Source organism: Lagopus leucura, unplaced genomic scaffold, assembly GCF_019238085.1.
Source record: "Lagopus leucura isolate 7727_CA_CO unplaced genomic scaffold, USGS_WTPT01 Super-Scaffold_100050, whole genome shotgun sequence".
Lineage (NCBI taxonomy): Eukaryota > Metazoa > Chordata > Aves > Galliformes > Phasianidae > Lagopus > Lagopus leucura.
Genome location: NW_024962296.1, coordinates 388,333 through 529,238, shown reverse-complemented (window position 1 = coordinate 529,238; position 140,906 = coordinate 388,333). Strand labels below are relative to the sequence as shown.

The following is a 140,906-nucleotide window of genomic DNA, read 5'->3' as shown; positions in this document are numbered from 1 at the left end:
ATTTTGTTAAAGCAGAGCTGGCCAAGCCTGTCCTCCTGCCCTCCTGACTTGGAGCTTTATAGGCAGAAGATTTGTCAGTTCAGTAAAGCACCTGGATTCAAAGGAGCGCTTCCGCTTCTACCTCAGTCTCATTGGAATCGGTGGGATTTAAACATATCCTCAACCTTACTGATGTTCCTGAGCATCCTTCTGAACTGCGACTTTTACAAGCATACCAGTCCCTTGGAACTTGTGTAAGTTCTGCCTTCTTGCCTGCTGCTCCACATGCACTATTGATGGTGCAATCTGTTACCCATTAGTGCTGCAGATTAAGCCATTTTGCCTGAATCTCTGTTTTCAGCAGACATTTTAACTGCGTCTTCTATGATCTATATGAATTTTAACTTCGTCTTCTATGATCTATTTCTTTGATTTCCGGCGCCTAGTTACAATATGACAGCAAATTTAGAGTAGGTTTAATAACTATTTATTCTGTCTCCTCAGGCACACGTTGACTGCAGGAAATAGCATGAACTCAGTGTTGGCATCAAGCTGCAGCAGTGACGGCCACCCTGCAAAGCAAAGCACAGAGGCAGAGAATAAGAAATTTCCAGTTGCAAACTGTCATCACACTGATGTGAGAGACATGAATCACCTCAACTGGATTTTCAACAACAGGGTCTGAAAAACCCCTCAGGAATTGTCGAGGCTTCCCGCTGGTAAATGGACTATTCTGTGTATTTTTCTGGAGGAGAAGGAGTACTATCCCTGGGCAACCTGATCTAGCTGTGCTTGTCCCTGTTCACTGCAGGGGAGCTGGACCAGATGGCCTTCAGTGGTCCCTTCCAACTCCAAGATTCCATGATTCTACTATCTTGTGGTTAAGGGAATGAGTTTATCACTGAGAAGCACTGAGTGGGAGCCTCAGCTACGGAGCAGATCTCCAGGCAGCTCAGATCTGTCTGTGCATACACTTTCACCCCACAATTACTGGCTGCCAGCCCAGCGAGTTTGCATTGGACTGATATATGGAAAAGACACTGGACTCTATGGGGCTTTGATGGAGGCTGTTTGCCTTCCTCCTCACTGTGAGGATCAGGGGCTTTCTAAGCATTACCATCAGATCAGTTCATGTGGTTAGGCGCTCCACACTTGTCACTCCATACTTGTCACTCCTCATTTGCCACTCTGTCTGTCATGTTGTCATTCCTTTTTGCCCCCTGTCAGGGAGTTAGGAAGGTTTCCTTTGGCAGCTGGTTTTCATGCTAGCTCCCTTGAAAGCAGCGATCCTTCTGTGCATACAGCTCATCTCCTGCTGCCTAGAGCCTGCCTGTTCCCTCAGAGGCTGGGATTTGCGTGCTGAGGACGCCAGTTGTGCACTGACATACAGGTCAAGTGAGCTACCGAGAGCATGTTACCCATATTAGACCAAGGACTGCAATGGCAAGGGGTTACTGGCTACAGAGAATCATCTGCAGAACTGACAGAGAAAGATTGGCCCAGAGAAGCTCTAGAGCTAGACAGGGAGTACTGGGACAATGGAGAGCTTTTGAAGGAGGTTAACTCAGAGGTCAGAAGGAAAACATGATAATGTAAACAAATTCACCCTGAGAGTACAGCTTTTTTGTTGGAGACTGGCTTAGTAAATCATGTGAAAGTGCAATACAGCCTGGTCCTTTCTATTGCTTTAATGCTTTCAGACCCCGGTGCCTGAGAACTGAGGAGTTCAGCCAGTCCCATTGCAACACCTGCTCTTTCCAGAAAATCTGTGCTGCCAGGTATTTAAAAGCAGCCATACAACTATTAACCCAACAGTAAATCCTCTGCTGTACCACATGCCAAAAGCCTCATCCAAGGCAGGTGTCCCCTGGTTGTAATCAGCAAAGAGGAGAAAGGCTTGGCTGAGAACAGCGATGGAGATAACTTTCCCATCTGACCACAGATGGCAAGGCCTGCCTTCCACCATTGTGCCTTGGCAAAACCATCCCTCTGGATGCTCAGGAACAGTTACGGACCAGCTGCCCTGGGCACTGCGTGAGAGGGAGGCCCAGAGCCATTTCAAGTGTTGCTTTGTGCTCTCACCATGCCTGATCCCTGATGGAGGCAGAGCCCTGACAGCTCTGTATTTCTCTTCTTGTGAAGAGAGCTTAGCAGGAAGGTGGCTGCCTGAAATGGCTCAGGGATCAGTTAGTGGTTTGCTTAGAGCTCCTTAGATGTGAAAATGAATTAAATTTCTGGCAAGAGTTGCCTGCCTTGTGAAAGGACCATCAGCTATTTCAGTAAGCAGTGACTGATATTCTTGGTATTCTTTCTCCATTGAGCACTGGTAAGGTATAGGAATGAATGAAGAACTCAGACACCATCAGTGATTTCCTCAATACACTCAATAGATACACACTCAAAGATACAAAATAGTGTTAGACTGACCTATGGCAGGCCCATCTTCACTTTCTCTCAGTCACGACATTGGTTTTGTTCCACCTAGCTCTGAGGCTGACTGGGAGGCTGCTTCAACACCAAATGTTGCTGTCATGGTACCTATGGTACAGAAGGCTTTAGGAGACAGGCACCAACAAACTCCACATTCTGGATTGGTCACGGCCACAGAAAAATAAAAATTAAAAAAAATATCCAGTGACTTTCGATCTTAAGATGAGAATTATTTGATGTGTCACTTTGCTCTGTGTCTTCGGATCCCAATGTTGTGAGCTCTGATTCGCATTCCTGGCAGCACAACACATCAATTAGATAACCTGCTCTTCTTCCTAATACAATTAGATAATTTTGCGCTGTTTCGCCAACCCCTTCCTCTGTGACTTTGGTGACGTGTCTGTGTGTCTGGGACAGGTTTAATGCCTGCCCGCCCACAGGTTCCTCTTAAGCTGTCATTCTACACTGTCATCTTACCAGAGCTCCCACCTGAGGTTGTGACTGCAGCGGCACAGGCTTCGCCTGACTTCCAGCTCTAGCTGCTTCCAACATTGTTGCTTTCCCTGGGGGTTTGGGTTTTTTAATTCCCAATGGCTTACAGCTGATATCACAGATGTTAAGGGAGACTAAAAAGAGGTTTTTGGGGTGGCTGGCCCTGAGTGACTATAGTTATCCTTAAAGGAATCTGCCCGTGATCGCCGTGCTGGCGCAGTGTGGGAGGGACGTTTTACCAAAGACGAGACCTGTTCCCGTGCTGTCAGCTCCCCAGCTACTCAAAATATGTGCTTGACTATACAGAGAGAAGGGGGAGGAGATTTCCTTCGCCCTTGTTGTGTCACCATTTCAGAACACTCGAAAGCCACGTCTGCAGGTGACCTGCCAAATCCTCAATAGCGGCAATCTGCTCAGCTCTGCTTTCCTGAATGTCGTGTGCTTATCAAAGCAGAGCTAGGAGATACGGTTTTATGTGGACATGAAGGTTTGATTACACAAATTAAAGAGTTCTCCAGTCTAAAAAGCAATGGTACTCCTGCATGATTTTACCTAGTGCTGCCCTCCTCCTCCCCACAGGAGCTCTGGCAGTGTAAGTCAGCTGCAGCCTGAAGACCAGACGGAGAATGTTGGGCTCTTTGAGGAGTAACTGGGACATGTCACGTCGCTTCCGTTCTCAGTAAGTGGGATAAAAATCCATTCTTCCTTTTTGATCATTTCCTGCACACTTAGCTTGAAGTGCTCTTTTCCAGGCACTTGCCAGGGAGCTCTCTCCCTTCCCTCCGCAGAAGCTCTTGCTGCTATCTGTTGTAGCAGAGGTTGTGTGGAACTGCTGCAAAAGACCACTCAACAGTTTCAGACCCTGCAGTTCTCAGCAGACAGTATTGCCACTTGTGTTCTATAGAGTACAGTTCAGAGCAATGGATTTGGTGTAAACAGCAGCTCTGACACATGTTCTTCTGGAGAGCACCTTGCATGCAATACATTGCCCTGATGTGTAATGTTGGCAGAGAAACTTTGCTTCGTGCTGTTAGTGGAGCACTTACTGATGCCCTCGTGACTCTGCTCCTCACTTCTACCATGAAACTCCGCGTTCTGACAATGCGACGCTTACCCAGCTGTAGGCTTTGTCTCAGAGGGGAATCTGAAGGTACAGTACAGTAGGAGAGGCTATTGGAAGCTCGGCCTAGGAAGAAGCTGGCTCTAGTTAGAGATATGATTTATAGCCTCCCATTTTTACTGTAACCTCCAAATTGATAATCTAACAAGAATCTGATTTCTATTCCAGTTTGCAGATCTAAGAGATTCTGAGCAAATAACCAGGCTTTTCTGGGGAGGTATTCATGCAAGTAGTTCATGTAAGACTAACTACAACTCCTTGATTTATTCCAAACTGGAGAGGAAAGAATCTCTTTTACACCATCGGGAACTTCCAGTCTCACAACCCTCCTTGTGCATCAGCTTCTTTTTAGTTTTAGCACAACCATTTTGGTGAGCTTTCATCTCTGTCATCCATTTCAAGCAGAAGATGCAGTCCTACACATCTGCTTAAGTTGAAGTCACAGCTGTATGATGTTATCTAATTTAGAGCTGCTGCAAAGCCAATCTTGTCCTATTGCACCCAGCTTCCCATTGGTCCTGATGCTGGTTTCTAGGCTTTGACCTACTGGGTCTACTCTCCCAAGGATATTCTCTCACCACTGTCTCTGGCTGTTTAAAGAAAACATTCCAGAGTTCTCATTTTTACACTGTACAGTTTTGGTGCTTGGGTGCTGACAGACACAGAAATGTGGGTCCTTTATTTGGACAGGCGCAACGGGCAAGCCACCGAAAGCTCCCTCTCATCTCCACACATTGCTGGTTCTCCTCAGCCCTGAGCCAGCCAGATCTGGGCAAGGCACATTAGCTCTCAAGGTCAACAGCCCATACGGCCACAAATTCAGGAATATAAGCTGCTTCTTTACTGATGTGGGCAGCTATCCAGCAGGAGGTGGACTGAGACCATCAGCCAGTTGCCAGTAATAAACATCCGTCAGACCTTTAGTCTGCCACTGATCTCTGCCGCCTTAAAAACAGGGGCACACATGCTAGGCTTTATATCACAGTCCTCCGAGACATCAGCCACAGCCAGCCCAGGGGTTTTACACAGCTCCCTAATTGCCTTCTGCTTTCTTGGAAATCTGTATTTCTACTAATTAGCCAATTACTGGAAAACATGGCTGGACGCTGCTTATTGGCAGAATTAGGCTGGCTTTCACCAATTTGTCACAGTCCTGCACAGCTCTGGAGATGGCAATTTGCTGTTGCCTGCTTAAGTAGTAGCAAAATGCTGGGGAACTTACCACTCATCTTTTATACACTTAGAAAGGACTGTCAAGATGATGCAGCGTCGTCTTTCACTCCCTCTCTTCTTGTTTTATGTAGAATTAGAGCCCACGAATGTAAGGAGAAACAGCCATGGCTGCACTCAAGGCAGTGTGCAAGTTTTCCTCCCACGGTGGTGCTGGAGTTAGTCAGCCTAGGCTTTTTGTGTTTTGTTGTTTTCTTTCCAAATGCTGGCTTGTTCCCACACTGTTCTAGAGCTCCTTTTTCAAACCACTTTTCAAACATCTCCTTCTAGAACAAACAGCACCTGAGATGTTCTCCTCTGTGGCAGCCCACTGGCTGCAGCCATCCAGGTTAGCATGCATCTGCGTGAGGGGAGCTTTGCATCTGCACATTCCGGGGCCTGAATCTTTGCTAAAAGATGCAACACCCCAGCAGGGTCTGTAATAGCAGCTAGCAGGTTGTCCTACCAAACATAACCAACCTGGCTGATAGCTGCAGTGAAGGCTTAGGGTAGAAGAGGCAGCCTTTGCTCTCTGACTGTCTTACTGAAGACTGAGCTGCTGTTGACCTTTGATCCTCTCTTCTGCCAGCAGACAGAGGCCACAGGGAGGCAATCTTACTGATGTTGTCTTGTGGGCTTCTGGAAATCAGTCCGATAGCATCAACAGCAGCGAGCATTTCAGAGCTCCCTGCTGGAGTGACTTTGCTGCATGTTAAATTGTACCAAAGAAGATGGACTAAAAGCAGTTTAGATGGACACAAAGCAGTACTACAGTTAAAGTATCTTATCTGTCTCTGCCTAGTCAGGCCTTGCCAGTCTTCTTGTTAACTCTAACCAGATAAAGCACAAGGGCCCCTGTGAAAAGTGGTTACAGACAAGATGACAAATGGAAGGATAGTTTCTCCTGGTTATTAGAGATATTTTTTGCATTGTTCTGAAGCAATGGAAGCTGTAACATAATTCCTCTGGTTTGCTGAAACCTTGGGCACTGTGGCATATGCACGTAATAATAATGACCGTGTAACACCTGGTAAGTCCTCGGAGACTCAGGGAGGATTTAAGCTGTGTTTTACCAGGCAATGCACACACAGTCAGCAGTGGGAACCACTTACAAGATAATGGTTGTACAGGGCGTTCTGGCTTTAAGTGTTGAAGGAATGGCACATCTCTATTTAGGTTGACATTAAGTCTCTATCACTGTGGCATTTCTGGAGTTACAGTCTGTGTTAATCAGGAGGCCGTTATTAAACAGCTACAAATCAGAGGCAGAAGTAAGTCACCTTTCTGTCTGCTTTGCTTCCAGCTTATTTTCCTGTATTTACCAAGGCTTATGCTCCATCTGAAAGGGCACAAACAGGAATCACAAGCAGAGACTAAACATGTCATTTCAATACCTAAGAACTAGTGCTTCCTAAACAGCAAGCTGAGAGATTGAGAGAACAAGCAACAAGAGAGAGAGAGATAAAAGGGTGGGAGATGGGAAAAGCAAAGGAGGGGTACCAGTTAAAAGAGAATAGATAATCACATAGAGGAAGAAGCAAAGCAGAAGCGTGAATGTGCAAATGAGGCAGGGAGAGAAGGATGGATGGAGAAAGATTAGGAGGTGAAAAATGGGAAAGGAAAATTTTCCAGATGTAAAAATGAGATAGAACAGCATACAACAAAAGGAGTGTTATACTAGAAAAAAAGGAAGGAATTATTGCAAGGTGGGCACAGAAATGAGCATCTGCTGTGAAGAAAGCTCATGAGGGGAATATTGCAAAGAGAACAATGGGGTGACCCAGCAATTTGCACTGTTTCTCATTAATGCTGAGATGCTGATGGCTGCCTTCCCCAAATCCCCTCTTTCCTAGGGTACCCTTTCTTTTTGAAATGCTCAACGTCAAATGCAGAATTCAACCAGCCTCACCAACAGGGACTGTGTCCCTGCTGTGTTGAGCTTTCAGGTTGAATTGGCTGTTCCAGTCAAGCCCAAGTCTTTATCAGTCAACACCAGGCTTTTCCTTTCATGTCCCTTACCTGCTTTCCTCTTATTGTCATTACTACCCCACCACTGTGTTCTGTAAGTTCATTCAGACCTTGATCATGGCCGTATCCATCTGTTCAGTGCTGTTCAACCACTGTCAGAAGAACCTTCAAGTAATCATAGGCAAACAAAAGAATGTCATTTCAAGAAAAAAAATAATGACAAGGTTGACAAATGCTTTTTCCATTGGGAGACTTTTATTTAATTAAGCTGTTCCTGGAAATTTAAGAATCAGCCAAGAAAATGTATGTAGCAGCTCCCTGATGCTGAGCATTGCCTGGAAGACTGTTGCTGACATCACCACAGTGCAAGAGAAGTGTGCAGGCTGCTGACTTACAAGCAAAAGGCAACCTGTGCTTGTATCCTCTAAGGAAGGTTCTCTCTGGTAGTGCAGATCTTCCTAATTTGTTGTTGAGGTGTTGAGGAAGAGTGTGCTATGTTCTATGTTTAGTTACTACTATGGGAGTATTGGAGAGGGTTCAGAGGAAGGCCACAACGATGCTCAGAGGGCTGCAGCACCTCCCCTGTGAAGGTAGGCTGAGGGAGCTGGGCTTGCTCAGCCTGGAGAAGAGAAGGCTGTGGGGTGACCTTGCAGCCTTTCAGTACCTAAAGGGAGCCTACAAGCAGGAGGGGAATCAACTCTTGGAAAGGGTAGAAAACAGCAGGACAAGGGGAAATGGTTTGAAGTCAAGGGAGGGAAGATTTAGGTTGGATGTCAGGAGAAAATTCTTTACAGAGAGAGTGGCGAGGTGCTGGAACAGCTGCCCAGAGAGGCTGTGGATGCCCTGTCCATCCCTGGAGGTGTTCAAGGCCAGATTGGATGGGGCCCTGGGCAGCCTGGGCTGATATTAAATGTGGAGGTTGGTGGCCCTGCATGTAGCAGGGGGTTGGAGATTCGTGATCCTTGAGGTCCCTTCCAACCCAAGCCATTTTCACCCAAGTGATTCTGTGATTCCATGATTCTATGTTCTTGCCACCTCTATGGCTATAGGGATTTTCAAGCCTGCCATGCGAGGGCTGATCTGCCCCACACCTGCATCTCACAGAGCTGCAGTCATGGCCATGTGGCACAGAACAAGCAGCTTTTCCCAGTGCTAGCAGGTGGCAAGCCCTGAGCCTGCAGGGGTACATCAGGCAGAAGGAGTACGCGCTGCCTGTCTCTTGTGAACCTTTCTTCTTTTGTTGCTGCATGTTCCAGTTAAGTATTCACGGTTTGCTGTGCCCTGGCTCATTGCAGTTGTTGTCATCGCAGCCCTGACACAGCCAAACAAGGCCTCGGGTTCAGCGTGCCCAAATCAGCCTCCAGAAACTCAGCTAGCGAGATCTCCACAGGGAAAAAAAAAAGTCACATAGATTTCTGTGACAAAACCCATTGGTTTGACAGGGACTGAGATAAATCTGCCTCGAAAAGCTAAAGCAGTAGAAATCCGGATCCACAACGCAAGATTTCGGTGACAAAACCGGGGAGCTGACAGGAACTCAGACAAATCCATCCATGCCGAGTGACTGCGCATCCCTTCCGCACACAGCTGCCTGCTTAAAGAGATAGCGAGGAGAGATCCCCACACAGCATCTAACACAGCATCAGTGTTTGCTAGGAGATTAGTGTCGGGAGGGAGAAATACCCAATTAAAGAGGTATTACACTGCCATTGGGGGATTGAGAGCAAGGAGCAATAATCACACCAGCCGCTGCCACAATAAAAGTGCTGGGGAGGAAAAAACCAAACGCAAAGGAGTTTGAAGAAAGAGAAAGCAGAGTGCATTCATAGGTTTGGAACTGCGGCAATGGAAAAGCTCAAAAGAAGATAACCAGCTCAGACATTAATTAAAAAAATGCATGGCATCAGGACAAAAGGCAGCCTTATACAACGAAACGGCAGCTGCATCATTCCAGGTGCACATCCTGTAGTCCAGCAAGGAGAGGTGCAACAGAAGTGGTGACTGCAAAAAGTAATAGAAGCGGTTGTTTCATAGTGATGACCAATGCTTTATCTGGCCACCTAGACTGCTTATAACAGAACTGCTTCAGGGCACAAAAAATGCCTTTCTGGAGCAAAGCAGGGTTCCATTTGGTCAAGTGTTCTGCCTTCCAGAGCAGCAACAGCACACGGGGAACAGAACATGGGGAACAATGAGAACATCCTGCAGTTTTCAAGCAGCATTCAGGAGTGCTGAGCAGGGGTGCTGGAATATACAACGTTGCCCAGGTTTCAGCATCCATTTGTGGATCTGCTCATGAATTTAGCCTGTACCTTCTGCACCTGATGGCACCATCTACCTCTCTTGAGGGTTAGCTGGAGAGCGAGGTGATCTCCGTCAAAAAAAGAAAGATTGAAGAAGGCAGCCTATGTTTGAAGTAGTTGCCTTATGCCTGGGAAGCTCAGGCTCTGTTCTCTGCTCTGTTGTAGGCAAGGTGCTGAGTGTGAGGCTTTTAGGTACTTAAAGAAAATTTTAAGAAACAAACAGTGTGTAATTTTCCTTTGAAATCAATCAAAAAGAAATAGAGTCCTCAGGGCCTTTCAATTCAGACATTTCAATTGCTATTATGCCTTTCATATCTTTGAAAAGTGTATCAGTCTACCCTGCATCCATAGGTTTCTTAAGGACTTTTAAAATCTTGTTTTTAGTCATTGTGCCTCGACAAAGAGGACAGTGAGGCACTGCCTCCCTCGAGGTGGAAACGGAGGCAATAAAAAGAGATGGACTGCGAACGGTCCGCCTGCTGGGGCAAAGGAAAGACATGTAGGGGCCTGAACCACCTCAGGATGGTCAGAAGTTTGCCTTTGCCAAAGGTTTCCACCTGGACACAGACCACTACTGTGGTAACTGGCCTTCTCACACATGCATATAGCAGTGCTGCATGCACTACAGCATGAGTGTGGTGGAGCTGAGGAATAATAGAGGTGAATGCTGAAGTGCAGACCGCCATCTCTCTCTCTGCTTCCATGTCTGTAAGTCTGAAATGCACCAGCTATGCTGAATCCATCCACTAACAACCACCTGACGAGGGATGAGCTGTGCTTCCCCAGCATGCTCCCCAGCTATATGGAATGCCTGAATGTTGTGTGGTCTTGACAAACTTCTGCACAATTTGCATGAGCTTCTGTGCTAGTGCTGACTGCCCCAGGGCTGCAGGGATTGGGTGAAGGCACCGGGCTGCCATGCTGCTCAGAGCTCTGACTCCATGTCCTCCAGTGGAGTTGTCCAGCTGGCAGTGCCAAAATTGCAGATGCCACCCCAGTTTCTAGTGGTGGTTGTCGCAAAATCTGTAATTGAGCAGAAAATCACCTCACATGCTTTCTGAGAAACATGTCAGAGCGATGCTGCCTGTGTGGCAGTGGGAGGATGAGAAGCTAGGTTTCCCTGTGTCTATCCCTGACAGAGGCACAGGGATTGATTTTGCTTACTTTCTTCTTTTTCTGCTCTGCCTGCTAACCATTCCAAGTGTGTGTCTGGTGTCGCGTTGCTCATCAGTTTTCTTACCTAGGAACATGAAATAACAAAAGCACTTCATGTGTTGAAGTCGTTTTTCTTGACGGAATAAAACACCACTGCTGCCAGCGCTCTATTTACAACTTAGTGCACAACTTGGCGTCCTGTTGTCACTGTAAGCACCAATCTTCTCAGATGCAATGCAGACGATGAGGAAATGGGAACTGCTTTGATGTAGTGATTTGCCTTTTAGGGAGCATACGGGATCAGTTAAGGCAGCACAACCCACCGAGCAGAACACTCGATGATGAGTGGGGATGAGCAAGCCCTTCTGACTTGCCAGATGCTGGCTGAGTCTGGGCCAAGTTGCTGAACGAGATGCAGTTTCTCGCTCTTGTCTTCCTGGCAGGTTGCAGTGCTAACTGTTCTGAGCAAGTTGTTGATCTTAGAGTCAGCTCTACTGACTGCACAGAAATGCAGTGGATGCAGTGTGACCAAATGACATCGCATGTCAGGAAGGGCTCTCCTGCTGAGACTAGCTACAGGTGATCACTGTTTGCCTTGCAGGGCCAGAATCTGTCCTCTAGTATCTACACAAGGTGTGCGCAATTTATCCATGAATATCATCCATCCCCAGTGCATTTCCTGTAAGTTTTTGCTGTAAGTTTTTATTGATCTTGACTTGATGACAGTGAATAATAACACTTCCATCTCAAAATGTCAAATCTGCTTACAGACCTGAATTTTCCCTCCCATGCTAGAGTTCCTTCCAGTCCCTGGGAAGACTGATGAAACCAAAGTTGCAACGGATGATCACTAGGAACAAACCACTACCATTAAATCTCTTACATTTATAGATTAAATCTCATCACAGTAACATCTGCAAACAACACTACGCTGGGAGGAGCTGCAGAGAGATGTTGACAAATTGGAGGGCTGGGCAGCACTGCCCAACGACATGAAGTTAACGAGAGCAAGCGGTGGATTCTGCCGACAGCCCAAAGGGCCAACCGTACCGTGGGGCGCATCAGGCCCGGCACTGCCCAGGAAAGGACTGTCCCGCTCTGCTCTGCCGCACCGCTGCAGCCCGTGAGATGTCCGACGCCGCTTCCTGCAGTGGCCGCGTTCTCCTTGGGATCTGTGCCCAGCGCTGCCCACAGCCTGCCCTGCTGTGCTGTGAGAAGGCAAGTCCCAGCCTGGGCTCAGGTGGCTGCAGGCCCTCGTTGCTCTCGGTTCCCGAGGCTTCCAAGGTAATGCTTTGGCACTCCCCGCTTCGCCAGGTGCTGCTCCCTGCATCCCCTTGTCTTGCTGATGCACTGCTGCTCTGGCAGTCCCTGTGCCTTCCCTGAGTGGCGCCTTGTGGAACACAGAAATGACACGCGGGTTTGGTACGCACTTCTGAAGCGTGTCCATAATTATTGGGGGAAGCTTTTTCACTCTTTCTCCTCATAGCGGTGGTCTGCAGCAGTTGGGATGGCACACTGCTCCCTCTCCCAGGCATTAGCAAATTGGTGCATGTGGCATGCAGACATTCTTTTGCCTTTTGCTCTTTGTGACTGAGAATCTGGAGCTCATCTGTTACAAAAGTTGTTAAGCAACTGCTCTAACATCAGTTTCTACTCCCTTGTGCAAGACATACTTTAAAATCAGTCATGGATTTCACCTTAAAATAAAACAAATAATATAATAGTTGGAAAAGGTTTATGGTTCTGACACCTATTTTCAGAACTATCAGCCTGTGAATCCACATGGTTTTAAACAACACAAGATAAGAAGGATATGAACGATATCAAACAATTTACAGAGCTTTTCAACAATAACACTACTAACCGACTTTTTTGTGTTAACTAAGTCCCCATGCTCCCTATCTGACCTCTGCTGGCCAAGTCTCCTCTCCCACATGTCACTTCAGTCTGGCAGTATCAGTTGTGCTCTCCTTCCCATCCAGTTCTTCCTTTGTCATCCTGGGTCAGGCTGGAGATGCTGAGGTTATGGGAGAAGAGTAACTACACCAAATGCAAAGGAGAAGTGTTAGTTGCTGCCAAGACAAGAAAGAAAATCACAACAACGAGAGAAATGAGATTTTGACATTTTCAATTATGAGGGTGAAAAGCCTCCTACTGAGGTTAAGCATTTTGAGAAAATAAAAGCCTCACTGGTGTTATCAGCCGAGAAGTACCCTTGCAAGGAAAGAAGCTGCGAAACGTTTCTGCCCATCCTCACCTCCTCTGCTGCCCCAGGCTTACCTCATGGGAGCGCCCCTCCAAGCCAAGGCTGGGAGCTGGGCCATGCGCACACGCTGACATCCCTACCTCTGAGCAGGAGCCGCGTCCTCTTCTCCCCAGCGCTGTGCCGGCAGGACGGCGTTCGCGGAGCAGCTGGAGCAGCACCAGGCGTTGTTCCTGCCTCCAGCTGCAGAGGAGGTAAAGTGACCTCCAGGGGCTCGAGCAGCGCGTCTGCAGCACAGACAGAAGAAGTTCCTGTTATCGCTGGCCGCTATCCGTCTCATCACTCAACTTCCTCACTATCAGGAACGTTGCTTTCCACGACCTATCTCCCTATTAGATACCCAGCTATGCCGTCCCCTCGCACAGCCCGCACCGGGCTGCCGGCCCAGCACCCGCAGCTGCCCTGTCGGGGCCGCGGCTGCAGGCAGGGCGGTGCGGGGCTGCCGGGGAGGCGGCTGCAGCACGAGTGCCTTCCTGTGAGCAGAAGGCTCGGCTTCTTCCCTGCGGTGCTCTGCTGGCAGGACGGGTCTTTGCAGAGCTGCTGCTCTTCTGCCGGCGCTGGAGCAGCATCAGGTGTTGATCTTCATCGCACTGGAGATGAGAGTGGTGTCCCAGGACTCAGTGGCTCATCTACAGCAGAGACAAAAGATGTTAACAACTGTTAACAACTTTATATATTACTGCCAACTTTCTCCATTCCTATCTACTGTCTATCAACTATCTTACAATCAACTATGCTTTTATCCACTATCTCTCCATAAGCTATCTGGCTATGATATAACTATCTATCTCTCTAGCAACTATCTTGCTATCCATGAAGTACCTCGCTATCCACAAACCACCTCTCTATTAAAGACCCATCTTGCTATCTGCTATCTCTTCACTACCTGTATCACCACCAGCTATCTATCTTGCTATCAACTACCTTGCTATCAACTATCTACGTCACCACCAACTATCTTGCTACCCACTATCTATACAACGACTATCTCCACATCCTCTAATTCCTCATCTACTTCTATCAGCTCCTGATGCCCCCGGGGCCGCGGCCCAAATATAATTTGCGCGTGGTGAGGCACTGGAACAGGTTGCCCAAGGAGGCTGTGGATGCCCTGCAGGCATTCAAGGCCAGGTTGGATGTTGCTCTGGGCAGCCAGGTCTGCTAGTTTTTGACTCTGCACACAGCAGAAGTTGGAACCGGGTGAGCATTGTGCCCCTTTGCAACCCAGGCCATTCTGTGATTCTATGATTGCATGAAGCGCTATGTGATCAGTCTGGGTGCTATCTTGATGAGAGCTATCCTTCCCTCCTATTGGTTCTCTTTCACATGGCATATAGAAAAACAGCTGTAACGTTAATGAAGATGGGTTTTTTTCTTGCAAAAGGCATATATATAATTTGAGGGATATAAAACATCTGTGAAATGTGTATTGCATATCTGTATCTGTCCTTAATTGTTGCATTTTTTCCCTTTGGATTCTGGAACCGCAGACTGCGGAGAGTTACTGAATCTTTATTGCTTCTGAGTTCCTGGATTGATATTTGGAAATAGAGGCTGTGTAACATCACTGATCTGACTTTGCTTCCTGCGCACTGCAGCTTTTAATTTCTAAAGAGCTCCAGCGGTGCGTTAAAATAAGCAGCAGGGCAGACTCCACTTCCTGGAGACTTCGCTTTTGTTCTTTCTTGGTTTTAGTCTAAAATAAGGCATTCCGAATAAAAGTCTATTTTTATTCTTTGTGGGTGGAAAAACTTACCTCCCTCAGCTCTCATATAGTGCACATCACCATGATAGATGTATGCAGAGCATTAGTATCTGGGAGATACCAGATAAAGATTTCAACTACTTTAATCTGCGGGTCACGTGCTGGAGGCAGGAATAAAAGTCCCTCTCTGAAACATGGAGGTTCGGAGGTATTTACAGCATTGTGCTTTCCACCCCTCAGCATTCTGTAAGTGTAGGAAGCATCTGAAGGGATCGCTTGAGCTGTTGCATGAGGAAAGCCACCCTGGCTGAGGAACGGAGATTTTGGAGGTGTGGACTCAAAACACAAGTGCTTAGGAGCAAATGTGCTGCGGTCAGCCGAGAAGGCAAATGTCACTGCTGCAGCCTGCACAGAAGATGCTTAAATCACAGAAATAGAAAATTGAGCTTAAGAAGTCATTATTCCTTTCCCTCTGCTCCCCAAGGCAGGAACTTTAATACCCAAACCGTTTTTGACAGATGACTGTTTAGCCTGTTCAGAAAGATCCAAGTGAGGGAGACTTCAGAACTTCCCAAGGCAATCTTCTCCAGTGCTCAACTGTCCTAACCATTATTCACATTTAATCTGTGTAGGACACAAAGGCTGACATGGCTTCTATACCAAAAGAAAGGGACTTTTAGAAAATATGGGATCTTTAATTCCAATGGGCTGGTTCTCCTGTGATGTGAAAGATGGTTCCTTCCTTGGACACAATGCCCTGTGACCCAGGTTGGGCAACTGGAAGAAAGAAGCTCTCAGGTCACCATTTCCAGAGCTGCTTTTCAGCCTGAGGACCTATGGAGTGACCTCTCCTTAAGATGTGAGACTGGGGCATGGCTGACACATTGCTCATTCTTCCAGAAAAGTATTACCCACTGTGATGTGGGGAAGGAAGGGAGAAAAAAGGGAGGAGGGAATCAAACAATATGCTGGAAGGTCTGAGGACATTCACGTGAAAAAGAGAGACAAAAATACATAGGAAAAGACATGGAGTACTGGTGGCTGTATGCTGTTGTCAAAATGGAAATGCAGAAGCTCGGGCACCATTTATGCTTGTGTCAGTTCCCCTGTGCAGAAGCACTGCTACATGGGCTGGAAGTGCTGATGTGTTAAGCTGTCATGCAGGGCATATTTCAACCACAATTTATCATTCATGTTACATTTGTGCAAGAGTCTCAAAAAGCTGTCCAACAGGGTTCTGGACAGCAGTGGATGGTTCTGCAGGGCAAGAGCTGTGCCTTACTTGGTGCTGTACCTCAGTGATGCTCTGCACTGCCTCTGAACGTGCTGTAAGAGCAGTGGTACATGTTTCTGGAGGGCAATATGTTCTGGTAGAAAACCTGCAGGCCAAGCAGGGTGCCCTGCTGGAGGCCTCATAGCATAGGTGAGGGCTCCTCAAAGCTGCTGGTACAGCTGAGGTGGAAAAAACTCAGCGCTGCCGTGCTCTTGGTGTCCTGGTGGTCTGGTGACTCAGAGAAGCACCTTTGGAGGACAAAGGCTTCTTGTGACCAGGGTATGTCCCTCAATATTCTTTCTTAAACGGCCTGAGAGCTCTCCCCAGCCTGTGCCTTTGCTTCTCTTGCTGGAGGAACCCTTACGTGGACACCTCCTGTCCCTCCTGCGGCTCACGCACGGTGGGTAGGAAGCGGGGAGCAGCTGAGAGCTGTGTGACGGCACCCTTGGACTAACAAGCCATTCTCAGCCCTCAGAACCCTACTGTCAGAAATTTAACTGATGATTGTTAAATGTTACTGCTGCATTTGGTTTGGATGTGCTGCTAATTAAATCCATCCTCTACATCTCTTTACAATGCCATCTGCTGGAAGGGGCCCGGGGAGCCAGGAGCTCTACCTGTGGATCAGGCAGCTTTCCCTGAGCTCTTTGTGGCTGAGGCAGATAACATCTTCCATCAGCTCTCATCCTGACAGGTATTTCCATTCATAGGTAATAATTTAATTAAGGTGGCCGAGCGGAATAAATCTAATGGATGCCTCTAGGTTATACAAATACCTTGAACCTGAGCACATCTTTTGGTATGAAAGCGTTAACTGCACATGGTTTCATTCTTGTGTGGAAAAAGAATGACACTCTTTTCTTTATCAGCCATTTTGGTGCCATCTTTTTTAATCATTTCAGGCTTTGAACTCTTGCTCTGAAAGAGAGTCTCTGTCTCTTCATCTTCAGCATCTGCCAGGTCCAGAGGCCTAATCAATGCCGGTTATTGATAGCAAATCAATTAATGCATACAAAGGATCAAAATTAAGGAGCTTTCACTAAATTAATAAGTGATTCCAGGTCTTTTAACAGAGTGCCTCAGATAAAGGCCGCTCAGTCTTCTGGGACAGCAGCCTCCAGTCCTGTGTTTCCAAAGACAAAGAGATGGAGAGACAGCTCTACTTTTTTTTTTTTCTCCCCTATTTAAATAACCTGGTTTTCTCAATACGAAGCATTTAAAATCTGAGTCTGGAAAGGCTGCCAGGAAGCAGGTCCTAACTGAAAAGAACAGATTTATCTGCATGAGGATGTCATGGCCTTGCTCATCTGAGTCAGGTAGGGCTGGCTTTCACAAAAGACAGTTTTATATAGGATACCAGCCAATGCTAGAATCCAGGTTTGCTTCAATAGCAGATATATCTGAAATTGGACTAGAAATATACTCAGAAACAACTAGATACTGGAGAGCCTGGAACAGTGTGGGCCAGAGCCGTCCTTTCTGCCCTGTGTGTTGTCTGTCCCCAGGGAGAGTGTGCTGGGCTCCAGCCAAAGCTCTTGTTAGATTCCCTGCCCTGTGCCCCGCTGGGGGACATCAGACACATGCCTTGCACAGCCAGCATCCCTGCCTCCCGGCTCTCCCAAGGGACAGGGTTACCAGGAGCTGCTCACCAGTTACTGCAGCTCTTCCACCTTTTGACCAAGGGAAAACAAACAGGGCCACGTAGGAAATGAGAGCACCTCTGGCAGTTTCTGTGCATGTAGTGCTGCCTGCTATCTTCTGTTTTCCGGCTTAGTAAGAGGGGCCGTTCTTTGAAATGCCAGAAACTCTCCTGCTGTGACAGTAATTAACAGGGATGGAGTGGGAGCTGGGGAGTAAATTACAGGAGTACAAATACAGCATCTTCATTCTTCATTGAAGCTGAAGAATGGTTCAAGACATTTCATGAGTCCCACTCAGAAAGCCATGGAGATGCTCTCTCTCTCTTTGTGCCTAACGGTACCGTTGGGTCTGGGTGCCTAACTGGCACTGGGGTTTGTGCAGTGTCATTGGACTGAACAGCTCAGGGACGACCAGAAGTGCTCTGGTGGACTGGCCTGGATTTTGAGCTTGATGCCGCGATGCCAGGGCAAACTCTGAACCAAATTCCTGCAAGCTTTTCCTGTAAGCTTAAGTTGCAAGATGTTTTGTGCTAAAGAATAATGTTCTTCTGCGCCATGTGAATGATTCCTTGTGACTAAAATGTCTGCAACTCCCAAAGCATCTAACTAGAAAACTATGCCAGAGGTGCTAGCATTTAGATGAATATACTGCAATTTATGAATGTAGCTCTTGTCACCGCTGATAGCAGAATTGTGTCTAAATTTCAGGCTTATTGGGTCAAACCATATAATCAAAGGACTGTCTTTTTTCTGCCATACTCTCTGCCGGTCTCTGCTTGGCTGACTATTGCAACCCATTGTCTTTTCTACTGCTGGCACTGTAATGCAGTCAGTTATCTTCATCTGCCTGCCTTTGGACTTAAAACAGCAACACAGCTGATGTTTGTTGATCTAATCCACTGGTGATGACCTGGTCTTGCCAAAGAGTTGTAATGCTAGCCACATGGTGCTATGGCCAATGGGCACTGTTGGCACTGCAGGCCACAGCTTGAGTCACATCTGAGAGGAGGACAAGGTTAACTCTTCCCCCCGGATCAGAGAGATGAGCTGAGTGAGTCAGAAAAGTGCATCTGTAAGGGTGCAGTGCTGCTATTCTTTGTTTCCGTGTCTATTGGGAGCTGCTGTACTGCATCTTGCTTACTTCAGGCAGGGTTTGCAGCCCTTAGATGTGCTCTGCTCTGCTATTCTACCACTGCTTTCAGTTTTCTCCCACAAATAGCCTGCACTTACTGCCTGTAGTTCTCTGCAGCCGCATGTCTCAGTAACTGCTTAACCTAGAAATCCATTGCTAAAAAGATCTGACACCATAACACCCTGGAAAAGACTCCTCTCTCCTCCCTCCCCCTCTTCTGCTCCTTCTCTTTTCTTTTCCCAGGATATATGAAAAGCTGTAGCTACCAAATCAAAATCTATTTGATTTTTGTACTCCCTTGATAACCGGGCAGCTGATCTCTATCACCTGGCTGAGGCTTATCTGCTGCCTCCAGCCTCCCAGCTGCAGCAATTGGCTCCTGCGGGGACAGCGCTGGGTTATAAAGTGAGACTGATATCATGGTCAGGGCCCTTTGCTTTCTGACTGTGACCATTGTTAGAGAGATGTTCCCGAGCAAGTGGCTCAGTTTGCTGGGAAGGCAAGGAGGAAGAACTGGGCCTCTGGGATTTAAAGGTTCAAAGGGATATTTTTAATCTCTATCTTCTTTTTCCATTTAAGTTGTGAAGTGATGCTGAGGAACATACAGGGTCAACAGTATAGCCTAAAGCCAAGGTAATGGGCTGGTGGTTTTTCTTCAGGCTTCCCTGGTTGAGATTTTAGCGTTATTTGGTAGGCATTGACCCACATGTGGGGTGTTTTGTTTCTGCCAGTTTTGAAAACAGTTTTTTGTAGAAGAAAAAAAGTGACAACTGCTGTGCTTAAGTATATTTCTTGTCTATTTTTTTACCTGTACTTGTAACTTTTCTGTAACTTTGGGATGAGTGGAGTAGGATGCTGAAGAGTCTGCAGATCCTTATCTGCACAGCTGGAGGAAGGCGGCTCATTCCCAGCCACTTAAGCCTTGCAGGATGTGGGAACAAGTGTTCCCTTCCCATCCTTTGTGGCTACATCAGGCCCTAACTGTAGTGATTCCATCGTCTGGAGATCCTGGCAAAGGCTGCACTCAGGTAAGCACCTTTCAGTGGCCAGGATGGGAGATAAGGAAGCAGGGGCTGCCACATAGAATCATAGAACCACAAGGTTGGAAAGGACCTAGAAGATCATCTAGTCCAACCATCCTCCTATCACCATTGCTACCACAAGCAGTAAACCATACCTCATAGCTCCTCGTCCAGACGCCTCTTGAACGCTGCCTGGGTCAGCGACTCTGCTGACTCCCTGGGCAGCCATTCCAGTGTCTGACCACTGAGAGAAAAAGTTCTTCCTCATGTCTAATCTAAACCTCCTCTGGTACAGCTTGCAGCCATTTCCTCAGGTCCTGTTTGTTGCCTGGGAGAAGAGGCCAAACCCTTCTTTACCACAGCCTCCCTTCAGGAAGTTGCAGAGTGCAGTGAGGTCTCCCCTGAGCCTCCTCTTCTCCACACTGAACAATCCCAGCTCCCTCAGCCACTCCTCATAAGACTTGTGCTCCAGAGCCCTCACCAGCTTTGCTGCCTTCTCTGGACACGTTCCAGGGTTTCAATGTCTTTTTTTGTAGTGAGGGGCCCAAAACCAAACACAGCACTGAGCATAACCAGTGCTGAATGTAGAGGGACGATCACCTCCCTGCTCCTGCTGGCCACACAGTTTCTAATGCCATTGGCCATCTTGGCCACCTGGGCTCAGTGCTGGCTCATGTTCAGCTGGGCATCAATCAACACCACCAGGTCCCTCTCCTATTCACACTCATCCAGCCACTCATCCACAAGCCTATAGCACTGCATGGGGCTGTTGTGCCCAAAGTGCAGCACCCGGCACTTGGCCTTGTTGAACCTCATCCTATTCACCTCAGCCCAGCGATCCAGCTTATCCAGATCCTTCTGCAGGGCCTCCCTACCCTCAGGCAGATCGACACCACCTCCCAACTTGGTGTCATCTGCAAACTTATTGAGGGTGCACTCAATGCTCTCATCTAGGTCATCAATAAAGACATTAAACAGGATGGGCCCCAGTACTGAGCCCTGGGGGACACCACTCGTAACTGGTCATCAGCTGGACTCCACTCCATTCACCACTACCCATTAGGCACTGCCCTCTAGCCAGTTCCTTACACAAAGAAAGGTAGACCTGTCCAGGCCACGGGCAGCCAGTTTCCCCAGAAGAGTACTGTGAGAGACCGTGCCAAAGGCTTTGCTGAAGTCTAGGTAGACTGCATCAACAGCCTTTCCTTCGTCTAGCAGTCTGGTCATCCAGCCATAGAAGGAGATGAGGTTGGTCAAGCACAACCTGCCTTTCATGAACCCACACTGGCTGGACCCGATCCCCCAGATGCCACAAATGGGATGGTATTACTTACCTGGCTCAGATGTTATGTGTAATTAAATTTCCTTTAACAAAGCAGTAGGTGAGGGGAAACAGTTTGCCTTTCTTCTCTGGAATGAAGCAGTCTGGGCAGCGCATAGAACTTTTTGGCAATCTGGTAAAGGACTTGTTGGCAGTACAGCTGAAGCTGCATTTTGCTGCCTCAAGGAGAAGGCTGATGCAGGGCAGTCCTTGCAGTGTGTGGCCTAAGAAACAAGCTGATCTATGTGAGGTGGGGCAGTTGATAAGGCTTAGCTGAGTGACAGAGATGTGCTGCAGGGAATATGGACAGCAAAGCATGAAATAGTAATTATAGATGCTTCTAGGAAAAGCCTCCTTTCCCCAGCGCTCCTTCCCAGCAGAAGCCACCCAGGTTTCATATGGCTTTAAAGCAGGGAGGGTGCTGTGCTGCTGCCCTTCCTGCTACTCTCCTGCAACGTAATGCCAGCCCTCTGCTCTGTGCTGTGGTGCTGTCTGTGCTGCTCACACAACCTGCCCTGTGCACTCAGCTCAGTGTTCAGGGCACAGGGCTGCTCGTTTCAAAGTGATTTTCTATGTGTCTATTAATTGATACAAGCAAAACAACATGCTAACTCTTGCACTGAGTGTTCCCAGAGCAACTGCTTGCTGTATCAGGGTGTTCACCCCAATGTGAACTTGCACAGCTGAGTTACAATCCTTTCAGCCAGGCTGAGAAATATTACTTTGGCATTGTTCCCAAGCACTCACATTGACCACAGAGATAAGTGTAGGACTTTTTGCTTTCAAGTGGGCAAAACTGTTCCAGTTAGTGGTCTTTGTTTGCAGCAGCCCAGAGCAAGCCAAAGTCCTAATGTACTGCAGGACTCTGTAGCTTGGCTCTGGTGCTGTCACTGACAGCATCAGTTGGATGTGCCTGAAAGCCTGCCCACTTCTGAGGCCCTCTTCTCTGCACCTGGCAGTGCAGGGAGGCAATGTGGTTTCATGGCTCAAAATGAATTTGGGTGTAGGTGTTTAAAGCAAAGCTATATTCAGGGGCGGGAAAAAACCACCACTTCCTAGACAGTAGTTCTCCATAGTCTAGACAGATTATTTGGTAGTCTAAGATTGTATAATTGCAAGTGGTCAAGGTAGCAAAGCTCAGCTGCAGGGAGTGAACGGCCATGTGCAGTTATCCTCACTGAGCAGTGGAGTGCTGTTGTTTAAGCCATCAAAACGAAGAGCTGCTACCTTTATGGTTTGAGGAAAGACAGCCTGTTCTGCATCAGAGTGGAGCTAGAATAGAATGTAATGTGTTTGTTTCCACATGCTAACTGCTTCCAAGGACACTTCACTGTTTGCAGCCCCATGGCCACGCCATGCTGCTTCCCTGGTTGAACTAAAATCGTTGAATCTCAACTTCATGAACACTTGAATCTTAAGTTAAAAAGTTAAGTGAAAAAGTTAATTTAAAAATGTATATGCTTGTATTTGCCTGCACGGATCAGATCTTGACAGATAAAAGCAGGCGTAGAGTCGCTCTCCTTTCTGTATTTCAGCCATCAAGGAGAAAGGGCATGGCCTACAATAGCTCTGACATAAGGAATTCCCCATGATATATCTCGCTTTTCTGTGCACTAAAGCTTTTAAAAATACCACTTCCCTTCTCTTCCCACTCCTTGCAGAACCAGTATCACTTTATTCCCTATAGAATACACACACAATTTTTCTTGCAAAATGCAGTCTCTCCTTCTTGCTAAAATTAAGTTCAAAATTTCAACCTGGCTTCCAGAAAACGTAGCAATGCTCAATGCAAGACAGTTTATTCCAGCTGATGGCTTATTATCCTCCCTCACTTTACTTTTCTCCTTTGTATCGAAGCAGTTGTTAGAGGCAGCAGTATGCCCTTACCACCTTAATAAGAAAATTAATCTCTTCTTGAGAGACTTGTTTGGCAACATGGGCTTTATTAAGACTGTCATTTTAGGGCTGCATTTAGAAGAACTGGACATGCCATTGGCTTTTAGCGCTTATCAAAATGCATTTATTAGCTATGGTCTGAATGGAGGCAAAAGGTGGGAAGTGTGTCTATTCAGAACAGCTCTGCAGGAACACACAGCTGAAGAGGAAAAGACTGGGATAAAGATAATCTGTAGCTATCCAGTGTTGGGTACAGACTCCTGGCAGAAAAATAAGGGGAGGCTACATCTTGGGGGAGCTGAAACATTGTTCCTTGTCCACACGGAAAGAAACGGCGTTGTACTGTTCTCACGCCATGCCTGCGCCCTTTCCTGCCTCCAGCAGCATGAAATGCTCAGATGGTTTCCTAGGTAGAGGCTTACTGTGTGAGTGTGTGTGCATGTGTGCACGTGAGTGCAAATTATCTGCCTTCCAGAAACTTAAATAAACATTTACTCTGGTAGTGATGATAGATTCTGGATTGCCTGAATGAGGCTCAGCAGAGCCAGGTGAAGCAGAGCCTTCCCCTTTGCAAAGGGGAAAAGCAGAGAAGCAAAGATGAGGTGATGTGACTAAGACAATGCGAGGCAGAATGAGGAACAGAAATAAGGGGTTTTGTACTTAAGTCTGGCTTTCTGACAAGATCACCTGTTTTCATCAGTGAACTGGAAGCGTGTGAGCCATGGCTTTGTCATTTGAAACAAGAGATTAAATCCAAGTGGTCTGAAAGGCTCAGAGGCAGGTGAGAGCTTTCTGCTTCCTGGCATGCAGCTCTTAAAAAGAAACAACAAGCTGCACTTAATGTTGCATTCTGAATCTCGATGACATGGTAACAGCAAGACCGTATGAACATTGCTCTTCTGCAGTCTGGTAGCACATTTCTCTTTCAGGACGAGTCCATTGCAGTGCAAGCTGCAGAGCCTGACACAGAGCTTGACCCCAAGTACTTGGAGAGGTGTGCTAGCCAAAGGTGTGGTCCTTGTGATTCTGTGATTCTGTGATTCTGTGATTCTGTGTGCTATGCCATGACGCCTGCTGGATGCAGTCACTCTGGATGTGTTTGTTGCTTCCTGCTCGCCAACAAAACAGGAGTGATGCAAACAACAGCAGCCATTCTGCCTAAGAAATGTTGGAGTTTCTTCTTGATCCTGCAGCTTTCACTTTCTGTCTTCCTCATTCAGTCTAAATAGCCCAGTGGGACAGCTTTCTGGTGAGTGGAAGGTGAGGTGCTGGTTCCTTGCTAATGCTGTCCTGTTGCATGGGGCTGCTCAAGCTAGCTGCTCCACTGAAGTCCATCCCTGCCCCTACTGGCTGCTCGGGATCCCTTGATGTTCTTTGTCTCAAGTAACGTAGTAAGACTGGGCTAATCTCAATGTGAAACAGGTTTTAAGAGTGAGACTTCTGTTGGGGAGCCATAAGGAGCAGCAGGAGTCCTGACTGCCTGCTCTGCTGGAGAAAATTTGCAGAGGTGTCAGGAGGTGGCCTGGCCCCAAGGGCTGCCAGGATGTCACTGCAGCCTTAGGCTACAAAGGAAGGGGGAGAAGTGCTGTGAGAGAGTGAGCAGAAAGGGGTAGGAATAGGGATTGAATCCAACTCCTTCTTCCATAGGGGAAAATTAACATTTCTTTTAAGCCAACGAGGTGGCAGAGCCTGGCTGCACAGAGATAAGCGTGTACAGCAGCTGCCCAGTGGGATTTTACAGGTTGACAGCGTTTAGCATGCTGCATTTAACAGTTTCAGAGCCAACTTTTTCCAGTGAGATGACACGAGGTGAAAAAGCTACTGCAAGCAGGTGAGGGGCAGGTGCTGTGTCCTACAAGAAGTGGCTGCTCCTCTCTGGCCTAAGGCTTGCCTGGATGAAGGAAGAGGTGAAGCAGGTGTGTGTGAAGGACACGACTCGCACCACTGCTGCCTGGTGAAGTGACAAGTAGTTCGGTGAGGACTCTGTGGCAGCCGGCTGGCTGTGCTGCCTGTGCAGGCAGGTGGGTGCAGTCATAGCTTTGTGCTTGTCAGAGGGGCTCATCTCTGAGAGGTGGGCAGGCCACGCTGCTTGAGGTGGTGAATCCAATCTGCACTTTCTTGCCTTCTGCCTAGCTATTTCTCTTACTGCCACACAGTAAGCTGGGACACTGGAACGGGCTGGCTTAAAACGATGCTTTTCTTCTTGGGCAGAATGCGGTGGGTCATTCTCAGTCGCCTCCAACAACTGGAAGCTGGAGTTTTGTCTTGCTGCGCCACGGTGGCCCTCCACAAGGAGCTGGGGGAGACCACACGCATCTCTGGGAATGACTGAGAATTTGTCATGGAAGCTTTGGGGAAGAAGAGAGGTTTAGTGTGGATCTGTAGTTTAAACCTATTTCATCGCCACTGGCTTGCTAAGGAAATTACAAGATGAGGAGCCATCCACTCTAAGGAGGAAAAGAATATTCTGCATCTCCTTTTTTTATACAGAACTGCAAGGCAACATTGACGATATGAAGTTAGTCTGGGCAGAGGAAATGAACCATCAAATCTCTGTGGAGAGAATGAGGACTCTAATGCCTGCTGCTGAGAGCAGTGCAAGGTCCCTCTTGAATATCAGTGGAAAATGATGATGAGATATTTTCACAGGGCAGAGATGCAAAACCAAATAGATACATGGTTCACGTTGAAGCACTGCCAGGACTACCTTGATGTAAAGAAATAATCTTCGTATCTTCTGGGAGACTCCTAAATTAAATGGCTGATGTTTTAGAAAATTGACATGAGTTATTTCAGGGATGTATCTCCCAAGTTCTTATTACCATGCTGTTAGAGGATGTCCTGATTTGCAGCAATTAAACAACGATAGGTAACTGTTTAACATTCTGTGGCTGAAGCCAGCAGCTGTATTAAATTACTGTGTGTGCAGAGACAGATACCATCCACAGGAATGGAGCTGGCCAAAATAAGATAGTTAAGAGGAATGGAGTGACTTGCTGCCTCTGCTAGATTAGCAGCTGAACTGTTTGAGGAAGGAAAAGACCAAATGGCATTTTTGCTTTAACATTTGTAGTAACAGCACTCCTTCTCAGCACCTATTCCATCTTAACTCTGCCGTCCCTTCCTTTAAATTCTCTTTATGTATTCTCCTGATGTGGACAACAACTCCATTGCTCTTTAACAACAGATGCCATGTGAAAGGGACTTCTCAGTCTGTTCTTCCAGTGTGGTTACTAGTGCTGAAAACATGGAATTGTGTTTCTGTAGCTAACAGGCAGTCTGGATGTTTCTGAGCCCAAGGCTCCCCCCGTGTTGTTACTCTCTCCAGCTAAAGGCAGATCTTAGCACAACTTACTAGTGTTCTTCCATCACTCAGCCTGCCTGCATATATGATCACCAATAATCAGCTGCACAGTAGCAGCTTGTTTTCTGCTATCTGCCTTGTTGGAGATGATATATGAAGTATAAAGAATACTGTGAGATGTTTTTCTTAAGCTACGTTAAGCCCACTGTGCTGACAGCAGCAAAACAGAACTTGTTTTGACAGGGAGTTGAGCTAATGTGACACATAAGCTAAACGCAGGAAAGATGAGGATCTCTATCAGACCCCAGTGATTTTTTCTTTTGTGGGTCATTTTAAAAAGCCTTTCCCCAGCACTTGTTTTCTGAGCTGTCACCTTCTCCACAATGTGAAAGACATTTTTTTTCCCTCCTGTTGGTCTTTGTAGCTTCCAGCACAATTCAAAGGCTCAAGATTTATTTTAAGATTTATGGATCATTGCAGTATTGGTGGTGTTGCATCTTTATGTGGTGGTGATGTGTCACCATGAGTTGTTGCTCCCAAGGAAACTGATGCAGTTTGACAGCAGGAAGACAGTGTCCTGTCTCATGACATGGTTCTGCTCCATGGGGCATATATGAGGAGTTAGGATCCCAACATGGATGGCATAAGCCTCTAATCCCTATGACTTCTCTCAGGCAAGCATGGGGAATTCAAATAATCTTCAAGGCATGGATCAGATGGAGTTTGTTTTATTTTTTTGCTGTTACCATTAGGGGCAATTGCTACCCCAACAGGTCACTGAGCCAGCTTGTTTTGCCACAGTCTGAAAGACAGATTGCTTCAGGTCTGGCATTTATTCATGCTGAGATGGATATGAATAAATCCTGTGCTCCAGTATGTAAGCTGGTTGCATAGCAGGGGTTGGGAAGGTCCCATTCCTATATTTCCCCTCTGCACAGTGTTTCATTATGAGGGTTTTGCATTCTTCTGAAGGTTGAAATATTTGAGGTTGCATGTATCAGAGTGCTGAAGGTCAGTGTCCCCTAAGAGTCTGCTAAATATCACTAATGCTCTTTCATTAATCACCTAGACTGGGGGCTCCTGCTGGTCTGTACTGGTGTGCCCTCTGGGCCTGCCCAGTTCCCTTTAAGAAGGAGGGGTGTGTGTGCTCAAGGTCTCTTCCAAGAGTGATGCCAGGAGGCAGCTGTTGTCTGCACCCAGTAACCAGGGTTGCAAAGCTTTGTTTTTCCATAGGTTAGACCTAGTGAGTTCCTTGGGGCCAGGGCTTCATCCAGTAGCTAGGCTGCTTTTGCCTGCCTCCTTCTGAGTTCTCCTCTGGATAATGGCTTGCCCCTGCTCTGCATATATCAGGGAAGCCACGGTGGAACATGGAACTTGTATTAATGAAGAGCTACTCAGTTGTTTTCTGCTTGGTGAAGGTGACTTCTAAAACTGCTCGCTCACAGAACTGCACTCCCAGACATCTTCCTCTCCTTGCATTTGCACTGTGTTGCCTGGATTCCAAAGATTCACTTTACTCACAGCCCACTGAATGGGATGAGACAGGGAGCCAGGTAAGCAGTGGGTGCTTTGTCAGTGACCAGAAGCCTTCTGCAGGGCTGTGTCACCCTGGGCACCTTGCTGCCTGCAAGGACACCAAGCTGGGAAAGTGCCTCCCTCTGCCATGCCTCTTCTCAAGCTAGTGGTCCAACAAAATACTGAATAAAGCAATGGGTGTTGGTACAGCACTCTGGGACTGCAAGCTTGCAGAAGCACTAGGAGTTCATCAGAAGAATTCAGAAAACACTTTGGCTTGGCCTTCATAATGCCAATCTTCTGTTTGCTTTCATTGAAATCAGAAGCTGAGCTCACAGTGACCTCATCTGTGCAGGACAGAGCCAAGAAACGCAGCACTTATCTTGTTGCCTTGCCCATGGCAATGTCAGCAGCTGTCACCAAGTCAACCTGGTCCTGGCAGGTATATGAAGGATGAAGAAGTCCTTTAATAATTAGGAGAAATGATTAATAAGTTTCGTAATGTGTTGTAACAAGCAGCTGTTTTGTTTTGCCTTTGCAAGTGTACGTGCTGGTGTTGAGCAAGGGACAGAAATGAAGAGTGCAGTGCATGCAGCAGGTGAAGCTGCACAAACCCTTTTTGGAATGACATGGTCACTGTCAGCAGCACAAGGGAGAGCCAAAGCTCTGGGGAGCCAGGGTTTGGGTGACTGCAGAGAATTAAAGGGCTGAGGGAGTACATTGGGATGTGGCTGAAACGGTAGAAGAACAGACAGCTCATGCAACTGGGGATGGCTCTGTGGATCAGTGAAGTCCTAACAACTTTCAGTAGATGAAATATAATGGGCTGCAGTGTGTGTGTGTAGCCTGAATGCTACCCAGTGCTCCTCTTGAGAGCCTCAGGAGGCATCACTGTCTCAATAAAACAGTTGCTGGTGGAAGAGCCAGCCTCTTGTGCAAAGCAACTTGTGTGTGTGCTTCGTTCAGTTGGAATTGGTCTACTATTTTTCATTTTGTATGCTTTGCAGCCATATGTTTTGGTTAAAAACTGCACTGGAATGGTGCATTGTAAATTATGGGGAGTGCACAAACTAGTTTATCTCCTCTCCTTTTCCAGCTGTGAAAGAATCAACAGAGAGATGTCTCACATATGCAGAACCTCTGGGGACAGCAGCGTTTTCATATGGGGACAGGACTGGAGGCCATGGCAGCATTGCTGTAGACTTTACACAAGCACAAGGATGTGTCATGTCTGAATAAAAGACAGTGTGTCCAGTAAGATAGAGATCATGCTGGCAATCGCATCTGAGTGCAGGAGGAGCAGCTAATGTTGCCATAATGGCTCAAGTTGGGGTAACATCTCTTGTCAAGCAGAAGATGTAATGGGAGATGGGTCAGGTGTTGACACTCATGGTTACAGGCACTGGACCTGCATAGTTTGAGGTGGCTGACTGTTGAGTAGACCTCTGTGTTTGTGTGAAGAACTGGATCTGCTCTGTAGCCTGCGTAAGGACCACTGCACCCCTCAGGGTTGTTATGGATGACGTGTGGCTTACATGGGCAGTAGAGGCAGATCTCTAACCTGGCTTCCTTGTGTGGCAGGGGACTGTATGCAGGGCACTGACTCGACTCTCCCTGGCAGGAGATTCCATGTGTGAAGCTCTGTGAAGGAGCTAAAACACAAGCCACAAGCCAGAGGTGCATTATTCCTCCTGTGTGGCTATTGTAAAGCTATCAATGACCAGCACAGTCAGACATCTGATAGCTGCTGCAATATCACATGAAGGCTCAGTGCTCCAGCCAGCCCAAAGCCACGTAATAAGATAGGATCCTTCTGGCCACTCTTTTAAGGAGACTTTTGCCTCGGTCAGAATCACTTTGATCTCCCAAGGCACTTTTAAATAGCACCTATGTGCACAGCACAGGTGTTGCGCTGCATCTCCGATCTTGTTGAGGGCTACTAGCTGCACACCAGAGTTTGACACTGTAATAATAAATGTCTTTTGTCAGATGAAATTAATCTTGGATTAATCTGCTTCACCAATCCAAATACAGGCTCCTCCATTAGCATCCACTGTCCTTAGGCTTGAATCTCTCAGGAAATAGATGCAAATTGGAAAGCCAACATAAGTTAACTGAGGTTGTAAATCCAGCCACATCACACGTGAGCCCGGGAGGCAGAGAACAGTTTTCAAACCACTTCCCACAAATTGAGAGCGAGCGCTGCACCTTCATACATCTTATTAAAGCCGTGGTGAGGAGCAGGCTTGCTGGTACAGTGACCCTGTGCTTGAAGCAGCCACTCCCATCTGAGGAACAAAAAAATCCCATTGCTTACCTGCAGGCAGTGCAATCCACATTAACTTCTGAACGAGCACACCAGAATTTTGTCAGGAGTCGCTGATGGCTGCGCTTGGCAGGTCTGCCCCAAGCCTGCCATGCTGACAGATCTGATAGTCAGAGCAGCCCTCTGCACGTCCCCCCTCGTTCCTGCCTGCATTGCCTGCAGTGTTTGGGTTGCGTTTTGGCTGGTAGGTCATCCTGAGGGAAAAGGTGTGAGGATGTGTGCCAAGGAGGGTCTGTGCTGAGCAGTGCTGAGCTGACCGAGCTAGCAAGGACCTGCTTGCATCATGTATGGCAGCAGGGTTGTCACCATGAAGCAGTTTTGAGCCTGGACCACTCAGATGTGGGATGCTCTGGCACAGCTTTCCACATCAAAGCGATATATGAAGCTGTGTGTGAATGTTAACCCCTTTAGCCCATTTGTTTGGCTGTTTCATTTCAGGAAATGCTCTTGGTTTTTTGTTTGTTTGATTTACAGTTCAGAGTACATCCCTGCAAGTGGAGCATTGGAAACTTCAGAACTGTAGTGAGAGTGTGAAAAAAACATGCCAGGAGTGGAAGTGCAGTTAAGGTGCCTTTAACCACCCTTTCTCTTCCCTGCAGCAATGCAGAGGAAAACAATTTATTTTTAAAGATTATTGCAATCTAGAGCTTTAAAATCTAACGTCTTAATCATTACTGAATGGTTATTGAAGAAGTTTGCCTTCTTCAGTCATAAACAACTGCTGAATAAAACGTGCCTTTCACATCTTGCATGATAGCATAGAAGTCTGAGCCACGTATCAACAAACAAAACAGCTGTCGAATAGTGGTCATACCAAGCACAGACAGGGTCCTCCCTGCTTGTTTTGTCTTCATCCAAAGAAGGAAAAGCAGTGTATCATAAGCTGTATTTCAGCAAACTTCTCGTTTGTCTGGTCCTGCCATCACCCACTCATGTGCTTAGCTTCATCTTCCTGGGGACTGTTCTCGCATTTTGTGCCAAGATTGACATTTGTTTTTCTAGCAGGAGAGCCGGTTCTGTTGTCTCAAAGCTTCAGTTTCCTTGCTTCTTGAGGCGTAGAGATGAGGGGCTGGAAAAAGATCCTCATCAGGTGTGCAGCATGACTGACTTGCCCTGATCTGAAGGGGCTGCTCTCTGGGTACCTGCAGCCAGCTGGTCCTCACCTGTTCTCCCAGCATCTTGCCCGTATGATTTGCTGGGCTGTCAAGGGACTGCACAGGAGAAGGAATCTGCCCCTCAGGCTGATTTATCATAAAGGGATGGGAGAGCTTGGAGTGCTTGTTTTTCCGTTTCTAAGATCTTTCAAGATGAAAAATCTGCTGCTTTTCTCAAAGGACACTTTTAATTTTTGGTTGAGCAAAGTGAAGTCCTTCACACTGCATGAAGTCTTTTATCTGTCTGTGCGTCTTCACTATTATGTATCCTCCTGTGAGCCATAGGATGATGATTTCAAAAGCTATAACTTTGTCTTTACTGTTGTCTGTGATGTGAGAAATGCTGAGCCAGTCACACATTTTGAAATTTGCCACTTTTCTAGGAAGGGGTGGGCAGGATGGGATGTGGGTACGTATGGCTGCAGATCCTCCTGGCGGTGCTCAGGATGGAGCTGTACACCTGCAGCTCAGCTGGGCAGGGCATCAGTGCACACTGTCCTGCTTATCAGGTGCCTGTGTTGAGTTGCCATAGTCTGATGCTGCATTTGGAAAGTGTTCGCAGTCCTCTCCTAACAGCAGTCTGAGATCCATATTTTTTATGGCTGGTAAAATCTGAAAATCAAGTACTTCTGTAGATCCATCTAGTACACCGCATTCATCCGAGCAACTGCTGTTTGCCTTTAATCTGTCCAGATCCAATTATTTCAAGTATCCACAGGTGAAGCATTAGAGACCGTGTGTCTCTTAATTTTCTCTGAAAGGGCTGTGTTTTCCCTGTCGTGGCTGGGGGCGGGAGCTCTGTTCTTTGTTGCCCACTGGCAAGTGATGTGACAAGCTTCAGCCCTCTCATAGGAGCACTCATGCTACACCACACCTCTGGTTACAGTGTGGCTTGAAGTTCTTCATGTGCTTCGTGTGAGCAGGAGAGCCTTGCATCGCTTGCTCAGTCTGGTTTTGTTGGAGAACAGATGTCTATCCAATGTAATCTTCCTCTTGAAAGTGAAAGGAGTGATACCAGAGACTTCTGTAGCAGGCTGGTCTGAGCTGGCACATGTATGAAAGTGGGAAAAACAACGGGAAAAAAATGGTTACATTAGCTCAGCGTTCCTCAAATGTTTCATGCTGCTATTGCTGTCTGAAGAGACAACAAATCTGAGCACTCCCATTGTACACTTCCTGTGCAAGTGCATAAAGGTACCAGCGGTACCGATTTTGCAGCAGTGTAATTGCATTACGTTGTGTGTTTTAAGAGGCTGCCTGAGAGGGGTTAGGGTGTGCAATGAATGCAAGAGCAAGATTTGTTTTGCCTAAGATCATAGCTGCATGTTCAGCATCTCACTAATCCTCTTTTCCTCCCTGGACTGTGTTCCTTGAGAGCTCCTTGGGGGGATTTCGATCCATCACTGACAACCCCAATCTATTACTGAGCCATGAGTGCCTGTGGAAATTCACGGAACCCAAACCTGACTGCCAGCACCTCTAAAACCTGAGGACAGCTTGAATGAGAGGCATTCCTGCCTCTGCGGTTAGTTATGCTGGGAATGGTGAGACAAGGACGTGGCCCACACTGTGGAGTCAGGCTTGGCAGGGCCACGGCCCAGCAGGGAGCTGTGCTGTGTTCTGGGCCAGCCCCATGTGGTGCTGGGGCAGCAATGCCAGGTAGGAGATACAGGCACTTCTCTGGGGAAGTGGGGCAGTGTTTGGAGAGAGACCCAGTGAATGGGCTTCAGGGCACGGGTGTCTTCACCAAGAGGATGCTTCACAGACAGATGATTTCTCTCTAATTTCTGAGCTGGCAGAAGCTCGTTCTGGGGATACTTGTTGATATTTAGCAAAAAGGTTTGTTTCCTCAGCCCTTGCCCAAACAGCCTGTTACCCCTTGCACCGGCCAAGGCCACATGCAGGCACAGGGCTGGTGGGGCAGCACCGCCTGCCTGGAACAAACAAAGCCCATTAAGAGTTAATGCCTGCGATTAGAAATGAGCCCTGTGGTTTCAGAAGGATGGCAGTGGGTGTGAAACACTGTAACATTCCCATTAATTTGAAATGTCTTCTTTCTGGCCAGAAAGAGGTGCCCAGATTTTTTAGTCAATATTAATTTTACACTTGGCACCACAGGAGAGTGTGAACTGCTGAGTTCACAAAGGGTCCATCTAATAAACAGACAATGGAAAATCAGAAAAGCGAAGATTGAGTTCACTTGCCCAGGCGATGAGAGCATAATAACCATGAGGGCTGCAGAGGGCAATGGAAAATTCTGAGCAGTGACGAGGAGCCGCAGCAAGAGCCATGCCTCAGCTCTGCCATGGACACTGCAGGAGTGCAGGAGGGATGGCCTCGTGTTGTGCCAGAGGGAGCAGTCCTGGGCCTGGGATGTGAAGCTGGGGAGGATTCACATCACCGTTGTGCTGTAGGAGTGGAAGGGCTGGAGAAGGAAAGCCGCTCGTTCCCCTGCAGATGAACCCAGGCCGGATCTCCATGTGATTTCCTTTAGAAAAGAGTTGGAGATTTTGGAGCTCCCGCATGGCATGCATGCATGCTGCCTGTTGGGTCTGCTCTGCCCCTTCCTGCTTGGATCACCTTGCTGGATTACGGGGTTAAGCGAGCCGTTCCCAGCCTGGCAGCCTGCAGAACACCTGGCATCAGGCTTCCAAGCAGCAGTGCTTAGCCAAGGGAAGGCTGCAGCAGAAAGGGATGAACTCCTTTCCAAAGAGCCAGATGCTGCTACCTGTCTGATAAACCCAGAGGTCTCTGGGAACAGGAGATAATTATCAGAAAAACAGATTGCTTTGAGGGATATGTTTACTGCCTTTCCTTAACTTTCAAGCAGGCAGCACAGCAGGTTTCTCTCACTGTCTTGGTGCCAGCAGGGGACTGCCCAACACCAGAACGGCATAATTTCAACAATGTGTGGCAACTGGTCTGTGGGCACTTAGAGCTTACATGTATCCTTGTGCTTCATGCCTTGACCTTTGCATTCTCTGTGGGATAGCATGCTTCAGGCCTGGATGACGGACTAAAGACTCCGTTCTCTGCTTTGGATGAGGTTATATTTAAAAATAGATGTTTTAAGATATATATATATATTTTTTTAATTAATTTATTTTTTTTCCCCAGGATCATTCTTTTTGTCCCCTTCCTTTTTCATCTTTTGGCACACATGAATTCTGAATTCTACCTTGATTGAAATGGAATCCAGGTAACAACATTCAAAGCCTCTGTCTCACCCCTAGCCATGGAAATCCCCCACCAGCCCAGCATCAGGTTGCTGATACTTTTTCCATCTTGTAATGCTGTTACCATATTCGATCTGGCTATTAAAGTACCAAGGTGGAAGAGTAAAAAATACCTGCCTCTGCATTATCCGCCTGCGACCAGCTACTGCTGGATGCTGCGCCTGGTTATCTGCGATGTCCAGGGCTGATTTCTGGGCAGAAAATGACTGATTTGGTTGAAGAGGGAAAAGAGGTCCAGCCTGCTCAGCATAGCGGGCAGCTGGCACTGAGATAAAGAAGCAAAATCCGGGGCATCTGAAGTCCTTGGAAAGGGGGAACTTAAAAGGTGGGAAAACAGAACTAGGTGGAATAAGGGGCTATGTGTGAAGTGTGTGTGTCAGGATGGGAGCTGAACTGGGACATTTCTTTAGGAGTGTGAAGAATTCCCAGAGCCTCTGGTGTGAAAAAGGTAAAGGAAGGTTTGCAGAGAATCCTTAAAATACCAGGAAGGAGGACAGGGCTGGGACACCAAGTATAGGCGAAATACAGCCTGGGTTCTGAGGTGTGAGGTTGTATGCAGTGCTTCTGTCTGCAGGGGCTCAGCAGCAGTGTGTGCCTTTCCCTGCAACCAGGAGACTCATCCTGGAGCCCTTGGGCTGTGAAATAGGGACTCGGACCTCTGACAGCATCGTGCTCCCGGGGACCAGAAGGTCTGGGCTGCACTTTGCTTTTTGCCTTTCATGTACTGGCAGGAGAGCCCGCTGTCAGGAGTGGAGTGCAGCACAGGGGAGACTTCTGTTTTACCTTTTTGCTTCCTGTTTGTGAAATGCCTGCACGAAGGTGACCACCTTGCACCTCCAGACTGTGGGGCAAGCTGTGCTGCTAGGAGCAATGGCTGGGGGTGACAGAGGGATGAGGAAGGCCAGCAGAGCTTGGTCAGCATAACTCCTGTCCCAGCCTTCCTGGTCTGTAGGTGGACAAGGTCTTTGATACATGTTTCTGCAGGGAAATGACAACTCCTCTTTCAGCTCTTCGTAGTGTAAAGCCTTCACAACTGCGGTTACCTTCCTTTTCTGCCTGTCTTTGAGTGCGATCATCTGTCCATTCATCTTAGCAGCCCAGTTTGGTGGTGAGAAAGACCACAGAGGGCTCTGCTCTCTAATGGGACAGCTGATGTGACCAGGCCAGACAGGTTAACCTGAAAGATGTGCATCTGTTCCAAGATAACCACCCAAGCGGCAGAATGCTTTGCTTGGTCAAATCAGTGCACTACAGAACTAGTTGAAAACAGCCCTTTCATGGCCCATGTGTAGCAGCTACTACTGCAAGATGGCTTTGTTATATATCAGAAGTGGGGAAATGTCATTCAGCTTCGCTGCTTCTTCTTCTTCTTCAGTACAGCACGTTTTGGGGAGGCCCACTCCCGCACACAGGGTGTGTGAGAGGGAAGATGTGTGTAGGAAGACGTGCATGTGGTTCTATAACCAGCTCTCCTTTTGTTCCAATGTCTTTCTCCTGGCTGCTTTGTGAGCATGTTGATAGCTTCTTCTTGCTCCCCTACTCTGTCACAGAACATAAAATCTTGGCAAAACAGAATTGTGATTTGGATCTGGAATTGAACATTTGAGCAGTCTTGAATGCTAATGAATTGCCAGGACTGGAAGGTTTCACCTGAGGTCTGAGGAACTCAAGGATGAAATAGCTGAATTGCCAAAGGCAGTGTGTAACATTTCTCTTAAAAATTTTCTGGCACCTGAAGCATGGAGGGTGGGTAAATACAACATCAATCTTTAAAAAATGGTTTGGGGAGAACCTCAGAAACTGAAGGCTTGGCACATATAGTATATAAACTAGTGAAAGACATAATAGGGAAAACAATAAACAAAGGGATAAATACAGTCTGGGAATAATCAGCATGATTTCTGCAGATACTAGAGGTTTGGCTTGCAAGCCTCTCATTTCTGAATATGTAGGTATGAGTGATACTGGATTTCTATAAGACTTCTGGCAAACAAAATTGGGAAGCTGAGCAGGCACTGTCTAGGAGAGAAGATTCTAAGCCATGTAAATGACTGGCAAAGAGATTGGAAGCAGAGAGTAGGAGAAAATGGGAGAAATGTTCTGTGAGCGGAAGGATGTTGCTAGGGCAGGTGCACAGGACTGTGCTGGAGCCTGTGCTGCAGAACGTATTCAGAAGTGAGCAGCGAGCTTCAAACTTTGCTGATAAACTTAAGCTATTCAGGACTGCAAAGACAATGGTCAGCAGTGAACTGCTGTTGGAAAGCTTTGAGATGGAATGAATGGGCAGATGGAATTTCATGTAAATAACCAAAGTGAGGCATGCAGAGAAGACGTCCTTGCTGTGCACATAAAGGGCTTTGAGTTCCTAGAGTGGTTTCTGTGCAGAATTAAACAAGAAGTCACCTTCAGCTTGGAACAGATAGGCATGAGAAGGACTATAGTAAGGATGGAGGAGCAGGATTAGGGGCTGTCTGTCCACTGTTTCTCCCAATGCAAAACCAAGCCTTTTCCCAAGAAAACCTCAGCCTGAACTAACCTGAACGTGCTTCTCTTGTGTTCTAGAGTGGCTCTTCTCAGATGTGACAGAATTGTCCCCCCTAAGGAATCTTGCTCTCCTACCCAAGTTTCTTACCAGAAAACAGTAGGCAAATCTCTCTAGGTAAAATCCTCTGTGGTAATCGTTGGAGTCACTGTTCTGGCTCAGCCTCCAAACAGAGGTTTGGCTGAGGAGAGAGCTTCTTCACCCAGATGAATCGCTGTCACTGGTATTTGTACTGTACGTGCATGATCATCTTTTTTATCTCTGTAGGCATCTGGGGTTCTTCTGCTTGGGTGGCTGGCAGATAGCCTAGCTCATCTGAACTGGCAGCTGCAGAGGTGGAGACTGATCCGAAATGGTTGGAAACTGATAGGACCCTTTCTGAAGGCCTCTCTGCCCTTACAGGTACTGCGTACTTTGCTGCCGCATCTCACCATCACCTATAGACTCACCTTTCTATCCATCATCACAGCACGAGGCCCTTCATCAGAGATGGGTAAATGGGAGAGTGAAAAAGTGGAATAAGGAAGTGCCAGGGCCCGGGGCTCAGAGCACTGGCTGCAGGTATTCAGCTGTTGTCTGTCTTACCGGAGGATAAATACAACTGAGTTGCTATCTGCAACCCCCCTGGAAGGAAACTATGGCTTAAGGAGCAGGGGAAAGGATTGGAGTGGGCAGTTTTCATCATGAGCAGGCAGGCTCCCACCTGCTGGAAGCGCACAGCCCCAGCCAGAGGTCAAGCAGGCAGGCAGAGCAAGATTTTTTGCACCACGTCGGGTTCATCTCTCATTCACATGCATCATCACAAATATCAGCTCTGACAGCTGCTCTCTGTGCCATGAGTGTGCAGCGCTTAAGTCATCAAGATCAAAGCCTGTGTTTGTCCCTGGACTTTCACCAATTAAGAAGAAAAAACAGTGCTTATCAGGAAAGCTTGTGCGAAGGATGCTTTTGCAGTGATCCTTGCCTTTCCATCACTCTCTGTTGCCCAGTGCTGTTTTCTGCAGCAGTCCTATCTGCACACCGTTCCCACCTTGAATAAACCCATGGGAAGTGCCTGGCGCTGAGGTGGTCTGGTGGGTGCACATTTCCTTAGGGGGGGGGACAGGGAGGAGAAAGGATTTGCTGGATATCAGAGTTCAGCTTCCAGAGTTGCAGAAGACAGCAGTGGCACGAAGCACCTCAAAAAGGTGAAGCCAGACAACTGAAAAGCAAGAGAGCAGCATGTAAAGAAGGTGGGAGGAGAGACAATAAAATAAAATTCTAAGAACAGATTTAGCAGCAATTTTTAAATCCGATTTTCCTAGCATATGATTTCTAACAGCTTGCAAGCAGCTAAATGCTTGTGCTGTTTGTGCAGGCGTTTGACCATCTCTGCTGGCTCCACGTTGCGTGTGTTTGCTACCATTGGTTTCCGAAATCCCTGTCTGCACGGATACGCTCCTAATGGGGAAGAAATGCGGCTGTGCCTCTGGGAAATGCATGGGGAGAGTGCCGCTGCGTGGTGGCACGGGGAATTCCGCTCACCCTTCTCTCGGAGGGCTCTGATAGATGGCAAAGCGCTGGGTGCGTCCCGGGGCTCGGGCTGGTGGGCACGGGGCTCCCAGCAGAAGGATGCACAGCCCTGCTTCCCGTTATGACCAAGGAATTTGAGGATGGGATTCCAGATTGCCAAAAAAGTAGCAATTTAACAAACATCAAACAAAACATCAAACAGCCCACTGGTTTCTCTCTTTTCTTTTTTGTATTGTATATTTTACAGGAGCTGCTCCAAAGGTAATGCATCCTGTATTATTTTGCTGGTCCGTGATGTCAGAGGTGGATGGTGGTGGGATGGCAGTAGAGACTGAACCTTCTCTCCTGCATCCTGTGACGTGTCATTGCCGTGTGGGCAGTTCGGCATCTGACATGGAAGTACAGACGACACAAAGGTGGATCGTTGGATTCCTCCATGCAGAAAAAAAAAACCAGCACCCATTGACAGTCATTGACACTTTCTGAGCACAGATGGAGATCAAACAGTGGATGTGAGCAGTGTGGGGTGCATGCTGTGTTTTAGTGGCAAAAGCAACAGTGGGTCACCTCTATTTCTCAGTGCAGCATGCAGGCTTTTGTTCATCGCTGGCAAAAAAAGCATTGCTAATGTGATGACAGCGTTTTGTAGCTGAGAATTTGCTCTTTCAAATAGTGTTATTGTGCTCCCTGTATTTATTGTACTTTTCATGGAAATAAATAGTAGGCATTACTTTCAGAATTACTTATGGTCCAAGACAGTTCCACTTCACTGATTGCAGCCCAAGAAAAGCAAAAGGTTGGACATCCACGTATTGCAGCATCTCTTTGAAGTTAATGGGAGTATTCCTGATTTCTCCCCAGGATTTGGGTTGTTCCTTGTAGAGGAACAGCAGCATCACGTCACACACCCCCATTTTGCTGTCTTTTGCCTTTCTCTCTCTCTCCTGATCTTTTGAAAAAGGCAAAACAAAATGTGTTCATCTGTGATGTGTGTTAATGTCCTGCCTTTCCTCAAGGGAGGGTGAAACAAAGGACAAGAACAGAACACAAAAAATATGCTGTGTCCTGCAGTTCTCTCTCAACAGTCTGCTGCACACTGTCTCAGCCATGGACAACACAAGTTTCTCCTGCTCAGGGACTTAGAGCTGTGCTGTTCTGCAGCTTTTCTGACAGTGATGGGGCTCCACTGTCATCACCCCCCAAATACAGAATACATTCTGCACCCAACAGTCCTTGTACTGAGAGTAAAGCCTTCTTACTCCCCGGCCCTGGCATCCTTCATCACTTGGTCATTGGTGTTAGTTGGTAGCTCTCACTTCTATGATTGCTTTTCAGTGCCTTTTAGCTCTAGGTCCTTACATGTTACACCTGTGGCTCGCAAATTTCCTTTGGTTCTACTCTGGAGAAGGGAACACTTCCTTCTGATGCTCAGTTGTTTGTTATAAGGTTAAATGGGCAAAACACGACAGAAAGCACCTTGCTGGGAGCATAGCCTGGGAGCATAGCCTGTGGGCTGTACCCTTGCAGTGCAGCCCTGCAGCTAATCCATCAGTATGCTGCCTGATTCTTCACGGACATCTTTCCAAAACTGCTCAATTTCATGAGTTCTTCAGCCTGATCATAAGAGCATTGGTGGCCTTCAGAAGGATATGTGAGTTTCCCCCTGCAACTTTTTTTCCCCCACTCTTTTAAGACCTAGAAGGGTTCCAGTAAACGTCTTGAAGCTTCACGCAGGTTCCGTGCTGCAGAGTCGAAGAAGGGAGCACAGTGCTTATTGCCTCTATTGCTCCTTTAGCTGCATCTGGGCACAAGTGAGCGCAGTCCAGCCTTTCTCCCTGAGATCTAGTCCTCCTTCACACTCAGCTGTCTGTGTTCTGCTATCAGCTGCTGGAAGGCTGATTTTGTCTTTCAGAGCTCTGTCGGGGTCATCTGTAGGCTGCCTATCACAAGGTCTCCAGAGGGCCTTGAGCAAGGTGGGCACAATTCTATTTCCAGCAGCGCCTCACCTGTCTGCAGCAGAGCTGCTCCCACTCCACTTCTCATTCTCACTTCACATTTCCAGGCCTCTGGTTTTTGGAGACTTTCCAGCAAGTCCACAACTTTCTCAAAGTGAGATTTTGCAACCCTGTGTCATCAGGAGAGTTGGAAATGCTGTTGAGCATAATGTAAAAGAATTAAGAAATGTAGTATTATGGAGCCCTCTATTACAGTGATAAAATAGAGCATAGTAAGTTTATTCCTTATCGTGTGGAAATCACACCTCAGCCTAAACTCCAGTTAAAATATTCATTAATACAGCCTGAATGATAAATATATGTAATTACTGTGGCACTAGTTTTCATTACAATTATGAGAAGCAGGCTTGTGCACATGAGAGGTTCTGACAAGATCAGGATAGTGGCAAATAGGGTCCTTTATTTACACCTGTCTAACAGAAAGGGATTATACACAAATGAATCTATTGGTATTAGCCTGCATGTATCGTGCTATACCGTAGTGACCGCCTGGTTTCTGGAAGAGAGAAGATAAGCGATAGGAAGGCAGGCAGAGGCTTGCACTGCACTATGGCAAAATCAGAATGTCTCCTAGAGGAAGCTGGTATCTATCTCGCAGACACACGGCAGCCCTGCTCTAGGGCAAGTGTCAGTGCAAACACACAAATCTGTTTTGGGACAGAAATGGGACTCGAATAGAATCGTTGCTAATTTGGCTTTCTTTCACCTCTAAGGAGAAGGAATTTGGAGATTCCTGTACATGAGGCTGCTACTATTCTTCTGCTGATTGGCTCAGCTCACACTTGTTCCTCCTTCGTGAGATTGTGTCAAGAGGAATTTCCTCAGGAGATGCAGTCATGAGCAGCCTTAGCCCTGGCCAGATCCTGCCCTTCTCTGTAGCAGCTCCTCCATGGGGCTCTGAGAGCAGAAGCAGTGAGGACAATATTCCAGCTGGATGACCAGGATGCAGGTGTCAGTTTTAGCACAGCTCTTTTGTATGCTGCAAAGAGAGCTCAAATGAGCATATTGGGAAGGATGGAGAGTTGAGTGGGAAGGAGCCTTATGAGCTTCAACAAGGGCAACATGGAGTCCTACAACTGGGGAGAAATAACTGCATGCATCAGTGCAGTCAGGGGCTGAGCTGCTGCAGGGGAGCTGTGCACAGAGAAGGACCTGGGGGTCCTGGTGGGCTGCAGGTTGGCCTTGAGCCAGCAGTGCACCCAGGTGGCCAGGAAGGGCAGTGGTATCCTGGGGTGCACTGCAAAGAGGGTGGCCAGCAGGGCGAGGAAGCTGATCCTCCTCTCTGCTGTGCCCTGGTGAAGCCACAGCTGGAGTGCTGCATCCAGTTCTGGGCTCCTCAGTGCACAAAAGACAGGGAACTGCTGGAGAGTCCAGCAGAGTGACAGTGATGGTTAAGGGCCTGGAGCAACTCTCTTACAAAGAAAGGCTGGGTGACCTGGGGTCAGCCTGGAGAAGAGGAGGCTGAGAGGGGGTCTTATGAATATCAAAAGGGCAGGAATCAAGTGGATGGGTCAGGCTCTTTTCAGTGCTGCCTCGTGATGAAGAAGCCTTTACTGAGATGGTGACAGAGCACTTGAAGAAGCTGCCCCAGGGAGGTGGTAGAGTCTCCTTTGGAGATATTCAAAACCCACCTGCATGCTTTCCTGTGCAACCTACTGAAAGAACCTGCCCTGGTGGTGGGTTGGACTGGGGGATGCAACTACCCCATATCACGTGGCAGCAATGGACTCACCACTTAATTGCATTTATAGAGCAGTTAAATGGCAGGATAAGGATTGCTAGTATGAAATCCAGGCTGAAACAGGCAGTTCTACCTTCTGTAAAAGGATTGCGTGGTGTAATAAGGAACTGGTCAGCAAGGGAGGAAAGAAGTGTTAAGTCGATGGAAGGGACAGCTTGTGAAATGGATGGGAATGCTGTAAAAAAATGCTCTTGTTGCTTAAAGAGCCTGTATGATCCTTAGCTGTTAAACCACAGGAGTGACACAGAGGAATTAATTTTACCTGTGGTTTAACGGGGGTCAAAGTAGCTTCTGAAGCAGGGCAAGCCGTTTTGGTGGCCCTCTTCTTAAAAGGTACTGATGTTGAAAACTGAGGAAAGAGACACAGAAATTCTTAAAAAAAAAAAAAAAAAAAAAAAAAAAAAAAAAAAGCTTTGCAGTGTGAGGTTCAAGAAGCTCAATCGGCTTAATTTAATTATTTTTATTTTTATTTGAAGAATAGTGTGAGTGGCCTTGATAACAATGTAGAAGTATTGCCGAGCAGGGGAGGCGGGGAGCAGGTAGGCTGGGTGCTTATCTGAGGGAAGGAAGATAAGAGCTGGCGCCCGCAGTCTGAAAGCACGGGAATTCAAACTGTAAATTAAGCATCCTGTTAAAGGGATTAATGCTGGAACACGTGTCCAGGGGTGGTGGCACATTACCCGTCCTATGATGTCCTTAGATCGAGGATATGTCGTTTTCTGGGAGAGATGCTTCAGTCCAATATGAAAGATCTGTGCTCTGGCCAAGGGTAATGATGGGATGGCAGTGGTTATCATCTGTTAGATGCCCAATAAGGACTAGACCGGGCTGCATGTGCCAATTTGTTTATCTGACATTTCCTAACTAGAAGTTTAATCTCTACAACACCAATAATGTTCTTTAGCACTGATAAAATTGAAAGGACAGCAGGCTCTGTGTTGGTGCTGCAGAACAGAGTTTGATTTCTGCTTGCCATGTGCAGGTTCCTCCATTTCATGCAAAGGCAAGCAGCTGGGGTTCTGACCCAGCCACGATGCCTGCTCGTACAGCACACATGCAGCTCTGCCTTTGGGAAGGTTTTTAAAATAGCAGTAAATAATGCTAAAATAATACTAAATGTTTTGTAAGAAAAGGGAAAAGTCTGCATATCTCAGTAACAGTACGGTAGGGTATATGCAGTGTGGTATTTGGTAGATGAGCTGCACAGAAGTGAGGCTTTGGATTAAGAGAAAATCATTTCCAGGTTCTCAAATCCATCCGCTCCATTGCAATTTTTGGATTACATGTTGCAGTGGCTCTTCCCAACATCAGTGCTGCTGCTGCTTTATTAGGAGCTCTGACAGAGCCGCTTTGCCTAAGATGCCCAGCGAGAAACTCTTCTTCCAAACCAAGCGCTGCCTACCTATGAGCAAGGCACTGCCTGCTGTGTGCCATCCCCCTGAGGTGAGGGACTTCCCTGCTGCCACATCGGATGTGTGTGGCAGCTTGGGATCCTGCATGCTGCCTGAGCCCTGTGCATCCTTAGCCATGCAGGCGAGCATTCCTGTGTTAATAAGGTCACGAGTAATATTCTGCAGTGGCTCAGGTTCCTTTGGTGATGCTGTTGGAAGTTGCTCAGGAACTCAACTCGATTTTTTCTGTGGGTGGCTCTAAGAAACATTACTGTTTGGGTTATTTAGTTGTGCTGTCTGTATAAGCAACTTACTGCTGGACAGTCTTGGGCTCTCATAGAATCACAGAATTGCAGGGGTTGGAAGGGACCTGAAGAGATCACTGAGTCCAACCCCTGCTAAAGCAGTCCCCTACAATTGGTCACACAGCTCGGTGTCCAGATGGGTCTTGAATACCGCCACAGAAGGAGAACCCACCACCCCTCTGTGTAGCCTGTGCCAGTGCTCCACCACTCTGAGTGTAAAGAAGCTCTTCTACACGTTAGAACAGAACTTCCTATGTTCAAGTTTTAGGCTATTGCTCCTTGTCCTATCACTGCACACCACTGAGAAGAGCCTGGCCTCATCCATTTGCCTCCCAGCTCCCTTCAGATATTTACAGACATCATCAGATCCCCTATCTCCCATGAACACTGCAGAGACTGCAGTTCTCAACTGCCTGCTTTTGCTAATGGTGATGTGCTGAGGACCCCATGTGTGTCTGACAGATACCGAGGTGGTCACCAGTACCTGAGGGAGTTTTCTCAGCTCTGAGGGTTGTTCACATCATGAATGTAGAGTGCCTAAATCAGAGCCATGCGACATCTCCTTTCTCAGCTGAAAAGTCAGCTTCCCGTCTTCATCTGTGACTTACCAGCAGTGCTCCGAACGCATTTGGCGCTTGCATTAACGACTTTGTAGTCACAAGCCTTCCCGAGCCGCCACCTGGTTGGGTTTTCTCTTTGCTTTTTCAGGGTCAGCATGATTCCCGCACGCCTCCGTAAAGAGGGAAACTTGTGAAACGACGTGTCCCCTTCACCCCTGTCACAGCTGGCAGCAGGTCCTGCTTTCAGGGAGGGCAGCGCTGGGCGGACGGCTGTTGGTGGTCGGGCTGCGGGTTTCTGCTCTGTCGCTGCCAGTGCGCTGTGATTCCCGGCAGCCGGGCCAGCGCGGTTTCGCCCTCTGCCAGTGCTCAGGGCTGCCATCAGAAGGGCAGTGCCGGCAGTGCTCACACTGCTTTCCATAGCACACACGGAGCGCTCGGCTCGCTGCGGGACTCCAGGAATGAGCGCGCACAGAGGATCCGTGTAGCTGCTCCTGCCTGCGCGCAGGGTGCCGACTTTGGGCTCTGGCCCCTGCCCGCGCTCTGGTGCTGCCAACTCTTCTCCAGGTAACCTCTCCCTTTCCTACCGCCTGCTCTGCAGGGCTCGTCCGCAAGGCGCTGGGGTTCGGAATCCACCTCTTGGTAACAGAGTCTGTGAGCGGGTACGGCCCAGGATTCGGGCTGCCCGGTGCCAGGCGGGAGGCACAGGGCCGTTTCCTGGAGCTGTGCATGCTGTCGTGTTCTGTGGGTGCCCGTGGCTGGACTGACCACGATGGTAACTGCAGGCGAGTGAGGCATGATGCCTTCTCAAATAAGAGAGGACTTGATTTTGTTTTAGTAGGCACAGATTTCTCTTTATTCTCTTATTCCCCCCTCAGATACCGTCTTTTTCTCCACTGTTTGTATTTCTTTTTGGCAGTGGTGCCTGGACAAGGTCACCAAGAGGCAGGAGAGCCCTTCAGTGCACATCCAGGGCTCCATACAAATTGTTTAGGGCAGAATCTTTTCGTGTTCCTAATGTGTAGTGGTGGGATGTATACAGGTTGAACTGTAGCAGAGGCATTAAATGCTACCGTGTGGCTTGATTTTTGAAGGAGGATCTGAGACCTTGGGCTTGGCCTCAACACTTGAGGTCCTGATGTTGGTGCACATTCCTTGGATGGAGATGTGAGCTGAGCCCTGCGTTGGGGAGAGGTGCTGTGGGGCTCAGAGCAGAGTGGTGGGCAGCCCTGCCCTGCACTCAGCGGTGCCCTGTGCCTGGGGCAGGAGCTCCAGCTTGGCCCCAGTGGGGCATGTCCTGGTGCTCAGCAGCATGGGGCTGCCTGGCAGCCCACCAGGAGTGTCCAGTGTTGGCCAGTGTGAATGGGACCATGGTGCAGCATCATGGTCCACATCATTGCCTGAAACTGTCACCAGCGGCTCTTCTCCTCAGTAGCTGTGCACGCGTCCGGCTCTGTCTTGTAGTGGACAGGAACTCACAGGATGAGGACCTGGCCCAGCTGGCTGAACATGCTCTCTCCTGCCCCACTCAGGTTCTTCCCCTCGGCCTCAGCACACTGAGCACTTGGGAGCTACGCACCATTTTGTGGATGGGGAACTGAAACGCATGCAGGCACTTTCATTTGGGTTATGCAGAGTTCCGAAATGAAGTCGGAAATGTGACTGCAGGCAGAAATGCACAAGTTCCTGTTCATGCCTTGAGCTGGTCTCTAGCAGTGATGTGAAGCATGGAAATCTGTACAGATCCTCTATCTGTAGTCCTCTGTAAGCTTACATGCTTTGTTTTCTGAGCTGGCTGTTCTACCAGCAGGGATCTGCTGGAGGTTGGCTTGCTAACTGAACTGCGTTGAAAGTTCTTCCTATTAACATACACAGGCACCAAATTGTTTAATTTTTTTTCCCTTGCTAAATGTTCTTCAGCCTATGCTTTTCAGATAGTTGAGTCAGGCTGTTCTTATAGACCTGTAAGAATCTTATCATATTCACAAGTGTTGAGCTCAGGTTGGAAAAGCCATAAATGACAACCAACATGCTCAGGAGAAATGATCACCTGCACAGAACCAGCCTCACAAGATGGAGGAGATCTGACCCACGTGTTTAAATATATCTGGTAGAGTGGGCTCCAAATGGAGGAGAGAAATACTGCTGCTGAAGGGCTGTGGTGCAAAAATGAATGATGCTAAATTGGCCTTGAGAGCATAAGACCAAAGAAGATGTAGACCAGCCACCCAAAGCTGTGAGGGAAAGCATCTAGAGATGTTATTTATGCCTGCAGTGTGATTTATAAGGCTGTGACAGTTAACCTGCTTTTGACACAAGCTTGATTTAGTGGCCAGAACTTCCTCATTTCCACAGAAGAGTCTGCCAGATAAGGAAGGGGTGCCTGCCAGAAGGCCACTGCCACTGCTCCTCCCCAGGGAGGTGCTGCAGTGTGCTGCCCTGCTTCTCGGATAGAGAACTCCATGGGGCACCGTGACAAGCTGCAGGACTTCTTGCCCCGGGTGAGCTCTGAAAAGATGTGAGCATTTGATTTCTCGAAAGCTGAAAGTGATTTCTTATAACACGTGTGCAGATCATTCCTGCAATCTCTGAGATGAAGGTTTCTTTCTGCCCTGATTTCTTAATTCCCTTCTGTAGATGCCTTTTCTCCTCTGTCTGATGCAGGGTGTGGACCACATCTTCCCACCTCTTGCAGGGGGGACTGAGAGGGACAACGTTTGCAACTGTGAAGCCCTCTGGCTTTGTTTTGTCACGCATGACAGCAGTGGAAGTTGTGCTTCGCAGGCATTTTTTCCTGTTATTTCAGAGACAGCAGCAGTGCTAAGGCTATAATGAGGGCTCTCCCATGATCATAAGCATAACTCCCATTCCTCTCGGAGAAAAACGCTGCATTTTGTACGTGGGCACTGCCCTAGGTCTGCTGGCAGTGCTTGCTGCGTATCGCAGGTTGAGGCATAGTGCTAAACCCCCAGCACCCTGTGTCCTGCTGTACTTCTCCCAGAGACGTAACACAACATTTAGCCTCCCCGGGGAAGCAACAGGGATGGATTCTGCTGTGTGATTTGCCTCTCCAAGTCAGCACCCAGTTCCCAAGGCTCACTCTGAAGTCTATGGAAAAGGAAAAGCCCCTTGGGAACAGTACTCAGTGCCACGTATTGGTCTCCAGCTGCATCGCCGTCAGGTGGAGCTTTTCTGCCCTGAGAACTCTGGTGTGGGAGAGTTTTGTGGTGTGCCCTTCTACAGCTCAGCTGTAAGGCGGATGGGAAGCGCTAGGCAGCTAGGCAGCTCTGCTGGGACTGCATCAGGGACACAAGATGCTTTGCTTCAGGTGAGGGCTCCACAGCAAAGGCCTGACTACTGCCAAAAACACAGTCACCCATTGGTGTCATTTTCAGAATGCAAGCACAGCTGAGATAAAGGTCACCTGGGCTCACAGTCCTGTGGGTGGGTTTTGCGGCCCTCCTGGATGTGCAGGAAGGAAGTCAGCACCACTGGATGCTCCCAGCAGTGAGCGCAGCGACCCTAGAAAGCATCCTTGGCTTTTGGTGTGCAGTGAGAGATGGTATTGATTTGTTTTTCTCTCTGGGAAGCTTTGTTACAAAGCCTGAAGTAGAACTGCCATGCCTGCTTTTGCTTTGTACCCTCCTCTCTGTTGAGTCTTGTAAGCCCTACAAAAGCTCAAAGGAGTGATGCTTGTATAGTTCTGCCAGCGCTTTCCTTTCAGACCAGGCTTCGAGAAGCGTGTGCCTTAGGTGGGTGATGGGAAGGATGCACAAAGACTCAGCTGTCTCCCAGCAGTCTGTGTGCTTGCATGCCCTCCTGGCTGCGGAGAGCCTGCCAGCTATGTGAGAGGCATTGCAGAGCATGTCAGTCCGGCAAGATGTAGAAAATGATCATCTTGCAAGAAGCGGCTTTCTTTGCATCTGGGGAAAAATGACTTCTGTAAGCAGTGCTTGCTCCCACTTGATTATTGTCACGTAAGACCTTGATTTAATGCAGGTTTCAGCTACAGGAAGCTCACGAGAGAGGCTGTGTCAGTAAGAGCAATGGCTGTAGTGCCTGTCCCGACCGCACGCGTTTCTCAGGAATAGAGAATTAAGGCTGGAAGCTCTCCTGCTGCCTCTGCCAGAGGTGGTGTCAGGGTTCTGCACGTCCCCTGTGATGTGACCAAGCAGACAGCGCAGAAGAATAAATAACAAAAATGCTTAACTGTGCTGTGCTGATAGGAGGGCAGACTTTTATCACCCAGGCATAGGTACATGCGTTATCTTTGACAGTGCCCGCATACCCCATCATTCATCCCATCCTTTATGCTTTGGTGATACCTGGATAAATGGGGGGAAAAAGGCACATATATTTCTCAAGGACGTGTTCATGTTTCCAGCATTACTTTTCCATGCTAACATTATGACCTGAATCCAAAGAGGCACCAACTTGCTTTCCAGAGACCGTGTTGTGAGGCAGAAGCCATGCTGCCAGAGCAGCTCACCTCCTGGCAGGTATCTGGCCCATGCTTACCTGCTCTGGCAACACCCACTGCCTTCCTGCGGGCACAGGGGCAGGCTGGGGCTCACCAGGCATCAGACACCCCGCAGGGCCAGCGGAGGCACAGTTCTGGGCAGAAAATGCCTGGAAAGGGAAGAGTAAAAAAGCTGGACCGGAGGGCAGAATATTTGTTATCATCTCAATTAAGGCTCTCTTGTCATTGTAACATGAACATCTGATCAATCTACAAAGCTCTAGTAACAGTTTGTTAAAGCACAGCTTCTCTCTGAAAGAGACTGCCAATGCGTTTCATGTTTATCTCTCAGGGACTTGGTAGCAACCGTATGTGGCTTGCAAGTACAAAGACATGTTTTTTTCCTAACCGCCTGCCCTCCAGATGCAGCCTGAGCCCTGAGCTGAGCTCTGTCTTTCCATCAGCCTCTGATCAGAGTTCTGATAGAAGCACTCAGTGTGCAGCAGCACGTGCAAGCTGGGCCACAGCAGTGCGTGCAGAGGACTGCCAGGGCGTTCAGTAGGTAGCTGGGAACTGGAACTAGCTCCTGCTCACAGCATCACTTTGAAAACGCCCACACTGTTCTACAAGGGGCTGCTGTGCCCTTACGGCCACGCTGCCATTATCACCTCAGATGCAGCCTGCTGGGGAGACAGAGCACTCAGCAACACTCAAGGCAAAAACCTGACAAAGCTGCTTAGGGATGCACAGTTACCAGCTATTTATTTTGCAGTGAGGGTCACAGAGCAGAGAGGATTCATCCAGCATTACCAGCTCCTTCCTCCTCTCGTGCAAGGAGAGCAAAGTCCCAGGGGAGGTCATGTGCCTTGTCCAAGCCCATCAGCAAGCTGGCAGCTGTATTCATCTTCTTGGCTGGGGTTTGCCTCATGTGCAAGGAAGAGAAATGACCCCACATCCCATGCTGTCCCAGCTGAGCTTTTGCTCATGTTTCCTTCCATCTGACACCTGCTCTGGGTGTGAGGCCATGGAGGCCTGCAGTCAGCTTGCTGTCTTCCCAGCAGTAATGCCAGAGGAGAAAACTCAAGAAGCAAGGAAAGTCAGTGGTTTCCTATGTTCTCTCAACAGCTTATGATCTTGGTTATTTCTGAGAACAAAGAAGTCAGTTCAAGGCTCATTCCAACCAAAGCAGGCACTAAAGGGAGAATGGGAACTGATGATCCTGCTAATACAGAACTTGTGTAAGACCAATTAGCACTCAGGATTGAAGCAAAATCCAGGCTTGGGTGACAAGCAGGTAGTGAGCACAGAGGCTCAGTTCTCTGTGCTGTGTCACCTCGTCACTCCTGTGGCCCAAATGGTGCCTATTGAACCAGAGACAGGGAACAAACTGGGGAGGCAGCTCCAGAGCCAAATTCGCTTCTTGGACTGTTCGTACCCCAATACATTCTGGTGTAAGGTGCTCTGCTGTGGTATCTGATAATGCAGGAGCTCTAACTGAAGCTTTACTCTTGACTGCGGTGGTTATGACTTCCCTGCTGCCACTCTGCCCCCCACCTGCTTCCTCCCCAGACCAAGGAAGCCTACAAAGAGGAAATTTCAGAGAGCTGAAGACATCTTTGCCAGCCTGGGTAAATCTGGCTAGCAAAGGAGAAGAGTAGATGCAGACACCAACACATTCACTCACCTGTAGCAATCACCTCCTTTAGCTAAAAATCCCAGAAAGCCAAGAAATGGGCTGTGTAAGAGAACAGTTCATTAACATTTATACAGCACACTTGTGCTTCCAAATGTCTGCTGAGTCCCAGGCTCTCCCAGCTGATAAAAACTATTGCAAGCTGTCACACCTGATTCTCTCTCTCCAGCCCTGCAGGTAGAGGAAAATCTTTAACAAGATTGGGAAGAAAAGAGGAGACAATTTCTCTTTACTATTCTATGGGAAAACAAGCTGTTGGATTATTGTCTGGAAACTGTGCAAAGTGCCAAGATGAGCAGTGAGAGCCTGGAGAACCCTGGTCCCTCCCCATTGACTGAAGGCCTGAAGAGAAAGAGGGGAAGACCAAAGAAACAGCCACAGGTGAGTGCATGTCATCTATAGAGTCTACCTGAGGTGCCCAGCGTTAACCTGGTAGGATCTGTAGGCGGCCAAGAGCAAGGAAAGCCAAGGTTTTCTGTAGTAAATATTAAGGCTATTCAGGAAAGCAGCAGTGTGTGTGCCCTGGGGTGTCAGAGGTGTTCTGGTGTCCACATGGAAAGCTGCTCAGACCAGGGAGTGGAATGGGAGGAGCTGCTCAGGTCTCTGCTGCAGTCTGGAGACTTTCAGGTGTCACAGCCCTCTGTTTCTGCACCGGTAGTTGGTGCACAGGCTGCTCTGGCCCTGTTCCAGATGCTGTGGTCGGGATCCTAGCAACTCATCCATTTCACCAAGACAAAATGTACATGAAATTAGTGGTAAATGTGTTTCAGCATCAGGAAAAGCAGAGACAACCAGATAGGTTTATCAGGTGTGACCCTGCTGAATTTTCTCTTTGTTGCAGGATGATGCTGTGGGCTCACTGCCAGAGAAAAAGCCACGAGGAAGGCCAAAAGGAAGCAAGAAAATGAGCACTGTAACTGGACAAATGGTAACAGCAAGTGGCTTGTGTGCTTTAGCAAGGGGAGGAGAGATGCTGGCTGTATGAGAGGGACAAGTGGGGAGGTTTCTCTTGACGGCCAGGGAAAGGTTGCCCCTATTTTGGTTTACTGTCAGCTGCTGCTGTTAGACCTACCAGTTCTGCGACCTTTGTCCAAGCTGCCCCAGCCCTCCCGTGCTGCTGCTGCCTGCTCAGCACTTCACTGCTTTTGTGCTGCATGGTTTCCATGTACAATCAGCGCGATTTGGTAGGCGCTTCCTCCACAGCTGTCCTCCTCCAGCCTTGGCTGCTTCTGCTGCTTGTCCTGCAAGATCATTGTGCAGAGTTCACTTCGTCCGAGTGAAGTGTATTAATGGTGGTGCCCAGCAGATGCAAGAGATGAAAATATATCTGTTGTTTTCAATGTAGGTAGAACCTCCTGCTGGGAAGAGGCCCCGAGGAAGGCCCCGCAAGTGGGTGAGTGCAGTTCTCAGTCCTTCTCCTCTCTTCCAGGTACAGAGCTTTGGGTGGTAGTGGGAGGTTCTGCTGTGTTTGTTCTTCTCAGTCTCTCTGCAGTGACACAGAGCTGAGCTGGCCTGGGTGGCCTCACACATGTGGGAAGCTCTGAGTGCCCTTGCAGTGCCCCAGTCCATGGCTCAGCTCCCATAGCAGGCTGGGAGAGCTGCTGTGCTCAGGACGTGTCAGTCCATCACAGCAGTTTCCCAGGGCACAGATTCCATTCTGAGGCACAGGGGCTGTCATCTCAGGAGTCCTGAAACACTGCAGTGATTGCTCAGCATGTCTGTTTGTTTCTAAACAAGAAACTTAGAATTAAAAAAAAATTTTAAAAAAAAAAAGTGGAAAAAAAAGAATTAAAAACGGAAATGTAGTGACAAAACGGTGAGTGGGGCCAGCAGGAGGCTCTTCTCTGCAGCCAGCAAAAGATTAGTGAGAATCGGTAGCTGGAAGATAAAGGCTTGAAAAAAAACCTACGCTTATAATCAATAGGGATATTCAGTCCTGCAAACAAGTAATGGCCTGGGATCTCTCTTTGCAGGTGATTTATAAACCAAAACAAAACGCAGACAAAGCCACACAAATCTCACAAACTTTATTTATTGCACAGTTGTTACCACAGAGAATTGCAGGCCAAAGCCACACTGTGCACTCACTGCAGCAATCCAGAGGTGTGCAGCTGGGAGCCATGCCTCTTGTTCCCCAGGTTACGTGGATTGAAGGTATCACTTTAAAAATAAACAGAGAGGTGTTCCCTGAAGGCCTTGTGGTCTGAAACCTTCTCATGAATGAGAGGTTTGTCAGTGCTTGTGGAGTCCACTCACTGGAGTCCAAGCAGTCTCCAACACACCAGAAGTTATAAATTGCTTTACAGCAGAATTTCAGATTCCTGAGGCAAACGGGAATTTCAGGAAGCACAAAAGCTGACCATTAGAAGCTATTTTAACTTACAGCTCATGTGGGAGGAAATATCAGGAGAGGAGTGTTAGTGCTGAAAAGGAGCACTGATGAGAGCAGAGCAACACCACGCAGTATGCATTCACTGTTTAAAAGCCAGGGTAGAGGCTGGTATTTGGGTGGTTGCATGCAGACCAGCAGTCTGGGGCTGGTTTTGGTCCTTCCCAGGGACCAGGGAAAGTCAGGGCTTTACAGGTTGTTTGGGAGCAGCCCAAAGCCTGAAGGTTTAACCTTCACAATTGAAGCAGTGCAGTTCTGTTCTCAGCCTGGTAGGGAACAGAGCAAGCAACAGAGCTCTGTGGGAGGGATAAATTCAGTCCTCACTTCAGCTGTCACTGTGATGCAGGCTGAACTGTGGCAGGGAGGCTGCAGCCTCGGAGCTCTGTTACTGTAGAGTTCTGGTAAGCAAAGAAGTGAAGTAAATGCTCCATAAGTCTGGGGAGGGGTTTCAGAGCCTGTTTGTAAAACACCTGCTGGTAGAGCTGCCTGGTGGTGGCAGTGAGGGACTGTGTGTGTTCCTGTGCTCCTTTTCAGAACCATAGGGTACTTAGGGTTGGAAGGGACCACCAGAGGTCCACTTGTGCCAACCCCTGCTCAGAGTGGGTTTTGAAGAGCAGTGCTTGGGGTGCCCAGCCTGCAAGCACCCAGGGTGTGCTGAAGTCCTTCCCAGCACCTGACATCTCTTAAGGGTACCAGTGGGACAGGCAGCACCATTCCCTGCTGTTACAGACAGCAGTAGCTGCCATTCTGGGCTTAGGAGGGGCTGAATTCATGGAGCTGTGTGCCAGAGCTGTAATGTAAGGCATTGCTGCACACAAAGACATGCAGAGCAGTCTGTCAAAAACTTTTGTCCTTTAATGCATGCCAATTTGCAGAAGATGAAACTTTTTCCACACCAACTCTTTTGTTGTAATGCTTCAGAATGTTTTGCTCTCACTTTGTTTAATGAAGCATTGTGATGCCTCAGTTTAAAATTCATTTAATACCTGAAGAGGTTTTTTTTTCAGGGTAAGGGGAACCAATACAGAAGAAGCGGAGCAGACCTTTGGTTTTGAATTTTCAGAGGACAAAACACTTTGCATTTCAGGACAGGAAACTGTCCTGAAATATAAGAGGGGTTTTCCAGGCTGAAAAACCAGTTCTCCACACTGGGGAGGCTTTTCAAAGTCTCACATCAGACATGCAGTGGCTCAGGACAGACTCAGGCACCATTCAGAGCCTGCTGTGATTGTATGAGGACACCAGATGCTGCTGCCTGCTCTCATGTGCGTTAGAATCATAGAGACATAGAATGGCCTGGGTTGAAAAGGACCACAATGATCATCTAGTTCCAACCCCCCGCTACATGCAGGGTTGCTAACCATTAGGCTACAGGAAGGGACGTCAAGTGGGCATGCCTCCAGCCCTGCACAGCCTGGTGTAAATAGCACTGATTGAAAGCATCATCCTCTGCATCTACTTTGCACATTTGCAATTTTGTCTCCCTGTACTGATGCCACATGGCTGTTTTCGTTCTGGTGTATCTCCTCACAGCCTCAGCTGGTGACACAAGGAGCATCTCAGGAAGGCGGCCCTCAGGGAAGCGGTGACATGGACGCAAACTCAGCGTCTGCCATGCAAGGTTAGAAATTGGACAACCTGGATCCTCCAGGGCTCAGTGTGGAATCGTGCTCCTAGCAAAGCACACGCATGTCCCCACAGCCGCTCACTGGCTGCAATGCTTCTGCAGATCTGACCAACAGAGGAGTGTTTGGAAGGGCTCCAGGAACACAGGAGGGAAACACATTTCTGCCATCTGATTTGGTGGTGACTACTTGAGTAGAAGGGGAGGCAGAAAGCAGGGGACGGGCAAAGTCTCTATATGACTTCTTACTGACATAAATTTATCTGCGGCAATGGCTGCTGCTGTGGTACAGCTGAGTGAAATCTTCAGGCTGTGTTAAGATAGCAGGCTCTCACTTTCTAGTGAAGGTCTTACCTTACCTAAAACTGTGAAGAGCCCTCAGCATTTGGGATGTGCTGGTGTTACAGATTTGTCCCAGTCTGTTTCTTGTAGTCGGATCTCTCCTTCCAAGCTGTGCTCTGTGACAGCACATGGGAGATGTTCACATATCAGCAGCACAGCAGTCATGACACTGGCGCGTTTCTAGGCAGGGCTATGAGCTGCTCTGAGATGAGGTGACAAATAACAGGTGTTACTGTCCTGGGAACACACAGATGCACCATCCAGAGCCCCAGTTGCATTGCAGCCGTGGGAAAGTACAAATTCAATGCAGCCCGTGCTGCTGAGGGCTGCCCTGAACTAAGGGCCAGCAAAACCTGCACGCAGCTGAGCCCTACCTCCAGGGAGCATCACAGGAGGTGATTCATTACGTGCTTTCCCCTGAGTGGGAGGTGGCAGAGAGCCAGCAGCCCAGGAGGGGCAGATGTTGCCTTGCTTTGCCATGTGGTCAGCACAGCTGCTCCCTGTGCTCCTGCAGCACACCGTGTGAGAAGTGAGCCAACTGACACCGGGCGGGCAAACCAACCCCGGGTTCATACAAAGTCCCTGGAAATGCAATGTGATAAAACTGAAGCAGTTGGCCTCAGCTGCTCAGTTCAGCTTCCTCTGGGGCTCCCACTCCCATATCGCTTCCTGCCACCCAGCTGTGCACTGACAGCAGCAGGGCTGTGGGCGGGGAGCTCACCCACAGCACCTTCCAATGCTTGGGCATGACCCAAATCCACAGCCTGTGTGAATGTTCCTTCTCCCTGCAGTCTGGGCAGCAGCGTGAGCATGCTTCCCTCCTTTGCACTGAGGTAGGACCAGATGTGATGAAGCAGCATCACTGTGGTCTCTGTGGGTCTAGGCTTAACTTGCTTATCACTGCTTCTCATGCTGCCCTGAGATCTGCTACTAGGAGCCTGCAGCATGGTCTTCTGCTCTGGGCACAGACAGAGCTTCTAGCTACTGTGGGGTTGATCAGTTTGCTTTTTCCTTTCAGGTACGGGCTTTGAGTCCCCATGCTGTGGGAGGGCCCAGAGGAGCTGTGTGCCTCCTGGTCCTGCAGACTGGTCCTGCACAGCTCTCAGTGGGGAAAGGCATTTGTCCCAACTTCGTGTCTGCAGCATTAAAAAGAATTCCCAAAATAAACAATGGCCACCTCCCTGCCTTTCAGTCAGGCCTTTCTGGGGAGAATAAAGAAGCAGGAAGAGCTGAACGAGATATGTGCAAAACTTACAAGCCTGCCCTGGAGCAGCAAAGAAAGAAGAGCTGCTTTAGAGCTAGCCTTTTATTTTTCCTATGGCCTTTGCAGCTGGGTATCCAGCTCTGATTTTCCCATGTGTGTTTGCATAGCAGAAGCCAGGGAAATCCACAAAGACTGTAGCTCAGAGGCTCTCAGTAGCCCCACTCAGGGGCACACTGCCAGGGGCTGCCATTCACGTCAGGCTTCAGCCTAAAGCCAGCACAGCAGCACAGAAATGCTGCTGAGAAGTAATTTGAGTGCTTGGGAACAGATCCTTACTGCCTTTTAACCTCGCTCTGGCTCTGCAATAGGGCATCTGAGCAGACCTCTAACTCTCTGTCTCCCATTATCTTTCCCTATAGGCATCACTGGAAAAGACGGTTTCAAGCCCAGCAAAGCTGCTGCTGTTCGGAGGTCTCTGAGCAGCATCGCCGCCGCAGCTCAGTAGTGTGCTGCCTGCTCACGTCCTGCTGGAGCCAGAGGACAGGAAAGCAAGCAGCATTCTTACTGTCATATTTCAAATTGTTCTCTGCGATGATTTTGGCTGCGCTTTTCCCTCTGTTGTCTGCTGGCTTACCCCAAACATCCAAGCAGACTTAAGGGACAAAACAACAAATGATATCTCAGGGAGATGCCTTCCTCAGTTTGTAGTACGTTTTTTGAGGATACTGAACTTTTTTAACAGTGCTACAGTGACACAGTGCCTTGAGCTGCCACAGGTAGTGATAGTTCAATAGGGTGATGGTGTTGTCTCAGTTATATACACATACAGGAGAGGAAAACAATCTGCATAGCTGGCCATTGGACTCACATCATACCACCTCTGGTACATGATGGTGTAGTCCAGGAATTAAATTTTGTTGATTTGCTCATAGGGACTGCGTCTGAAAGATAGAGTTCTCCCCTCACTATACCACAAAGGAGAAAACAACCAAAAACCAACTTGACGGCATTTCCAGCTTACCTACAGTTGTTGCTCTAGTGGTCAGCAACTTGGATGCTTTAGAGGAAAGCTCACACCCCAACACACACCTCAGGGATTGACTCTGAAATATTTCTCCTGGTGCTAGCAGCTCAGGGCCATCTTCCATACCTCGCTGCTGCCTCATGGCACAGCCCCTGGATTTATACCAATTTTCATGAACATGTTTACAAAGCTTAGTTACAGCCACTGGATTTCATCACTTCCAAGGAGTGTCTGTAGAGAACCAAAGTGACTCAATGGCTGCTGTTTTGCAGAGCTTCAGGTTACAACTAAAATTACCGTTGCACCTGCGTGCATAATGTGCTCTGTGGGGTCCTCTAGTGTTGCAGCTGTGCAAACAAAAGCTGGCTGCTACCTCTCAGCCAGCAGCACTCACGTCAGCTCATGCTTCTAGTGTCGAAGAGCATCTTGCTATGTTCTGAGGAATGGGGATATTTCCCTTATCCCCTTGCAAACAGCAAAATCCTGACGGTATTTTCTATCTGGTGGATTCTCTGCCTGCCTATTAGAGGAATAAATTGGGTATTTCAATTATCTTTGACAGGATGTAAAATTGGCTAGCTCTACAGTGTTAAATATTTAAACAGAACATAATTGGCTTTAAATTTATGGCGGCTCATAGCAGAAACTCATGAAATGGCGGTATGTATTGAGCTCATTTATTATCCTTTCATTGTGTCTGTTTCCTTAGCAGGAATGTATTTAATACAAGAAAATACCTGCAGGCATAGGAGTTAAGAGGAAGGGCTGACTGGGGAGAGAGAATAGAAAAAAACACACTTTTTTTCCCTCTCGGTCACTTTGTCCAATCTGCCCCGTTCAGCATCAACCAGGGGCCTGACCCGGTGACTGTGCTCTCAGGTTTGCCCTAACAGTAGTTTCTTGTGTATGCAGTTTGGTGGTTTGGGCAGAAAACCCCATCAGAGAACTCTTTGTGCCTCCCCTGCTCCACAGCAGGGAAATCAGGGATCAGGTGCATCACAGGGGGTGACCTGAGCCCGCAGGATGAGGCAGACTGCCTCCTGCTGCCTGCTCACATCAGCTGGGACAACATGTGTGAGTCTGTCCCTGCTGACTGCTCCTCTGAGTTCAGGGCAGGAAACTGATCTTCAGTGGACATGAATTCATCTGCCGTTCATGTCTGCATTCAAAGGGCACTCCAGTGATCAAGATATCTTACCAACTTCTTTGCCTGATTGGTAATTGAGACAGATTTAGTATTTTTCTTTCAAGAATGTACTGTGTACTTCATTGAGCCCTATTACCTGAGAGCAGTAACTGCAACCACGAGGGACTGAAATCTCAGCTTCTCTAAATGGATTTGGTTTGGCATCTGTATGACTCGAGCTTTTCCTATGAAAACCAGGCAAACTTTCCATAGCTGGTGACGTGGTGCAGGGGTGGAATCTGCCTCAGCCAGATAGTAAATGCTCTGGGATCAGATCAGTAGCATTGCGTTGGGAATATAAGTACTCCTTCTCTTGGAAGCAAAACATACAGCATTTGCTACCTCTCAGCTGGGAAACCATGGGAGAAAACAGGAGCCTCTGAAAATGTAACTGCTTTAGAGCAAGCAGAATTCCATGCTCATTTGGGCTACTCTGCACATAGTCAAAATCCCAATCCATAACTTCAGCTTCCACTTTTATGCAGAGACTTGGAATGAAAGCCTACAAAAGGCAGGCGGAATTCCAGTCTTCTTCAGAGAAATAGGGTCTCACCCTGGATTTTCTTATTTGAAATAACCAACACTTTCTTTTTGCCATAGCTAGTCACATGGTCAGTGCAGCCAAATCCAGCCAAATCCTACCTCTAAGTAAATGCCTTTCCAGTGTTTCTAAGCTTGGACAGTTTGGGTCTGAATCGTAAACAGGTCACTGCAGTTGGATTAGAACAGAGCAGATGAGAGATCTGTTATCCAGCAAAGCTTTAAGACTCTCATAAATGGTTCCAGTTTGGACGTAGGCATAAAAAGAGTTGGCAATTTGCAAATGAACCTTGGAGTTTATTTTTAATAAAGGTATAAAACTTCTAGTACCTCAGGCATCTGCTCTGCCTCTTCTGTGTTTAACAGCCTCAGCACATGCTCACATCACTAGCCACGCTTGTTTCTGTATCTGAACCAGATTACCAAGCATTATAAAACATGACAGTTACTCGGAGCACCCACAGACCCATAAGAAAACAATAACCAGCACGAATGATGCAAGGAAAACCGCCCTGCCTAAACCCAAGTGTTGTGCCTACCATATATCTTCCCGCGCCTTGTGAATGGCTTGATCAGGATACAGGATAATTCTGCTTCATCCATGCACTTAGAATTCTCTACAGCTTTTGTCTATGCCACTCAGAGGTGGCTGACTGCAGAGCTTGCCATCTGAAGCCTTCCATGTTTCCTTCAGACTTTGAAAGAAGAGGGGAATTCACTATGTACAAATTTACCAACAGGTACTGGGGATACACTCCAGTTTTCCCCAGAAAATGTAAGCAGGGAAAAAAGAAAATCACACAACATTTCATGTAAATTCTTTCATTATATTTCAATGCTTAAAACACAGAATACTTGAATTCAATTACATCATAATGCTTCTGCTAGGTTGCACATACACTTCCAAGAACTGTGAGCGAAGGTGCTACTGAACTAAAAGAATACTCCAGTACAAGCCCAGCAAATATCCATGATATTCTTCTAGTCTTATTTTCCATACTTCTTTAACCCAAGGGCAGTTGTCACAGGACAAAACCTACTGCAGCAGGAAGAAGAGTTGAAGAGAATTCCCCTGCAGGAGTGTTTGTTATACAAGCTTTATCTCAGCACTGATGCAGAATGAGGTGTGAGGTTTTGTACTGCAGCTGGCAGATGCACTGCTCAGCACTGCGCAGTGGTCTGAGGAAACAGCCCAGCTTAGGTTGCCCTTTCTGGAGTGTATAATGACAACACCAACACAAGTTTCCATCCCAGAATTAGAGGGATCGAATGCTGGCAGGTTGGGATAGCCATGCACCAATGCCACCAGTCATGTCCCTGCCCTGCTGCAGAGCACAGGAGGGTGACAGGCAATGAGTGCCTGCTGCTGAAGGGAGGAATGTAATGTCTCTGCAGCTGGCTGTTCTCAGTGAGCACTTGGAGGCGATAAAGAAACGGAAGCTAGGGCTAGAGGAACGGGTCTGCTTTTTTAGCTGCTCACACAAGCATAACCTCTGGGAAGGCCCAAAAACAGTGGCCTCCAAATTCAGATTACATGGAGTATTTGTACCCACACCCTCCTTCCAACAACCTCCCTAGAGTGCCAACACCAGCAGCCTGGGAATGTCTCCTGCCATACCTTACCAGGCCTTGAGGACAGGCCATTTTCTACGGGTACTGACACTTTTATACTTCCCTTTCATAGCTCTCTGGTTTTTAAAAGAGAGAGAGACTGAAAAATTAAAGCAACTTAGTCCCGCAAAAATGTCAGAAGGGAAGCTGGGTCAATCAAGGCAGGGCTAGTGAGCTGTTCGCTGCGGGGTCAGTGGCATGTGTCCAGAAAAGGGTTCAAAAGAAGAAAAATCACAGTGGGGAGCAAAATACAGCACTTAGGAGAACAAAACTAGCTTGGAGGCCCAAACTTGCAACAAAGCATTTTACCTGAATTGCCACTAGTGAAACACCTCCTTATGAAAAGCTCACCTTTAGATCTGCATTCAAATTTTGGCTGGCCCTGATTCCCTTTTAACTCATGCTGTGGATGGAATAGGATCTGACAAAAGCAGGTGCTGCAAAAAACAAACAAACAAACAAACAAACAAAAAGCAAAACCAAACAAAAATATCAGTAGTGATCAGTACATAGCTGGGCACTGATGCTTGTGTGCAGGCTGTGCGTGCAGAGCACCATGAACACAGCAGTGAAACAGTCTGATTTGTGCATTCACCTCCAGGGACATCAAGCCACCACCCATCTAGGAGTGAGAGACAATCTCTGCAGATTGCCATATTGGACCCTCCATAGTCCTTTCTGCCATGCTCTGTGTTTGCACTGTGAGAGCACAGCCTGGATCCTGCCGCCATTCCCTAGTCTCTGTGCTGGCCAGTAGCACCCTGGGCTGGTGGCCACCAAAAACGCTGCAGAGAACAGCGCTCATCCTGCACGCCAAAATGGCCAGAGACCCCTATTGCACTCCTTCCCACAGCCCTGATGGAATACTGGCTGAGAGGTGTTTCAGGCTTACTGGAGAACTACTGGCTTACCTGTCAAGACCCACCTTCTGCATTAGCAAGTAGCGCAAGCAGAGGTTAACACAAAACTTTGTTTCCTTCAGCAGGAAGAAGGCTCTGCAGGTCAATCAGGTAAGGAAGTAACCAGATGTTCAGCCACCTCTGGGCAGACATTGTAATGTAGAGCTAAGACCTGATTTTCTTCATTCAAAAGAAAAAAGTTTAAGGTTTAATATTCTCTCTGCTTGATAAAACTTCCCTGAGCTGAAGCAGGTAGGACACACGGTACCACAGCCCCACTTCTGCTTGACTCCTCTCTCTGGCTCAGGCACCACCATTCCTAGGTCAGCAGCAGGGAGTCATGTAGCCAGACATGGCAGCCCTGCCTCCAGCTGTGTGGTTTCTCCTCCTTCTACACGGCAGCCTTAATTTGGGATATTCAGCCACTTCCTCAGCTAGGGTGTTACCAGCCAGATGTTCACCATTTCACATTTTAGAACTAGCAAATTCCCCATGCTGCAGTGCCAGCCCAGGCACACATTTGTCAGCATCACACAAGCCACAAGGGGAAAAGCCCATGGTTTGTGTTTTCCCCTGTGCCTCCATGGTATGTGCCTCCAATTTACCACTCAGCTAGAACCATCAGTTTCCCCAGCTGAAGGAGGAGGCTTTGCCACCAGCCACCCTTCCAGGGTCTGCCAATGCTGCGGTCGCTGCACAGAGGCTCATTCACTGTTCTCGTTCGGATCTGGTGGCACAAACCCAACAGGTAAGCTGTCTGGAACATGCATCTCTCCTCTTTCCCTGATCCAGAGAGCACACAGATGTGCTTGGATAGTTAATCTACAACAGAGTGAGCGCTATTTCTAAGCACACAGCTTGGTAGGTGGTGTCAGTCAGCACCAGCCCAGAACCTGGAGCAGCATGGCAGCTCAGGACCTTGTAGTAGTAGTGGACACACCTAAAACTGCTACTGCCATTGTAAAGGGTTTCCTTCCCAAAGCAGTGACTGTTTCCAGCACGTGAGCCCATCTGTAATGCAACCCAGCAGCGTGACCAGTTGGGCTCAGCCCATGAGTCATGACTCAGCCACACTCGTGAGAAGTCGCTGGTTTGGTGGCTCCATCCTTCCCAATCTCGGCACAATCCCAGAGCAGGGGCAGGTACTGTTCATGCATTAATGGCATTGGCAACGTCTGTGAACACAAGACGGCTGGGTCTTTGGAGGGCTCCTTGGCTCGTCAGCAGAACCTGCATTGAAGCAGTGAAAGATGAGACCCAGCAAGTCCGCCTTACTTTGGTGCACGGCCCAGGGCACAGGCTGTGCAGCACTGTAACTAGATTCAGCCCCTTACTAAGGACAGCAAGGCTGGTAACAGAGCTGGGAGGCATGTTCTGTGAGGACACCTGGGCTGTCCAGTCTGGGGAAAAGGTAGCCTCACTGCTCTCTGCAGCTCTCCAAGGAGGGAAAGCAGAGGGAGGTGTCAAACACTGGTTCTTGGAGCCAATGGTAGGAGGGGCATGGCACAGAGCTGTGCTATGGGAGGGTCTGATGGGGCAGCAGGGAAAATTTCTTTGCTGAGTTAAACACTGGAACAGCCTTCCAAGACAGGATTGGTGCCCCACGGCCTGTCATTATTCAAGAGGCATTTGGACAATGCAGTATGTTAATGTATGTTAACTCGTGATTAGCCCTGAAGTGGTCAGGCAGTTGGACTTGATGACCTTTGTTCCAACTGAACTATTCTGTTCTATTACTCTCTTTTTTATTCTTCTCTACTCTTAAGGTGGGGCTGATATACTAACATGGCATCAACAAGGCTATAAGAAAAATACAATAAGCCAGAGAACAAATCAACACATCCATGCCAATTTAAAATGCTCACATCATGGATTACTGAGTGTAGGTTTTCTAGGATTGCAAAGACTTGCCATGTATGTTTCACCATCTATATGCGCAAGAGCAGCATGCAAAGAGTTGAAATCTCAAGAAGATCTGGAAACATGCCAAAAACTGAACCTTGGCTGCTGTTTTAGACTGCTTCTCTCACTACAGTAAGCCATTAAACTAGTGTGCTTTCCCAGTAGAAGTATCTGTGCATTAGCAAGCTCCAGAGGGAACATAGGTATTCTGCTGGCCAAGCACTACACAGGGAGGATACACTCTTATTGTTCTAAGTTCAACTCTAGCCTTGTCATTTCCCCTCTTTACTACCTGAAGGGAAATCCTCTGTGTGCTCTGACAGAGGAACCTGATGTTTCCCCTGTACATACTGCTCATAGGACAGGATCCTTTGCTTTCATACATCTGTATTCCTCTGCTTTCCTAAAATGGCGTATGGAATATGTTGTTTATCTTCCATGTTCTAATACACCTCCAGCATGTTCTTTGGCAGGTTGGGAAGCATCCCTCAAAGTGAATAATTTTATAATTACAATTGTATTTATTTTCTTTTTTCTTCCCTTCTGCCCACACCAAGCTTGCTACAGGTTACCTGAAAGTGTCAAGTATGTGAAAACTGAGGCATGTTGGGAAGAATTCCTGCTCCTGGAACTGGAAAAGCAAGGGAAGAAGTGAGCAACATGGAACATCTGGAGAGGAATTCAAAAAAAGGAGACATGTCTACTCTAAGGGGAGGCTGCACCACTTGCCAGAAGACGTACCTGTTCCAACTATCCCTGCTGGCTCTGTCTTTGAGAAAGGCTTTTTGTGTGTGATAGCAGTGACAAAAGAAACAGAGAACACTATGAAACTAACTGCAAACAATGGTGAGAGCTCTCTATCCAGCAAGGCTGGCCTGGAAGTCCTGCCAAGATCAGATGTGCCATGCCATAACAACATGAGGCTTTCTGACAGCCTTCCTCAGGACCTGTGGTTAACTGTTACAACTACTGGCTTTACATTCACAACACCTTGTTCTACACTTGTAGCCTTCAGCAAAGCAGATATACCTTAAAACTGGGTGGAAATGTCTTATTTTCAGGGCTGGCACCAGAGAGCCTCTGTACTTTGTAAGCAGTGGAGCCTCCTCTCCTCTCCCATTCATCCCATTTGCCCTAGGTGGTAAACTGCTGTAAACTCAAAGTCAACTGAAGAAATTGCATTGTTCTCTCTTCTAGCTGAGTTGTGCCTGCACTTACCCTTCCCAGGCTTGTTGTCCTAGTTGCCTGACTCTTCAAACCATCCTAAACTCTAAAATTCTCAAGGCCCCCATCTCCAGAACTGGGTGAGGTGAAGGGAGCCCTCTTGAGGTCTCACATGATTTCCTTACAGTACAATTTCACAGAAACTCCTCATCTGTATGAGAACTATTGAGTCACGCATTGAGCACGTGGGGAAAGGACTGAGTCAAGCTCTGGGAGCACAGGTGAAGGCAGTTCAGCTGTGTGACAGGAAGGGGTGGAGCCTGGCTGCACCTCTCTTAGATCTCATTTGAGGGCTGACTGTCACTGGAGGAGGATTTCTTTTTAGAGATGCTTCCTCAGTGAAGCTTTCTCCTGTGAACCTGGAATTTTCTGATAGGGGTAAGCAATCTTCTTCCCTTTCTCTATAGCACCTTTCTATTGTGCTAGTCCTTTTGTCATCACACCTTTGTTGTAACAGCTTTCCCAGTGTATTGATCTATCCAACTGCTACATCATCAACAGCAGGGCAGGAGCCAATGGCTGCAATAACACCCTGGCCATTACTATCTTGCTGCTTACCTTGCTCTGTGATGCCTGGGAAGATGCTGCATCTCGCCCATGTTCAAGGAGCTCCTGCTCCAGTTCATCCTGTTCTTCAGTGGGATCAAAGTTGTACATTGGCATGAGCTGGTGTCGTAGCTTCTCCAACCTGCCCGTGGAAGGGAAAGCAAAGACTTGGTTGAAAAACTCAATAGACAGAAGGACAGATGCTCAGGCTGTCTTCTCTGCTCCACTACTGAGGCATTTTGCAAGCTGTTTTTCCTTCTACAGCTCTTGGGATTCAGCTCTTGTTGCTGCTTGCTAGATAGCATTTATGTTCCCATCCTATGGGAAGGAGGATAAGAACCTGCTATACAGCTGGAAGGAGTGGAAGATGCCTAGAGAACAGCTCCAGGGATCAACTGCCTTCACTAATCTATGTTGGCAGGCATTACGCACAGAGGAGTCAAACAGGGACTGGATTTTAAGTTCCTGCAGACCTTAAAAGCTCAGGACAAGCCTTATGTATTGGGAAAAACAAGAGGGTGGAATGTAATGGCTGTGCATTTTGCAACTCCTCTCCCTGTCTCTCTGCCTGTGACATCCAGCCCTGTCAAATCACACTATGCCTGCCAGAAGGGGTCTGGTTTTAGCTCCAGCAACTTGAGAGCAGTACTTCAACTATGGACTTGAAGTGTGTGTGTGTGTGTGTGTGTATATATATATAATTAAAAAAAAGTAATAATAATTAGAAATGCAATAAATAGGAAAGAGAGACTGATGCCTGCAGACTGTTCTTAATCTTATTGCTTCACGTGACAGACATAACAAATTGCCCCAGAGAGTCTCCCTAAATACTGGGCAGGTGAGTGACGGAGGATGGATGGGTGGACATATTCCTGTGAAAACACTTAAGCTGTATCTGAGCTTTTTGAGGTTAGGGGAGGGAAATATCCAAGCTGTTACCGGCAGTGTCACCACAATTATCTATTTTGGAAAGTGTTAGGATGACACACTCCTGCTGTGCCAACACAGCCATTATCTCCAGCAGCTATGTTTACGGTCAAGCATCAGCTCCTCCTGGAGCAGTACCCAGATCTGGGCTTGAAAATTTTGTAACAGGCAGCAATACTTCTTGAAGGTCTGTGGCCCTGCCTTAAGGAATTAGGCAGGGAAGAGGTACCATATGTAAAGGTTGTGTACCACCGTCTTTGCTGTCAAAGATGAAAGGATCAAGAAACATCTTCCTGCATGTTGCTCTCCTCTCTATTTTCCGCCAAGAGCTTAAGGAAATTAATACACTAAGTCTTGGACTAGGAAGCTGCATTTCTGCACTATGCTGCTGGCATTGCTGTGACTGAGGCTAAAGAGGCTTTCAGCCTTGCAAGGTCAGCATCATTAACTCAAGCTGTTGGAAAGCACAGATCGTGGAATGAGACCCACGCTTCTCACAACAGAGTTTCCAGCTTCTTTATCCACTCATAATCCTTTCCTCTCTTTTAATGCATCTAACATAAGAAGCATAAAGAATTTGCAGGATCCCTAACCTCCTCTTGCTCAACCATGTTTTTCCTTCTCAAAGCTCCACAGGAGCCTTTGAAGCTCTGCTGCTAAAGGTGGGCAACACCAGGAGTGCGGAGCCCCTGCCCTGTGTTGTTTACAGTCAGATGCTGGATTGTTCCCTTGAACTCTCCTCATCTTCCCCTCCAATTCGTAGCCCTACCTGGATTTTGAAACACTGAGTTCCTTACAGCTAACAAGAGATGTTACTTACCTCTTTCTCTTCCTGATATACAGAACCTGAAGGAGAAAGAAAATCATCATTAGAAACAGCAGCATGGGGAACAACTGGGAAGAAGAATTTTGGGTAGAGAGCACCCAGAGGAGGTATAGCAAGTCTGATGTCATTGTGCACCAAAGCAGAGGAAAGCGAAAAGTGACAGAAGTGACAACTGGAACTGATGTTCTGTATACATCAGTGTAAGCTTAACAGTGCATCAAGGCTGACACTAGTGCTTGAGTGGCCTGCTATTAGGTGTGTTAGTAGTAGTCAGAATGTTAGGTGTGTTTTAAGTGTAGCTCAGCAGATTTCTAGTGGCTGGAGGCCATATGTTGCAGTTTTAGAATGGTTGAAGAACCTTCTCTTTGTAGTATTCTCCTGAAGATTTCCTACAGCATAGAAGCAGTTACCCCCTCCCCAGTACAAAGGGAAGAAGGAAAGAGGGCATGCTCAGTGACTTGCCTCGTGTCAGCCAGTAAGAGTGGCTGTCCTGGGAGGAAAGTGAGGCTTTTGGCCTCCAGAGCCTTGTTCCGAGAACTACGAACGCTGGCTGTTGCTCTCGGGAACTTATGACCATTTCCAGGACAGTGTTTCCAGGTTCTCTTTAGGGGCTTTTGGAGAAACTCCTCCTTGGGTCTGCAATGAAATTTTGCAGTAGTCCCTTTCCATAGGCTCCTCTGCTGCTTGTATTAGCGAAGCCCTTCCTCACACGAGGAACGCGAGCTTGCTGCTACCTTCATTCTCTGTTGGTAGGTAAATGATCCAGTTATATATTGAAAGAACTGCAGTGCTTGCATTGTCTGTCAGACTCAGAACTATAGCTGTTGATTAATGGCAGGGTTAGTTACATGCAGCAAATCCTTGAGGACTCTGCTGATGCCCGAGCAAGGAGAACCTCAAAAATGCAGTCTAGAATGAGTCTAGCAAAAACGGATTCAGTCTGCATCAGTTCAAAAAGACATGCCCACAGAGATTAACAGGGTCCAGGCCTGCTTTAAAAGTTAAGCTGGATGAACTTTCCTATGGGACGCTGGTGTTGACAAGGTTTAAATCAATGCAGCTGTTCCAGTTAACAAGTCAAAACAGACTGACTTGTCAGTCTGCCATTGCTTATTTCAATTGAACTTCCTGTTGCTATTAAAAATAAATACTAATGTTATTTATGGTTTCCTCTAGACCTGCTGAGCAGCCTGCTCTGCCTAGACCCCAGGGAGACAGAAGAAATACTGGAGCATCATTCCTACCAGCTCTAGGTATGACTTTAATATAATATAGAAGTTCAAACCAGCCCTAGAACCCCGTTGCCACCCTTCACCCGCAGCAGATAGAAATACTTAGTAGTGTCTCTTACCATAGCTACAGCCAACCCAATCACAGTAATGATCCCAAAGGACAGCAGCATGGCGCTCATGCTGGGTCCGCTGCTGGCCACATCTGGGATTTTGGTGCTGTTGAAGCTAGTAGTCTCAGGGCTCACAGTAGCTGTTTCTGGTACAGTTGCATCCAGAGTTGTTCCTGCGTCTGGTTTGGTTATTGTGGTGCTGCTGTGGTATAAGTCACGTGCAGAAGGTGAGCTGGAATTCATCCTGCCAGCTCTTAGCATCTTTTACCAAGCTGCTGTGCCCTCCACTCAAGAGACAGGTGCCAGCTACAGCACCAGAGAGCTTCCCCTCGTTTCAAGGACCCTCACGTGTGATCTACCTCACAGCCTCATCAATGATGGCTTTTCTGTGTAGGAGCCACACAAGTTTCTTCCTAGGAAAGAATGAGAACAGATGCACAGTGCAAAGCTCTTAGAGATGGCAGAACCTTTTCCACAGCTTAACTAGTATAGTTTTCGAGAGCAGCTCACAGATGCCCACTCAATTTTTTTTTAAGTGCATTTTTCAGAGGTACTGAGAGCCCCCAACGTCCTGCCTGGTTTAGTCACCACTTAACTGAGCTGAGGTCAGTCACCACTTGCTACTTCAGCTTGGCCTCCCTGCAGCAATTGGCAGAGCTGTGTAGTGTCTCAGAACCCCTCTGTCTTCAGTCTGCTACAGGATGAGCTAGGCAGCCTTCATCCATACGACAATAACAGGACCTCTCTTCTTTTCGTCTTTTGCTTTCAACTTACAGAAAGTTTCAGAGATCTCATCCATCAAAATGGCACTCAGCTCTGACACATCTGTATTTTGGACCCAGTAAAAATCACCCTGAAGTATCACAGAATGGCCAGGGTTAGAAGGGACATCAAGGATCTCCAACCCCCCTGCCATACTCAGGGCCACCAACCTCCACATTTAATACTAAACCAGGTTGCTCAGGGCCCCATCCAACCTGACCTTGAACACCTCTAGGGATGGGGAAACCACAGCCTCTCTGGGCAGCTGTTCCAGCACCTCACCACTAGAAGTAGAACTTCCCTGCTGTGGTGGTGGCTGGTGATTAATAAGTCACTGCACTATGCACCTCTCCGTTGTCCCTCAGCCCACGCACTCTGCAGAGGCAGCTTCTTTAAAGCAGTGGGTTGCACCAGTCCCCATCTGCTACTAAAGATGGTATTTCTACAGTCTCCCATGAAAGCACCCACACAGGCTTACTCATGCACCGCTAATTATTGGTATTAATTTTAAAACTGATCCCATTTTGGATTGGAGTTGTGCAATTTGACAGATACACTCATACTGAAAACATGAAAGGCTTTAATTGTTTCATGTTTCTATTGTGCAAATGATCAGGAGTTGCAAAACACCATGGGATGATTCTACAGGAAGTATTTGCACAACTTCGTTTATAAGATCTCTGTATGTGACATCAGGTCCACAATTACTTTAGTGAAACACAACTACCTCTGGAGCAGAGCGGTGCAGATCTCAAGAACTACCGCAGCAGACTTCTGATCATTTTTCTGTAGTTCAGCAGACATTACATCTCCAAACTGGAATGCAAAGGGACATGGGTTAATGAGCTCTGAATAGAAAAAGATGTGCCTGCAAAGATAAATGAGCCGTTGTTCAGCTCCACTGTTCTATTCTGGGCAAGGTTATTGCACACTTCTCATTACTGTGATGCCTCTCTGCCGTCCACGGCTGCATTAAGCAGCACGATTAACATCTGTCACTACCAACCAAAGCAGAGCCATCGTGCAAGGCAAGCAGCAGCGGGGCCGGGCGGGGTCCGCCAGCAGCACGAGCGGGCGGTCAGCTCATACGGCGCTCGTCCCGGGCGCGCAGGTCTCTCCCACACAACTTTGTGAAGGAGGTGGTGAGAGACGCCGAACCGCCACGAGTTTCTAAATCAGCGTGAAGGTAGACGGCACTTGTGCTCCGGTCCCGCCTAACAGCGTGGCGAGAGGCGGCTCACCGCGCCGATCGGAAGGCGTCCCTCACCGACCGAGCCGCCCAGGAAGGGGCGCCCCGCGCTGCCGGCACTACGGCACGGGCTGCGCCGGGAGGGCTCCGCACAGGGCAGCGCGGCGCCGGGCCGCGGGGCGACGGAAGCAGAATGCTTCTTCGGTTGCGCTCCGCCCCTCACGGCGCCGCGGGGGCGCAAAGCGCGAGGCCTCCGCCGCCCTCCCGGCAGCGCCGCGTAGCCGAGCCCGGCCGGCCCCGCCTCCCAGAGCCCGGCCGCCGCCCGCGGGACGGCCGCTCGTCCCGGGCCGGGCGAAGACGGAGTCGCCCCGAGGTTCGCGCCGCTGCCCGGCCCGCCGCCCTCGCGCCCTTCCCCGGAGGCGGCCGCGCTGCCCGCGCCAGGGCCGCCACTTACGCAGCACTGCACGCTGAAGCGGCTCCCCCGAGCGCAGCCGGCGGTGGGGCCGCGCCCTCGACCGCAGGGCCGCGCTGCCCGCAGGGGGGCGGGCCGGCCCCTCGGCGCGCGCCACCGCCTCGCGGCCGGTAGCCCCGCCCCTCCGCCCAGCGCCCCCGAGCGATTGGCCGACGGCCGCGGGTCGCGAGTCGCGGTTGGTCGGCGCTGCCGTCGCTCGCGCGCGCGGCGACGAGGCGGTTCTCTCCCGCGCCGCCCTCGCTGAGGTGAGGGAGCGTGTTGTGGGCGCGCCCCCCCTGCTGAGGTGGCGGGGCCGGGGGCGCTGCGTGTGGCTGGGTGGCTGAGTGGCTGAGTGGCTGAGGCAGAGTCGCCGAGCTGAAGCGAGCTGAGGTAGGGCTGCTGCCGCCCGCGGCAGCTCGCTATGGGCAGGACCTGTACCGGGCCTCGGGTCAGTGAGCCCGCAGAGCGGCTGCGGGAGGCTCGTCCTGCGCTCTGCCGGCAGCAGTGCAGTTAATTCCTTCGTCCTTCTTCCTGTGGCGGTGTCCCGGGCCGCGGGCCTGACTCTTTCTTCGGTTGCTCCGTGCTGCAGCGTTGCCCGCTGGGAGCCGACCCGGCCCCACGTATTCCGAGTTTCTGTTTCTCTGATTTCGCGCTGTGAGCTGTTGTGGTTCCCCCTTGTCTGCAGCCTGGCGATGGGACAACGCGGCAGGCTGCTGACCTACGTAATTAGCCTTTGCGAGCGTACCTGCTAGCCTGAGACTTGGGAGTTTGGAGGAGGAGGAACCAGAAGGGAGTGAAGGGCTTTGTGCAGCGATCCGGCCCGCGATGCTGGAGCAGTCTGTCAGTGGCTTGCGGCAAGCGGCAGGGCTGTGCCTGCAGGCCCGCTCCCTTCTGCTCAGCCACGAGCACCGGGTGGTCTCAGCGTTGCCCGTGGAGCTTGGTTAATCCTTTGTTACTCTTAAGGGTGTGAGTAGCTGGTTTGTACCCGTGGGTGTTGGTCGAGCAGCAGTCTGCATTCCATTCAGAAAGGAACTTGCAGTCTTTGGCTTCTGGGCATTCAGGTTGTACTTCTGTCTCTTCTTTCTAGGCCAGCGGAGCTGCAAGCCTGGTGACCTTTTTCTTCTGCCCTGAGGAGCATCTGCTGATTGTGATCAGGTGGTGCTTAGCCCAAGTGGCTTGTGCACTGAGTGTTGTGTGAGTCTCTTCATGGATTAGATCAGCTGACAGAAACAAGGAGCCCACGTGGAAACCAGGAGGTGACTTTGCAACAATGAGATGCGTCAGCCCCTCACTCTTCAGGAGGTTCTGGGGGCTTTTGCCTCAGTATGTGTCAGTGGGACCTAGTCAAAGTCCTAACCTCAGTTCCAACCAGTCGTCTTTGAGACAGAGCTGCAGTGTAAGACCTGGGCTGCTGACTGCCCCTGATGTGGTCAGCTACTGGCAAAAGGTGTTTGAGAAGAACGGGATCCCTGAAGCACGAGAATCCAGTGAATATATCGTGTCATTTGTCTTGGGAGCAAAAACAGTTGAGTCATGGAAAAGGAGTAAGATCTGCGTGTGCCCCTTGCTTTATGTTTTTGGACTAATCTTACACTTCTTTTTATCTTACTTACAGGAGCTAGAACAGCTTTTCCCTCCCTCAGAGGGCAGAGAGCGTGGGATATAATTTATTAATGCAAGTAAAGTTCTTGGGATCTCCTATGTGCTCTCTTTGCAGGGACTGAAATGTTACCCATGACATATACACTAGCATAACGGCCTGACTGGTGGAGTGATTCTTTATCTTATCTACACTTTAACTACCTAAACTGCAGCCATACAGGTTTCTTGTTAAACAGGCAGATAGGTTCTCCTTGTCGTTTGGGGTTTCAAAGAGTGCCCTCTGTATGTGTTTGTTGTTCTGCTGGCTCTGCCTGCAGGGTGCAGACAACACGCAAGTTGCACAAGTGGGCAGGTTTTAAAGTGATGTTGTCTTCAGTTTCAGAGCTTGGACTCCCAAAAGCTCCGCTCTCCGCTTACAGCAGTGCAGCAGGAGCAGATCCAGCAACTGAGCTGCAAGCGACTGGAAAGGTGGGAGAATCATCTTACTGTCATTCTTGGGAGAGTTTCCTCTAAAAGAGGGAAAAAAGGAGTGGGAAAGAAGGGGGTGGTTCTTTGATTAAATGGAGTTTTCTGTATTTTAATCTGTACCCATTGCCTCTTTTCTTTCAGCTTACATTTTACCACAAAAAAATCTGACTTTATCTTCTTTACTCCCTTCCACCAGATGTATGTAGTTATTGATGAATTTTCCACCTCACTTGAGCTTTTCATTTTCAAGCCAGGTCTGTCCCTGCTTTCTCAGTCCCTTCTTGTATGTCAGGTCCTCCAATCCCTTAGTCATCTTAATGGCCCTGTGTTGGATTTGCTCCAGTACATCCATGCCTTTTCTGTAGTTAGGAGCTCAGCACTGGACACAGAGGACTCTGGTCAGGAGCGACTTCACCTTAGTAAATCCATTCTGTTCTTAACATGTTTGGAAATTATTTCCAGGATTATTTGCTCCCTCAGTTTTTTCAGGATTGAAGTGAGTTGACTGGCCCTTAGTTTCCCCAGTCCAGTGCTTGTCAAGACACTGTTTTGTGGAAGTGGAACTACCAGAGCTTTCAAGGAGCATGTGCATGCGTGTTGCACATGCAGTTGAGAGCCTCAGTGGCGTCTAGATGTCCACCATCAAAGGGCTTGTGTGGTTAGCAATGAAGTAAGCATGGTAGTGAGAGCTTTTTATGTTACAAAGTGTAATCCTCGAGTGTTTTCATTTGTTTTTGCCTGACACAGAATGCCAGTGCAATATGTGCTTGGTGAGTGGGACTTTCAGGACCTGAATCTGAAGATGAGACCTCCAGTATTTATTCCTCGTCCTGAAACAGAGGTATGAAAGTAGGAAACATGGAAGGGTTTTGAATCTACACACTGCATTGATATGAATGTGCTTGGTGGGATTATAGTGATGAAAAGGTCGGATGGTTTCTAAAATAGGGCATCCTAAGCTTGTGACCTGGAACTGGAGCTGGTGAACTTTCACCTTCTGGCTCAGAGAAAGAGATTTTGCAAGCTAGTATGTTCTTTGATTGCACAGAGATCCACCTTCATTAAGGCTTGCTTTTCTTATTTCTGCTGTGGTAGAGACTCCTTGAATATCGTGCCCCTTTACTTCTGTATTGCAACTACTCAGAGTTGTCCAGTGTAGTACAAAGCTACTACTGGAGAAAAGGTTGTGGACTCCATTGGGCTTCTTTGTTTGCATGCAGATTAAGACAGTGCAGGCTGGTAGAAATGGCACCTACTACTCACCTGCTGGCTCCACAGTGATTTCTGGGCAAGTACTGGAAATTGAACTGTTGTTTCCTTTCCTAGGCTGACCCATGGGTAGCTTCTGACCTGGGCTGGATTTAAATGTGATTGTGAATTGTAAAAGTGGAAGCAATAGCCATATACATTCAAATTGAAACTTTATTTTGCCTAGTGTACTAGGAAAAAGCTCAGGAGTTATATAGTGGTGCTTTCTCTAATGGTAGCCTAGCTTTCAGCTTATGGGCACCCTAGTAAGCAAATCTTTGTTTACTGCTCTTTAAGAGTTGCTTTTCTCTGCTGTTTTTGTTTTTCTTCTGATAATTGGTTTTCTTTTTTGCAGTGAATGTTAACTTTTGGAGATGGAATGATTACCATAGCCTGTCCAATTAGAATTCCGATAGACAAATGATCAGAGAAATGGCTCCTGTGCTAGTAGCCCTTTGCTGTATAAAGAATGCTGTTCTGAATGCATTAAGCACAGCATGGCCAGCTGGTAAAAGGTGATTCTCCCACTGTATTTAGCACTGTATTGGTGCTACCTCACCTTGAGTACTCAGTGCAGTTCTGGACTCCACAGTTTTAAAAGGACAGTAAGGTCCTTGAATGCAGCCAGAAGAGGTAATCGCGCAGAATCACAGAATCACTCGGGTTGGAAGGGACCTCAAGGATCATGTAGTTCCAACCCCCCTGCCTAGCAGGGCCACCAAACATACACATTCAGATCAGGTTGCCCAGGACCCCGTCCAACCTGGCCTTAAACACGTCCAAGGACGGGGCATCCACAACCTCCCTGGGCAGCCCGTTCCAGGGCCTAACCACTCTCCTAGTAAAGAACTTCCCCCTAACATCCAACCTAAATCTTCCCTCCTTCAACTTGGATCCATTTCCCCTAGTCCTGCTATTGTCAGCCCTTTTGAAGAGTTTACTCCCCTCCTGGGTGTAGGTTCCCTTCAGGTATTGATAGGCTGCAATGAGGTCACCCCGCAGCCTTCTCTTCTCCAGGCTGAACAAGCCCAACTCCCTCAGCCTGTCCTGATAGGGGAGGTGCTCCAGCCCCCTGATCATCTTAGTCTTAGGTAATGGCTCCCTGAGGAGGGAAAGCAGAGGGAGGTGCCAGGTTCCAGGGAGCTGATGGCAGGATGGGAACAGCATGGAGATGGGCTAGGGGAAGCTGAGACTGGGCATTAGGGAAAATTTCCTTTCTGTGAAGGTTGTAAGGTAAGGTGGCAATGCTCTCAGTAATGTGCTTTTAACTTATGTTATCCTTGCAGTGGTCAGTTCTGTGCTGATGAAGTCTGGAGACAACTGCTCAAGAAATGGTTTTGCTAGTTGGAGCCTGATGATAGTTAGCATTGTTCTTATTGATGGTATTTCTGCAGTGGTTGATTCAAGAGAGTATTTTCAGCCTCTGACTGCCACTAATTCCTGAATGCAATATGAGCACTAAACCCAAAGAGAACTTTCTGCAAATCAAACCATCTGTTGTCAGGCTTCCTCTGGTACTGTGCTCTCATTCCATGCAGTGCCAGGCTTCAAACAAAGGCCTATTGTGTACTGTGGAAACCAGGGCTGCTAATGCCTGTGAATGTTGCTAATGGTGCCCACGTGTGGGATTTTGGTAGGAGCATCTCTGCTGAAAGGCAGTGCCCTGTCAAAATGCAGGACTCTATAACATCTTGTGTTTTAAACCCCTTCGTGTACCCTGGGGCCAAAAGTCTAGCATTAAACAGCTTAACCCAAACCTTGTGTTTGTGGGAAAACTTTATTTGGTGTGTCAGATACTTAATATGGAGGTACGTTTTTAGTACATTTGTTTTGAAAGACCAGAAGCTCACGATAGCTCAGGAATGAAGCTCCATTGGCAATTGAGTTTACGAAGTAGTTCTGCCTCAGCAAGCAGCATCAGCAGACAATAATCTGGAAATGGAAGGTGAACAAATGTGGCCTTTCTTGTAGGGAGCAGTGAATGGCTGCACATTCAGGAGGAAATGAGCAGTGCAGCAAGAGAGAAGGGATGGAAAAAAGAATCCAGGTGGAAGAAGAGCTCAAAAGGAGCAAAACAGATAAAAGGGTCGGGAAGGGCTGGAACAAGCAGGCCTGCAGTCTGGGCCTGTGGATCCGGGCTTGCAGAATGGCTATGGGTCCTGGGTCTGGTGGCTTCTCTTCTACTGAAGTCTCCCCCCAGCTCCTGCTGCTGCCTTCTCTTAAGGTGTTATAGCACTCTGGGAAAGAGCCACTTGGTCTTGAGGCTTGTAAAGTAGAGGAAGCGCGATGCATTAGGAGTTCAGCAGGCTTCTGTCTAAGAGCTAAATGTGTTTGGTTTCCAGCAGCAGTGTGGCACCTTTGCTTTGGCTGCTCGCACTCTTTCTGGTGTCAGGAACTCCTCACGGATGTGCAGAATGGTTGAGGTTGGCAGCAATTTCTGGAGATTTGTCTGGTTTGATTTGCCTGTGTGAAGCAGAGTCAGCTGGAGTTTTTGTCTGTTGATGTTTGTTTAAAAATGAAAAAAAAAAAAAAAAAGTAGAGGAGAGGAGAGTCTTGAACTGTTTTGGAATGCTTTAAACTTTCATGGTGACATAGATGTAACTAAAACAGGCACTCTTAAACCAGGCTACAAAGTTTCTTCTCCTGAGTGGAACGTGCCAAATGATGAAAGAGAGAGTTTAAAGATGAGAGCTTTCACAATAGCTGCTTGCATGTTCCCACTACTTTCATCTGGATTGGGGGAGCTAAGTGCAAGTTCACAGCCAGGATGATTCCCTGATGTTGCTCCATGTAAGTGAGCACAAACTCTTTCCAACAGAGCTGTTAAATTCAAAGTTGTGTTAAGAGAATCTTACATGTAACCAGTGCTCTGGCCACTTTGTCTCATGTCTTCTCAGCAGCCCAGCTGTGGCTGCATTCTTTTATATTCCTCAGGAACGCATCCCACCTAACCTTTTCCCAGAGTTTCTCTTCCTCTGGACACAGTTCACTGAGCTTCTGAAGCTTTCACTTCAGTGTTCTTCATGCCTCTGAATTCCACTGTGGGGAGATGTGTTGTGCCCTGGTGCTAAAAAAAGAAATTGATCTCATTTACTAGATTTACCTGGAAGGCGTGAGCTGACACTGCATTTGTCCAAGCTGTAGGAGTGAGATCTTGAAACCTCTGGTGGTGGTTTGAGGGCGGGCTGGAAAGTTCAACATCTTTCATATGGGAGAAGATGTGGGTGCAGCTGTGAAGCCTTTGTGTAGTATGGGAAGGAGTCGCAGGAGGATTAGACTTCACTACTTTTTTCTGGGCTTTGTCTTATCCCTTTGCAGGCATAGTGAGGCACTCTGTGCTGTGCTTCAGATTTCATTGATATATTTTGCTTAGGAATGTTTCTGTGATTTCTGTGACAGCATTGGGTAATGTCTGCAGTTGACTCTTGTAAATTTGCTGTGTTGATCTTTCTCTTCAGGAAAAATGTATTCACATCACAGCAAATCCTGAGCCTTGACCCAAGCTTTTGGTGCTGCATGAGAGAGAGCTTTCTTGTGATCTGATGCTGGGGAATTTTCTCAGACAGGAAGAGCATGTGGACAAGATCCAGCTATTTGTCAGCACCTGATGCAGGACGCTGCTATGGGCATGTGCTGCTTCCAGGAACCACATACTATGTGGAACCAGTTGCCCAAAACTGAGCTGGCGTCCACATTCTTTCCTTTGTTTACATTGGTATTCTCTGACTGAGAGCTGTGTGTGATTGTTTGGGTGGGGATTTGCCCACGCTTTGTTCACTAATTGAGACTTTTCAGACTTCACTGGACTTTGAAACTGTAATGGAAAAACCTCCTCTCAAAAATATTGAAGTTGCCTCTACTGCTCTTTCTATTCAGTTTGTCTGCAGTATTCTTACAGCTATTAGTACTGATACTGTTAATCAAATAGTATCTGTAAAGAATCTTGTTCGTTAGAAAGCAGTTAATGATCAGCATTAATATCCCAGGTTCAAGTTGCTTCTTTATGACTGCACACACAAGCCACATTGTATGTCTTGCTTTTGGCTGAGTAAATGTACATTGACTTGTGCAGTGTAGGTATACCAGATCTGCAACATTCACTTTCTCATTACGTTTTCATAGCTCCTACAAATGCTTCTGCCTGCTAATTTGAAGACTGAAAGGAAGAAGAGGCATCTTCATTATGCATATTCTATCCTGTGGTTAAAACAAAAGGGTTCTGACTCTTGCTACAAGCTGCTAGGCATGTGGGTAAAGCTGTGAAGGCAAACACAATATGGCATAAACTACCAGCACTGGCTGCATCCTGTGGACAGAGATCACAGAATCACAGGGTTGGAAGGGACCTCAAGAATCACGAATCTCCAACCCCCTGCCACAGGCAGGGCCACCAACCTCCACATTTCATAGCAGCCCAGGCTGCCCATGGCCCCATCCAGCCTGGCCTTGAACACACGTCCAGGGATGGACGGGGCATCCACAGCCTCTCTGGGCAGCTGTTCCAGCACCTCACCACTCTCTCTGTAAAGAACTTCCCCTGATATCCAACCCAAATGTTCCCTCCCTCAACTTCAAACCATTTCCCCTTGTGCTGCAGTTATCTACCCTTTCCAAGAGTTGATTCCCCTCCTGTTTGTAGGCTCCCTTTAGTTATTGGTATCCAGTCCCCTGATCATCTTTGTGGCTCTCCTCTGGACCCTCTCCAACAGCTCCCTGTCTTTTCTGTGCTGGGGGGCTCCACACTTGGACGTAGTATTCCAGATGGAGCCTCACAAGAGCTGAGTAGAGGGGGATGGTGACCTCCCTGTCCCTGCTGGCCACCCCTCTTCTGATGGAGCCCAGGATCCCATTTGCCTTCTGAGCCACAGGGGCACACTGCTGGCTCATGTTAAAGCTTTTCATCTATCAAGACCCCCAGGTCCTTCTCCGCAGGGCTGCTCTCAAGCACCACTCCTTCCTGTCTGTATGGATGCCTGGGATTCCTCCAGCCCAAGTGCAAAACTGCACTTTGCTGTGTTGAACCTCATCAGCTTCACCTGGGCCCACCTTTCCAGCCTCTTGAGGTCCCTCTGAATGGCATCCCTTTCTTCTACTGTGTCAACCCCACCACTCAGTTCCATGATCTTCCCAGGCACAGAGGTGAGACTTACCAGCCTGTAGTTCCCAGGGTCATCCTTGCTTCCTTTCTTGTAAATGGCCCTCCAGTCATCCAGGACCTCACCTGACAGCCACGACTTTTCAAAGATGATGGAGAGTGGCTCAGCAGCCGCCTCAGCCAGCTCCTTCAGAGCCCTGGGATGCAGCCACCTGGCCCCATAGACTTGCACACATTCAGTCTCATCAGGTCGTCTCGGACCTCTGTCCTCACAGCGGGGAGGGATTTACCACCCCGGTCCCCACCTGGAGGTTTAGGGATGCAGAGCTCAGGGACATGAGAAGAACTGGAATCTTGGCCACCAGTGAAGACCGAGGCAAAGAACTCATTCAGTACCTCGGCCTTCTCTTCATCCATTGCAGCCAGTTCTTTTACATTTACCAAAGGAAGCACACTCACTGTGGTCTGTCTCTTCTGTCCAATGTACCTGTAGAAGGTTTTCCTATTGTTTTTCACATCCCTCGCCAAGTTCAGTTCTGCTTGTATCTTGGCTTTTCTGATCCCATGCCTGCAAGTCCAGACAGCATCCTGTATTCTTCCCAGCTGACACGGCCTTGTTTGCAGTGTGTGCACCTTTCTTCACTCTCAGCTGCCCAGCAGATCCTTGCAGAGCCATACCAGCTTTCTACCTCTTCTGCCCGCTTTCTTTTTCAGAGGGACGGAGAGTTCTTGTGCTCTCAGGAAGGCATCCTTGAAGAGCAGCCAGCTCTCCTCAACATCTTTCTTTTTAAAGACAGCATCCCAGGGGATCTCGGCCAACATTGAACAGCTTAAAGTTTGCTCTTCCAAAGTTCAGGGTCCTGATGCTGCTCTTCGCCAGGCCCACATCCCTCGAGATCATGAACTCGACCAGGGCAAAGAGAACAGAGAGAGAAGCTCAGCTGTCTGGTTTAGTTTTGTTCCATGTGGAATTTGTCCCTTTAGCTCATGTGTAGCTGAGCCCATTTCCATTTGCTTTCTCTGGGAGTATTTTTGTCAGCACGTATGGTTCTGCTCCTTTTGTTCTGTGGGATTTGGGGTGGAGGTGGGACAGGGAGACAAAACTGCTTGCAGGATAGATAGGGAGTTCTGTGAGTACACACAAACTATGTTGGAGGAGAGCTTTGTTGCACAAGCCACAGTCTCACCTTACTCCACATACATGGTCCTCTGTGCACAGAGCTTTGGGCTCGCTGCTGTGAGTACAGTGTGTGGTTGCAGTGGTGCGTGGAACCCCGCATCCTACCTGCTGTCCTGGTGAGAGCAGGGCTGTGGCTGTGAAGACTGCAGGGGGTCCTGGGTGACTTTACAAATTCTTTACAGAGAGAATGGTGAGGTGCTGGAACAGCTGCCCAGAGAGGCTATGGATGCCCCGTCCATCCCTGGAGGTGTTCAAGACCAGGTTGCATGGGGCCCTGGGCAGCCTGGGCTGGTATGAAATGGGGAGGTTGGTGGCCCTGCCTGTGGCAGGAGGATGGAGATTCGTGATCCTTGAAGTCCCTTCCAACCCTGGCCATTCTGTGATTCTGTGACTTCCATGATGTGCCCAGGGTCACCAGAGCCAAGCTTTTGTCATGCAGAGGTGTTCAGGCCAAAGTTTGGGGTTGTGCTCTGTCTTGTGGATTGTCCTAGTTATGCACTTACTATTGCAGTGAATCTCTGTCCCAATGCTGTTCAGAGACTATTGGTGCAGAAGACAGCACTTTTCCCAGAGCGAGGCCTTCTAAAACTCAAGCTAAGTTACCATCACAGCAGCTTTGTGGATTAGAGGAAAAATAGGACGAAGAGAGGAATCCATGCAGTCGTGGTTGGATTCCTTTTTTTTTTTTTTTTTTTATCTCGGTAAATAAAGGCAAAATCAATCTTCACCGTGACTTTATTGAGGAGGGTCAGCTGGGTTCAGGATTCCTCCGAAGGTCGCGCAGGCTGTGGCTCCCCTGTTTTGTACCCCTAGAGGGCACTGCAGGCTTAGACTCGCAGAGTTCCTGGCAGGTCTATCTAATCATTGCCGTGTGGCTTCTAGCGTGTTCTGATCCCCTCCTCTCTCACACGCTGTCTTTTAAAGCAGATGAAGGCTTGTTTGTTCAGTGGAAACAAAAATGGTCTCCTTTCATCCCCTGCAGCTACTGTGTGGGCAGAGCCATGTTCTTGAATGCCGTGGTTTTTATTAGCTGGAGGAAAGCTGCTGGGAGGAGAGCTCCAGCTCTGCTTGTGAGGTTTCTTTCTCACAGCCCCATCAGCCCTCCTGACCCTCAGGGGGTGGCACCTCCTTACCTGCTGTGATCGCACCATGAGCTCAGGCCCTGCATACGTTTTTCCATCTTGGTTTTGTTGTGATGACTGTGAGCTTCCCTGTGAAGGGAAGTGGAGAAGCATGCTGTAGGCTGAATAGGTGTGTTTTACCTGGTAGGCGTTATAGGGGAAGAAATGCCAAGTCTGTTCCATGCTGGACATTTTTTTTCAATAGTCATCCAGGAAGATTGTGAGATTACTGGAGATCATAAAGACATGGAAACAGGTTTACTGGGTCAGATTAAATTGGTCTAATTCAAAATACTGTGTCATCCTGGGGTTTGTGGCAGATGGTGAGGACAAAATTACAATGGAAAAGCAGACAGAGAAGGATCCCCCCTTGTTTTGACAGTCAGCAGTTAAGGGATGTTCTTAGCCAAAGCTGGGTTTGAGGCCGTTCTGCTTCATAATCACTAGTGGATCTGGATCTGTCCTCCATTAATCCTCTTTTTAGTCTGTTTGTGTTTCTAACCTCCACAGCATCATCTGGCAGTGAATTGTTCTAATTTTGTACTTTAAGTGGGAAAAGTATTTTCTTTGTTTCAGATGCTCCTAGTCTTTCATCAGGAGAGCTCTTTGTGCTGTGAAAATGTGGAATAACTATTCATGCTCTCACAGCATTTATAGTTTTTCTCCTGTCACTGGCTAAGCAATCCTTTTTCCACCTGTGATTTTTAAGTTTACTTGTTTCTCGAGATAGGTTGCTTCTTCCTTCCTTTGCCAACATGCTCAGGGTACCAAAACCACTGCTGTTTACTTTGCCCGTGTCATCTGAATGGTAGTCATTGTGCCGGGGTGTTCTGTGAAAGCACTTTAAGCAAAGACTTGCTCCAAGAAACCTTTCATGAAGGTTAACCTACATTCTCACTAAGCATAATCGTTAACCTCTTAAGAAGGTCAAGCGGAGAGAAGGGAGGATTTTTACTTCCAGACATGTATGTGCAAATCTGCAGATCCCCAGGTGGGGGCTTTCTCTGGTGATATGCGGCAAAGGAATGAACGCGTTTTTCTGTTTTAATTAGTGCTGAAAGGAAGCTTCCTGATCCAGAATTGCCTGTGGTTTCCCTCATTTCTGTGTTACAGATGGTTACATTTTAGAGAGTTCAGAAGGTCGCAGTGTGTGGTGAGCACAGCCATGGATCTGCAGTCAGGAGACTCCTTTGGTTTGGTTTTATTTTTTTTCATAGTTTTGCTTCTGATTGCTTTACTCTTCAGAGGAAAATTGCTTCTCTCTGTCTCTTGCTACATGGTTTGGGAAATGAAAAGGATGGATAGTGTTGTCTTATTCACGATTTGGGGTCCTTTCCTGAGATATCTGCAGACACCTATAAAGTATATTGAACAGAAATGGAATGAGACATTATTTAATTGATCAAAAATAAGTGCAATCTATCGAAACATAGCTTGAACAAACATACAGAAGTTGTAGCATTTTCATAGCCTCCCACAGGTGAGATTTTGCTCATATGGTAGGTAATATTTTATCAGTATGTCAAAGGAAAACAATATTTCCTGAAAAAGAAGGCTGTGGCACAAATGCCAAGGAGTGGGAATCATAGTAGCAGCTTGTTGCTGCAAAGCAATCAGAACTGCCCTTTGAGCTAAGCACGAGTGTTTAATAAGATCATACATGGAGAGGGAAATAATGCAGCCTGCCCCTCGTTGCAGAGCTGTTGCTTTTGGCTGAAGAGCTTGGGGAAAGCTGTGGGGCTGTGCTGTGTAATGGCTGACCAGTTTTCAGGGGGCTGCCCACAGGCCAATGCGACCTTTGTGTTACCAAGGGATTGCCAGGCACAGCACCAGGGTTAAGTCTCCTCTCTGTGCTGCAGTAGGGGGATAGCTGGTGAGAAGCTGTCTGGTTATATTACTCACTGGTTGAGAAAGAACTGGAAAAGTAGGTCGGGAGAAGGACCAGTAGGTGGATTAACAGCAAGTCTGCCTTATTGTGAAACACTACTTAGCTCATCAAAGATAAGCTTGAGGGCTAATTATCTGGCCCAGAGAGCAGAAGTTTGTAAGCAGAACTCTCATTAGTTTTGTGGACAAGTGTATAACAAGGACTATAAATGCGAACAGAAGAAAAGATGTACGTCTTCAGCAGAGAGTGTAATTAACTGCTGAAACAGCAGAGCTGGAACCTTGGTACCTCTCTTGCTGGCTACTTCAAATCAGGACAGAATGTTTTTCTCAGAACAGATTTCTTGCTCTAAAGGAAATGAAGGATGGAACAGTTGTTCCTGGCTAAAAGGCCAGGAGGGACTGTGGCAGTAGTTTCTTCTGGCTTCCTATGCAAGAAAAAAGACTGTGGGAGAGCAGAAGATTGCTTCTAAGCTGGTGATTTCCACAGGAGACTCAAAAATGTAAACGTAAATCAAAAATCTGTGGGGGAAAAACAACAGCTTCCACACCTTGCCCGGGGCCCCCCCCCCCCCACCAACTCACACACAGATCTGTTAGTTTATATTGACTTTTCTAATGTATTTCTCACTGGTAAGTATTATCATTGACTTCGTATTTTTTGCCCTAAAAGAGCTCCATGAGATCTTCAGCTTTTGATCCACCTTTTTGTGATATAAGAGGGATCTCAGTTTCAGAGGGTTTCATCTGAGCGGCTCATCAGCAGTTAGAGTGAGATTCAGGGCTGGAGCTGGGCAAACAAACTACAGAATGTCTGGAATAGGATGAATGGGGCTCAAGGGGCTTCTCACATGAATATGAAGACAAATCCATTTGGCTTTGCCCCCATCTCGTGCCTTGCTTCTCTTGGGCATCCAAGTAAATGGAGTTTTGAAGCTAGGACAAGCAAGCTGAAGCAGAACATGGATGCTGAGTTTGCTGCAGGGCCAAGCAAAAGAGCCCAGGATGCAAGTGCTGTAGCCACTAGCCTGCCCTCTGATCAGGGGCTGGCTTAGTGGTCTGGTTCAGGAAAAAGGGTGTGTGACAATGATCTTCTGTGGCCATTGCCATGGAGGTACGTTTCCAGCTTGGCTTCCTGGTGTTTTGTCATGTGCTCATTGGCAGCCAAGTGGGCAAACAGGAGGGGAGGGGTAATTTGGTTAATATCAGATCAGGCTCTACAGAAAGTCCTGGATTCTGAGAACACAAGTTTCTGGAAAGCACACAAATAAGTAAAACATTCCCAGGAAGTGTATGACAGCAGTGAGGTTACACAGGTTTTCATAGGCCTTTTGCTTTCCATGTCCCCTTTGCTAACCAGGGAATTAGAAGCCTTGCCCTCCTGGACTCCTATCCATGGGGCTTTGTCTTCCCTGCTCTCCCAAGGGTATATAGAGCAGGAAAAAAGGGTGCTTCTGGGAACATGGTGTGAATTTGTGAGCTCCATCCTTGCCTTTTCCCCTTCTCCCATTATCCTGTTTTTGTTAGCCCTGCACTTTTATTCGCAGAAATATCAGGTATCTCATTTGCTGCCGTTGGCCCACAGCGTGCCCGCCTTGCCTCCAGACCTCCACACAGCTCTGCAGCCACTGCTGTGCAGTGAGAATCTGCTGTATCCTCCTGTGTGTCCCAGTGCTGAAAGCTGCCTGGCCCTGCGCTGTCTGCTGGTTGGAGCTGTGCAGCTGTGCAGCCTGTGGTTTGGGTGCTGGCAGACACTGTCCTCGCGCTTCTTTGTGCAGCTGTGGTTCCAAGAAATACAGTGAACCAGAGACCTGGCCGCAGGGACGGGGAGGTAATACCAAGAACCTGTCAGAACATGAGTGTGCACTGGGGGCGGGGGGGAGTGGGGCTGTGGGTGGAAGGGTGAGGCAGAGGCTCATGGGAAGCTGGAGGTGTTGGCAAAGCTTTGCATTTATTTTGCTCAACAGAAAAAATGGGGGGAGGGAACCAAGTAAGTGACACAGGGCAAATCTGGCAGTGAAGCAAGGCTTCCTGGAACAGCAAGGTGAGAGTGGACTGTGAGTGGCTTGGCAAAGAGGCAAAGGCTTGAGAACCTCTGAGTGCTGGAAATCAAGTAGCACAGGAAGCAAATATTTGTGTCCCCTGTATGGAACTGCAGGTAAAGGGCTTCTAGTCCTTGCAAGATCCTCTTCTGCTCTTCAGTACCAGAACTCCCCTCACTCTTGAGGATGCCCTGCCCTTTCCCCTACAGATTTTTTAAATACTCTTCTGACAAAGGTACGTAATGCTTAGATCCTGCCAACTTGTCCCCACGCCATGCTAAACAAGAGCATTTGTACACCTGGAAACAAATCCCTGGATGCTTGCATCACCTTCAGACCAGTGCACTGTAAAAACCCTTCCAGGTATTTTGCCTTGTGCCCAGTTTACCACGCTCATGAGTGCATAATTTCTGGAGGTAGCTGGTGCTCTGGGTGCCCTCCTGAATACTTATTTGCACAAAATCATAGATAGAAGTTGTGGGGGAATTTCATTGCCTCATGATATTTTTTTCTTGATTTTATTTTTGTTTGTTTTTTCTCCATGAAGAATGGAGAATTTCTGTATGAAGAAATTTGCAACATGCAGAGAGTCTGGGATTTATTCACACCAGTAAGTGCAGAGCTGTAAGCTGGCCTACCTGTAGCAGATGACAAAGGCCCCAGAGGATGATGACACTTGAAGGTGTACCCTGGAAAGGTGCATGGCAATCCTGCAAGCTCTGAGGGACAGGACAGCTGTGGGGCAGTTCTAATCATACCTAAGCTTTGCTCCAAGGGACAGCAGTGGCTCACTGTCTTACCCTCACGTGTGTACCACGCTCTAGGACCTGTTTCTGCCAGTACCTGTAGCACTGCTTAGCAAGACTTTCAGTGTGTGTTGCTACTGACAGTGACACATACTGTAAGCAACAATTCGCATTTTAATCATTCCACAGTGGTTAGTGTGCTGTGGGTAGATATGAAATCAGGTCACCTTTCTCAAACACTTTCTTAATGTACAATTCTATTTGTTCCTTAACACAGCACTTTCTTGGTTTGTTTTTTGTTGTTTTGTTTTTTTTTTCCAGTATTTTTCAGGGACGAGGCACCTGGTGCTACAAGGTTTTAGATCCTATAAAATCAGTGAAGTCTGTTTGTTTTGGTATTTTAATCAAAATGAGCGTTTTTCTGTAGTGAGGGATATTTCTCTGATGTATTCAATCTTGAAAGTGGTGTGAGTGCAAGTAGGCCTTTTTGTCCTGCCATTTCAAGTGTAGGGTGGCAGGTTGTGGAGAGCTTACCTAATGTATTCCAAAGGTTAATGTACTGGACTGTCAAAATGATTTCTCTTTTTTTTTTTTTCCCATTGGAATTTCTGATTTCATCTCAATCTTTGGAACTGGTGACTAAGCTGAGGGCTAAGATGGCTTTAAGCAACGTTGGCATTGTTAGCAGATGTTTGCTGTCTGAAACTGTTCAGTTGGAGATGATGTAGTGTATCCCACACAGCACAGACCGCAGCCTTTGGCCATCTGCTGTTGTTCCAGTTTTTCTTTTTAGCATCTTCTGCCTGCTGGTTGCTTTTCCCTATGTGTGGCCCTAGTCAGATTCTTCTGCAGAAGTAGGGGGTGTCTGGTATGGTGTTTTGTACCCTACATATGAGTGCAGGAATGTGTGCCCAGACGTGCGTTATCTCTCAACTTTTTACAAAGTAGCTCATCAATTTCAAGTCACATCTTGAGAGGGCTGAGGAAACACAGATTTTTACTAAATTGCTTCATAGAAGATGGAAAAATACCAAAACCACGTGAAGAACACTTTTAAAACAGCTCTGGACAGCTCAGTCGCTCGTGATTTCTGTGAAGGAGAGCTGGTGGCCATGGCAGCGTGCTCACTGGGCCCCTCTGCTTTGTGGTTGCTGGGTTGCCCAGTTCTTTTACAGATGCTGGCGGAGTTTGTTTTTCTTGTGGAAGCTGTAAGTCAAGGAAAGGACAGTTAGCATCACAGCCAGTTAGTGCAGATTTCTGAAATGTCTTATTCCTCTACATTGTTTTCTGTTCTTTTTAGTACATGTACAGTTACAGATTCAATACAATGTAGAATAAACCATACTAGTAATTTCCTTTTTCCTGATACGCTGGCTAGCAAACGCCTTCTATTTGTTCTCAGCTGAATTTGTTTCATAAAATAACTTAGTTTCATAATTGTTGAACTCTTTGACTGCAGTGAGATACTAATGGCTGAAAAAAAAAAAAGTAGTTCCTTAGCTTGTCACATTGCTTTTAATACAGTCTTTCAATTTTAAACTATTGCAATAAATAGTTCTTATGAGGGAAATTGCTTTGGAAAAGTATATGAAATAACCAGGCAGTAAGGCAAGGGAGTCAGGGGGGATACGATGCTGAAATTGTATCAATATCCCTTTTTTAATACACATGTGCTAAAAACTGAAGTCAGTTGTATTTAAACAGAGCTCACTTTGGCAAGCGCTCTCAAATTATTTTTACTGTGGAGCATGTGAGGCAGAAATTCCATAATAACTCCAAGCTTGAAGTTGCTAATAATAAACCTTAATGATGTTAATGAATGCTGACAGTAGTTCTACTTTAAGGAAGTTACTTGTGGACATTTTGTAATCAGTAACTTGTGCCTCTCTGTGACCAACCCTGGAGATGGATGGCTCTTCTAAGCTAGTGCAGAGAGTTTCCTGGAAATACTTCTGATGACCAGAAATGAGCAGCGTTTGAGAGCAATTCAGTGTCCGAGCAGAATGGCTTTTCTGTGGTCTTGGAATCATCAGCACCTGCTGTGGTTGCAGTCTTTGCCTGTCCTCATTTTCAGAAGTATTTTCAAACTGATGCATCTAGCTGAAATGCAAAAGCCACTTTCACGCGCAAGTGGGTAGATATGGTGTTTCTTTTTTCCACATTATCTGAATGCTGGTGGTCCTCTTAACAGTTTCCTGCAGGATATGGGAATATTTTCCTCCACAGTTTTCTGGAAAGGAATCCCGGAGCAGCAACAAGGAAGATGTGATTCTGAGGCACGGTAATGAGGGCAGGGCACTGCTGTATGGCACCTCTTATCTGCCCAGGCCGCCAGCAGGGCTGGGCCCCAAGCTGAACCGTGCAGAGAAGATGCAGTCCTGAGAGATCACAGTGTAGCTCCCTCTGCTACCCCCTTCCCTCTTGGTGTCAAGTAGGAGCACAATTGCACTCATTGCTGTGAGCTCTGGAAGGCAGAGGGCACAGGCTGGAGAAGAACAAAGGCTGTTGTTATCCGGGTGAGTAAAGAATGGGCATCCCTGACTTGTTCCAGCTCGATGACTGCAGGAATTTGAAAGAAAATGATGAATACAGCTGAAGGAGGTTGTTGATAAAAAGCCCCCTAAAGGCTTCAAAAGTCTGTGGCTGTGAAAAGTAGCCCAGAGAAGGTCAAGGATGCAGTGACTCCCCTAAGGATAATGTTGGCAGGGCCATACTACTGCAAAAAAAGCAAAGGCCAAAGCAGATGGGCTGGAAATGGCAACAGCTCAGAAGCTGATCTAACAAGAAGTAATGTTACTGGGAGAAATGCAGAGTGTCTACATATTCAAATAAACCACATCTTTTTTTTCTGCTTATGCTTTCAGGCACAGTGTTCTATTAAAAAAGCAGAATCATTTCAAAGCTGCTTGGCTTTCATAGGGCAGGACAATGTTTAAACACACGTCTCTTATCTAGATCTGTGAAGCAGTGCAAGTTGCAGTTCTGTGAAGGGGCACAGTGCTTTATTATACTGAAGAGTAATTCATGTTTTGTGAGTGTCTCAAAAAAATGCCATCTGACAAAGCAGCCCACATCTCAGGGATTGTTGTTGGGGATGTTTCCACAGAAGCTCATCTACACCAGCTTTATATTTTTACACCTGTTTGCAGCCTTTCTCACTACATCCCACAGATGCAAACCAGCCCAACATGAAGGGTGATCAACTGACAGCAGCAGCTATCTTGATGAAGACTCCACACCTGTGTACAAACCATCTGTTTCACTGTACCCCACGTCGGGTGATATATCCAAAGGAGGGCTTATATCCTTAGGTACAAGCAGACCTGACTTTAGCTCCTGGAAAAAGCCACTGCTGTGCTAAAGCTGACTCACTTGTCAGGATATGTTGCTTTTAGATATTTCTGCATAAGGATTTTCTTCATGAAGTCTTTCATTGGTAAAATCAAGCCAATTCTTTGTGACCTTCTAGGCTTTCTGGATTTACAGGAGAGATTCAAGAGCAAATCTCTTAAGTGAATAGCCTAGCCACTGTGGGAGCAGCTTGGGCAGTAAGACCTTGTTTTCTTTCTGTATGGTTGTGCCATGAAGGAACAAGGATCTCAGGGAGTTATGAGCAGTTTCGGCAAGTGCTCACACACCCAAGGTGTTTACATTTCTCTTGTAGTTTTCTCTGATGAATAGCCAGAGAAGTTCATGCTGTGAGGGAGGCACGTGTACTGTCCGTAGTAACTAGTGTCTCAAAGCTGGGAACTCTGTGTCTTTAAGACCTCTCTTGCTGTGCTGGATTTCACATGATGTTGCCAGGAGATTTAAAAACTAGATGAATGGCAGGGAAGAGACGTTGGCAGCAGAGGTGCATAGGGCTCAAGAAGCAGGGATGAAAGTCTTTTCTGTGCAACAACAAAATGTAGTAGGAGTCCACAGTCTGAAATCCATTCAGGGAACTCACTGTATGGGTCACTTAATTCTCTGCCTTTGCTTTTCATCTGCAGGTTGGATTAAGATGTTGTTCAGAACTGCATAGCTGTCTCTAGATTACTTAGAAGTTTAGAAGTATTAAATTTTGAAGCCTACAAGTACTAATGGCTGGAATTTTGGTGTAAATAAAATGGTGTTACAGAAGATAATGTGCTCCAGCTGTTCGGTTACTGTTTTTCCCAGTGCTAGAAGACCTCAGAGGATCTCTGGGAAGTCATAATAAAATCCTCAGGATACTTGTCAAAGCACCGTGTGGAGGACATGAAGTTTAAATGACTTCCTGTCAGCTCTGCTATGTCATTTGTGTTTTAAAAATCAGCAAAACAAATACATTTTAGGCTATGGACTGAAGAAATTTTAATTCCTTCACTCCACAAAGTCAAAACAGTTCCCTTATCAAAAAGTCACAGCAATGTTTATCTTTGTTTTCTTAGGATCTCATCTCTCTGGTTGTGGAGGAAGAATCTCGGAAATGTGAGGCGAAGAATTCAGCCTTCTTGATTGCTGTCTCATCTCCTGTGATCCTGGAGATTGGCTGTGGCTCTGGAGCAATTGCTCTGAGTCTCCTGTGCAAGATACCACAGGTGAACTTTTTAATATGCTCATGGTACAGCAAATACCATTGTGAAAGCGTAGTTCCAGTCTACTGGACTTCCCTGAGACTTTCCAAGCAAATTTCTTTGACAGAACTTAGCTGCTACTTCAGCAGCTGCTGTCTTTGACAATCAGACTCTGTATGTTTATTCTAGGTAGAGAGAGTTTTTAGAAATTGCTTTCTCCAACTGTCTGCAGGAGTAATAAAGACAGAAGGAAACAAGCAAATGTGCTCATTCTTCAGCTGTCACAACTTGCTGTTAATCACCTTAGATTGAAGCTGTTGTGAGGGTTGCTTTAAGCTCATATCCTGGGCTGTGGACGAGTGACTGAGGCTTCGGTACACACTCTAGTAGTCAAATTTTTGGAGCAGTCATCTCTAAAATCACCTTGCTGTGAATCAATAGATCTTGCGTTTGTGAGACTGAAAGCCAAATGAGTACAAAAGAGGGATTCTCACAGAAGCATCAATAGTTGGGATCAATATGATTAGCAGATGTCACACTGCCTCAACTGCCAAGCCATTTTTCTGAAGTCTTTTGTTCCATGATAGCAGCCCCCGTTTTTGGATAGAGCAAAAAAAGCAGGAAGTGGACAGAGATCTGGGTAGCCAAAGCTGTTCTTGCCTCTGGTTACTGTGGCATGAAACAGGCTTAATGAAATACTATTGGTAAGTAAAAAGGAAAAAAGAAATGAAGCCAAGATTTCATCACATACAGACTTACTCATACGTCAGCTTCTCATGAGCAAGAATTGCTGTAGCCAGTCCTCTCTCTGAGACAGAGTGAGGCTTGGGGCATTAGTTACAGAGGTAGGTGCCTTCTGTTGACTCAGGAGTTAATAGTTGGGCTTCATGACTTCAAAGTGAAATTACTCTGATTTTCTGAGCTGTACTTCACACTTTTTACTTTCCTGTCAGATTAAACAGTTCTGCCAGTCTGTCACTGTTACTGATAATAGTCCTTTCCCAGCTGGCTAACACAAACTGCTGTGCCCAGAGAAATAAAGAGCCTTGGCTGAATAGAGTGAATGGTAGCTACACAGGCAGCTAACCAGAGTTTATGTTCTTTGTGATGTCTTAATGTTTGAGACACAAGTTGGCAGTAGGGAACAAGAGAAAACACCAGCAGCATTTCATTTATTGTTTCAACTCTGTCCTCTGTGTTTGGGGTCAGCTTTGTGTGTGTAAGGGTGGTAGTTTCACACAGTGAAATGCATCCCCGTAATGGTTCATTACACTGCATACCACCATTATCACCAGGTGGAAAGTGTATACTTCGAGCACGCTTTCTGTATGCAAATGCTTAGCAGCATGTGTTTAAAAAATGTCCAGCAAAGCAAAAAAACACGTCAGGCCTGTGCTCGTGCTTTTCCCAAAATGGGGTAGAAAGTCAGGCATATCTCTAACCATATAGTCCTATCGCATACTGTTACACCAGAGAACTCTCAGATAGTTGACACAGCGAAGTGCAGGCTGTCTGCATCTAGTGAACATGGTATAATGACTGCAGTGGAATTACTAGGCAAAGGGTGTCTGCCTAACAGATGGAAAATGTTAGAACCTCTGCCCAAGATGGTGTGTTACTGTTGGAGGGATTCCATGCACACTAAAAAGGAGAAGTCTAGGGATGTGATCTTCCTTTAACCTGTGTCCACTTCAGCCTTTGGCTTGCTGGAGTGTTGAGTCTCACACTACTTCAGAGCTATGAACATATCAGGTGCCATGAGTCAGCATGACTGCATTGTTGTCAGCTGAGTTGGTCAGAAGCCTGTCTATTTTGGTAGAATGCTGGCATTGTTGCAGAGTGCCTTCTGTCGTGTTACTGTCTTACTAGAAGTTATTTGTCATCCCATCAGTGCCCTGAGATGAGCTGTTCCTTTGAGGAGCCGAGAGTGAGCAGTCAATTGGCAGGTTTTATCTTGTGTGTCTCTTCTGGCAGAGCTTGTCTGCTCAGGAGCTGTGGTGTTGTAATGCTGTTGTTTGTTTTTTCTGTCTCAGAGCCGAGTGATAGCTGTGGATAAAGAAGAGGCTGCTGTGGATCTCACCAGGGAGAATGTACATAGGTACAAGCTTGCATATTATCTATTTCTTGTAAACTGTTACTTGGGAATCATGGAATGGCGTGGGTTGAAAAAAACCACAATTTCAACCCCCCCACTGTGTGCAGGTCACCAACCAGCAGACCAGGCTGCCCAGAGCCACATCCAGCCTGGCCTTGAATGCCTCCAGGGATGGGGCATCCACAGCCTCCTTGGGCAGCCTGTTCCAGTGCCTCACCACCCTCTGGGTAAAATGATCAGGAGTCCCTAATATTTTGAACTGTGTTTCATGTTTATCACCATGGGAAACTAGAGTATTTTTAATCATTTGAGCTCCCAAAGAGTGTAACAATTCAAGAAAAAGAAAGTTTATATTTACCAGAGGATTTTTTTCCTTTCAGTTGTGAATGCACTTTGCAAAGGCAGCAGCCTAAATAAGTCAGTGGTACTTAAATGCTGTCTTCCAAGAGTTTTCAAAGCATTTCGTGGTCACTATTGGTCACTATTGTTCTTTTCTATGGTAAACTTTAATCACCAAGAGGTAAGAACGTCTCTGTCACTTGAGAGGTTAAGGACAGGTATAGTATGAACCTTTCTCTCTTTGGCTTCCTACCTAAAATTCTGCCATGCTTGTTCCTGTCACTACTCCTCTGGTTATAAGTTTGCACTCTTCACTCTGTTGTCACGGTATCCCTCAGTGCCCTCCTTGTAGCCTTGGATTTGATGAGAAGGGTGCTGCTGTGCACACACACCTGTGCTGTGCCTGGGTGCTGAGACCTGCTGAACAGATTGTACCTAATGCAGAACAGCATTATCTCAGGATAACCTTGTCCTCCCCAACAGATCATTGCTCAGTGTCATGGTTCTATGTTCTGCTTAATGCAGGCTGTTCTGGGTTGTCACCATCTTGGTGAGCACCACGACTAGAATCTGTGTCCTTTTTGAGTCCTCTTAGAGACTGTAAAACGTACAGAGCTCTACTATGCACTTGTATTCTCAGAAACCTCTGAGCATGAATTTGAGCAGCCTTAGGAGGATTTCCTGTTGCTACCTTTTTTGGAGTCTGGTACAGCTATGAGTCTTAAAAGTGATACTCATTAGCTGATGTTACTGTCCGTGAGGCCCATGTATTCTTTCTTCCAAAGCTGCTGCTGGCATACTGGTTACAGAGGCAGGCTGCTTCTGTTTCTAGCTGTCCTGAGCTGTATCTGTCCACTTTTTGCAATCCAGCTGCAGATCTTTCACCATTCTGAGGTGATGGTAGAAACAAACTCTTCCCACACTTTCACCTCTCTACTAAACTGTGCCTCCTATGGGGGCACTCCAGTTATGGGGAGTGGCCAGCACATCCTTCTGATATATGAGTATCAAACCAAGTTCTCTTGCAGTTTTACAGAGATCATAATAAAAACAGGCCAGATCTTTGCCTCCTTTGTAGAGTGTTGTTCTGGCATATGGGAAAATGTGTCATAGTATCCTTGGCTCAAGGATGGCTATGGGGAGGGTAAATGCATTGCCAGAGAAACTCGTGTTTCTCAATAGATATTTTCATTAAGCAAATGTTTCTCTTGTCCGTGGTGTGGTGCCCTGCACATCTTGCAAGAGTAGCCAGTAGGATAAGCTGTATTACTGCTGAAGCCAGCTTGGTTTCTGCCTTTTTACCACAGCTGTGTTATTTAGGGAGGAACGCTTAGTGAAGTCTTGGTTGCAGTGAATCAATGCCAGTACCAGATTACCCAGCTGTGTACGCTGTGGGTAGATGCAGAAATCCTTTTATTTCTTGATGCTGCTGTAGTTGATGAGGCAGTACCAAAGGCCCTCAGCAAACAGGACTTGGGTATAATGGCTTTGTTGCAGCATGCTCTCTGAAACTTGCTTGGGTAGCCCCAGGATGTTACGCTGAAGAGTTGGAAGGAAAAATCTGACACCGTGGTGGGTCTCTCCCAGGAAGAGACAGCATATTGGAAAGAGCTCTAGTTTTGTCAGAGGATTCTCTAGACATTGGCTGTAACAGGGCAAACTCTATCTGCAACCATCTGCTTTTGCCAGTCAGGGAATGGCATCCCCTGAGGGTGGAGTTGTTCTCCACCAGCACTTCTTGCCCAACATTGTCTCTCTAGCTTGGCAAATTCTCTGTCATTGTTCAAACGTCTTCTCAGAAGCCAGAGGCAGAACTCATGAGAAGAGAGGTATTTTGATGGGCAGATTGCATAGCTGAGGAATTAGAGGTTATGTTCCTTCTTTGCTGCCTCACTCTTTCTGCTTCTTTAGTCTCTCTTGCAATCAGGCTGTGAATAAGCACCAAGGCAGTTTTCAAACTGGCATCTCTTTACTGTTCCAGGAGTGTCAAGGTATCTTCAAGGCTTTAAGGCAGGCATGTCCAGCCCATGGGCTGCATGTGGACAGCACAGCTCAAACTACAGCCATCAGCTGAGCAGCTCAGCCTGGTGCACAGCCTCACTTAACAACCAAACATGGGTGTGCTGCTGACCCTGTCTGGGCTGAAAGCGGGGCATGGAACGCAGCGCAGGGCTGACTGAAGGGATGGCAAATATGTGCATTCTGATGTATTGGCTACATACAGGCCTGTGAACAGTGAAAAATAGGCAGCTGTGCTTTCTGCTGTGATCAAGGAATTTGAGAACAGGTTTCAGGGTTGCAAAAAAGTGTTGACTTTTTGGGGTTTTTTTTGTATATTTATGACTATTTTCAGTCAACATAAATGCATTGCCTGCGAATTTTCCAATGGCTGTGTAGAGTTGCAATCAGATATTCAACACAAATCTGATCATGTCTTTCTACTGGACTTTCATAATTCCTATCTCAGCAGAGAGAAATATCCCTCACTTCACAGTCACACCTTATTAATGTCATCACTTTTCGGCAGTACGTACATTTGTGAAGTGTTTTCATGGATGAAGCACTGGAAAAATAAAATTTTATCAAAAATCTCAGACAAACACCTAAGAATTGCAAGTGCTACCATGGAATCAGACTGTTCTGTTAGTTTCACAAACAAGGTCAAACGTCCCACTAGTTTCATGGTTTTGTTGTTTCCTTTTTAAATGTTTTAATTAAAAAACTATTGAAAATTAAAACAAGTTTTGTTGCTTGTCAGCTATATTATATATTTTAATGGGAGCTGCTCTGAAAGGAATGCCTCCTGTTTTATTATGTTGGCCTGCAACATCAGAGGTGGATCTTGGTGGCATGGCAGTAGAACTGGACCTTCCCACCTATATTCCATTACGTTTTATTGCTGTGCAGCAGCAGTGGGACAGTCTGACAAAATTGCATAGTGGCATGAAAGTGTGTGTGAAGTAAAGGTGGGTCATTGAATTCCTCCACGTGGGAAAAAATGGCACCCACTGACATTCACTGACACTTGCTGAACATTGGCACAATCCAAAGAGTGGATGTGCGTGCAGTGAGGCAGTGGGTGATGTGTTTCTGCAGTGGCAACAGCATCAGTGGTAAAAACCTCCACTGGTGCAGGTTTTTACTAGTATGGCATGCAAGCACGTGTTAACTGCTGACAAAAATACAGAGCTAACAGTGGTGATTATGCTGAAAAATAGGTTTTTGTAGCTAAGAATTTGGTCCATTAAGTATTGATACTGTGCTTGTTTTATCTGTTGCAGTTTCCATGGAAATAAATAGGAGGCATTACTTCTGGAGTAACCTACACATATGGTGCCTGAGACAATTCCTGTTTACTTGGTGTGGCCCAGGCAAGCCAATATGTTGGACACCCATGGTTTAAGGGGATCTGTCTCTGGCAAGGATCATATTCTGTTGCAAGCTGGGAGCTAGAGATGGATTGTGCCAGGCTGAGGCAGACTGGAGAACCATGCAAAGGCAATCTGGCAAACTTGAGGCTGTTCTGCTTTGGAGTGAGTCAGTAAATCAGAGAGATCAGAATCTCAACCAAGATTTCTTCCAAAGAAACAGTGAGGTGTTTATAGACCTGTTTCTTAAAAATAACAAACCTCCCTGCCTACGTGCTGCCTTGTCACAGGTGAAGGGAGAGTTGTTTGTGTCTCCAGTACATTCAGGGATTCTGCCAGTGTGAGCACCCTGGGGAGGTCTGGTTGCAGATGAAAGGTGCTGAGCAAAACATATCTCCCAATTAATGTGCACAGGCATGTCAGGGATGAGAAAGATCATGAGTTAGAAAGTAGCGCCTGAGAAACCCAGCCTATTTTAAAAGCATTGCACTGAACGGTCTGTGCATGAGCCGTTCCTATAGGAGTCTCTCTTCCTGGTCTATGTCTGCCACAGGAGCTGTGCTGCACTGCGTGTGCTGGCTTCCTGCTACTGTGCAGTGCAGTCTCATCACCTTCATGCACTCATGTGCCTAAAAAATACACTCAGATGCCAGAACGCTGCTAAGATCCAAATCAGCAAAGAGGCTGGGGAAAGAATGTGGCAAACATGAGCAAGTTGTCTTCGCTTACCATGTCAGATTTACGTATTTGATGCACTTAATTTTGTTTTTCTCTGCTTCTGAGCTCACCTGGGGGAGGCCTTTAGATATAATTAATACGTATCTGAGGGAGAATGCTGCTGTGATGTATAGGTGTATTTTGGATGCATGGGAGCTCTGCGCTGGAATCATCATGGGTGCTTTCTGCTTCAGACAAAGAGCACTTCCTAAACTTTCCTTGCAGCTTGGGAAAATCCAATGACAGTCAGTGAGATAGTACATACGTGTATCAGATAAGAAGAATGATAGTTAATGGCCTGTTTATTGAATGTGTTGTTCATGAGCCCACACAGACAAGACTACTAATCTTTTTGCCCTTACATCTGAACTTTTCTCTATAGGCTGCAACTCCAAGACAGGATCCACATCCTCCACCATAATGTTTCATATGGTAAGTCTTTTCATTGTCTTAATCCCCTTTATATTTCTTCCTTTTTTACTGTCCTGGTTTATCCGGTTTGGTAGTTGTCTGCTAGGCTGTGCTAGACCAAGAGGTGTGGAGGAGCCAGGAGCTCCAGTGTTGCAGATTCATTTATGCATTTCCTTTCACACCGTTCATTTTGACCCTCTATTACTGCTTAGAGGTATGTCTGCAAATCTGAGCTCATTCTGGCTGTGTTCCATCAGTAAGCAAACCAGTGCAGTCCAGAAGCCTGTGTGGGTAAGCCTTGTGCTGAGAGGCAGGCCTGAGGGCTGTGCCATGTTTGTGGAATTGCATGGTGTCTGGGTCAGGGCTGGTGCATGTCAGTCCAGATAGGAACATGAGTGTAGCAAGCTGAACTTGTTGGCAGAAAAGCAGGTCTTTAGTTGGTTGGTACTGCTGAGGATGTAGCTCTTCTGCCTGTTGGAATACCTTCATCAGCTCTGGTAAGAGGAAAGATGTACATCCTGACAGCTAGTTGTAACTCTCTTAGTTAGGTCTGTGTAATGTGTCAGGTTCCAGTAGTTGCTTTAGATCCAGTTGGGCTCTGAGCTCTCCAGGACATCGAGGTCCTGTGTTAGAATTTCTAAGATAGATATTCTTCTAAGCAGGGCTGTTGGTCCCAAAAAAAAAGATACTTTGCCTGTGCTCATCTTCATGTCATCTTGCATACAGGGTGGGAGGGTAACCAGGCCCAGCTATCCCCAAAAGAAATGGGGTGAAATTCTATGAGAGAGAAACAGAACCATACACACATCTGCATGTACCTGGAGAGATAGTTTTCTGGATAGGATTTTGATATTGAGCTTAGAGGGAACATTGCTATGATTGAGAGCTGGTTGTGATTCTTTTTTAGGTTCTGCCAAACATCTGCTACCTTGGGGCCCAATGGACTTCATAGTCAGTAACCCTCCATATGTCTTCCATGAAGACATGGCTTCCCTGGATGCAGAGATCCTCTGGTAATCAGACACAAAGATTTTCCATCTCCTATTCCTTGAAGCAAAGCTTTCTGGCTGCTTTCTTATATTACACGCTCACTTGCACACAGAATGGGGAAATGTAGTAAGCATGCATAATTGTAGGTGTGTTCATATATGGTATTCAATAGTATAGCATTACTTTGGTACTGCTTGCAAGTCTGAAACAACTTTAAGTGTTAATAAAAATGGAAGAAGCGCACACTTTGTCATTGCTAAATTTCCAATCCAAAACTGTTCCAGAACATTTTTCATGTCAGATTTTTTTTCACAATTGGTTTGAGTGTATGAAAGTAAGAATAATTAATCAGAGCAGCTTCTTGTGATGAAAGAAATTTAGGTGGAAATACTGTCACCCATTTTAATCACAAGACTTGCCTTAAGCAAACAAACTCACACGAAGAAGCACTTTTGGGTTGTGGCACTGTTTTGTCTGTGCTGGCCTTCCTCAGAAGCAATTGTCATGCATGTCAGGGCAGAGTCCCATATTCACCCCTAAGCTAAATGTGTAGGGTAGCAGATTCTGTCCTTGAAAGTGGCTGAATTTTCTGCATCTGAATTTGCTCTGCTAGATTGTGGTTATTGGCATAGTTGAAATAACACAAATGCTCTTTTGCTGTACAACCCACTCTTTCCCTGTCTAGCTAGCACATCCTGGATGCAAGTGACTCAAAGTCTTAAGAAAAAGTCACAGAATCACAGAATGTCTTGGGTTGGAAGGGACCTCAAGAATCACGAATCTCCAACCCCCTGCCACAGGCAGGGCCACCAACCTCCACATTTCATAGCAGCCCAGGCTGCCCAGGGCCCCATCCAGCCTGGCCTTGAACACCTCCAGGGATGGACGGGGCATCCACAGCCTCTCTGGGCAGCTGTTCCAGCACCTCACCACTCTCTGTAAAGAACTTCCCCCTGACATCCAACCCAAATCTTTCCTCCCTCAACTTCAAACCATTTCCCCTTGTCCTGCAGTTATCTACCCTTTCAAAGAGTCGATTCCCCTCCTGTTTGTAGGCTCCCTTTAGATGCTGAAAGGCTGCAATGAAGTCGCCCCACAGCCTTCTCTTCTCCAGGCTGAACAAACCCCGCTCCCTCAGCCTGTCCTCATATGGGAGGTGCTCCAGTCCCCTGATCATCTTTGTGGCTCTCCTCTGGACCCTCTCCAACAGCTCCCTGCCTTTTTTGTACTGGGGGCTCCACACTTGGACGCAGTATTCCAGATGGGGCCTCACAAGAGCAGAGCAGAGGGGAGCAATCGCCTCCCTGTCCCTGCTGGCCACCCCTCTTTTGATGGAGCCCAAGGAATGTTTTCTGCTTGTGCTCAGTTTGGGGTTTCTCAGCCTTCTTACTCCCTGTATTTCTCATAAAAGCAATGAATGCTCTCACCTGCTGTAACTGGGCTGGAGTTTATTAGTTGCACCTTTGCCTGTGGAGCAGGGCAGTGCATGCTCAAGGGCATGGCTCATGCCGTATGAATTGCTATTAATGCCTTATTTCCAACCTCTAGCTATGAGGACCTTGATGCACTGGATGGGGGAGATGACGGGATGAGAGTCATTAAAATAATTCTGACTCTGGCTCCTTCTCTTCTGAAGGATTCTGGGTGAGCATGATTCTCCTTTTGAATTTCACATCTTCTCTCCATATCTGTAACTACTGTTGTTGTTTTATGCAGGATGTAAAAGGAAAATAACTGCAAAAACGCCCATCTAGTAATAGTAGTGTATTTTTGTTTGTTTACTAAAAAAAAAAAAAAAAAAATGTGTATTAGCAAAATCAGTCTGAAATTTGTTCATATGGGGATATGGACCTTCTTTGACCAGTGCTGGTGTTTCATAATCATTAACAAAATGAGGATCTTTAAAGCTCAAAGCAGCAACGAAAGGTGAGAGAGAAAATGGAGGGAGAGGAAGCGCGAAAAAAAGCTTTCCAAGCAGAAAAGCTGTTGAGGGAAAAACAACGCACTGCTCTGTGAGAATGGATGTAGATCTGTTTCATTCTTTAATTAGGGGAAGCTTGTGTGTTGTGCCAGGAGTCAGGGCTGGATATCCTGGGAGAATAATGGTAATCAGCCAGGGTTCATTTCTTAAACGTTAGATTTCTGCATGAGGGATGCTTGAGGCTGATTGGTTTCTATTTGCTGTCATGGGGGATCCATTTCATGCTTGAAAATCAGCGTGCTGATACCCAAATGTCTTTTGTGCCCTGGCGTTCTCATATCCTGTTGAAAATTCCTCGCCTTAATAGCATTAGAGAGACCGTTGAAAATCTTGTTTTAGGAAGAGGAATAGGAGTACTGAGAAGCACAATGGAAAGAATAAGTTCCTTATTTTTTGCTCGGCCACAAGAGCAGAAGTTGTTCCCCAGGGCTTCCCAGCAGGAGACATCAGCCCATGGGGATGGCTGTTAAGACATTTTTCCTAGTCCCTTTCGTGTTTGTTTTATAAGGTGGAGCCCCCATTGCAGGGTGGGAGTCTTTTAAGGTCAATAACGAGAACCACACCCAGCTTGTAATTAGTTTGGTGGGAGTGTTCAGTGTGGGACTGCTCAGGAATTCTCAAGAGAGTGTAGGGTTGGGGCTTGGCCTCTGTGCTTTGCCTGTTTAACTTGTATCTTGATAAACTGTCAAAGGCTGCAGTCCATTTCCACATGCCTGTAAGCTAGGGTGGTTCCACCTCATTGTGGGAGGAGAGTTTCAGAAATGGGCCCATGTCACAAAGCCTGACTGCAGCCAAAATGGAAAAGGTCCTTTGCGACAAGCTGTGTCCTGGTGCTTTGTCTGAAGGTGTCTGACTAGGTCCCTTTTCCCTGTTGCACTCTCCTTTGCATAGTCATGTGTAAGACTGTATGACCTGAAACCTGGTGGTGGTTTCATAACTCATCTGTGGAGATGATTATTGCTGTAAAATGTGTGTACTGACTTGTACTTTGACTCTCACTACTGGGACTTAATGTCACTGTGCTTATACAAAGGAACTCCACGTTACCAGTCCAGCATTCAGTGTTCGTGCATTTGCATCATAGAACAGCCTGCTCCATTTTGGGCATCAGAAAGACAAAGCTGGTGATATTCCTACACGGGGTTGAGAACAGGTCCTCACATCTCAGTACCAGGACATAACTGCTCTCAAAGAGGAGTACCATGAAAGTTCTCCTTTAGATCAACACTTTCTCCCTCTGAAGGAAGCAGTTGGCATCTGTGTCTTAAACAGATAGCTGCAGTCTGTTTTAAGATCATTGGTTTGCAGTGTTCCGTAAAGGAAGATTTTAGTTTTTCTCAGCCTAGCAATCTAGTTATGTGCATCTCCCCACATCTTTTCAGGAGTGTGTTTCTGGAAGTTGATCCCAGGCACCCTGATTTGGTGGAGGATTGGCTATGTGCACATCCCGACTTGCTCCTCGCCCTTCGTGCTGTTCACAAGGATTTCTGTGGCAAGTAAGTCTATTTTACATTCAGATTTTTGCTTCAAGTATATGACTGTGTCTCGCAGAGATTAGATCCCTGCATCCTGATATACTGAATGAAACTCAGCAAGAGAAAGTCAGCAGCTGAAGCCAACCTTTAAAAAATCAGGGACTCTTTTCAACTGTCTGAACTTTCTTACATCATGAGATAATCTGGCAAGCATTTCTGAGTCAGAGTTTCTGTCACAGTAAGCATTTCTGATGGGGTGACTAGCTCTTTTGAGATTACTGCCATTGGAAAGTTGCTACCTTTATATGATGGAGGTAGAACCATGTTCACCCCAGCAAGACTTAAAGCTCTGCTCATTTTTCTCCCACAGACCCAGGTTTCTGCACATCCAAAAGCAGAGCAGATGACAACTGTACCAGGAACAACATCCTTTCTTGCAGTAAGCTTTTTCGCTGGTGAGCCCTTCTTGAATGGCTTCATGAAAGCTGTGTGACAAAAGAAATCTCCATTTTCCAGTGTATGACTTTTCCATGCAGTGACAGACTCCTCATTTCCCAGCACAGACTTCATCTAGAGTTGCAGAGGATCGCAGGAGTGTTTGGAAGTGTTTGACCTTCCTCAGGGAACCTCATGAAACTCTAGTTCACTCCGCTCAAGTGACTCGTTAATCTCAGGACCAAATATAGAAGAGTTCGCAGCTCCAGATATTTCCTTGCTGTGATAGCAAATTTCAAAGAAATATGTTAAAAATACAGCTTGTCAACATGTCGTATCACTCATTTTGCCTAGGAAGAACATCACCTTTTTTTTCTTTTTTTTCAACCTTGAGATAAATTTTAGAACATGACCAAGCTGGATGACAATGGTCTCAACTCCAGCTTATAGTAGCTCACGAGTGTGCAGTTATAATGGGACATGACTAACTTGCACACTTCAAATTCAGGTTTCTTTTTAGGACCCTGATGCTTTGCTGTAGCTCACCAAAAGCAAAGCAGCCTTTGTTTCCTAGTCCTGCTGAATGTCATTGAAACATCGCTGCACGTTACACCATGATTGCTTAGGACAGACAGAGTTCTGAAGCTCAGATAAAGTGATTTTGGTCATACGTGGGTTGAGATGGATTTGTGAAGAGAATAGACAACAATCTGTGGATAAGGTAGCCCTTTCCTTTGGAATATACTCGTTTGGACTAGAAGGGAGAGCCTTTTATATAGACAGTTAAGGACCACAACTGGAAAAGCACCTCTCCCTGACATGCTTTCACTCCATATTTGAGGCTGTAAAGGGTCACTCAAGAGGAAGGAGTTCTTGGTGTTGGTTAAAATTATCTGAATCTACAGCACCTGACACTTTGTGGATGCTGCCAGAAACAGTAAAACCATAGTAATAAAGGTAGTGTTGCCTGTAGGTTAAATTGAGTCTTGTAAGAAATGCTTTGCAATTGAGTTTTCAAACATGCTAGCAGATCTGAATAAATATCTGGGATCCTTAAATTGTTTCTGATAGTAATACTAATGCTTAACTTCCAGGTAAGGCTTTGAAATGTGAGACTTTACAAAAAGGCCAGAATGACTGCTCCAGTTTCTGAGATGGAGAAGTTGAAAAGGTGAGGGAAAAAGAGTAGTTGTACAAAATTTGACAGCAGGCTAAGTTTGAAGAAAGACCCAGTCTCTTGGCACCCGCAGGAATAGCTGAAGTCCATTTCTTTGTTGGGGAGGGCGACTTAGAGTAGAGTTGTATGAAACAACACTGAGAAAAGTCCTGAAATTGACGGTCAAGAACACGACATATGTACCAGTAGGATTAAATCCAAGCTGCTGCTGCTCACTACTGTTTCTGAGGTTCTCTTCTTGATCATAGCTAGCCAGTGAAGGAAAGAGAGAAGGACACCAAAGGATCTGGATCACTCCAAATGAAAACATTTGCTGGGCCACGGGAGGTGAGCATGGAAGGGAGAAAGAAGAAGGCAGTGACCTGTGCTGTGAGTGTGCAGGCAGGCAGTCTGTCCATGCTGAACTTAAACTGCGTCGTCAGAAACGACGGGTCCTGCATCAGCAAGTTGGGCATTTGTTTGGAGGGCCAAAGCAGCTTCAGAGAGCTAATACATTTAGTCCTTTTCCCCCTGCCTGTGCTGTACTCATTCACTTCTTAATATTTAAGCTTTGGCCCTGTTTTTTTTTGCAGGTATCTGAACTTAGGATTCACCAGTGCCCAGCTCACTGCACTTCAATCCCCTCCTCACCCTCTTTGTTCTTTCAGTTCTGCTCATACACCGGCCTTTCATCCCATCCCACCACTCTGCTTGCCTCAGGAGTTTTCCCATCCTATAAACTTTGTACATGAAATTATGAGCCCTCATTGGACTGTGCTACCTGCTGTGGTTTATCACAGCAGAGGAAATGGGTGGAAAGGGACAAAAAAGGTTCAGTTAGAATGCACTTAATCCTAGGTTTGGAAATCAAGTATCAACCCAGCTGATTCTGGCAGTGGTGAGAGCAGATTGCGGTCAGAGAGATACTGTGGTGGTTTGTTTGTTTTTAGTAAATAATAACAATGTTAGCGTGTTTAGCTAAGTTTGTCTGGCTTAGGTCTTTAAATTTGATTTCTGAAATGTTTTGTATGAGTGTTGACAGTATTTATGAAACAGAGCTAACAAGCACAGTGTACATCTGCAGGTTGCTTTAGAAGCTGGGTGATACGCTACCTCGTTCCTGGAGGCATTCATGGCCAAGCTGGATGTGGCCCTGGGCAGCCTGGTCTGGTGGTTGGCCACCCTGCATGTAGCAGGGGTTGGAACGGGATAAGCATTGTGATCCTTTTCAACCCAGGCCATTCCATGATTCTATGATATGGGGGAGTTAAAGAGCATCATGTTGCTTTTTTGTAGGGAAGGCTGGCTCCAGCAGTAGGTAGCTGCCAAACTAGTAGGTAGTGGAGGCAGCTGCCCCTCTGAGAGCACTGCTGGCTGAGCTGCAGGATGCAGCCGCCTTTTGCAGAGCAAGCACTTGTTGGAGCTCTCAGCAGTAGGCTTCCTCTGAGAGATGGACTCTTGGTCTAATCCAGTAGGATAAGTGTTAAATTCCTATATTTATAGCAAAAGCAATAACAAAAATGCTTGCATTTCTCAAGGCTTGCACTGCATAGTGGTTACATGTCTCTGGAAAATCACACGATGCTGCTGACCTTCTCGTATAGACAAGTATGAAGAAAAATTATCCTTCCTCCCAAGAGGCGGGATTTGTCAGACCCGCATCTGAGGGAATGTGCTGCTGTAGTACAATGTGTTCGTCACTGCTTTGCACACATTGGCCCAGGCTCCTTTTGGTACAGAAGCACTGCGAAGCTCTTTGGATGTGGAAGCTGCAAGAACCTCAGATACTCCCAGAGCCCTCGCTAAAGCACTGACTGTGTCTGCTGCCTGTGCCTGTAAGCACGAGGCTGTGCTGATGCCAGCAATCTCCTGTGCACGTCAGCTCTCTGCAGCCGTGCAGCTGCTCCCTTGAGCCACAGAAGGGCTGATGCTTTACATAATCACTGTCAAAATGCATTTAATTTTCTGGCATCTCAGTGGGTCTTCGGAACTGTATTGAAACAGCAGTTTGTTTCTGAAGTGATGCTTTCAGAAAGGCCTTGTTTTCCTGCAGGACCTTGATGAGTGTGGTTCAGGTGTGTATTTCTGGAGAGCGACCTGGTACAAAGTGCCTACCAGGACCTTGCTGGCCTTCCGAGTTGGGGATAGGCAAAGCTTGGTGCATGGCAGAGCCCTGCAGATGGTGCTGTATTCCCAGCCTGTTGTGCCTGTGGGGAGCAGGCTATCTGCGTGCTGGCAGTGTGGCAGGGTGCAGCCCCCCGCTCCATGGAGGACTCGGTGGATATGGTTGCAAAGTGGGGCTTTAGCTCCATTCCTGTGCTGCAGTACAGGCCTAATGTAGGGAGGCTGGGGGGGTCCTCGTGGCTGCGATACAGGACTGGAATTGTAGCTGCGCTGGTAATGAGAGGCCTGAATCCCCCTGCAGGGCTGCACTGATCCATGGCTTTCGGCAATCTGTCTTTGCTCTGGTGTAACTTACAAGTATACATCCTGAAATGCAAGCGCCACCCCTGTTTTCCTGTTCTACTCAGAGTGTGGGATGGAAGGGACTTCCTAAGATCCTCAGAGGGTCTAAGACATGTGCAGTAGGGATGAGACCCTTTTCCAGGTGCAGAGCTGGCAAATGCAGAGGGGACTCAGCCAAGGTGGCACAGGAAGCCTCTGGGGAGCCAGATGACTGAATGTGTGGGGGTACTGCCAGCAGCCAGTTCTGTGATGCAGGGCTATAGAGTACAATGGATTGTAAGAGAGCTCAACAGTCATCTAGCATAATTTCCCTGTCCAAGTAAGGACCAACTTGGCTTACATCATTCATGTTTGCCTAATCTGACCTAAAAGGCTTCAGTGATGATTGAGATTTTTGAACATGGTCTGTTTTGAAGCTTCATTGTTTTTACAGCAGGAAAGTACCTTAGTACCTATTTGTCCTTGCTTTCATTGAAGCTGGATACTATTCTTGTCCTGAGGCTTTGCTCTTTCCTCAGAGCAGCTTCCCTGTATTAGCCTGTTCCCTTACAGTCCTTATTTCTGAGGAAACACCAACATGGTGTTTTTGTGGATCTCTTGCATGCCCTTCCTTCCCTGCCGGAAAGGGAGATAGAACATGCTGAAAGGAGATGCTTGTGCTTGTGGTGATTGAAATAATAGAGCTGCTACAGCCTCTGTTATTGTGGGGAGAAGTTATTTCCCAGGCAGTGGAGACCAGGCCAAAACTTGCATTAATGTTTTGTTTGTCTGGGCAAGTTTTCAAAAGCTGTATTTAAAGTTTTTGTTTAGAAACTTGTTTTCTTCTGCTGAGGGTTGCATCCAGAGGGACAAACGCCCAGCAGGAGAAGTCTTCTCTCTCACAATTAAGATGATTATGAGATACCAAGAGAGACTTTATCAAGTTTCTTCAGCCGATTGTCTCTTCCACAGATGTTTTAATGTGCTTTTAGTTAAGCATGTGGGCTTTCAGATGTTCCCCTTCCCTGTGGAGGGTCATCTCACAGCCTTTCTCTGCTGCTTTTGCCTGGCAGCTGCTCACAAGGCTCAGCATGATTTGTACAGTGCCTGGTGAGTACAGCAGGTTATTTACATAGTACTATCCCTTTGCACTGGGTTCATAGCCAAATCATACTTGTCATTCAGTTGCTGAGATTTGGGACAGGTTGCATAAGCTACTGTAACATCAAGGATGTTCTAACAGCATGCAGTAGTTGCAGAATCAGGCCTGTAACCAGCTCTCTCTTGCCTTGCAGTTGCTTCTTTGTGTTTGGGCTTAGGATGACAAGCCCAGGGTTCAGAGCCTGCACCTAACTGTTCCCAGCATTTGCACCAAAGACTGGAGTGCTTCTCCAGTCTTTGTGCCTGTGAGAAGGAGGTGGTGCCTTGCAGGATGCTGATCTGTGTGGTGTTTGCCACTTGTCAGTCTGGTCTCACCCATGGTGAGTCTGGTGGACCAACCTTCTGAAGGCAGAATAAATTGTGTAAACAGTTTGCGAGATTGCTTGTTCACTTCGGTTTGGGTTTTTGATCCCTTCTGGAGACAGTGTGTATGGATCGTGTTAGGCTCAAGGTAGAAAGAATGGAGAAGAATGTAACAGGATGAGGAGCATGCTGGTAGCGAGTGGTGAGATCACACTGACCTGTGTGCTCTGTGCACACAGCTCCAGGGCTGGACCTGCGCTCAGACCTTTGGGTAAAATGCTGTGTGCAAATGTACTGAAACACTTGCAAAATCAGCTGTATTTAAGGGATCGTTTCTTTGCTTTAAATTGCTTTAAATTGCTTTCTCTAACACCTGAAGAAGGAGAAATCCATGTGCTGGAAGATTTCAGTGTGGGATATAGACGAGTTGGAAGGGCAAATGCAGAGGAACCTGGTGGCATCTCTTCCTGCTCGTGAGCATGGCTCCAGTAATCCCAGCTCTGCCCAAAAACAGGTGTTGCTTGTGTTCTATTGTGTCTGTTTCCTGGTCAGAGTCAAACCAGCTGTTCTGCTCTGCTCCCGTTGTGAAGTGTAACACCACAGAAACTTGCAACTGGTTTGGGCCTGTGTTGGGATTTGCCAGACCTGGATTGGGATCCCTGCTGTGTGACCTTTGGCACATTATTGCTTACTCTGCCTCCTGCTGCAGTGCTTGGGATAAATATCACTTTACTCTCTCGGAATATTTTAAGAGTGCCTCACATCATGGAAGCGAGGCAGTCGGTTACTGTAGAAAGCTCTGCAACTGTCCTGTGGTATTCACCTCAATCATACCCAGAGAATGAGCTAACAGCACTGTGCTACAGCATGATCAATCAGGTTTGTTGTGCTTATTTTCGGTGATGCTCGTGCAAAACCAAAGGATGTGGGAGTAAGTCAAAGTTACCATTGCTAGATTTTCCACAAGTGCATCTCTGAGCATGATGAGAGCACGACCCAGGCAAACCAGCCTGCTGCAGAGTGCTGAGGAAGTTAGGTCTGCATCCTGTTCACAACAGCCAGTGGTGCTTTTGCAGTGCAGGAGGATTAAATACATTGTTGCTTCAGTGCTGCCACATGTGGCCTCCATGGTTTGTCTACTGTACATGGTTCACATCAGAACTGCAATTTTAAATAGCAGCTTCATAGCTCTACGGATCTTTATCTTCATCTCTTCCTTTCACATTTTTTCCTTTTTCAGCAAACCTGAAAAGTCACTTTTCTTTGTCTTGCATGCTCCTACAGTTTTGTTGAGAATAGGCATCAACAAGAAACTAGTTTCAGTTGCAGTACTGCAACCATAAACGTGGCTACATGAGCAAAGTTACCACAGGATATAAAGCCTTAGAACAAGCATGCAAACAATCTCATGCCTGGGGAGGAAAGTACCTCACCACCATTAGGTACCTGATCTGGTTTCAGCTTGTTTAAGTAGTCTCAGCCTTTATTCTTTCTTCTGTGACAGCTGCAGTGTTCTGAGATCATCCTGCCCATGGTGTGGAGCATCAGGAAATGGATTCTCATCCCCCAGGCTAGAACTGCAGGGTGGTGAAGAATTTGCAGTATGGAAAAGAAGAGTCTACCATCTAAACATCCAGGACCAATGCAAATGGCATGGGAAAGGGCTCAACTGTTCTTAATGACACTTCTGGCAACCTCACTGGACTTGTTTCTCACTTCACTGCTTCTTATCCTCTTTTAAACAGTATAACCATTACAGCTGTCAGCTGGGAGGATGATAGTGCCTTGAGAGTTGGAAGTAGTTATTGCTATTCCTTTCTCTTTGCCTGAATAAAAGATGGGAGAATGTGGCCTGAGAAGGTTTGGTTTGAGGAGCCTCGACCTTGAGATGTAGTATGAGGGCAATTTTCAGTTTGCATCACTTGCAGAGTCATTGCTAAATACAGCAGGACTTGGGCATGCAAAAATTCTGGGCGTGATGGAGGAGGAGGAGGGAGTGGATACCAAACCACTTTGTGGTCCATCTAGAGAAGACAAGATCCTTCAGAAAGAGTGTGGTCAAACAAAGCTGAGACTTATAGGAGGGATGGCCTGTGCTGCCAAGTTCCTGCTTTGCTAGTCTGAAATGAAGTGCACAGGTGCAGAGCTGAATGTCCATAAGGTACTGGCTTTGTACAGGAGGCAAACTGAGTATCTCTGCTTAATGTGTGCATGTCAGAGGGTGAATGGAACCCCTTCTGCAATGTGGATGGTTTGTGGTGGCCCACAGTGAGCAACGGTGCAGCAGTGAACTGAGCATGGCACTCTGAGCAGCCTCATTCCATCAGAAGCACAGCACTGCTCTCAGTGGCACAAAGATGCTGCTTGCCTGAGTTTCTGTAAACACCAGTTGCAATGCTAAATGTGAGTGTATGAGAGACCAATGGTTTTTAGTGGGCTATCTTGAGCAACTCTTAGTGGAAGATTTGGATTTCCACTTGGTGCTTGCTGATGTAGTTTCAGCTGCCTACGTGCAGCTTTCTTCCTGACAGTTAGCTTGTCTCCTGTGTTTGTATATGTGCTACAGCATGGGCTCTGTGGGGCACAGTGTGCTATCAAGAGCCAGCTGCAGTGGAGTCCTGAACCTAGTAGCCTGAGCTGCTACAAAAGCAGCGTTGCCCAGTGCCTTCTGATGGCAAAAATCCTCACTGTTGCTCTGAAATACACATAGGTTTGTGTTGGGCTTTGATAATCCAGAGTAGGCAGCTGAAGTCTGACCTCAGTGAAGTTGCCCTGCATGCTCCAGCTGGGCTGAAGTTGACCCACGTGGTGCTATGCAGTGTTTGTGTTCCATGAAACAAGGATCCCCTCATTGATTTGAGCCTTTCCAGGGACTTGAGGTTGTAAAGCTGGCAAGACTTTTCTCCTTTTCCACTGCCATTCACTGAGGATGACCTTCTGACCATCCCTTTTGACTTTGAGCTTGCTGCTTCTTTCAAGCCCTCCTCTGACCCTTTGCAAGCCAAGCACAGCGTGTTTGTATTGCCATAATGCCTAAAAGCTGTTCTCACAGGTTGTTCCATCTCTCTCTAAGCTTTCAGTACTCATTTCTCCCGCCAGTGTCTTGTGTAACTCTCCTTGTGCCAACACTGTTGGCTTCCATGGGTGAAGTTCCTTATGCTAGATAATTTGGAATGAGCTTGTGACAGAAAAATCCCACTTTAAAATGCACTTTACTCCTGCAATGCCTTTCATCTGATTTTGTGGCTGATAGACTTTGCTGAGGTAAAAGTCATACTGCTATAATGTGTTTTGTTTGCAGATTAAGGCTATCCTGCACTCAAACAAGACTTACTCATTTAATGTGTATGGACAGGGGGCACTCAGGCTGCAAGGAGTTTTTGTACATCAGCTTCCAGATCAGTGAGTTTTTAGTCTCATTTGTGTCAGCAGACAGCAGCCCTTTGTTCAGCATCATAACCTTTTCCGCCTCAGTGACGCACAGACACACACGTTTGTGATGCAGATCCTGAATGTGCAGTAAACTCCATGGATAAGTTCCATAAGCCCAGCAAAGACATTATGTGTCTTACTTGGAGGATCAGCTGCGTGCTCTATTGACCAGTGTTGAAGCCAAGATTGTGAAGGCAGTTAATTATTCATTTATTTTTGCTTTTCCATCCATCATTGCCTATGTGAGAAAGAAAAAGGGAGTAGATAGTGAGTGAAGTGTTTGCTTTGAACAGATTGCCTTTGTCAGTTCTAAAAATCAGGATAAATATATTAGTTAAGTATTATTTAATTTAGCAGCTGAATAACATTGTTTCTAAGAAGGGCCAGGGTGAGAAGGCCAGGATAGGTTATGAGCATGAAAGGGCCTGAGTCATGGACACGGAAGTTTAAAGATGAAGGCATCTGGCTGTTGCTGGTACCCTGATGGCAGCAGTAACTGCTTGCAGCCCCAGTCCGCGACAGCTGGATCCTGCTAGCAGCTCCTCTTCTCATGCAGAGTGTGGAAAAGCAAGGAGCGCCTGGGAGGCACCATCCTGCTGCGGATGGTGTGCCCGTTCAGGGAGCTCGGAGGTATTGCAGTGCTGAAGAAGCTCGTGTGGGCACCTCAAGCGTCCCAGTGCTGGTAGTACACAGGAGCATGACACTTCGCTCAAGAACTGACCTGCTGCTGTTCTGGCTGAAGGGCCCTTTTCTGTGCTCTTCTGACCCAGCAGTGCCTTACTCCTCCACCAAAACCGCGCTCAGCCCTGATGCGCTCACATCCTGCTGGGCTCTACCCTCCTGCATCCTTGCTGTGGGTTCTTGCAGAATTCCCTCCATCCTGATCCTCTCGGACTTTGTCCCTAACAAAAAAGCTCGGCTCAGGCTTCTCAGAATTAATATGCGTTGCCCTAACTCAGAACTTCCACTTTCTGGGAAGTTCTGTCAGTTAAAGCTTGTTTGTTCTTTATTTTCCCCTTCTTTAACCAGAATTAAATAGTTCACTTTTTAGATTTCCCATGACGAATGCTGTATCCCAGATTTTGATTTTAGAAATGCTTTGCTCTGTGATTTCTGAATTTTCATTTTGAATTACATTCATTTAAAGTTGTTGTACAACTTATGCTGATTTGCTAAGTATGCACTGATAGTCAGAGTATGTGTATTGTGTAGGAAAACATTGTTTTGATCAGCTGCTGCATAGTAGGATTGAAACATCTTATCTTATTCCCTAGAACAGGAAGTCCATTGTTTGCTATGTAATGAAAGCTTGGCAGTGCCATTATGACACCCAGGAACGTCTTCATCTAAGAAAGCAGGTAACATTTTGTTCTGTAGTATGATGCAATTCATCTAATCATCTACAAGAAGATGAAATATTCCACAGCTACTGTCATGTTAGGGCAAGGCAGTAATGATATATGTGGTATAAAAACCTCCAGGATAAAATATGTGCAATTTGGATGTTCTGAAATAGAGCTTCTGAGCTGCCAGAAGCAAAGCTGTTCCAAGTAGCTTTGGCAGGAACGTTTATATCAAAATCAATGCTCTTTATAAAATCAAACAAATGTCTTCCTAAAAGAAGCTTTTCCCATCAGAATACTTTGGTGGTGTTTTGCTTTTTGTTTTTTTTTACTAGTTGCCTCTGTCCCTGTGAAGGTAGTGAGTGTTTGTTATGCTTCTTTGCACCATGATTACAGAGTACTTAGCTTTCTCATCAGGGCTCAAACCCAAATCTCCATAGTGAAAGTCCTAAAAATTCCTTCTTTGCACAAGCTGCTCTTCTCTGGCTCCCACACAGGAGCGTGCTGTTCAAGCAGCTGCCATCTTTCCTGCCTCTCACACAGGGAAAGGACAGTGTGAGCTTGCTGCTGGGCCTCTGCCATCCCCCTGCTCTCCCTGCGCAGGGGAAATAGCAAACATAGTCATGCCTCTTTCTCTTTTCTGAGGTGCTGCCCAAACAAGCAGTACAGATGTGTTCCAGTAAAACAGGGAGGCTGGAGCAGGGGTGATAGCATATGTTAACTGGGGAGCTTCAGAGTTTCCTTCCCTGTTACACTTTGCATTGGAAGTGATGCCTAGCAGGTGAGCTTCTGATGCTCAAGTGGAGGAGTGTTTCTCTGGTTGCCTTAATGCAGTCATCACTGCAGACAATGGTGGGGGGCTACAGGTTGGGAAACTGAATTGTAGTGTGGCTCACAGCACAGGTGAAAACCTGTGAAATCAATCTCAAATGAAATCCGTGAGGTTGTTATGCCGTATAGTTGAAACAAACTGATACTGTAGAGACAGATTACTCGTTTGTCTTAAGCAAACATTTGCTTTGGGAGTAGCATCCGCAGTAGATGAGCAGTTCTGTGAGGGCTGTGGCATGGCAGAGGATTGCAGTGACAATGCAGATTTTTCATGGCAGTCCATGTACAATCCGGACATCAATAGTTACAAGATATAAAGTATTCCAGCAGAGAAGCAAGAGACAGTTAGCAATGTGCTGCCCAAACCAGTCTGCCTATAGCAAGATCAAGCTGCCATGTTCATCCACACTGCACCAATTTAAAGACTTTTTTTTTCATTTTTATTATTGGTAACAGTGGGGAAAAAAAAAAGAAAAAAAGAAAAAAAAAAAAGCCATACTTAACAGGGAATTCTAGGCTCTCCAGAAGTCAGAAATAAAAAGGCTGACGGCTTTGTTGCAGATGGAGAGATGAGAAGATGAGTGGCAGTTCCTGAGTTAGTATAGAACAGGCAGATTTTCTGAGCTGGTTTATGCTATGCAGCCTTAAGGCTGTTATTACTGCAAGGATCTGGGAGCAGCACATGAGGGCAGGCTATGAGGGCATTTCCTGGAACTGTGCCACTGAAATAGTACTGGGCAAGTTCCCATGAGCGTGCTCGTCTGATTTTTATGTCCACAAGACAACAAGATGTCCCCATTTGCATCAGTTCGCAGAACTAGATTAAGGTTGGGAGAACAGAGGAATTCTTTGTTCCTTAAGCTAAGATCTGGATTTAGCTACATTCAAATTGATACTTTATGCAGGTATGAGAATGCCTTTGCTTGTTACTAACCTGTTCTGTGTGTGTCATTTTTGCTCTCTGGGTTTGTGCTCGAAGCGAGCCTTGGAAAGACCAGGCCAAAGGCTGCAATCAGAGAGACATCCCAGCTCAGGTTACAGCGCCAGAAACTGCAGGGAAACCCCAATGTAATGAAGTCAGCAGGATTTTTTCCCCTTGAGTAGGGAGCTGGCGATTCGTTTGTAGGGACACATGGGGACAAGTGGTTCACATTAAGAAAAGAACGTCCCTGTTGCTTGAGGCAACTAGGAAGCTTCAGTGGATAAATGTGGCCATTTGGGATGGGGTGCGTCTGCGTCTTGGAGCTCTGGAGTCTGGTTAAAGGCTGCGTAGTTCTGAGTCAGACAGAGGTCTTGGATTTGGGGCCCTGATGGGGCACTGGTCCTGGCTGACCTGCAGAAGGTGCAGGCAATTGGTGGTGAGCAGAAAAGCCTACCAACAGGGGAACGAGGCCGAGGAGAAATGGAACTGGGGGAATCTTCTGCGAGAATCCGCTGGCTTCGAAGTCAGGGAGCAGAGCAGTACAACTAGTTCATGGTGTGGGAGCTCTGCAGGAGCACAGAGAGACGCTGGGATCAAGCGCAAGCAGCAGCTGGGAGCCTTGCCCACACAGGAGCCATCTGGCTTAGGTGCTAGCAGGGGTGAGAACAGGAAAAGAGCTGGGTGCTGTGGAGGCAGCCAGGCAGCAGAGGAACTTTGATACTGGAAGGAACATGATTGGATAAGTACAGGGGCCGATGTGTTTGCAGGGATGGTTTCAAACAGGGTCCTGGTACAAACAGGGAGGTGTGAAACCAAGATTCAAGAGTGCTGGGAACACTGTGTGTGGTTCTGTCAGTAAAGTATGCTTACATAGGGGCAGGTGCAGAGCAGGGCTCAGAGGGTGAGTGAGGGCCAGAAAGCTCAGCAGATGAGTGAAAACTAGAAGAGATCAGTTTGTTTTGCTTAGCAAAACAAAGACTGGAAGAGGAATGTGATGTCTCTCTGTAAACACTTCATTGCAAAGTAAATACTAGAGGGGAAGGAGAGGTCTTATAATAAAGATCAATACTGGCACAAGGACAAATTGGTACAAAGTTGCTATTAATACACTTAGCCTGAAAATTAGATTTTGAGCTGCTAGAGGAGTGAGATTTCGGAACAGTGTCTCAAAGGGAGAAATGGAAACCAAAGGAATCTGAGACGCCTGCAGGAGCAAAGAAGGCAGAGAGTAAATTAAATCTCTGACGCAGTCTCATTTTGTTTCATGCGCACCAGTGCTATAGACGGCCCAATCCCCAGGTCTGGGCAAGAGAGCAAGTTGCAGCAGTCAGCAGCCGTAATGGAGAACCAACAGCCAAGTTACAAGTCAGCTGCAGGACAAGGGGAGTTTCAAGGTAGCTGAGCTATGCAGATAGACAGCTTTGGCTGTATCCCAGTGTTTGAGGACAGAGACTTCACCAACCTGGCTGAAGGTAGAGCATTCTGACAGCATCTTGCAGAAGCAAAACCTGCAGAGTAGGATGCAATTGTGAACTTTCCATCTCCACTTCCCACTGCTGCCATTTTCTGTTCCCTTCTGGCACAGATCTGTGTTGTGGCTTGTAAGGTAGCTTTGTCTGTGTCCATCATTCCTTATATGCTATATTTCTGTCTATTTCTTTTCATTAAAGATTAAAATTTGTTCTACGATGTATTTTGGGAATGCCTACAATTTTGGTGGAAACTTACCCTGACAGCCTTTAGGCATGAAATTTCAGAAGGAAGTTCAGTAGAACTGCCTTTGTCAGAGATGATATTAGGACCCTTTTGCAAACCATCTTGGTTAGGTTTGCTTGAAAGTGTGGGAAAATGTTTTGGTTGAGAGAAAATGAAGTCATTTCTTGGGAGTGTTCTCACAACTGCTCTGTTGCCTTGGGTCGGAGCTGAGGAATGCTCGCCATATTGCAAGCTGAAGTTTTCAAGCTAGAAAATAGGAGGAAAATGCAAGCAGATAAGCAAAAATCAGCTAACTAAAACAAAACATTCAACCCTTAGTGATGGCATACAGAAAGGTATTCCTAGAAATGACAACAGTTTGGAACTGAGATAAAGAATGCAAGAAGAAGACAAAAATTAGGTGTTAATGGACAGAATCCTGAATGAAGGAAGTAGCAGAGCATGCAGAGCAAGTATCTTTTTGAGCTCATAATGAGACGTCAACATTCAGGCAGAGAAACAACTTACTTCCCCTTCCTTCTGGCTGCAAATCTGGAGAGCATCAGGGAGTGATGGGTGAAAGCTGGAGGAACACTGTTGCCTGTTCTGAAAAAAGAAAAATCTGTTTCTCATCTGAAATTTGCCATAGTATCCATGGTGCAGCTCTGCTGAGTTTGCTTTTGCATAGCATTTTTCTGTTACTAATAGACTTTAGTTATTTGCTACCCGGCGTGATGCTGGTGTGGCAATAAAGCTAAGCAGATCGTTGGAAGGCTGCCATTGATGGATGGAGTTGATGCATTGGAAGGATATGATGAGTATAAAAATTCCATTTCCCAGAACAGGCTCATATCTGATGATGTGAAATGTCATAGGTCTTTCAGAAGTGGCCAGTCTCCCTTGCCTGCTGCTCATTAAAGAATGTGGGTCTTAGATTTTCAAGTGATCATGAACCAACAGGGAATTTTGGTAGGGAGAAGGGAAACCTTGAAGGACTAACACAAATGTGGTCTGCAGGTAACAGATTTCCATTCCCTCCTTTTCCTGCAATACCTCAACAAAGAAGTTAGAGACTCCTTATCTCATAAAGACTTTTTTTTTTTGTACTGAGTTGTCCAAAACTGTTCAGTCACAAGTATGCCTTCGTTCCAGGCTGCCTGAGAATGTTTGCCTGAGCATTATGAGGTATAGGAAGTGGCCTACTATATGCTGGGTACCCCCACAATCTTCTCTTTTGGTGAATGGAGGAGATAAAAATGACAAGTGCTGCTCACTAAGAAAACAAAATTGTTTTCTTAAAATTTTCTTAAGAAAATTTTCTTTCTTAAAAAAAAAAAAAAAAAAAAAAATATTTTCAAGGACAATAATATGACTCTTTCTTCTAAGAACTTCCACAAATTCTCTTGTGCGTTCTGTTTCAGTCTAACATGGGAGATAGTTGGGACTCTCCCCTCTACGTACAAATTTCTACTTCTTTCCTTTTGTTTTCCTTCCTTCCTCTGCCATTCTTCCTTTTCTTTCCCTCACAGTTTAAGTGAAACCAAATACATTTCAGTCTTCCTCTTTACCTGTGGCTGTGGTGAGGGTTATTGCTAAGAGCTGGTTCTTAAGCCTTTTCACCTCTTGCTGCATTGATTTCAGTCTGGCCATAGGTAATGAGGGGTGAAGTATGCGAATCCTGCAGCGTGCACATGAGCTTAGATAGAAGAAGCTGGTTGAATTTGGAATTTGTTGCAGGAGATTCATTGAAAAGCCTAGCTAGAATTTCCCTGTCATGCGAACGCTCCTATTTATGATTGTCAAGATTTTTCCATCAGAAAAATGAAATCCCTGCATAATGGCTCTTTATGTGAGAGGATACATTCACTCCTTCTGGCCCATTTAGGGCATCAGGACAAGTCTAATAAAAAAGGCACCCACCTCCCGTCCTACCCTTCTAGCACCCATTCCTGTCTCCACAATTAGCTTGGCAGCCGGGCTTGTTCTTCGTGCCGGTGCAGCGTGTTCACTTGCACTGACATGGTTTCCTACTGCCGCGAAGGAAAAGGTTAAGAACTAAAAGAAGCTCTGCCATCATCCACAAGGCATGAGGAGCCCGGTGCTGCTCCTGCCCTGCAGAATTCCAGCACCTGATGGACTGAACCTTGCAGCCTTCTGTGAAAGGTAATCCAGCTCCAGGGAATTATAAATACCCTTTGGTGAGGCAGATGGGGAGAGTGGTAGGACAGAACGCGGTATGTCCCTGTGAATTGGTTCAGAAACAAGTGCTGTGAGCCTGTTCTTGAACTAAATTAAAGTTGGTGTAAAATGCAATGCACCAATAAGCAAACCTTGGCAATTTGGATGTGGAAGGCGTCCCGTGCTCAGAAATGTTCAACCACTGCTTGTGGTTTCATTGTGTGGATGCAACAGATGAAAAGATGGGGCAGATCATGTTAGAGGATAATAATCAATCAATAAAAAAATAAATCAATAAAAAAATTCATCAATAAAATGATGAAGAAGGTCTGCAGGAAATAGGGATTACCCTGTCTTTCCCCTTTCTTGGCTAGATTCAGTCTTCTGTGCTCTTTGTAGAAGACCATTTGGAGACAGTGTGATGTCTCACCTACTGAGGTGGATTTAAATCTTAATGTCCACGTCTCTAGCTAGGATTATGAAATGTGCTATTTCTTTTTGACATTTGAATGCAAGGGTGTCTGCATTCTGCTGTCCAAAGTTTTGATTTAAACACAGCTGAATATTCCAGAAAGAGGAAGAAGGAATACTGGTGTGGTGCAACAGTCCACATTCAAGGCAGTAGTGCCAAGCTTTGATGAGGGAATCCACCTGAAGGAGGCTAACATTGTGCAATGCCCTGAGAGGACCCACGCAAACCAGAAACTACACTGACCTTCCTGCTGATTGTACTCTTTAGACCTTTTCTTCTGTGCTGCCACTAGCCAGAAGGAGCAATGCTAAACCACCCCTGCAAATGGTGAGACATTGGCTTCTCATTTCACAGGGTTAGAAAGAGGGACAATATAAAAGTGAAGTTTAGCTGCAAATATGCCATATCGCAATGATATTTGTGAGAGCCTAACTGTTAGCACAAAGGTGTAGTGCTCATTTTAAGAACTCTTCCACAGTTCTTACAGTTTTGCTGTGCTTGAACCGTTCAGATGAACACCTGTAGGAAGCGTCTGAAACAAAGCACGCAGGGTGATCTGTTTCACAGCCTTGGTCCACAACACACCTGTAATTTTCCACCTGAAACCCTCCTGCTGCTGGGAGGAGTTGGTGGGAGCATCACTCATGGCAAGTGACTCATGGCCTGACTGCCCCACTGGGATAAAATCTCTGCAGAGAGGGTTTGAAGGATTACCTGCTTTGATCACATGGGCTCACGTGGAGGCTTGTCTCCATCCTCCTGTTTGCTGACAGGCATCTCATTTTGAGGCAGCTGCTCACGTTCTGCTCATGGCCTTTGCAGTGATGTTAGCAGAAGGATCCCTGCGAGATGTATTTACACTGTAACACACTGCAGCTAGGTTTAGGTTTAGTATCAAGTAGTTTGGGTTCTATGTTTTATTCTCTGAAGCAACACCAAAAACATGACTGTTGAATTATTTGGAAGTATTCTGTTTCTGAAGTCTGTCTGTTGGGTTCTGCTCCTGACTGGAGCACCCACAGCAGTTTGGGCACAGGCCCAGCTTGCACTAGTGCAAAACTGTCTGGCAGAGAACAGGTGTCTTGACGTGGATATGAATTATTTTTTCACTGATTTTTTCACTCCTTTCCTCACTGGCAGGGTAGCAGAAAGGCACAGTGCCACAAGGAAGAAGCAAACGGATCAGTTCTAATTAGCATGACAGCGCTGACGAGGATGAAACTTTGTGCTGGCAAAATGGGGCTGTATTAACTTTGCACTGATTTATTCCAAATTTGAGCACTGTTTGTCCTCATGCAAGCAAGGAGGAAGTGGAGAATTATACTTAATATTCATTTTCAGTGTTGCAGTTAATTGCAGAGTTCTCTGAAATATGAATATATTTCCTTTCCTAGTGTTTCCCCTTCCATTAAACTATACCATTGATTTCTCATTGATTTTGACTAAAAAAAGGCTGTTCTTCGCAGCAACATTGTCTTCCCTTTTTAGTTGAATTGATTGCGCATTAATGCTAATTTGTAATTTTACCAATGCATTCCATGTTGCATTTAGCTGTTGTTGCGTCTTAAATCATTCAGCACTCTGTTTATCTGTATATAATATCTGTTCCGCAGCCTGATTCAGACTTGCAGAAGGCATTTATGTTTATTAGATAGCTGAGATGAACATTTTTGTTCTTTCTCGTCTAGTAGGAGACAGAGAGTGTGAGAGAGAGTGTATGAAAAAATAATATGCTCAGTACAGCTCAACTCTTTGAAAGGGTAGATAACAGCAGGACAAAGGGAAATGGTTTGAAGTTGAGGGAGGGAAGATTTGGGTTGGATATCAGGGGAAGTTCTTTGTTGTGAGAGCACTGAGGTGCTGGAACAGCTGCCCAGAGAGGCTGTGGATGCCCCGTCCATCCCTGGAGGTGTTCAAGGCCAGGTTGGATGGGGCCCTGGGCAGTTTGGTCTAGTATTAAGTGGGGAGGTTGGTGGCCCTGCATGTGGCAGGGTTGGTGGGATTCATGATCCTTGAGGTCCCTTCCAACCCAAATCATTCTGTGATTCTATGGTACAGATTTTTAAATAACAAAAAATTGTACGACGTTAACAGTGATCCAGTTTACAGCAGGGGAGGAAAACGGCCACTGTGAAAGCTTTGGTAAAGGAGAAATCCCTTCAGAAAAAGTAAACAGTTGCAAGGATTGTATGGTGAAGAAGTTACTCATTTCCATTCTGTGGCAGTGGAATGGCAATATATGCATGCAGCTTCTTTTCATTAAATGATATTGTTGGCTTTTTAGGCAAATGTGTTTTGTTTAGAAGTGTGGTCCCAGGTTTCAAATATTACCTCAGACATCTGTGATTAAATGAGGAATTCTAAGGTCCTTATTTCCTTAGTTGAAGTTAAATATTGTGGCCCCATAAACTTGGGCAGTCTTTGTTATGCAGTGTGAGCAGTGCTCTGATTTACCGTCACTCATGAAAGCATCCCAGTTCTCATTTGGTCTCATTTGGTGTTGTTTTGTAGCTTGAAAGGTGCACTGAGACATAAAACCAGGAGGCTTTACATTGTGTTTGTTTTCCAAGAAAGAGCCTCCCTGTGCTGCAGGATGCAGTGTGTTCTGTGGCCTTGGGATGCACAGAGATAAAACTCCTCTACAAGGAGCAAGCAATTGACTGCAGCCAGAGCCCCTCCTGCCCTCATGTCTGTGTGAGTAGCCCCTGCTCTGTGCCACCAGAGACTCCTGCAGGCAGGCAGCCTGTGGCTGGCTTGACTTGCCAACCTGAGCTCTGTTTGAGCAGTAGGGTCATATCTGTAGGGTGAGGATTAATCAGGGAAGCAAAGGAAGGCAAAGCACCTGAGCAGAGCGAGGCTTGTAGAACTTGTGAAGATGAGGAAATCTCTACTATTTTTTTGAGATTGATAGCCTCCATGAGAGCAGACAGCAAGACTCTGTTGGCTCAGGAAGCCATGGTGTGCACAGAACGTTTGTGGTACCCAGGAGGGCATGGTGTGCAGCAGCGCTGTGGAGAAGAAAGCACTCACTGAGCCTGGCAGCAAGCACACAGCTTGTCTTGGTGTGCCAGTGACTGCAGCTCAGAGAAGGAGGGGGTTGTTCTTCACTTTGTTCAAGCAGTTTGACCTCTTAGGGCCACAATGAAGGGGAAAGTGCAAGCCAGAGGCTGGTTCCAAAAGTGACATGCTTTCTTTTCCATGCTTCAGTAGTGGTTCTCACCTTTGGGATAGCAGCATGTCCTGGTTCCCTCTGAGCTCCTGCAAGGATAGGAGCTGCTGCCTCACTCAGGAGCAGGTGCTTTACTGTTTCCTCCTTGAGGAAGAAGCAAGGTGTCCTGGCATTCAGAATGCACAGTGTCCATTGCCTGTGCCATACAGCAAGCTGCAAGGCAGTCATCCATACCTGCCATTCAGGAGCTCCACAAAAATGCAGAAGCCAGCAGCAAACAAGGAGAAAAGAGTAGAAAGAATGCAAAAATAAACTTTCGATTAACTGAACAAGTGAATCAAACCCTTTGCCTCTGATCTTTGACAGAAAGGTAGAATAAATTGGGTGGAGACGTGGAATATAAACCTAGACATCTGGAAGGCACTGGATCCTCCAGTAGAGCAATCTGGGTGCTGACATAGGTGCAAGTCAGGCTTAATGTGCCTTACTTTCACCATTTAGCCCTGAGAAAGTTCCTGTTCTCAAAAGTTCCATTGGGTGTCACTTTCCAGCTGAGTCAATGTAAGTAACAGTGGCTGCACAGGGATTGCTCTTCTGCTCATCAGTCTTGTGCAGAATTAGTTAAAAATTAAAAAAAAAAAGTGAAGCATTTTTCCTGAAAGAAGACATTCCCAAAGAATGGATGACCTATTTTTTGCTTTCTTTAAAACAGTTTCAGTGGTGTGAAGGGAGCTGTAGTGGTGGGCAGGCCAAGGCAGTCTCATCCTGGGACTGTGGACTTCACTCGAGGTAAGTCACTCCCATGCTTAGCTGTCATTGTGCAGTCTGAGCTGTGTGATAACAGTGTGAAACATGCAGTGTTGAGATGGGAATGGCTCTTCAGCCGTGCCCTTCAGTGCCTTTTCTGATGGGCTCAGCAGTACCGTGGGGCACTTACTGGCTGCAGGCTTGGGGTGAGCTGTGGCTGGGGGAGATCGATGAGTGTGTCCAGTGTGATGCAGTGCATACACAGCTCCTGTGCCAGTCCTGGCCCTGCACGGGGGCTGGCTGGAAGGAGACTCTATGGAGTGCCCTAAAAATGTGTGCTGGAGGACTTGGCATTGGCTGCTGTCTCTTGCTTTGTTCTGTGTCTGTGTTTGTCGTAGCGGGTTTAGTGAACGTGCTTCCCTTCAAGTTTTTTCTTGTTGGCATGACAGTGAAGTAAAGAGATGTGGATAAAGTGCAGCTGTTCTTTTCAAAGCATATGTCTGTGCACAGGAGAACTTGAGGTTCCGGCAAAGCATCACAAGATCTATGAAATACTGTTGCTGTAGAGTAACTTCCATTGAACAGCAGTTGATTGTGTTCAGCTGGCTGAGGAGACAGCAGTTAGCATCAAGGAGCAAAAAAAAAACCAACAAAACAATCCTAAAACAACAATCCAAGTGAAAGCTAATTGTATCCCCAAAAACTTTGAGCATATCTCTGTGTTTGGCTGTTATTCTTTATTTATTATTATTATTATTTTTGCTGGGGAAACAATCTACATTTAGTAAATCTTTTAGTGAACACGTTTCCCCTTGATTCTCAAAAAGCTCTCAGGTTTTAACAAATCGTGTGTGCATGTGTGTAGGTTAAAAAAAAATAAAAATGATAGCATGTTCACTTGAGAATGTCGTTTATACATTTAAGCTGTAATAGTCAGGCAGTCTTGAGTAGCTTGTAGCTTATAAAAGTGGCATAAATATCTCATGATAGGAAGTTAAGAAGCTTGAGCTCTTGAGACCGCAGAAGTCCATGTGACCTGGATGGATTTGTGTGTGACAAGCTGAAGAAACGGGCCTTCTGGCTCCAGGTGACTTCTCGAGATTGGCTAGTGAGCGTTCCTCCTCCTCTCGGAATTTAGACATTTCAGGTTAAAACTTATTTAACATTAACTAATTTTAAGAAGAAAGGACCATTGCTATCCTTGCTGAATGCCAAAAGTACAGCCAGAGCAGAAATAATCACATCTCAACAAGGCTACGTGCTGCAGCTCAGTAAGCTCCCATCAAACCCACCTTTTCTATAGATGGCTTTTTCTTCCCTGACTTCTCCTTTCTGAAGACTTGGTTAGGTAGGAGACTATGCAGCTGAACTCATCAGACCTGGTTTCTCAGAAGAGAACAAGACATGCTTCAGAAAGAAGGGCAAAAGCTCTTTCCATTGCCAGCAGTGTGTTCATCCCACCTCCTCCATGACTGCTTGCAGACTGCAAAGCTGAAGTTCCCTCTGCACCCTCTGAAGGGAGCCTAACGTGGCGTTGAAGCCAGTTGCCTTTCCCCTGGATGAAGGGTCAGGGATCCGGCACAAGTTCTCCCCACTGACTGGTTTTTGCTCTGGCAAGAGCACAGAATTCCCTGTTGCTGTCAGTAGCGTTTCATTCCCGGAGACCTCTGTAATCTGCAAGTACCTCGTGACAGGTGAGGGGAAAGGGAACATGCCTTGTGATGTTGTGGTGAGCCAAAGCAGTGGTGAAAACAGCCCTTCAAGTCTTTCACGCTGATAGCACTGGGTAATGTCCTGGGTCAGCCAGCTAACCTGACCTCCACGGTGGTTGCCTGCTAAGTCCAGGCTGCCTTCAGAGCCTCAGAGCTGGGGGTGCTGGCTGTTTTAAGGCTTTGGCACAGAGTTGCTTGTTTTATCCTAGATAAGAGAAGTTGAGACACAGACAAAGGCATTCATTGTGGCGTTTTTGTTGCATAGTGATTTCTGATGGCCAGAAACAGCCCTGAGTAGGGTACTGTTGTTTCACATATGGCTAGAAAAGCATATAGCTTTCTCCAAGGACACTGGTGTTGCCAAGTTACCCAACTCCAAGTCACCCTGTTGCAGAGCACTGCATATGGGACCATACACAGAAATCACTGCTATATTGAAGGCAGTACAAAATAAGAGGTGCTTGTTTAGCAGTGCGTCATGGAGACATGTAGCAACATTTTCTGAGAACTCACGTTGGCTCAAGTAGTATCAAAGGGGAATTCAGCCTGTGGTTGTAACCTGTGCCAGGGGTTCCCAGGTTTATGTTGCGCTGGCAGCAGCAATAGCAACCGTGGGCATAAGCAGCAGTCATTGTTATCATTGCTGGAGCCAAGGGTGGATCATGAGACAGTGGTCACTACAGACGTGCTGTTTCATGCCTATAGGAAGGCATGCCTCTAATTTCTCCTGTGTAGCCTTTGGTCGTGTGCTTTCATAATCACCAACCTACCATCGTCCTCCCCAGCAGGACCCCTGCTCCCTGTCCCAAGTCGAGACCCGCACTTCACCCTTCATTTACTGAACCCCATCTCCTGTGCTCATGGAGATGTTGGCACCAGGGCTGTGGCAGTTCTTCCCTCAGTGATTTCAGTACCACAGCTTAGCTGCTCATAAACACATTAAGATCTCTGCTCTCCGGGATAGCCCTTGTTTCACTGCAGTGGCTGCATCCCGCAAAGAGATGTTCCCTGAAAATAACAATAACATTAAAAAAGCTGAGGGTTTTACACAGACCTTTGAGGTCCTTAACTCAGGAGGCCAGTCCATTGCTGAGACGCACTAACCACTGAGTGCCAGAAATGTATTCTTTGTGAACTGCACTGTGTTAGTAAAGAATTAATTGATGAAGTATCAAAACAGTCGAGGGTAAAATATCATATGTGTATGGAAAAGATGGTGATGAATGGGAAACTTCAAAATAAATCAAGCTGTGTTGCCTTTTTCTGGTGTTCCTAGTGCCGTTTTGTTCTTCAGCAGCTTGATTTGGACTATACAGATGAGCTGACTCTAGAATTGAAGTAGAACAGTGGGCAGACACTGATGTAGATGTAGCAGCTCTAACAGCCTGCTTGTGTTTAACCAAGCTAAAGACAATTTCAGTGAGGGCATTTAAATATTTTCAGAAAATACAGTAAAGCAATTACATTTTAAATAGGAAAGTCCCATTCCCTTGTGCTAGAGCAAGACCAGATCTTTCCAGATGATCTACGTCAGAAGTGTGGTCTCCTGACAGCTGCTGGTGCACGGCTGACCAGGCTTGAGGACAGTACTCAAGTGAAGGACTGCTTGCTGCAACGCAGGCTCCTCAGAAAAACCCCTGCAGCTTCACAATACCATAGGATGAGCATCTTGGGCACCTTTGTGATAAAGTAATCCTTATCTATTCTTCCTGAAGCTGCTCACGGTGCACGATGCTCAGCAGTCCTACTTCCAAAGATAAAGTAGTGGAATATTCTTCCCTATTTTCTTTTTCATATTCATAAGGTTACCTTTGTTAATGAAGGCAAGCAAGCCAGAGAACAGCAATGTTCTAGTAAATGGGGGTAAGTGGCAGCCCAAAAGTACGTGAAGAAGTGAACTGAAACCTAACAGATAAAGGGGACATGTGCTGTGCGGCGTGCTCTGAGTGTGAGTGAATGACTACAGCTTCTGCAGTACACAACTGCTTGCAGAGGGAATCGGGTGCTGCATCTTCTGCTGTACTTAACTGTGGTGAATTAAAGCATCGAGGGAAAGTCCTGCCTCTGGCCACTGTGGTTTTGATAGTTTAGAGTCAGACTACAGTGTCACCAGACATGGCCTCATTTCTCCGCTTACATCATTAGTTTAAAAGAAAAAAAACAACAACCATACGACAAAATTCCCACAGAGCCACTTGAAAATAGTTACTGATTCAGTTAAAAACATCTGTACGGTTCCATATTATTGGCTAGATTGCCTGTGAGCGTGGCCTGCCATCTGGAAGCCAAGGAAGCCAGAAGGACACCAGGGAACCCTAGGCATATTCTGTGATCTGTGCTGTATTCTTTAGGACTTGTCTTTGGGAATTCTTGTGTGAAAATGGCAAGATAAGAGAGAGAGGACAGAGGAAAACAAAAAAGTAAATGTCCCAGCTCGAGGTAAGCCTTCAGAAGAATCTCTTCTTTGATTACGCATTGTGAATTTTCTTTGTTTTTCACTTTGTTTTTGAAGTCTTGGGTACTGTCAGATGTGGGTGAGGAGCTGCCTGGATCATAGCGTTTCTCCTGTTTGGCAAATTGAGAAGGCAACTTCTGAGTTAAACTGATTTTTATGGTTAATTCTGAGTACCTAGGCTTAAACGTCAGGCCAGTAATTTGCCCAGTGAGACTCAAACTCAGTTGCTCTCTGCCTGTTCCTACCGTTCTCCACTACCAGAAAATGAAGTTCTTCAGGGAATAACCGTGACAAATCACTTCCTGCTGTGACGCAGGAAGATCTGGATTTCTGAGAATACCTCTGAAAGGAGCAGGCGTGGAGCAAAAGGTGTAGGCAGAATGCACTGGGGCCAGAAGTGTTCCCGTGGTGAGAGCTGTGACAGCCCCAGTTCGCTGGGCCCAGAGGTCTTCAGCTGGGTGCAGGAATCCCTTGTGGTTGGGGCTCAGCCTGGTTTTGGTTTTGTCCACGGAAGTTTATTCAGGTGCCAGGAGGGAGCAATTAGACCAAGCACTTAATGGAATGCCGAAAGCAGCAATTCCTTATAGGGTGGCGTATCTAGGACTGATCCTAGAAGCTAAAGAGCTGTTCATTATGCACTGTTGCTTATCTGACTCTTCTCCATTGGGAGTGAAGGATTTCAGAGCTGTTTTGGAAGCTGGTGGTATCTGCAAGATGGCCACCTTCATTGAAGAAAATCTAAACAAAAAGGTTTTTCAGACTAGTAATGTAACATAATTTATCCAGAGCGAAGGGACTTTTTGTCTGGAGTTTGGTGAGTGTTCTACATGAATGCTAGAATCAGGCATTCTTCAAGAACAGCGCATTGTTTGGAAAAGAACTGTGACTGTGCCCTCAGGAAAGGGATGATCGCTGTTCAGTGGTGAAGACAGCATTAGGAGCAAAAAAGCAAAAGCAGTGTGGAGGGGGAGGGAGAATGGGTAGCAGTTAATATAAATTAGAAATGAAGCGCAGAAAACTGGAAATAAAAAGGGAAATGTGAAATTATCCTCGGCTGCTATCTTCAAGGACATTATAGAATTTAAACAATCTGCCTGAAACAGAAAATTGTGTAAGGCCTCTTTGAAATGGAAATGGTGCAATTGTTAATGAAGATGAAAATAAGCAGAAGCGTTTAGCAAGTATGTCTGATCTGTTTTTGGATGACAGCAGAATAATGTACTTGAATCACAGGAGGACAATGCATTAATTTCTAAATTATTAGGCCACCAGGAAAAGGTATTATAAAACACTGACAAAGAAGAAGTACTTCAGGAGGAGCCTGTTCAGATGACTTGCAGATGAGAGCCTCGGCAGTAATACCAAGAGCACAGGTGGTTTGCAAGTGGCAATTTTGAATACTGGGACAGCTGGGACACTGGGCTGCAGTATGCCAGAAGGGAAAGTGGAGGGCTGGAGCAAAGCCATCGTGGAGAGCTCAGAGCAAGGGCTTCTTCCCTGGTCCGTGGGTCCCTGCAGGCTCAGGGTGTGGCCCTGGATGGCAGGATCCCTCAGTGCATCTCCTGGGCTTAGGGCTGCTGGTGGATGCTGCAGCACAGAGCAATGCTGCTGCTGTGGTAGGAACTGCTGCATTGCAGCCTCTGAGGTTGGAAAGAAGCTCTGCATCCAGAAATGCCCTGAAGTGCTGCAGGTTTGAGGTGGAAGGGAGCTGGCTGAGATTTGAAGCCACCATCCCTCAAAGGAGTGTTGGTTTGGGGTTAACTGCCTGGGGAAGGCGCCAGCACATTGGTTTGCTTGGCTATTCTGTTCACTTGTGCCTTGAACTCCTGTGTACTTAGGAATTAATTTCCTTAGGAAACATTATGAATGGTGATGACAGTGCTCACACGAATTCTCTTTGTGACTGGCAGAGAAGGGAATGCAGAGCCTGCACAGCACTAAGGCTGCTGTTAAAAATGGTGCTTTGGATGCTGAGCCTCTGCACTCACCATGGCAGCACTCAGCTGTAGGGCTTGGGTGCTCCAGAGGCAGTGTGCCTGTGGGCTGAGGGAGTTTTCCCACCTGTGCACCCCCTCCAAGTAAGGAGGATTTAGAAGATAAAGCAGAGGACAGACTACATGCTGGCTATGCCTCCACTGGGGCATCACTGGGCTGGCTCTCATTTCCCAGCCCTGGAGCTCCTTGCTGCTGGAGCATTTGCAGTGGGGAGAAGCCTGTTGGAAAGAGCAGCATGCCTTTGGGGTGGGAAGAAGGCAAGGCCAAGGGTGAGGTATTCAGTTAGTTCTTATACTGATGCAGCGTTGAATTGCATGGCAGAAAATATTTACCATCTGGGTGGCCCCCCGCTCGCCCACCAGTTCCATCTCACAACTCTGCCTTCGAGGCAGCCCTGCCTCCTTGGCTCCTTGTGGTGAGGGGGCTCACCGCAGCAGCAGAAGGGGTAATTCCACTTCATTTGTTAGTATTGGCTTGATAGGAAGGTAATTTGGCTTTTCTTAAAACATTGGAGCCACTTGTGTGTTTCCTTGAATTGCATTTGACGTGTATTTTTCAAATGCACTTATGTCTCCAGTGAGTGTTTCGTAATTTAAGAATAAATGATTTCTTCTCATTTTATTTCTAGGAAATGCTCCTATCTGTGAATCTCAGAGAGGCTCTTGGGTTGTTAGGCTGACTTCGAGGTTTCTGCAGTCTTTGCTCTTTGCCATTAGCATTACTATTAGTCACTGTTTGCTATGAATGAGACACTGGGCCCAATATGTTTTTTTCCTGCTGTCAAGCTGATACCTTGAATAACGATGTGAAAGCAATATTCATTATTAGATTATTGGAGGAAATGGAATTAGAAATGGGATTCAAAATGGGGTAATTAATATTAATGGCAGCTTTATTATGCCATAATGTTTTGCAGAAGCGCACTGAGAAGGTTCTGCACCATACAAGACACACTTTCCTTGATGTGGCTTTGTATAATCGATTCTAAATTCAGGGAGCTCAGAGTGAGTAATTACTAATTGGGAGCACAGCACTGCAGGAGGAGCCAGCTGTCCCTTCCCTCCCAGCTGCCTCTCCTCGGGGTGAATCGCAGTCACAGCGCCTGCATTATGCTCCTGTGAGCTGCTACCCATATCCTATTTCTCCCTTGATTTTTCCCCTTCTCTGTCCTCTCTTCGCCTGCTGCTGCCTATGCTAGCCAGGGATGAGAATGCAGCATGTGGAAGCAGTGCGGGGCTCAGAGTTTTGCCTTGCCTGTCCTGCTCTGGTGCCTATCTTATGTTATGCAGGAGAAATGTGGCAAGAGGAGATGGTGTGGGAAGTAAACTCAACCTGAAGACGACTTTGGCAAAAGCCATTAGGAGGATGTTCCCAGGGCCCTGCTCTGTGCATGACAGGCTGGTTGTCTGTTCGCCATGAGGTTGAGCAGGGGAGGTGTGAATGTACAACTGACCTCTGCAAGAGATTGCCAAAGCTAGGAAGTGCGGCTCCAAGATGAATTTTAGACTGCCTTCCTCCAACTTAGCACTTCATCAGTGTCTGTGCAGGGTCCTGACTGACACTGTGAGGTCTGTGGTGCTGACATTGTAGAAATAAGTAGAAATGAAGCTTGCTTTCATTCACCATCAGCTGCAAGCTTTGGCAGCTTCTGAAGTGTTACAACACTTCGTAAATGTCTATTTCTGCCTACAGAATATTTTCTTTGTCGTATTCCTCTGGAAGTTCTTAGGTTAGAACGAGGAAAGGGGATTTTCCTAATAGCAATGTGAAAACTGGTGACAGATAACTCGGTTTTTTTATTTTATATTTTATATTCATTCATATTTTATATTCATATTTTACTTTATAATCTTATATTCATATATATCCTTACAGTGAAAAATAGATTTTAAATCCCCACTATCAGTACAAGCTGGGGGATGAAAGAATGGAGCACAGCCCTGCTGAAAAGGACTTGGGGGTGCTGTTGGATGGCAGCTGGACATGAGCCAGCAATGTGCCTTCCCGGCCCAGAAAGCCAACCATATCCTGGGCTGCATCCACAGTAGCATGGCCAGCAGGGCAGGGAGCTGATCCTGCCCCTCTGCTCTGTGCACTGAGGCCTCACCTGAAGTGCTGCATCCAGATGGAGAGTCCTCAGTACAGGACAGATGTGGGCAAATGACCCAAGGGATGGAGCACCTCCCTACGAGGACGGGCTGAGAGCTGGGGCTGTGCAGGTGGAGAAGAGAAGGCTGTGGGGAGAGCTGAGAGCGGCCTGTCGGTACCCAAAGGGGCTGTAAGAAAGAAGGGGACAGACTCTTTAGCAGGGTCTGTTGTGACAGGAAAAGGGGAAATGGTTTCAAGCTAAATGAGGAGAGATTTAGATTTGGATATAAGGGAAAAGTTCTTTACAATAGGGGTAGTGAAGTACTGGCACAGGTTGGCCAAAGGGGAGGTGGAAGCCCCATCCCTGGAGACACTCGAGGTCTGGCTGGATGAGGCTCTGAGCACCTATTGGAGCTGTAGGTGTCCCTGTTTGTCGCAGAGGAGTTGGGCTAGATGGCCACTAAAGATCCCTTCCAACTCCAGTTATACTAATTAAGGAGAGGACAGGAAATGGAGACCACTCATTTCTCTTGTAAGACCCACCAGTAGTGAATGTGAAGGATAGCAGTGCTGTGGGCTCCTGCCTCTTCTTCTTGCTTTGCTGTTTGGTGGTGCCACGCTGATCACTGCCCATTGTATGCATTTTGCAGTCTGTATGCTGGCTCTGTCTTTCTGTATGCTGGCTCTGTCTTTCTGTCACTCCCTTCTATACCTGTTGTTGCTCACAAAGTCGTGGGCAGAAATAGGGCCGTGACCTCAGACCTGTCATTTCCCCATCCACGAAGGAAGGGAGCCAGGGACGTTTGTACACCACAGTGACTTACAGATCTCCGGAGCTGCAGTTCCTCAGTAATGCCTTATGCTTGGGCAGTGCCCTGTGGAGTGGTGTGATCCCTGGGCTGAGCTGCTCTGCAGCCACATTGAATTCAAACAACGGTGCATTCAGTTGGCCACAGTGCATGTTTGGACTTCAGACTCATGGTGGTTTCCTTCTGTCCTTCTGGGCTGATTACCACGCATTCCTTTCTTTTAATTTCAGCCTTCTGCAGTTCTGGGAAAAGGTCCTTGATTAAGTACTGAGAAACCGGTCTATTTGCGAGTCTAATTTGGTTGCTTTAGTTACATTACTGTATGCTAAATATAGGAAGGCACCGAGCAAATCCCAGTTCCTGGGCTGAACAGGGTGTTCAAGAGCCTTGTTCACATTTAAATCATGTGGCTTGGGCCGCTGTTTAATTAGAGCTAATGAGCCAATTTCTCACATATTGTAAATCAGCACATCTACGTTGATTTATGGGAGAGTAGCAGTTTTGTACAGCTAAAAATGAGCCCAGTGCTCAACTCCGGGCTTCTTGCTTCTAGTTGAAGGCCTCGAAGATGAATGGCACGGCATTAGAAATCCCAGAAAGACAGCAGAGTTCTTTGGTCTCATAGCTGGTATCCGAGAACCTAGAGATCAGCACATGAAGAGGTTTGAAGCCTGAAAGCTGGTCCTGTGGTTTGCTGCAGACTCTGCTGCATTCTGTGCTATTCCTTGTGTTTGTTTTTGGTTTTGTTTTTTTGTAATCCTGAAATCCACAGAAGATAATGAGGAAGTCTGCTTGTCTTCTAAGCATGTGCCTGCAGCCTTGGCATTGCAGGGGACTTCAAACTGCTGTGTAATCATGCAGGACTACATTTTCTTTCTGTTCAGCAGGTGGAAGAAAAAAAAAAAAAACACCAAAAAGAAAATAGCAAGCCACAGCATTTTAAGTGCATGTAAGACTTGTAATAGGTGAGAGACTGATTGTGCTAGAGACAAGTCTTATCTGTGGCACAGCTACTGCATATCTCAGGGAACAGCTTCTCCTACAGTGCCTTGGTGGCAGCAAGCCATGGCCCTGGCCTAGGGCGACCACTGGTAGGGCTGAGCTGCCATGTGCCCTTCCACCCCTGCCTGCTGGCCAAGCTGCACCCAGCATGGGGCCCACCACCACAGCACGTGTGGGCTTGCCTTGGTTTTTCATCTGGATGGAAGATGGTGAAATTTCATCCAGCTGAGCTGCTGACTGCAAGGTTTGCAGCAGGTTTTCTCCGAACTCTGTTCACCGCTCAGTGCTGCCGTCTTTATTTGGAGAGCAGCTTGTGGGGACCATGAAGCCAGCTCTGACTGAATCCTGTTTTCCTATTTTTGTATGTGTACCTTGAGGCTATCCTTGCATTCCTCGCAGCTGGTGGCTGCTCTGGTTCCCTGAATCTCATTCAGAGCGCTGCACCTACAAGCCAGATACTTGTCATCTGTAAAAGATGTTTGTTTCCATGGAAGAATAGCAGTGAGATGACTGTCTGCTCCTTTCACAGTCGGCCAGGCTGGGAGAGGTCCAAGTATCCAATCAGCCCTTGGAATTCATATTGCATGAAGATAAAGTAGCCAAAAATAGTTTCCGTGGACTGGATGGTTCTGTAGCTTTCTGTGTTTATCTAACAAAAATGTTAGGAAGTACAGTAGGTCATGCACTAAACTGAGCAAAATCATGGGGCACATCCGAGCTCGTGAAGATGAGCTTATCATTTATTTATTTGATTTACTTAACCTCTCTCTGCTTGAAAATTGCCTGCAGTTTTCATGCATTGCTGTTACGCTTATTTGATAAAAGGAAAAACCAATGTAGCTGTACCCTGAGGAATTAGAGATGCTGAAAGAGGCTACTGGGGAGGGGAGGAGGGAGAGGCAAGCTTGCACAGCTCTGCCAGAGCCTTATTTTTTCCTGCCTTCCAAGAACAGGGCTGTGTTCCATCCCCTGCCGCCCCCTCAGCTGGTGCTGGGAAGAGTAGCTGTGTTTAGCTCACTGTTCCTGGAAGTCGCTGAGACACCGAGCATCGAGAAACCAGCATTTTCTGTAGCAGGATCTGTCTGAATGGAAAAGATGAGCTGATCTTCAGCCCTTGTTTGCTCGCCTGAGTTAACCCTCACTGCTCCAGAAGAGGCTCTGTGTGCTTTAGCTGTGATCATTTGGAAGGGAACAAAGGCTGCCTGCATTCATTGCAGCCAGGTGTTTGGAAGCCAGTCTGGCAGGTGATGTGACATCATACCCTTCATGTATCCCAGGTTCAATAGATTTATGCTGGGACCACCTTCTGTTCTTTATTCCTGCCTTGAAGAGCTGAAGCAGCAGCAGCTTTTCAGCCAGCTGACTGTGCTGGTGGCCGCCTCCTGCCCAGGCTGAGGGAGGTGCCTTTTGGTATTCCAGGAACTTCCCAGCCACAGGCTCCCCCAAAATCATCCTGATTAAAGTATACCATGACAGGGTAATTGCAGCATTGTGCTGGTGCTCAAAATGTTTGTCACTGTGTGCTTCCAGTGCCACATGAAGACGCTGTGAGCCATAGGGCAAAATCCCTTCCATTCAGTGAAATCATTTACATGGGGTCTGTGCTTGTTCTATGGATAGGAGGAAGAGCTGCAGTTAATAATCTTGTAATTGGCTATACTGGCTTCTGGTTCTTGCTGTGTGACTGCAACCAAGCACTGTTTTCTGGTGCCTCAGTGTAGTGTGGGATGCAGTGACTCTGTGGGGTTCCCAGGCAGCGCTCTCTGGGAGCACCGACTATTACTGGGTCACTGGAAGCACACTGGCTCATTTGCTTCTTTCTTCAGGCTGACTCAAAGCTTTTACTTCACAGCTGTGACTGTCTCAGCCATAGCCCCAGTGCCAAATTTAATGAGTCTGATGGCTGTGGTGGCCCTGATGGAACCCAGAAAGCAGTTTAAAGTGACCAGGATGTAATAGATATAAATATTTCTGTTGCTATTTGCATGGATGCAGTTAGCCAAAGAGTAGTCTAGAGGTCTTTCTGCTGTGATGTGACTTTCCCTATTCAAGAGAGCAAGGAAATCCCTTCCTTTCCCTCTGTGCCTCAAATTGACTTGAATTTCCACTTGACATAGGTCATCAAGCTGCTTTTGGTCAGGCTGGAGGTTTTACACTTGCAGTCCAATTTAGAGGAGGTCTGCTTCCAATTTCAGCTCCTCAGTATGTTCATCCAGGACATAAACCTATTGTGAATGACAGCAAAGGCATCTGTCAAGGTACACACAAAGGAGGAGAGAATGAGTGGGGCTTGGGTAACCCAGGATGTCAAATTCTCTGTAGCTGCTGCTGGGTGCTGCACACAATGAGCTGGCTTGATAAGATGGTCTTTGTGCCTAACCATAGTTTGTGGAAACTACTGATTCTCTGGGCACAGGAGGTGAAAGAAGAAGAGCTGAAGCACTGGGATCTGGCTGAAGCCCATGCTTTGCCCCCATCCTGCCCCCAAAGAAGTTCACAGCTACTCAACTCCATTCTGCAGCAAAGAGGCAGCAGTGTGTAAGGGCTGTCCAGGAGTGTGCCCTCTTGGGAGGAAGCTGAGCCAATGGCCCTCCCTGTCTTCCCTTCTCTTCCGTGGGAGCGCTACAACTTGCTTGCCCAGATGAACAACAGCAGGGAGGTTCTCTGACTCGAGCGTGTTTCCTGCAGAAGCACACTGTGTGGTGCCAGAGGCTGCCTGCCACCTCTGCTGTGTTCAGCGGAGCTGAAGGTGCTGCCACTCGTGGTTCTCTGCTCAGCCCTTCTCTTGCGTGTGGTCTCATTTTGGTTTGTGCAAATTCTTGCTGCAGCGTGGGAAGTTGCCAGAGCAGTGATGTTCGTGCTGCTGACGAGCCTGTAAAAGTTTTTGTTTGACTGCCTCAGTTCTTGGAATTGATCTAGGCCAAGCAGCATCTTGAAAAACAGTAACTAGAAGAATACTCTTCCACCTAATGCTTTGCTATTAGCACAGGTTCAAAGGAAAACCAGAGCCACTGCAAAAGACTGCAGGCGTCCTGTGTGGTGAGGAGGTGTCAGCAGCTGAGTCAGGCTCACACAATGTGGTTTAAACAAAAGCCCTGCTGGACACAGCCTTGGCCTTGTACCATGCCCATAAGATGGGAGAGTGCTTGCGGGAGGCAGAGTGACTAACCATGCTTACAAAGTGTGATACCAGGCTTCTGCCCTTGCACCCTGGCCTTACAGATAAACACATACAGGAACACAATATCATTGTCCTATTTCTAAGGAACAGACTGATGGCAGCAAAATAAGGCAGTAGCGTATATGATCTCAGTGACCCTGTGACAGCCATCTCAGAATCTGGCAAAGCCTTCCTGCTAACCGGTTTTCCAACAGCCTTGAGTTTCTATGGATGAGGAATAAGAACTTTCCTTGACTTGGGCTCCTGTGATAAAAATGTTACTGCTATTAGTAGAAGCATCAGAATCAGGCTGCCTGCTCCTCAGCATGCAGTTGTTCTTCCTAGGCTTGGGGCCCTAGGACATTAGGTCACATGAGCTGTGACATTTGTCCTAGAAATACCAGCCACAAAACTTCAAGTACTCATTATTTCCATTGCAGAGCCATTTAGCTTTCTGCAGTCTGGAGTGCATTTAACATTACAGGCATATACTTTCCAGCAGCCCACACCTAGAAGCCTTGCATTCAATATCGTGGAGGCAAGCACAGGGAAAAGAGAGACCAGGAGCCTGGGGATGTGCAGTGGTTTGCCCCAGTACAGCTAGCCTATCAGGGCAGAAATGCAAACAGACTTTGGGGCTTCTGAGTCTCAGTCGGCACCTTTGCTGCACCACAGCTGGGGGTAAAGGTCAGAAATGGATGTGGTCACTTGGGGCTCGTAACCCAAACCAACAGCGTGGCAGATTTGGAGCTGAAAGGTGGTGTGGTATTTCTATTGTGCACACACAGGACTCCGAAACAGTGCTTGAAATACAGTTTAGTTATTCTTCAAATGGACAAACCCCCCATGTTCAAGCGTGAAGCTTTTCTGGGAAGAGCAGAGCAGTCCCCTCTTAAGAGTGCATTTTCTGTAGAAAGAGGCCTGCGTTTCCCTAACTCATGTCCTGTTTCTGGTGGCTTCGTGGCTTTTGACACTGAGCAGTTGGGCCAGGATCCTTTCTGACTGTGCAGTGGGATTTTTTGAAGGCCCATGCATGCTTCCATGCCAGCCCTGTCCATCTGGGGACAGTGAGTGCCTCTTTCTCAGCTCATCATAAGCAGCTGCAGCATGTGTGCAGGAGCAATGTAGTAGGCATGGTTGTGTCTCCAGGGAGCAGCAGGAGGGAGCATGGAAGCCCAGCTGGCATGTGTGTCTTGTGCAGTAGAAATTTCCAGATGCATCCTGAGGTGCTTTTGCCTCGAGTGCTGTACGAACACAGGCAGTGCTGGGCTCTGCCCAGGTACTGGTGGGGAGGCAGTGCGAGTGCTGGCTCTGCTTTGGCCTGTGTTCCTGGTAGGGAGCAGGTCCTGGATGGCTCACAGAGGGCTGTGTTGTCATGTTCCATCTGCCTGCCATAGGGCTCCGGGTGTTTTTCAGTATGAATACCAATGACTGGAGGCCCTAGTATGTACACTTCAGCTCTGGTGTCTGCTGAGAACTCAGAACGGAGGGCGGCCTCTTTCCCTCAGCACAGTGCTGCTTATGTTTCTCTGCTCCCTCAGGCCTTGTTTGATTTTTCTCTACCTTCCTCATCACTCCTAAGTGACTCTCCCCGTGACCTTTCTCCATTCTCCCTCTCCCTGCCTTGCTCTTCTTTTGAGCTTCCCTTGCTTGACCTGGCTTCTTCGTCCTGCTGTTATTTACCTCCATCTGCCCCTGGCCAGCCCACCTGGCCACACACTGCCTCTTCCCCTCCTATTGCCACCACCTTCGCCCTCCTTTCCTTCTCAGATTTTCTCCTCTCTGCTTTTTAGCTGGTTCCTCTGTGGTTTTCAAACACTGAGGTCCCCGCTCTCTCCAAAAGAAGAACAAATAAACTAAACAAGAGGTTTCTGCCAGGTCCTTGCTGCGCTCTCGATAAGCTCGGTGCTTCTGTAGCTCCTCGCTCTGTCAGCTCGGGCAGGCAGCCCAGCATCCCCCCTCCCACGCGCTGAGCTCACAGGGAGCTGTCACACTTTATTCTAAGAAATCAGCTAGTGTACAGTACTCAGCAGAGGCACCCCTCCCCTGGGAGGATCAGCAGAATTAGGATGTGCAGCAAGCTATCTTGGGGATTGCACAATCTTATCACCTCCTCCAGGGTGTTGGGGAGCGGTGAGCACCGTGTGCTCTGAGTCACACTTCCCCTGCAATGGCTGCAGGTTTCCTGACTCACTTCCTCCCAGGACTTCTATTTCCTTACTTCTCTACACCAACATCTCAAGCAAAAAAGTGTGACAGAGATGGAGCAGTCAAGGCGGCTGTGGCCCTGAGCTGCCTGAGCTCCATGCCATTTGTCCTGTTTCAGGATGAATGTGATGTGTCACAGCAGCTGGACACAAAGGAGCTGCTTGGTGCTGAGGAGGGTGAGAATTTTGTTTGGCTATGTGGCCATTTGGTGTGGTGTGAGAAATACTCCCCTGCCCATGCCTACAAATGAAGTGACATGAATGAGGCCCCTGGCTAACGCACAGCCTCTCCTGTGCTGTCCAAGCACAGGATGGTGCTGGCAGGGATGGGAGCTGGCAGAGCATAAGAAGGCACAGTAAAGCTCCTGCCCTGCGGCCAGCTGCCTGCTGAAGGCAGATCTTTCAGTGGCCGTTACAGTCTTGAGAACTGCTTCTGGCTCCCTGTGGGTACTGTGTTTTGTTTGAACCTCTGCCTTGATCATTCTCTCCCACGATGAGATAAGAATCTGTGATTTTCTTTTCTTTTTCAGAAAAGATGATTCCCAGCCCTTGTGGTGACAGGGAAGAGCCTGGAAAGGATGACTTCCTCCAGACTCAGCAGCCTAAGGGCCAAAAGCGGCCCCTGCAGCCACTCCACCCTGACAGCCCTTCAGTCTATTGATTCCCAAGACCTGGCACAGGGCTCAGCCCCTCAGATGAGCCCTGTGCTGTTCACCTGGATGGAGCAGGAGGGCCCTGCTGAGTTCCTGGAATAGCTGTCTCTTCAATACCAGGAAGTAGTTTTCCTGCATCGTAGCCTGATTTTAGACAGTGCTGTGTGACATAAATTAACTTCACGTTGCTAGTCATCCCCAAGGCTCAATTCTTTCAAGCCTTTATGTTAGAGAAAGTGTCTCTGCATGAGGCCACATGAAGTTCTGTGTATCTCCCCAGTGAACCCCCAGGCAGTGTTTGTTTCAGCCAGAGCTGCAGCCCAGCCTGGCGTTGTACTGCATGCAGGGCCCAGCTTGGCCCAGCAGCTGGCAGGCCCCGGTCTGGCACCAGGCATCACCCCTGGGCCTGCACTCAACAAATCGCCCGTCCTGCTCACCACAGGGCCAGCGGAAGGGAGCGGGCCTCTCCCTGGGGTTCAGTGGGACTTCCTGGAAGCGCTGCAAGGAGCTTCCAAGAGCTGAAACATGACACATGGTTCTGTGCATGTGTGTTAAGAGTCTGGCTGAAAGACAGAGGGAGCGTGGTTCCATGGGCCTCAAAGAGCCTCCCCCTCACAGCTCTGCCGTGCAGCGTTGGGTTGGCTGGGCTTGGATGGGGTGTCCCAGAGACTGGACACAGGCTGGTTCTTTGCGAAGCGTGGCTTTCTGTGTGGCATAGGGTGAGCAGGCTCTGCTGGGGTGCCGGTAGCTTGCATTCTCTGCTTCACAAATTAATGCTTTACTAGGAATTAAGGACATCGAGTCTGTCCTTCAGACAGCAAAGATGATGGAAAGGTCTTTTTTTCATATTTTTTTTCCACTAGCATGGAAAACATATGCTGCTCATCTCGTTACTGATAATAGCCCAGGAATGCTGCATCCCAGCAGCAATGGCCCTGTGCCTCACTCAGCAGGTAACAGCCCTGTTGTGCACTTGGATATGGACAGATGAAGCCAGCAGCAGTACTCATGCAAAAATCATGAGTTTAAGCACTAGTTTGAGAATCCTGCAAACAGGGAAGATATGGAAAGTCCCCAGCTTTAAGCTTTCAAAAGGGAAGAAAAGGAGAGCCTGCAGCCCAGCTGTGTGGGGAGGGGGTCTTGGACTGCTGGAAAAGAGGGAGGTGGGCCTGGCAGCCTGGGCAGCAGGGGAATAGGAGGGCACCACTGGGAATTAGCTCAGCAAGTGTCAGGTTTGCTGCTGTCAAAGAGAAGCATTGTGAAAGTGGTCAGATCTTAACACTGAGCATGTGAGAAGGCTGGCATCTACTCTCGGAAACCCATGGCAGCTGATTACCAGCCCTGTTTTTTCTTTTGTGTATTATGTGACTACATTTTTCCATTTCTTCTTGACCTCTGTTCATCTACCTGAATTCTTCAGCCTTTAAACAAAGAGGCTATGAAACAGAATAGAGTATATTGAATTTATATTAGAGGTGGCATAATCTTGCAGCAACTGCTCTGGCTGCATCCTTAAGAGCCTCTTTAGCAGGAGAAGCCTGCCCTGGCAGTGCCATTGTGCCCCAGGGCAGCTTGTGGCTGGGAAAGCCAAGGAATGGTTGTACATGCCCAAGGCATTGTGAGTCCTCTGCTCACCTGGGGAAGCCACCAGTTTGGACATTTCCTAATAACAAGAGGCCTCGTTCTTCCTGCTGTTCTGAAATTGTGTGCATCTGAGTCCTGTCCTGGAGTGCTGGGAGATTTTCTCACTGTCTCTCTGAGGGTTTTCTCCAAATATACCTGTTGGTTCCAAAGCAGATTTACAGTCTTCTCTCGTGTGTATGGAAAGAGTCCTCGCTTGCAGATCTTGCTATCTAAATAACGCAAGATAAAACCACAAAAGATAATACACAGTACAAGTTGATGGAAAGGTTAGTGAAAGGGCAATTCAGGATTAAAACAGTTTAGACATATTGAACTCTATTTTCTTTCCGCTGAAAGGGCTGGAATTGGTACTGCGGGAAGAGGGCCATCCTTGGAGGCTTGTGGTGAGAGCAGCTCTGAGCACAGCAGAGCCCTCTGCCCCGCTGCTTCAGCGCTGCCGGCTGCTCGGCCTGCAAAGGGAAGGTCTGTGCAACAAACAAAAGGCAGCTTTGACGTCAAAACCTGGGACCGTTGCCCTGGCACTGGGAGGTGGAGCGCAGGAAGGAATCTGCTGCTAATAGGCTCTGGGCTGGAGTGCACTTTGGCAGAGAGACAGCTACTACCCCTTCTTTCCAGGAATAACATTGTTTATTTCTATCACTCTCTCTGGCTAAAGTTACCCTGCTCAGGTTTCGCTTCACCTGTCTCCACCATAAAATCATCAGAGCCAGGATAATTCCAGTCTGCAGACCCCCCATCCTTCATTCCCTCTTCCCTGAAGAGCTGCACTGCCTACTTTTTCTGTTTCCTTGCTTTGACAAGTTTGCAACCACAGCTTTCTCTTGCTGAAGGGTTTGATGGTACAATTTAATAAATAAGCGCGTGCGTTTTGCTCTGGGTGTGCACACACGTGTAGCATAGTGCTCCTGCCTGCCAAGGAGCACTGACCTCTGCGGCTCTGTGT

At 47.1% G+C, this 140,906-nt stretch overlaps 3 protein-coding genes across 16 annotated transcripts; 2 read left to right on the top strand and 1 right to left on the bottom strand.

Moving 5' to 3' along the window:
- Positions 1–50,773: 50,773 nt before the first annotated feature.
- LOC122187694 (high mobility group protein HMGI-C-like) lies at positions 50,774–59,273 on the top strand. 2 transcript variants are annotated; one of them, XM_042885444.1, is made up of 5 exons: positions 50,774–51,039; positions 51,500–51,586; positions 52,004–52,051; positions 54,581–54,668; positions 56,637–59,273. In XM_042885444.1, exons 1-5 carry the CDS (start codon positions 50,950–50,952, stop codon positions 56,720–56,722), a joined length of 399 nt encoding a protein of 132 aa, XP_042741378.1. In that variant the 5' UTR covers positions 50,774–50,949; the 3' UTR covers positions 56,723–59,273. The 2 variants fall into 2 exon arrangements, with proteins under 2 accessions (XP_042741378.1, XP_042741377.1); XM_042885443.1 differs by lacking the exon at positions 56,637–59,273 and adding an exon at positions 56,032–56,270.
- A 3,348-nt stretch (positions 59,274–62,621) lies between these two features.
- Positions 62,622–70,722, bottom strand: CUNH3orf18 (chromosome unknown C3orf18 homolog). The gene is made up of 7 exons (XM_042885445.1): positions 70,650–70,722; positions 69,734–69,822; positions 68,254–68,446; positions 66,897–66,922; positions 65,162–65,291; positions 63,952–64,010; positions 62,622–62,707 (listed from the first exon to the last, which is right to left on the bottom strand). The coding sequence occupies exons 2-7, from the start codon at positions 69,808–69,810 to the stop codon at positions 62,698–62,700; spliced, it is 495 nt and encodes a 164-aa protein (XP_042741379.1). The 5' UTR covers positions 69,811–69,822; positions 70,650–70,722; the 3' UTR covers positions 62,622–62,697.
- Positions 70,723–70,893: 171 nt separating this feature from the next.
- On the top strand, positions 70,894–140,115 carry HEMK1 (HemK methyltransferase family member 1). Of its 13 annotated transcripts, XR_006181380.1 has the most exons (16): positions 70,983–71,036; positions 71,734–72,171; positions 72,625–72,716; positions 73,464–73,557; positions 90,448–90,597; positions 92,607–92,671; positions 97,475–97,524; positions 98,411–98,516; positions 100,042–100,137; positions 101,857–101,970; positions 102,320–102,404; positions 103,479–103,555; positions 103,810–103,888; positions 108,954–112,239; positions 122,204–122,280; positions 138,197–140,115. XR_006181380.1 is itself a non-coding variant. In XM_042885410.1 (12 exons), exons 2-11 carry the CDS (start codon positions 71,917–71,919, stop codon positions 102,354–102,356), a joined length of 1,059 nt encoding a protein of 352 aa, XP_042741344.1. In that variant the 5' UTR covers positions 70,983–71,036; positions 71,734–71,916; the 3' UTR covers positions 102,357–102,404; positions 138,197–140,115. The 13 variants fall into 13 exon arrangements, 1 of the variants encoding a protein (XP_042741344.1); XR_006181378.1 differs by lacking the exon at positions 70,983–71,036 and adding an exon at positions 70,894–70,912 and having other exon boundaries at positions 102,320–103,555; XR_006181381.1 differs by lacking the exon at positions 103,479–103,555.
- The last annotated feature ends 791 nt before the right edge of the window (positions 140,116–140,906 follow it).

Bases quoted from the DNA above. Each gene is read 5' to 3' on its own strand.
- LOC122187694 (XM_042885443.1), top strand. From the start codon at position 50,950: ATGAGCAGTGAGAGCCTGGAGAACCCTGGTCCCTCCCCATTGACTGAA. The intron at 51,587-52,003 runs GTAACAGCAAGT...TTTTCAATGTAG, and splicing joins GCACTGTAACTGGACAAATG to GTAGAACCTCCTGCTGGGAA. The intron at 52,052-54,580 runs GTGAGTGCAGTT...ATCTCCTCACAG, and splicing joins GAGGAAGGCCCCGCAAGTGG to CCTCAGCTGGTGACACAAGG.
- CUNH3orf18 (XM_042885445.1), bottom strand. From the start codon at position 69,810: ATGTCTGCTGAACTACAGAAAAATGATCAGAAGTCTGCTGCGGTAGTT. The intron at 68,447-69,733 runs GTAGTTGTGTTT...CTTATACCACAG, and splicing joins TGCACCGCTCTGCTCCAGAG to CAGCACCACAATAACCAAAC. The intron at 64,011-65,161 runs GTAAGCAGCAAG...TTGCTTTTCCAG, and splicing joins CCCAGGCATCACAGAGCAAG to TTCCAGGAGCAGGAATTCTT.
- HEMK1 (XM_042885410.1), top strand. From the start codon at position 71,917: ATGAGATGCGTCAGCCCCTCACTCTTCAGGAGGTTCTGGGGGCTTTTG. The intron at 72,717-73,463 runs GTGGGAGAATCA...TGCCTGACACAG, and splicing joins AGCTGCAAGCGACTGGAAAG to AATGCCAGTGCAATATGTGC. The intron at 98,517-100,041 runs GTAATCAGACAC...TCCAACCTCTAG, and splicing joins CTGGATGCAGAGATCCTCTG to CTATGAGGACCTTGATGCAC.